The 144179-nt window shown below is 45.0% G+C and overlaps 3 protein-coding genes across 8 annotated transcripts in view; 1 reads left to right on the forward strand and 2 right to left on the reverse strand.

Moving 5' to 3' along the window:
- Nucleotides 1-21826: 21826 nt before the first annotated feature.
- Nucleotides 21827-89295, reverse strand: CYLD (CYLD lysine 63 deubiquitinase). Of its 6 annotated transcripts, none has more exons than XM_080827860.1 (18): nucleotides 89236-89295; nucleotides 88549-88609; nucleotides 82341-82992; nucleotides 80809-81111; nucleotides 78436-78541; nucleotides 48112-48210; nucleotides 46450-46566; nucleotides 39024-39403; nucleotides 37994-38159; nucleotides 36519-36660; nucleotides 35162-35284; nucleotides 33025-33116; nucleotides 32044-32110; nucleotides 26993-27125; nucleotides 25970-26078; nucleotides 24770-24888; nucleotides 24274-24490; nucleotides 21827-22910 (listed from the first exon to the last, which is right to left on the reverse strand). In XM_080827860.1, the coding sequence occupies exons 3-18, from the start codon at nucleotides 82842-82844 to the stop codon at nucleotides 22726-22728; spliced, it is 2862 nt and encodes a 953-aa protein (XP_080683986.1). In that variant the 5' UTR covers nucleotides 82845-82992; nucleotides 88549-88609; nucleotides 89236-89295; the 3' UTR covers nucleotides 21827-22725. The 6 variants fall into 6 exon arrangements, with proteins under 6 accessions (XP_080683986.1, XP_080683988.1, XP_080683987.1 ...); XM_080827862.1 differs by having other exon boundaries at nucleotides 88530-88609; XM_080827861.1 differs by having other exon boundaries at nucleotides 88530-88609; nucleotides 89144-89250.
- A 9675-nt stretch (nucleotides 89296-98970) lies between these two features.
- Nucleotides 98971-127742, reverse strand: NOD2 (nucleotide binding oligomerization domain containing 2; the record flags this gene model as incomplete). Its single annotated transcript, XM_080829237.1, has 11 exons — nucleotides 98971-99043; nucleotides 100447-100530; nucleotides 103948-104031; nucleotides 105979-106062; nucleotides 106782-106865; nucleotides 108830-108913; nucleotides 111177-111260; nucleotides 111482-111565; nucleotides 115171-116986; nucleotides 120054-120159; nucleotides 127284-127742. The coding sequence occupies 11 exons, from the start codon at nucleotides 127740-127742 to the stop codon at nucleotides 98971-98973; spliced, it is 3042 nt and encodes a 1013-aa protein (XP_080685363.1).
- Nucleotides 127743-139864: 12122 nt separating this feature from the next.
- SNX20 (sorting nexin 20) overlaps nucleotides 139865-144179 on the forward strand; it is a 9598-nt gene continuing 5283 nt past the window's right edge. Inside the window, exon 1 of the mRNA XM_080829498.1 lies at nucleotides 139865-140923. The gene's annotated coding sequence lies outside the window, so the exon portion shown is untranslated. The remainder of the gene's footprint in view (nucleotides 140924-144179) is intronic.

The raw sequence follows: 144179 nt of genomic DNA on the forward strand, positions 1-144179 counted from the left end.
CCCAACCCAACAAGAATGGCAGCCTCACTTTGGGGGACCCCAGGCTTTAGAGCTCCAGCCCCCTTTTCTCTTCCCAATGACCACTCCACTTCCCGTCAACTCCCCATACTGCCCCTCCCCCCACAGCTTCCCACCAAAAGCATGTTCTCTGTGTTCCCTCCCAGAAGCCCTCAGACTGAGGTCACACCAGGGTCTGACCTGCTGGGTGGCAGACCCAGAGAAGGCTTGGCACGAGACGTGGTCCAGGTCTCCTTGGGAAGCTATGAAGGGACACAAAGGACAATGCACCCCCCTTCAGAGACGTCTGCCAAGAACCTCATATTCTACCCCATATTCTGCCTCACTGAAAGCCGCAGAAATGGGTTCCCTTGCTGTTCTGGCGGCTACGGTCCTAAGGGAGGTATCAGCTGGGCCACGCTCCTTCGGGGCCTGAAGGAGAAGGCTTTCCTGCATCTCCCAGCATCCTCTGCGAGCCAGCGCTCCTTGGCTTCTGGAAGCCTTCCTCTCATCCTGGCCTCTGCCTCCACGTGGGCTTCTCCCTGTGTGACTCTGCATGTCTTCCTCTTTTCTGTCCCTTTTCAGGACACCCCTCACGGGATTTAGGCCCCCTCTCAAATCCAAGATGGTCTCATCTCAAAAGCCCTACCTTGACTACACCCACAAAGACCCTTTTCCCAAATAAGGTCACATTCTGAGGTTCAGGGTGGAAAAACTCTTTGGGGAGCCACTACTGAGCTCATTATGCCGGGGCTCTACTTTGGACGAATGAGTTTGGAGCGATCTGTCCTGTTCTCCAGCCTTCCTCTGCAGAGCCATTCCGGAAGACTCCCCATCTGATCCTGAAACCTCAAGCCCAAGTCATTAGCAGGACGAGGCTTATCTCCCCCACTTCTTCAGAGCAGGGAGGAAGCGGGTCTTAATAAATATCACCGCTGGGTCTGCAATCCCTGAGAGAAAGGAATGCCTCCCTTCCACCCTGGGCCAGGCCCACCCTCCCCTCAGACCACCTCAGGAACACGCCGCAGGCGTCCTTCAAAGGCAAAACAGGTTGACTTGTCATTTTCCATCCGACAGAGGCTCTCATCCACCGCACAGGCAAACAGAACAATGTTGAGACACAGCAAACGAGGTAAATGAAGTGAGGACTAGGGACACAAGCCCAGGGGTGACAAAGGAGTGAGGGCTGTGGACCCTCCTTGCAGGGCCCTACCTCCCTCCCCCTCAGCCCCTCTCCCTTACTTGGAGGGAAACCATGGAGCTTCTCTGATTCCCAAGTAAAGTTGGCACAAATCCATCCCCAGGTCTCTTCCTTCCAACTAGAGTCTTTCCTACAGGGAAAATTCCAGAACTAGTGCTGCTAGGGCACATGGATGAGCAGGGAAAGCTTCCCAGAGGGAGAAAGCAGACACCTGCATGGGGCCTTGAGGGCGTCCAAGCACAGGAGACAGACCTGACCAAGCAGAAAGAAGGCCAAGGGTCGGACTCGAGGGACGGAGCAGAAGCAGCCACCGGGAGAACCGTGTCTAGGATTCTGAGACCACGGCCAAGCTCAGTAAGAAGTTCTCTGATCAACAGAGCAGGAAAGGGGGACGGTGACATACAACTTATCCCCGGCCTATGCTGTCAACCGAACGCCGTGGCACTGAAGAGAGAGCCAGGTAACAGGAACTCGTCTGGCCAAATGAAGCTGAGTCTTCAAGCCACCTGTTGGGGGTGGACTTGTGCCTTCCAAAATATAATTTGTGACAGCCCTCACCCCCGGCACCTTAGAACGGGGCCTTATTTGGAGACGGCAAGCTTACGGAAGGCCTGCCTAAGGCTAGACTCTGCCCCACTTGTCAGGGATAGGTACAGTCTTAGCCTCTCTGAGCCTTTGTTTTCCCATCTGTAAAATGGAACTAAGAACCCACCAACAGGGCATTGGGAGAATCAGTTATGTGTCTGTGACATGCCTTGAATGGGGCCTCGCATAATGTCAGTGCCCAGGAAAGGTCACGTCCTTGCAACCTTCTCTTCCTTCTGCTTAAAATAAGACCAGCCTTAACCTTCCCTGGAGATGGGATCTGTGGACCCGGGGGGGCCCCTCTCCTTATGCCAGGGGTGGCACACTCAGTTATCGCTGGTGTCCAGGCCTCAGACACAGTGGCCATGTGGGGACATGGAGACGCGCAGGGCAAAGGACTTGTCCCTGGAGCCCTCTGCTGTCAGCTCCAAGCCCTGGTCGCCCTTCTAGAAAACAGGCCCCAACAGGCCTACTCTTCCAGTTTTCCGAGAAAAGCTGGATATCCAGATTTTACGTGACAGCTTTCACTTTTTTCTTTTAAACGGTGGCAACCTTCCCCAATTGTTTGCAGACACCCCTCGGACTGCAAGTTTGCAACCTCCACAAGGCAGACAGAAGGCTGCTGTTCACAGTGCCTCCCCCTACCCCTCCACGAGAACCAAGCCCTCCTGCCCCGCATTGGCCTGGGCCCACCGTGCACAGGAGCGCCTTCAGGTCTCAGGTGTCCGCTAGCTCTCACACCTGCCACCGCTCCGCACCCTCCCTCCTACGGAATGAAATGTCAGACTCGAACTTTTTCTGCTTCTGGAGTCTGCTGCTCAGAGTGCCCTTCCTTCGCTGGAGACACAGATCGATGTGGGGCTAGCAGGCGCCTGACACACGCAAGAGCCGCCGACAATAAATGGGATCCCCCCTCCCTGCGGCCCCCACTACCTTGCCGGCCGCCCACATGCCCAGGGCCCTGCTCCTAGCCAAGCTCCGACCCACCACAGCCACCTCTTCTCGAAGCGACATACGGGTCCCTCCAATGACAGAGGCGTGGCGGCACGGGAGACGTGGAGCCCACAAAGGAAAGCTCTCTCCCCTCCATGACCCCTTGGCTTCTGGCCAGGCCCTCAAGACAGCCTGGAGAGAGCTTATTACATGATGAAAGCACGCAGAAAGTGTCTCTCTTATCATACACCGATCCTTATTTTTTTAAAAGGAAGAAGAAGAACAAAAACCATACAGTTTGGAACCAACCTCAAAGTCGAAACAAACACTAGACAACCAAACAAGAGAACGCAACCTGGCTGCGTACAGAGACTAAGGTTACGGGGTTCAGGGAAGAGAGCACGCGCGGGACCAAGTGCAGACCGTGTCCCGTTTGTGCCCCGAAAAGGCAGGTGGATATTTATTTGCCTGTATCTCTTCACGAAAAGATTTCTGGAAGGAAATAAGAAACTGGTAAAAATGTCTAACCCTGGGGAAGGGAACTGGGAACTAAGGAGAATCCAGTGGCTGGGAGGCTCACTTTCCACTTTCATACTATTGGACATCTTTTTTAACTATATGGTTATATCAGTAATTTCTTACGTTTTAAGATTTTTTTTTGAGAGAGAGCAGAAGCAGGGGGAGGGACAGAGGGAGAAGGAGAAGCAGACTCTCCACCGAGCAGGGAGCCAGACGTGGGGCTCAATCCCAGGACCCTGCAGTCATGACCTGAGCCGAAGGCAGATGCTTAACTAAGCCAACCTGGGGCCCTATATCAGTAATTTCTTAATGAACTTTTCTTGTTTGGGAATATTTTTAGATTTACAAAAGATTGGCAAAGACCATACAGTTCCCATACACCCTTCGTCCCATCTGCCTCCATGTTAGAGTAACTAGGGCACATTTGTCTCATCGAAACATTAGCCCCGGCACAATCCTCTTAACTCAAAAGGAGACTTAATCCGGTGGTCACCAGGTGTCACAGAAATGTCCTCTTTGTGCTTCAGGTCCCCACCCAGGATCCCCCAGTGTGCTGAATCAGCACATCTCCCAAGTGTGTGTCAGTTTCTCAGACTTTCCTTGGTTTTCGTGACTTGACCACTTTTGAAGAGGAGCAGTCAGGTGTCTGTGTTTCTAATGTCTTCTTGTGATCAGACGAGGCTATAGGTTTGAGGGAAGAACAGCAGAGAGGTGACATGCCTTCCCGTCACCATGTCAGGTACAGGAGGGTCCCGGGGCGTCACACGAGTGATGTCACCTGGTCACGTGATCAGCAGTGTCGTCAGCTTCCCCCGGGGATGTGCTGTTCTTTCCCATCTACGCTCTGTTCTTCAGAAGCCAATCCCTAATACGAATCAAAACCACAGTGAGATGCCACCTCACGCCAGTCCGAATGGCTAAAATTAACCAGTCAGGAAACAACAGATGCTGGAGAGGATGCGGAGAGAGGGGAACCCTCCCACACTGTTGGTGGGAATGCAAGCTGGTGCAGCCACTCTGGAAAACAGCATGGAGGTTCCTCAAAAAGTTGAAAATAGAGCTACCCTATGACCAAGCAATCACGTTACTGGGTATTTACCCTAAAGATATGAATGTAGTGATCCAAAGGGGCACATGCACCTGAATGTTTATAGCAGCAATGTCCACAATAGCCAAACTATGGAAAGAACCTAGATGTCCATCAACAGATGAATGGATAAAGAAGATGTGGTGTATATATACAATGGAATACTATGCAGCCATCAAAAGAAATGATATCTTGCCATTTGTGATGATGTGGATGGAACCAGAGGGTATTATGCTGAGTGAAATAAGTCCATCAGAGAAAGACAATTATCATATGATCTCTCTGATATGAGGAATTTGAGAAACAAGACAGAGGATCATAGGAGAAGGGAGGGAAAAGTGAAACAAGATGAAACCAGAGAGGGAAACAAACCATAAAAGACTCTTAATCTCAGGAAACAAACTGAGGGTTGATGGAGGGGAGGGGGGCGAAAGGGGTGGGGTGACTGGGCGATGGACATTGGGGAAGGTACATGCTATGCTGAGTGCTGTGAAATGTGTAAGACTGATGCATCACAGACCTGTACCCCTGAAACAAATAATACATTATATGTTAATAATGAAAAAAAAAAAAAAAAGGAGTAGCAGCCAATCCCTGAGGCCAGTCCTGACTCGAAGAAAGGGAGGCCCACTTCCTAGCTCCGTGTTATTTGTCATTTTCGGGAAGGGAAAATTTATAAATCATTTATGTGTATCAGTGTGGACTCCTGAGTATTGACTTTATCCTTTGGGTTATAATCCAGCCCAGCAGCTAGTTATTTTGTCGCCCAAAGTACTCCAGCTCGGGGTGTATCTGCTTTTTAGAAATGGTTCTTAATGAGAAAAACCTACAGCCATTTAAGGAAGCTGTGACTGAAGGTGAGGTTGTTGGAGCTCATCAGAAATCGTCTTCCTGACCAGAGGACAAACAGGGCTGACAAGTGCGGGCCCCGGAACGAGACCACGGTTCAAATCCCAGCTCTACCCCTTATGAGTTTTGCAGCTTCGGGCAGGGTGTTAACCTGTCGGTGCCTCATTGGAAACATCCCCAAAGTGGGATGATTATGCTAAAAATATTTGTTAATTTTTGTGAGAATTAATTATGACAATATCTGGAAAGCATTTAGAAAACACTGCTGGGCCCCAGGAAAGCACACGGTACCCGCCTGCTGTGGTTGTCACTGACACACGTGGCTTGCTGGGACCCTTGCTCACTTGTTTCCCCCGTCAGTCTGGTCATCAGCACAAGTGGGCAGAGGGTTGGCCACATCCTAGAGGAAAGGAGAACCCAGCAGCATTAGAAAGATCGGAGGCAGGAGGCTGACTTCCCGCACAGCCCACGCCTAGCCCTGCAGTAGGGGGCAAGCTGTGTAGCCCCTCTTGGCCCAAGTTCTCTCGTTTGGGAGGAGGGGCTCATGGAAGTTGATGCTTTGCCTTTCTTGGTGATGGGGACGTAAGAGCTTTGGGAATTGCCGGGTTCTGAGGATACGACAAAATCACATCCAGCTGATTTCTCAAAGCTGTCTCCCCAGACAGGGAGCCTGGGCCCCCTTGTGTGTTCAAGGGTCTCTGGTCAGGCTTTAGCAGGCTCCAAAGAGCCCAGCCTGCCTGCCTCCTCCACTCCGTCCCAGGGTCCCAAGCAGAAGCAGAATGAAGTGGGAGATTCCCACCCCTGCAACCAGTCAGCTTGGCCTGTAGTCGGCGTTGGCCCAGCCAGGGTGGCAGAAGCAGGGCTGAGCTCCAAGCCCCTCCTCTGAGCTTGTGAGTGGCCGGGAGCCCATTTTACAGCCTGAGAAACTGAGGCCAGAGTGAACCACTGAAGTCAACAGTTGAGCAAGTTTCTGATCGGGGAGCCACACCACGTCTAGATGTCCCCCCGGGAATTCCAGCCTGCCCACCGCCCCACCGCAGACGCCATCCCTCTGGGCTGGGCGAGTAAGCAGGCGGCCACTGGAATAAGCCCTCTCTCTCCTCTCCTCCACCTCTGCTCTTCCCACCTCAATCCTGTTCCCTTGGGAGTGAGCCTAGAGCATCCCCCCCGTACCCCCTGTGGAACTCCAAACCTTCCCTCAAGTCTCCCCACACCACCTCCTGCAGGCAGCCCTCCTGATTGGACAGAGGCCCCAGAAAGGGCTCTGGGGATCTCTCGGACCTGAGATTGAGTTCTGGCCGAGACAACACGGGTGACTCAGCTACTTTGTACAATGTGGGTACCAGTGCCCACCTCACAAAACCTAGCAGCCGACATGTAAAGCGCTTGGCCTGGGTAAATGTTCAGGGGGTGCCAGATGGCACCCTTGTCCTCCCAGCCAGGACACGCAGAGCAGCAGGCCAGGGTCCTGAGTTGCCTATTCCTTCATGCATTCAGCAAGTGTTCACGGAGCACCTGTTCGCCATCCACATATGGGAGCCCGCACTGGGAAAGGCCACCTGGCGGCTTCTGCAGGGCTTGCCATGGCCATCGGATATTCACCTAGTCTGACAGCGGGGATGGGGCCCACGCTGTCCTGAGAGCCCATACTTGGGGGACCTGATGGAGTCTTTGGGATCAGGTGAGACTTCCCCGCGGCGATGACACTTACGTGGATCCTGAGGGAGGAGGAGGTCTGGTCCAGGCCAAGGGCAGCCTCCCAGCTCCTGGAAGAAGACCAGAGTGTCCAGAGAGCGGCAGGTGGAGGGGATGGAGTGGCCTCCGGGGCCAGGCGACTGCTGGGGAAAAGGGCCAGTGGGGCCACCTGCGATCCCTGCTCTGAGGTTGGGGGACAGGGACGCCATCAGGAGGGGATCAGCCGCTTGTGTCCAGAACATTCTACCCCCATCCACCCCAGCTGCCAGAGGGGAGTCCCCATGCTCCCTATTCATTACCTGACATAACTAATTGCCTGGTGACATTTCCCATATTATAGACAAATGTGAATTATGGGCCCAGCTGTTCCCCTTCTCGTCACCGGGAATCGGTTGATAAATATGTTTATTCGAGGTCAGCCTGGCCTCATCCATTAGAAATATTGTTTTTCTAAACATTACATTGATTTAATTTAACTCTAATCAATTTAAAATGGTTCTGACAATTAACAAAAGCTTCAAATATGACCTTAAAGTAATAGGATTCATTAGCTATGTTTAGGATTAAACTTACCCTAATAGGGCAATTTTTCTTCCGAGGGTATTTGGTAACTGACTAGTGGTCAGTCAAAATGAAATCAATTATTATAAATTATACAGTTAAAGTTGATTATGTATCCCCTGCTAATTTGTATAAATAAGGGTCTCTGACAATGGGAGTAATTTATTAATAACTATCTCTACCCCAGCCCGGTATCACCCTTCATGTAACAGCTGCCAGCGCATCTGTAACCCATGAAGTATGATTTTCCAGGGCTGTTCCCGCTGTATGCTAATTAAACCCGTAATTAATTGGAACAGTTATAGTTAGGACACAATGCTGGCGCCCTTTGCCCTATTATTCATGACAGTCAACTCATTCAAAAGGCAATCTGATCAAAATTTCATATGCCAGCTCAGGCTCCCAGAAAGGAAGGTGATCCCACTACGGGGACGCTATGATGTGACAGCTGGCATGCTGGAGGGTGGAGGGGAGGGGCGAGGAGAGGCAGTCGGAATTCAAGCCCCCAGCCTCCGGGTTCTGCAGCCTGCTGCCGCCAGCCAGTGCCCCGGGGCAGAAGGAACATGGATTCAGAGGGGCTGGGACCCAGGGTGGGGGGGGGGCAGGAGGGGAGACATATGTGTTTAAAAACAAACCCAAACACTCCATTTCTTGCCACCTTTTTACAAACTGGGAGAGCTCGCTGCTTTTGGAAATTCCTGACTTTGAAAAATCAGACTACCCCGGCCTGCTTCTCTGCTTCTCCCATTGCCTGCACAGCACCAACCCGCTTCCCTTCCTTCTGTTATCTGCCTGGTGTCTGAGGAGCCCTGGCCCAGGACCCCCTCCCCCTTGTATAGGTGGTGAACACTCTTCCCTACCCCACAGGGGCCTCAGGGGCCTGTGGAGGAAGGGGCACCAGGGAGGGAAGTTCTGACACCCAAAACAGCTTGAGCACAGAAGAATCCCGGCTGGGAGATGCTCAAGAAGGAGGACCTTTCTGTGGATCATTCAGGCTTTCAGGGAACAGAGACCATCCCCCACCCCACCATTAGGGGTGTCCTGTGAGGGGTGCAGAGGGGATGGGGACAACGTAGCTTTCACTGGTGGCCCCATTACTCTGACAGAGAAGCATAAAGCACTGGGGCCGTTCCAGGAGTCTGGGGCTGTCTGGGGGGGTGTCTGGGGAGTGTGATCACTAGGGGGTAAGAGCGGGCTGTAGGGCCTTCCTCTGCGCTCAGGAAAGTGAGAACAGCATCTTTGCAGGAGAAGTCTGGAATCCTTCCCACCTGTGTTATCCTGAGGCCAAAAGTAGGCAGGTGGGTATGGAGGGAGGGGGAGGGGGGGAGCTGGTCTGCAGCTGGAAGGCCTTGTTGCCGACGGCACGGAGAGGTACGGGAGATGGGTGACAGACGATGTGATCGAACCAGGAGCTAGAGACAGACAGCCTGGCCGCAGAGGTCAGGCCGCAGAGCTGAGGCCCCTTGCCAGGCTGGGGAATCCTGACAGCCCCAGAATCCCGGGGAAGGTCAGCCCTAGGACCATCCCAGCCCCTGCCTCTTAGGGAAGCCCAGCTCGCATCCAGGATCAGATCCACCCAGCACAAAGCCTTCAGGCTCTTCTGGGTTCCAACCCAGCTCTGTCTCTAACTCACTGCATGAACTAGATGCCCCAGGAGCACTGGGAGGCCCCGTGGTGTAGACGGTAGCCCCCCCCCAACTTTAATACAAAGGGTTGGACCCAATCTCAACCTCGAGGAAGAGCCAGGCCGCTGAGGCTAATGGTATTGAAGACAAGGTCAGCTTGCCAGTTTGAACTTCTAGAGAGTTTTCTCATTCTGTACCAAGCCTGGGTTTAGAAAAAAGGGGGAAACACACACACACACACACACACACACACACACCCATTGAGCTTGAGGTAACTGAACAAAGTAACTAAACTTTAGTCCAAAGAGAAAGTTTGTCAAAACTCACCTGTTTCCTTAAAATACTGTATGTAAACAACAGCTCCACAAAATTGGTGGTTGGGGTAAACTGAGGCACATAAAAAAATATTTTTCTTTTGAAGGATCTATTGGAGGGCCCAGCCATTTGGATCAGGCAGTGCCAGAACGAAGGTGGTTAGGGGTGCTCCAGCCCAGGAGGGAGGTTTCTGCAGAGACAGTGCAGAGGCAAAGGGGGGGACCCACTGGGATTGGCTAGGGCTTCGCTTGGACAGTTGCCTGGTTTAGGGGAGCCTCACTGGCTATTTGTGATTGGCGGGTTTTGGGTCTCGTGTCCTCTAAGCCCAGTACATGGTCTCCGGCTTGGGCTTTGGCTGGCTCAGGGAGGCCACCAGGGCTTGGAGCCGTCCCCCAGTCTGAGGGGCCTCCTTGTTTCATCACCATAACGTAGACTGCGAAAAATAAGGGAAGGGTGGGGGGTGCGCATTGGAAAGCCACCTCGAGAAATGGTGTGGCACAACCCGTTAGTTCAACATGCACCTGTCTCCAGTGACCCCACATCTACTATGACGCATTCACAGTTGGGCTGGCACGAGCAGCCTCAAAGAACTGCTCAGGAAGGTTCCTGGCCACATAGTCCTAATGGCCCCAGCCTGGAAACAGCCCAAATGTCCATCCGCAGGAGAACCAGTAAACCAGTTACGGTGTATTTATCTAACAGGGCCCTCCGTAGCCGAGAAGTAGAGCGGGTGGAAATCACAGACATACACGAAGTGTCCTGGAGCTGCGTCTCCCTTCGCATGATGTCCAAAACCTGCTAAAATGCCAGGGCGACCGAAGTCAAAATAGTGGTTGCCACTAGGGTCAGGGGAGGAACTGGAGGGAGCTGGAAGGGTCCCCGAAGTTGATATAAAGGAGTCAGATCATGGAGCCCATGCAGATGAGCACCCAGAGGGTGGGGGGGGGGGGGTGGACAGCAGAGCGTTCCCCAGGCCTGGCACAAGTCTGGGGACCCGGGCTTCTGCTCTCAGCTGCCACACAGCCCTGCCTGCAGCAGGTGGCCTGGGGATCCCCAAATACCACCCCAGCCCAGCCCTGCCATGCAGGGGCGCCGGTCCCAGAGGATGGTTCCAAGCAGCAGGACACACCCATGGAGCCTCGGATCGGGCCCTCACCTGGCAGGCACGGCTCCCGTTGGAGGGGCAGCTGGCTGGAGCAGAGACCGGCAGGCATGAAGCAAGAGCAGGTGGGAGCCGACAGACCGGTCTTGGGATGCCCCCCCTTCCAACACTACCCCCATTTTAGGGCCAATGCCAGGCCTCCGGAGTCAGGCAGCCCTGAGTTCAAGTCCCATTGGCCCTGCCTGGTCCTCATCTGGGAACTGGGAGGAGGCTCTGGCAAGCACAAGAGTACACACAGGAACGCAGGGCCCGAGGCTTGCCAAGTGGGGACACCAAGGCGCAGGGCGCAGACATGCCTCGCTCGGGGTAGAACCCAGCCTTTTTCCCATCAGGACCCGGGGCCGCACAGTGCAGTGTGGCTCCTCCTGCTCCCCAGCCCCCACTCCAATGCCCCCTCAAGCCTTCATCCCCACCCCAGGCCCCTAGGTCACTCACAGGACTGCAGTTGACCCCAAACTTCCTTCCTGCTCCCTGCTCCGGGCATCCAAGACACACCATCCTGCCCACCACTGTCCTTCACGTTGCCTCTCCCGCCTCACCACCTCGGTCAGGAGGGCCCCCGTCCCAAGCCCTGAGCACACGAGGCTGGGAAGGGGCAGCATCACTGGGAATGGGGGGCTGCCCTCCTTCTCCCCTCTCCATTCTTCTCCACGAGGCAGGCAGCAGCCTCTGTGCTCGCGGCCCCCGCGGATAGCCCCGGGAAAGGCTGGCTCAGCGCCCCGGGGAGCATCCCAGCAGAGCTGGTTGGCCTCAGTTTCTCCGCCTATAATGAAGCTCTCTCTGTGTTCCGGCTACTAGGAGGGTGAGGGGAAGGCAATGAGGGTGTTTTCCAGGTGGCCAGAGAGAGAGGATGGAACACCCAGGAGAGAGGGGAGCAGAGGAAGCCCGAGGGCCATCGCCTGAGTCTGCGTCACACCAAAATGCACAGAGCGCGGTGAGTTCTCTTCGCTCAATCACTCAGCTGCCTCAGTCTCCCCAGGCGGATCCTGGAGGTTTTTGCTGCCCCACCCAGACCCCCTCACTCAGCCTCGCGGGTCTGGGACAAACAACTTCTGTTTGGATCCAGTCATGGGCAGGACCCCCAGCGTGCCCTCCTGCCACACCTCTAACGTGGTAAGGTCTTGGCGGCTTCACCCTCGGGTGCCAGCTGCCATCCACTCCCTCCCTGGGGTCAGAAAAGCCCTCTGGTCTTCCCATTCCCCATGCACTCCCAGTGGCCTTCCTCCCAGGGCTGCCAGGAGCGGGGCGGGGCGGGGAGTCATCTGCTTGCAAAACAGGTGGCAGTGCACCGGGGTCTTCCTCACGCTAAATGACCTCCCAAATGCCTACCCCAAAGTCCCAAACATCCTCACAGTATCTGACTCACAGTTCCCAAACTTTCCCTTAGCCAGTATGTCCATCTGATGAATGGCCCCTGCCCAACCACCCTCCCTACACGCCCTGTCACTCAGTCAGCCGTGGGTCTCAACTGGGGTCCTTCTGACACGGGGGAAGCTTGAAAACATAAGTGGGATCCCTCCTCACAAACTTTTCAGGACATTCACAGAACTCTTTCTATAAGACAAGTCAGATGTGTTAGGTAAGTTTTTACGACCCGGTTTTTTTTTTGCAACTAATACATCGTAGACCTTTGCTTATGTCATTAAAAAAAGATGGTGTTCCAGAAGAATCTTGGATGGCCATAGAGTACCACATACCTAATCCAGCCACACCATGAATTCATCAAGGTCCTGCACCTCTAAGTTTGTCAATTACAAACCATGTTGCCCAGACTCTTAGAGCTAATCTCAGCCGCTCCTGTGAGTCTCATGTCCTTAGAAAAAATGTCCTGCACTAGAATTGCTCCGTATAGGGCATACAAAACATTAACACTTTAAAATAAAATAAGCTTGCTTGTCTTGAACGCCCGTGTCATTCACGATCTGCGTATAACTGTTTAGGATTGGGGGCTGAGGAAGAACGAAACAAGAGATTAGTCAGTAGTCTGAGGAGGCGTCCGTACATAAGTCAGAGCCAAACGCCATTGTGAGTGCAACATGGAGGGGGGCTTATAAAGCAGGAGAACCCCAAAATGCCCGAGCTGGAAAGGACAGTAGAGTCCAATCCCCCTGTATTACTGGAGGAACTGAGGTTCAGAGAGAAGCCACCCAGAAAGATGGTGACCACCAGTTCTAGAATCTTTCTAACACAGCCTGATGTTAAACCTGCACGCAGGTGTGTGGCCGGGCCTCACCCACCTGCAGAGCAGGAATGAGAGAGGATGGGGGGCATGGGAGGGGGGGACATGGCTGGCAGGGGCAGCAGTGTCAGGAGGGGCACCTGTGATGTGCCAGGCACCAGCCCAGGGGCTTTGGGCTCTTAACAATGCACCACACAGAACGAGTGAAGGTGGGAGCCATGGCTTTGCTAAGAGATGTGTGTTCTCACTAGCACACTAAGCAGGTTACTAAAGCCTAAATCCAAGTGCAAATCCTTTCCAGATTTTGCTGAAAGAAAACAGTCTTTTCTACAAAGGTAGAAAAGACTTTTCTTTTAGGGCAGGGGAAGGCGGCGGGTGGTGCTCAAAATGCAGATCCCAGAGCCCTGCTTTGAGAGTATGATTCTGCACGATTTAGGGGCAGGGGGGTGGACTCTGAGCTTGACTTCCTAAGGCCGTGGTTGACCTCGATGCAAGGTGGTCCATAGACCACCCTTTCGGAAACACTGTAGAGAATGTGACCGGTTTTCACACAGAGACCCTGACAACTGTAGGCGTACTAACCTCAGTATAGTAGTCGCTGGGCTCACAGTTCTTCCCCACGCCTCCTTCCTTCATAGAAGAATGTTTCTAGTGAAGAGAGAAATGTGCGACAATTAAGGGGCCTGACAGCAGGATCCTTTTATCTGCCTGTGTTCTTCCCATAAAACCACGGGTTTGTAAATTCATTCTGCAGATCCCTGAGAGATCTCACAACCGACCTTGCAGCCTTCGCCCAGTAGAGGGCACTAACTCATCTGAAAGAAGCAGAAATCCACCTGAAAGCTCAGGGTAGACTGAGACAGAGAGAGTAAAGACCGAGAGAGGGGGAGAGGACAGGCCCAAGCAGAAATGTCCCAAATGAGCCAGCTATCCTCAAATGACACAGACGAAGCCTAAACCCTCCCGGATGTAATTAGTAACCTGGTATGTAACCCCTGACTCATTGCCACATTTGCTTTCAACAATCACCTGCTGCTTCCCAAACCTGGGACCTGGCTGCTGGCGGAGTGGGGAGTGAAGATCCGGGACATTGCCATAACCACTATGACCACAAGATGGCAGTGCTGCGCCAAGAGGACAGGCTTGCATAAGAAAATCTAAATCTGGAAAAGCAATCTGAAGATTTGAGAGTATGACCTGAAAATCGGATCGTGGACGGACAAGGGAGGTGGAAAGAGACGTGTTGATTAGACTGGCAGCCTGTCTCTCAAGTTCATGATTATACTACCATGACTGTTTTCGGTGGCTGGTCGGTGACCATTTACTGAGGGGTTGCTGAGTACGAGGCTGTGCTAAGCACTGCATAGGCATGGGTTCATCTCGAGTCCATAAACACTTAGGAGGGAAATCGTACGATTGCGCTACGTCTCAGCAGAAACATTATGTGGGGAACCAGAGGCCGGGACCTCTTGTATGATCTCTAAAGACATAGGGATGGTAATCTAATTCAGGCCATGTCAACATAGTGAATAGGCTGGCTTCCATTCATTCAAGGCTAAAATTTCCTTCTTTCACTTTGGAAATGTTTGAGCACCTGCTGTGTGCAGGGCTGTGTTCAAGGTGCTAAGGAAAGGGAACTGAGGGACCTAGAAAAAGTCCCTGCTTCTGGGGCAGAGAGACCACAATAAACCATTAGGTCCAGTGCCCTAACGACCACAGTAAACCAGAGGTGCCGTGGAGAGAAATGAACAGTGTTGGGGCCACCCAGTGAGCACATTCGTACCTTCGATGACCACTGGTAACCTGGAGCTGGCTCGCAGAAGCTGATTGCTACATTTTCAGGAATTTTGAGAGCCAGTTCTTAAACACATCTATTCTCCAAGTTTAATTACATAAGCTAATAAATTATATTTAAAAGTTATCATTAAATTTCATTAAATAAGTTCTGTTTAAAACTCATCACTTCTGGGGGCGCCTGGGTGGCTCAGGGGTTAAAGCCTCTGCCTTCGGCTCAGGTCATGATCCCAGGGTCCTGGGATCGAGCCCCACATCGGGCTTTCTGCTCAGCGGGGAGCCTGCTTCCTCCTCTATCTCTGCCTGCCTCTCTGCCTGCCTCTCTGCCTACTTGTGATCTCTGTCAAATAAACAAATAAAAATCTTTAAAACAAAACAAAACAAAACAAAACTCATCACTTCTGAATTATCTTATATTTTACAATTATCTATGCTAGGGATGAGCAAACTTTTTCTGTAAAGGACAGGACGGTAAATATTTTAGGCTGAGCGGGGCACACAGTTTCCGTGGTAACCACTGGGAAAAAGCAGCCGTAGATGTGTAATCGGAATGGACAGGGCTGTGTTCCAATAAAACATTTCCAGAAGCAGGTGGTGAGCTGGGTTTGGTCTAAGGGCTGTGGCTGCTGCCCCTGATATGTGCTCAGGTACTTAGCTCTCTATCCGGTCAGTGGAAATGCTATATACGTATGTCCAATCCTACCTGCATCTCTTTCCAAATCCACCTGCAGACGGCACGCTGGGAGCTCGCCCCCGGCCACAGTGAGAGGATTTACACCGCAAAAACAGCAAAGGCTACAGGGCTTTTTCTCTCCCTGGAGAGCTGGTTGTTAAACATTTACCAACACACCACCGGCTGACGCAGGCTGCGAAGAAGGCCTCTGGGAGGACTTGACCTCTGGGCAGAAACCCTGGACTGCACTTTAGCTTTCCATCTGCGGTGGTCACCCACAAGGGGCGACCTACAGGGCACAGTTTGGAAGTACAGCTAAACAGAATAGTCTGAAGTTTGCAGAGATGGCCAGAAAGAGTAAAACACACACTTGTTTAGAATACACAGAATGTAGATGGCAAGATGGTAACCCCAGCTTGCCCCACTCCAGGGAGCAGCTTTGCCTCCCTTTAGCTATTCAGAACGGGCGGCGAGGAAGCCACAGATCATGGTCTAAGACCGGACCTCATTTACCGCACAGGCTGGTGAGACCGTGCCTGCCACTGATTGGCACCCACAAGCTTAGACCTCCATGGTCCCATTCAATACCTCACAAAGTGGGGAGGAGTGGGGGAGAGGGGCTCAAGAAGGCAGCCCAGGCCAAGTTGGTGACCACAAGCTACTTTGGAAAAAGCAGTATTTAAAACAGACACAGGGTTGTCAGGGAATGGTTTGATGCATGAAGTTTAAGAGTCCACGCAGTGGGTACAATTTGCGTCTGGGATGAAGGTCACTGCTGGATGCTGGGTGGGTTCCTCTCTGTTCGTGCTGCCCAGATCAGTCTTCATTCACCTAACTCCTAGCTTAGCCCTCAGGGACTGCTTGGCCCTCCAGTGACAATTTGCACTGCAGAAGTCTTCCAAAGCTGGCAACGCGCCCAGACGTGATTGTCCGCAGTGCGGCATACCGGCTGACCCCCCAAACCCAAGACTTTTCCTGAGAACTCCTTCACTTCTTACCTAATCAGCTGGGGGGGGGGGGTGTCTTGTTTATGATGTCTAAGTTTACACAGCATCTGGAATATTCCCTGAATGGAGAGAAGAGCATCATCATCATACGCCTGGAGGGTACCTCTGTGCAAGCCCTTCTCAGAAGGAGTGAAATTCATCCTGTTTCCAAGGGCTTTCTCCTGCCTCCAGAACACGTCCAACATACGTTTCCAAGGCTCTTTCTCCAGAGTCAAGGCCAGGAGCCCCACAAGGGATTTTCTACGTCCCCTTGGGAGCTTGGCCAAGTTCACAATCTTCTTTTTTCAGAGCAGAGAGTTCCACCAGGGAATGACAAGCAGATTATATCTCTCAAAAAACCCCAGTCCTCCCGACAAGTGGCTCCCAATCTTGCTGCAAGAGGGACACATGTAAAGAGCTTTGAAAAATACCCAGTGCCTGACGGGGCCCTGCCTGCAGATCCTAATCGCTCGGGCAGGGACCAGCATTCTAGGTCTGAAGTCCCCATGCTTGAGTTCGGTATACAGGCGGGACTGAGAACTGCAGGCTTTCATGGGGGACGACCTGCCTCCCCAGAAGAGCCTGGCCCCAGGAAGGGAGGCTTAGAATGGGCTAGTGCTTTCTCTGCCAAGCCGCTCAGCTCTCCTCTGACCGGGACTCATTTTCATTGGGTGGTCCCTCCCCACAGGTGGGCACATGAGCCTACACCCTCACCGCCACACTAACCTACCCAGACCCCCTAAGAATGGCACCTAGGACACAGCACACAAACCCTGGAGTCTGACCGAACGATGCTAAAATGGCACTGTTTCTGGATCACCGATACGTTTGTCCTGCTAGAGGCTTTTGAAACAAGAAGGTTCTTGAATGTACAATTATTATCAGTATCACTTAGACCATTCTGGCTTCCCTACCTTGGCAGCAAGGGACTGAATGAACTCCAAGGAATTCTTGAGGAAGCCTTGTTCTAGAAAATGAGAGTGTCAGCCCGCATCGCATCCTGTGATCACTTCTCTGGGTCAGAGAGGACAGCAGAGTGGGCCTCCTTGGCAGCCGTGGGGGACCGGGACACACTATTCTAGTCGACAGCTTTGTGCCCATGCTTAGAGATGACGAGGCTCAGGAGGGCAACTGCTAGTTGGAGTGGTTTAGAGACTGGCAGAACTCAGCCCTTATCAGGGCCAGAGCTCGGAAATGCCCAGTTACTTCAAGAGGCTACTGGGAACCGTGATGCCAGGAGGCAACCCACTGGCACGTGGCCCAGAGCAGGAAAAGTCTGTGAGGTTTTCTAGAACGGCCATAATGAGGGCAGAGGCTGCGCTTCCAGGTACAGCTTCTCCCTCCAAAAGGGGCACCCGCCTGGCACCGGCAACAACATAAGAGGTTATACTCAATGCCAGTATCCCGTAACCCGAAACCCTTCCCCAAAGAAATCGAGGAAAAGGAACCATAAAAATTTAATTTTAATGATACAGAAATAATATATAGTACATTTCTTTCCACAGCAGCACTTCATTCATCTCTAAAAAATTTAACAAAATTAAGGCTAAATCAGAGCAATCTGATAGTAAAGGGATACTTTATGGGGTGTTATTTTTTAAAGAATATCTTCATAAATACAGCATGTTCTTTAGAGCAAAAAAAAAAAAATGCTGAACAAGACACCAGATATGCGAAATGCAGTACAAAATGTGCCAAATTTATGAATAACCACAACTTCCCTGGGAAGTTTCAAATGGGATTGTAAAAAAAAGTGAATGTTTGTGACAGAACATTGGACTCTCTGGAGTTAAAATTCGACAGTACTATAGGCCATTTCACAAAACAAAACCAAGGACAGTGGAGTCTCCAACACAATCTCCCCAGAAAAAAGCACAAAACAGGAGCGGACAGTGTTTAGGACTGCAAGAGAGAGGGGAGGCGTGTGGTCCCTGGGAGGAGCACCCATCCCCGTAACTGACCTCTGCCCTCCCCAACCCTCCCCCCCAGCGTCTGTGAGCAAATGAGAGACTCTGACATGTGAGCAAATGAACATGGTCCAGCCTGAGGGTCAGGAAATCAAGCCGGGCTCCGGAGTGACCTCCCGCAAATGCCGGCGTTGACCAGCATCGGGAAGAAGGAATGGCTCCTTCCCCGCATTTCCTTCCCCTGCCTTCGGCCACGTTTGCCGGCCGGCTGTTCAGCACTGCTCCCTGACTCAAGAGAGACCCTGCCGCTGCCCCAGGATGTACAGTAAGATGAAGCATCCTTTCTTCTCTTTTCTCTCCAGTGAAACCTTTGGAAGGAGCACAGACAAGTGCAAGGGAAATCCCCTGCAGGGAGCCTCACCCTAGACAAGCCTAGTCTCTGACAAGTGATGAGGACCGCAGGAGGCACACAGAGACCGGGCCTTGCCTTCTCGTGGGGCCCCATGCACCACATCAGCTTGGAGGGGGTTACCTTCCGTTGTCCTCCAGCCTCCACCCTCCCGTGGGCATGCTGGTTTCCATTTGAATACGCTCTCCTCCTCCACGCCCCCAGCATGCCTGGGGGGACTCAAGTATTATTTTCATTGACGGGGAACTGTGGGTGTGCTGTTAACATCACTAACTCCCAGGGAAGGAGATCTTATTTTTAATTTGAAACATTATACTCCACCTACTTTAACACGGACATTTTGCTTCATGATAAGAGGACTTTTACCCCAGAGAAAAAAATCTTCTCATGTGACGTTAAAATTTTCATCAAGTCGCAGATAGTACGAAATAATGTTTTAATTTTGCACAAGAGTTTTGTTTTTCCATTTCTTTGGTACCCACAGAGAGCCTCAGTTTCCCCTAAAGAAATAAAATGGAAGACAAACGTCCAGGTAAATAATATCAAATATCCCCTTAAGATGTGTGTGTGTTCCAAAGACTGCTAACACCTCTAGGAAACAGTAGGTTGAGGTATATATATACTCAAATGTATTTCTTATATAAATTCATACGTAAACACAGATAAACAATGTGATAAACATCTAATTACCCACATTTATGTAAAATAATGAATGCCATAACATTACACAACCACACAGCCACATAAAAGGTATTTTTGAGATCTCTTAGCTCAGTAGTTTTCAAATCTGGCTGGTCATCAGGCTCACCTGATGGAGCCTTTTACTCACAAGCCCCCTAGACACCACTCCTGAAGAGTCCGATCCAGCGGGTATGGCCTGGGACCCAGAAGTTTGTATTTTTTTCCATAGAATGTGATAGTCCAACCCCCTTGTTACACAGAGGACACGGAGGTCCAAAGGAGGGAAGCAGTCATCTGAGGCTAACAGAGCAAGAGCCAGAGAAAGGGGTGGACCCAGATCACTTCTTTTTCTGTTACTGAGTCCCAGACCTGGTGTCCTTACACTGAAGCAACCAGGAGTAGGAACCTTGTGGTCAGAAGTAGGCGCTAAGCTGTTCGAAGGCAGGGACGCTGTCTCCTATCCCTTCTGGCACAGTTCTCAGTAATAAACATCCAGTAAGTACTCACTGGCGGGCAGCTGCTTAGCTAAGGCCTAATGCTGTATTTGCGGCTCACCTGTCTCCGGCTGGCCGAGCAGGTGCAGCTTATCTAGCTGGCTGGGGGGAGTAAAGCCTGAACTTAAGAAGACACCAAGTTCAAACAACAGGACTCGGCATGACAATACAAGTTGCATAAGATTAATTACTGTGTCTTTCTCTTGTTACTGAATTATGGGTTAGGTAAAAAAAATAAATGAATCCAAGGGACAGAAAGAAGCCATTCACCTGTGACGCTTTGGCAGATGTGAGTTACAAAAATCCTAAACTATTCTAAGGAGGTCATCCTTAGCAATTCTAACAACTATATGTCACTGACTTCCCTTACTGTTTCTCTTGGCTTTTGATGTGTTTTCTCAGTCTTACAAAATAGTCTTTCAGGGATGGAGTCAAACTAACTCCTTTATAAAGCTGATTGTGAGGGACAAACACACTTAGCCTCTACCTCACGACAATGTTCCTCTCCCTCCCCCCTCCCTCCATCTCCCCCTCTTCCCCTTAAGCCTACACGCACATGTGCGCACGCGCGTACACACACACACACACACACACACACACACACACACACACACATACACACACACACTTACAAGTGTGAATTTAGTTGGGAGGTGGGCGAACAGGACTTGTTACATTTTCTATTTGTAGCTATGAAGCATAAACCATGTTATAAATAATTCTACTCTATTGCCATCTAGATTTTAGATAGGATTTGGAAAAAGGGATAACCAAAACATTTTAGAAGCCAACAAGAAAATATTAAAGGAAATTTAAGGCTAAAAATTAAATAAATCACCAGGTACATGAGCCATCGGTGCCATACAGGTGCCAGTCCTGAGGGTGCCCACTTGCCACATGGGCTCTGCTGAGACAGAGACAAGGAGGGACCACCCAGAAGGACCATCCAGGGCCAGGGGAAGAGCCTCACCCCTCCACAGAGAACACCACGGCTGGCCCCGGCTTCTCCTTACTGAGTGCTCCCTCCCCCAGGTAACAGTAAATGGACATAAGGTTCCACTTGAAGGAGATCTCCTTAGAAATCATTAAAGGATGCGGCCCGTCCCCAAGGAAAGAGCCTCCACATCCTGGGGGAAACCCCGTGCACACATCCAGATGAGTCTTCTTCAAGCCTTCTGCCACAAGAGGCTGGGCAGGACAGACCTTCTTGAACGTGTATTTTGTTTCAAAGAAAAGGAACTTTCTCTTTTTTAACTGTTAAATCTATTCTTACCTAGACAGAGATTCCTGGTCATACCTCCAGATAATTTTTTAAAAATCACATTGATAAGCTCATTCATCCATTTATTCACTCAACACTGCCTTACTAAGGGGTGATCGGTCTTACAGAAGGTCAGAGCCGGAGGAGACCTCAGATATCGTGCTCCCCAGGCCCTTTCCTTGTTTCCCAAGGAGGACAGGAGCGGCGCCAGCCACATTGGCCTGGGTTCCGCACCCCCAACCCCTGACCCAGTACCCACCTCCCAGCCCCATTCAAGCATTCAGCAAAACCTCATGCAAAATTTATGTGCTTTTTCATTTCAAAAATGAAAAAATTACAAGATGAAAGAAAGGGTTTTTGTACCTTACTACAATTTACAAAGCTAATAAATATTAGCAAAATGGAATGACAGGACCAAAGGTAAACGTGACTTAAAAGAAACTAACTGCAGAGCTTGTAAAGACTCTTTCTACTTTCATTTGACACTAAATGTTTTATGAAGTCATATGCTATATATACATGACAACTCTTCTGTCTTTCTGCGTGGTTAGGAAGTCTTTCCAGAAGGACAGCAATACCACAAAAGGACACTCAGAGAAAACACAGACCACAGCACGTTCCATGGCACGGACGTTTACAATCTGCAGTTCCAGTCTACAACATCCACTTGTGGCCAGACACGTGCTGTGGACATGAGCTAAGAACACATCCATGTTCTACGTATTTCACCAGGAGGACGACGAGGCTGCTGCAAACATTTCAGTAACATGTCGGACCCGTAACTGCCATGACCTCCCGCAAAAATCAGGCCGGATTCAGTGAGCAGACTGGCTGACCTCGCTTACGTTCTGGACAGCCCTCCTCATAACAGGAGAGGTTTGGAAAGCCAATGCATCGCTTCAGGGAGATTTTCATGAGTTTTCCAGATTCAAATTTATTTTCTGATGAGCAATATATTTGTGTAGAAATCTATTCATCACCCCGACCGTTTCATAAAATTCATTGTGCCCTGTTCCATAAAATAGAGAGCCTTAACAACAACAACCAAACAACAATCAACAACAACAACCAAACTTCTCAGCTGACAGTTACTGGTGTGAATGAAGAGCTTCAATTGCTGTATATTCAAATCCCCCAGGAAAATTACATCAAAAATAGACGTTTTATGACAAAAATCACTGAGATGCCTCAAAACCAGAACAAATAGAAAACACCACCATTAAAGGGATGGAAGTACTTTTCTGGCCACTATGGCAGAGACACAGGAGCTCAGTGGGGTGCGTGCATGCGGGACTCAGCACTATATAAGAGAGAATTAACAAATCAAACTCGGCACAATTATCATAACTGGTTTGAAAGCAGACTCTTAATAAAGCCAACATATTTCTTCCTCAAGGCAACCAATAGCTAAAAGGAAAAATGATTTCATATCCTTGGTCCATAAAGAAGACACATTTATTTACATCCTCAATGGACTAAAAGAGGTTTTAAACTGTCACAATTAAAATTTTATGCTTCCAAAAATATCGTATGATCGATGCACTTAACTTAAAGCTTCAGGTGTTAATAACTTCATTTAGACTTCTTAAAAAACCAACACAAACATACTTTCTAGAGTGCAAAATGCTTCTTATTAAATACTTCAGTAACACAAAAGCAATGGGTTTTTTTAAACACAGGACTCCTTTTCGGCAGGATCACCACCACAAAGACATCCATTGCCGGCAATGGACGCGGAACAAAACCGCCAGCTCGGGGCAAATGAGAGCGGACCACCGTGCCTCCGGCCGCCGCCCCTGCCCAGATGCCCCATTACTTGTACAGACTCATGGTCGGGCTCTGGTACATGCACATGTACGCGTCACAGAGAAGTCTTCGTGCGCAGCCTTGGATCCTTCTGGAGTCCAGGGAGTGCAGGTCCTCGGGAGACATTTTCAGGTACTCCCCCACTTCTGGGCACGGGGTGACTTGAGGAATGTTGAAGCCGTTCTGGCCACCTGAGGAAAAGAGGAAGAACCCTATTTAGGGCAGGCGAGTTCTAAGCCCCTTGGCCACCCTGACCTACCAAAGTGATTTTACAACTCTAAATTTAGCGGAGGCTGCCTTCCAAGATCTGAAGGACCGTATTTTACTTCTGATTCCTAGAAGTTCAAGGGACCTTTTAAGTCTTAGTGTTCTCACTTCTTGGTTTCTGAAAGGATTCTGGGGCCAATGGAATAAAATTAGTAAAAGGAAGCATATGCTAAGTGAAGTCCAAAACCTACTTTATCGGCTTCTCTGCATTTAGTGAGGGAATAGCGTTCCATATACGTAATCACACAACAACCAACTCCTCATTGTCCGTGTCCCTTCCCAGACAGAAGGACCTGGACACTCCGCCATGAGATCATCAGGTTTAGAGCACATCGAGCGAAATGAATGATATTTCACTTCCCTAAATTTTAAATACGTATTTGTGCCAGGCTCACAAGGCTTTGTTTCACACATCGTCAGACTGAAGGAGGACGCTAGGGTAGTTTTAGGGGCTCCCAGAAAGGCTCTCCCGGCCCGGCCTCTCAAACGCTTTTCCAAATGTCCGACCCCCAGATGCTTTCCAGCTGCGTGAGAGCCCCTGTTCCTGCACACGTGCTCGTTAGGTGCTTGTTAGATTATGCCGAAGTGTCCTCGAACACGGCCCAGAAGAGGCAGCACACCCCCATTTTGGGAAGAAACATTACACGCAGAATAGACTTATTTTTCCAAAGAAGAAATTAATTTCTATTCTTTGCTTCATCGTTTAGAAGACAACACGGCGACTATGGCTGGTATAGACAAGGAGAGGAGCCCGAGAGTAAAAGGAGACAAAGCTGAAAGGAAAACCTCTCAGCACTAAAATAAGACGTTTAGGATTCTTCCTTTAATAAAAACCACATGTGTGTCAAAATATCACAATGCGATTATTCCTTAATCCAGTGACAGGGCCACATGTGCATTTCAAGATAGAAAGACTCCGGCACCAACATACTCCTGAGAGGCTTTCCACAGACACTCTTCTATTACTCAGAACAGACTATGCTCTATGAACTCTATCCCACTACAAACTAAAACGGTGCCACACGTAGAAGAGAAGTTCTTACAATACCATCCTGGGGGCACCTGGGTGGCTCAGTCGGTTAAGCATCTGCCTTCAGCTCAGGTCATGGTCACGGGCCCTGGGATCGAGCCCTGGGTCAGGCTCCCTGCTCAGCGGGCAGTCTGCTTCCCCCCTCTTTCCCCCTGCCCCTCCCCTCGCTGGTGCTCTCCCTTTCTCTCTCTTCTTTTATCTCTCAAATAAGTAAGTAAAATCTTAAAAAGTAAATAAATAAAAATAAAATAAAATACCATCCCGATCAGCCATGCTGTCAAAGAAGAGCCAGGCCGAGTCGTCCTTCCCATACTTCACGAAGGCGACATAGTGGCTCGTCTCTATGCAGAGAACCGCAAACAACTCCATCTTCTGGCAGGGGATGCAGCCGTGCCTCCAGTCCCAGTCAGGTAAATCTTTGGGAAGTGACACCGGGTTGTATTTGTGGTTTAGTCTCTTGGGGTGAAGGTGGACCTGAGACGGACCATGAAGAGAATGTTACTGGTGAGCCAGACTCAGTGTCTCCAGCAGATGGGCGCCACCTCCTCTAACTGAACTCAACCCTACAAACGGCAACCGAGTACTTCTCAACAGCCCCCCAGGGAATCAGAAGACACATGAGCCACACCTCTTGATTATGAATTCAAGTTAATCATGGTTTTGAAAACTCTCCAAAACCTGAAATGTTTCCAGCTACCAGTAACTTCCTATCTATTTAAGGAGAGAACCTCCATTCAGGTACGTCAGACTTACTTGAGTGTTGCAGGTCTTACAGAACTGCTTGATGTTTCCAGCGGAGATGTCAGGGTCGTCGTAACACTCTCTACACTCATACATGGCGAGCCCCCCGCATATCCGGCACTGCCTGGGGGCTGAAATGGCAGGGGTGGGAGAGAGGTTACGGGGCCTCTAAACATGCCTTCTTCCATTAAAAAAATTAAAAGGAAAAGGTAAGCTTCATTGAGGACTTAGACTCAACAAGTCCACCCCTGTCTGTCCCCATAAATGTCATGCTGTATTTCCATGGACTCGGGATATCTTTAAAAGACATTCTCTATGATCAAGTGATAATTGGTATTTTGTTTTTTTGTTTTTTTAAGATTTATTTGAGAGAGAGAGAGTGCAACCGAGAGAGAGCAGGGACAGAGGCAGGGAGAAGGAGAAGCAGGCTTCCCACTGAGCAGGGAGCCTGACTTGGGGCTTAGGGCTCGGTCCCAGGACCCTGGGATCATGACCTGCACTGAAGGCAGACACTTAACCAAATGAGCCTGAAGGCAGACACTTAACCAAATGAGCCACCCAGGTGCTCAATTGTTTAAAAACAGTGACAAGTGACCGTTTTTTAAAAACAGCGTATTCTAGAATGTTTTCATACATTATGAAAGGTCTACTGATGAAAATTCAAAGAATCAAAAAAACATAAAGAAGAAAACTGTAAGCATCTACAATTTCAGTTAGCAAGAGATAACCACTGTCACAACATTGTGAATTTTCTCCAGTAATTTTATATCTGCAGATTTATGTAACCCTGTGTGTGTGTGCGTGGTGGGAGGGGGGTCCTCTTATAGAAAGGACCGACCACCCTTTTCACTTAATATTATGTCATAACTACCTCCATGCAGTCTGGTCTTCACAAACATGAAGTTTAACAGCAGTGGTTTCATTGCATAGATACACCATAATTCATTTAACTACTCTTCTCTCAAATAGGCTTGTTCCTAATTTCTTCATCATGTGACAATAAATACATTTGCATATAGAATATTGACTTGCATCTCTGATTATTTTCTTGGAACACCTAGAACTAGAAATACTAGCTTAGTATTTCTAGGCTCTTCAGATACTGAATTGCCTTTTAGAAGAACCGCATCCTGTTAGACTCTAACTCATAATTAATGAGACTGGCCTATTTGTGAAAAATAAACAAAACAAACTAAAAAATCTTATACTTACTGTCCTCAAGTAAATCTGTTATATTTAACTCCAGAGAAGGAAAAATTTTTTTAAACAGTTTAAAATCTTTTCCAAATCGAGGCATCTGAATAATCAGACATGATGGTGCCTAAAAACAAGATAAACGTATTTTTAGAATCGAAGTGCTGAAAAAAAATTTCCCTATGAAACCGAAGCAGTCCTCGTTGTCATGCCAAGTAGTGGTTCTGCCGTAACATGGACGGCCTGTACACGGGATCCGAACATGAATGCGATAGCCAGAGCACCACTGAGCCACAAGTTCTCAAGTGGTCCAGGATCCATTCCATGGACACCCAGAGGTCGGGCAGGTCAACAACCCTGGGGCTCTAACAATATGATGACATTCTAGAGTAACACTCCACTGTGGGTTTATATTTAAAATAAACACTTTAGAAAAACTGTTTTGGCAAGTATAGTAAAGAAACTGTGGTCACCCAAGGACACCATTCCTTCTATTTCAACAAATAACTGTAGCCGTTAAAAGCTTTACCAGAACATTCTTTCAGAAATAAATTCAATAAAAATAAACCACAAGCATGTACCACTAAGATCATGAAGACACAGAAAACAATAAAAGAAAAAGAATTTCTATCACTTGTTCATTAACAAACCAATATAAGTGAATTTATTTTGTCTCTTGTTGAAGGAAAAGTAAACATTCTTTTTTGATGTTTGGCTAATATGCGTAGGTAAAACGTTAAACTGGGTAAAATGACAGTTTAAAAAAAACAACACAATTCTTCTTTTCCCCCCAAAACTACTGAAAAGTTTTCAAGTTACAAATTAACTTTATATTTTCTTTGGCACCAAAAATCCAGAAAGTCCAATCTTAGTTCTAAGGCATTTTCTACAAGGACACAACTGAAACACTGAACTTTTTTTTTAAATTTGTGTTTTGTTAATAGTTACTGTGTTCTCAGTGGGGTAAAATTAACAGTTATTAAATCTAGTAGTAGTTTCAAGATTACTAAGGACTGTCCCATAAAATATAGTATCACTAACCTCTGCAAATTTCAGGTTACTGTTGATAAAAGACCATTCTAATAACTGCTGAATTGTAGGAACTCCAACCTTCTCATTTTTTTCCATAAAAATTTGATAGAAGTAACAATCTTGTACTTTTTGACCTGCTGATCTAAAAACATGCAGAAAGAAACATATGATTTCTCTACAAAATGCTTCAGTCAGAACACGAAGCTGTCCCAGCAGTATTTGAGGACAGAAAACCCTATGACATTGATGGTGTCCCCAGGTCATGTGAACAATGGGTGAAAGACAGTAATGCAGATTAATTAATTACATGTAAATTGCATAAAACCATAAAAATGACATAAAACCATAAAAATGAGTTCTTATCTTAGTTTTCATATCCAAAAGTCCCCTTAGTGGTCAGCAGAAAAATAAAGGAATAACATTTGCAGCGAGAAGCACTGTCTGAACAATAATAACCAGAAGCTATAATTGCTTGGTTCAACTTAACTGTCCAAATTTAAAAAGTATTTTTAATCAACAACCCATTAAACTATTGATGAATTGTTAAAATCTAAAAAGCATTTAGTGCTTGAAACAGGAAAATAAATTCTTATGTCTCTGAAAGGGAGAGACCCAATGTTTCACTTCTAAAATGAAGGCCTTGAGTTCTGTTAAAGAATAGTCATTGCTTCCCAGCAACTTAAAGCAGAGCTTGGTGTAGAAACCCGGTGTCCTATCAACCACTGACTATTCTTTCCATGAAAGCATGCTGTCTCTTTAGACCGTCACTCATTTATTCAACAAATACCAAGTAAGCTCCTACTATACGCCCGTCACAGTGTTACCAATTTATTCACATTGTCCTTTTAAATATTTTACAACAGAGGCGCCTGGGGTGGCTCAGTCTGTTGGGAGTCCAACTCTTGATTTTGACTCCGGGTCATGGTCTCAGGGTTGAGAGATCAAGCCCCACGTCGGGATCAGCACTCGGCGTGGAGTCTGCTTGAGATCTCTCTCCCTCTCCCTGCCCCTTCCCCTGCTCGCACATGTGCTCTCTCTCCTCTTTAAATAAATAAAATATTAAATTAACTAACTAACTAAATACTTTACTACAGATTGTCATTAATCTTTAAAAAACTAACTTTACCAAAAGGACTGATAATCTTTACTATTTACCTTTTCAGCAGAGTTTCTGGGTATACAATCAACCTATTTACAGCTAGATTTCAAGATTTTTATAGAAATTTATTAACACAGTGTTCATAATGGAACAGCTGTTCAGAGACCAACCTTCAGAAGCCCTCAGCTTTCCAAAGCAACTTATCTCCTGAAATAAACAAAATTTACTTGTTAACAAAGCCAGGAGATTCATGAAAACCCACAACAAATAAAAACAAATGATAACCAAAAAACCTGAAGGTTATGCTAGATCAATATTTTACTTGGTTGTTGATGACTGTAAAAGACCAGCATTTTTCTGTGAAAGCCAGAAGCATAAAAAATAAAAAATGCAATAGGTAAAAGGGAAAAAAAATAGGACAGGAAACTAAGAAAGCATAAAATGGTAGAGGTCAGAAGCTGCAACAATTAGAAATAATAATGGTGAGGGGGAAGAGGAATCGTGGCTGACGGGAACCCAGGAGGCAGACATCGAGAGAAGGGAGCCAGAAATGAGAAGGTGACCAACAGCTTTGTGATACTGAGGCAGACAGATTAGGAGCCTGGTTGGGATGTGGGAGAGAAAAAAAACCAAGCACCCAAATCTCATTACCACTGTTTTTAGAAGGCTAAAACCCTGGAGTAATTAGCAAGTCATACACAAGAACTACAACGAAGCTGGTGGGATGGTACAAAACTGTACAATTTAGATTGCCGTTTTCCACTAGGAAAATCTAAAAACAAAAGGGTACAAATGCTGCATTGACCTTAAAAGAAAACATATTATCTATGGAGGAGATAAAAACATTCATGGAACTGTACGATAATTGGTCTGTCTACCTTCATAACACAGACCTTCATGGTCTGTATACCATGTATTACATAGCTGCTAAAATTCTTTACCGATTCTGCACCATCTAGCACTGTGGAATAGAACACGCAGACCATGTTCTACAATGAGAGGCACTCAGTAACACTGCCTGCACCTTTGCTTCTTTTTGCCGATTTTCTCTCATTCTTTTTCTTGGAATTTTTCTTTCTCTGCCTCCGTGCACTATCCTCTTACCAGTGGCTACGACTTCAGTTTCACCTTCTCTTTAACACCCCACAGGAGTCATCATTACCAGTACTACTGTTATTGGTTTTTAAATATGAAGGCTTAATTAACCTACATTTCTGACCTTAATTCTTCGTTGTTTCTAGAGACTACTCCTTTGTTCTAAATGCAGCTTTGTCTTTCTAAAGTACTGTCTGTAGTAAGTGTCTGAGTTAGGTGATTTAGTCCTGGTTCTTCCTGCTCAGGAATCCTGTGCACCTTTCTTCTTAGAACTTAAGTCTGCCAAAAATTCTGGAAATTTTTCAGTTATCATCTATCAAAATATTGCTTCTTCCCCATTCTCTCTAGTGTCTCCTAGAACTGCATTTAGAATCTGTCTTCCACATCTCTTACCCTCTCTTGTTTTCCAACTTCTTTCCCTTGGGGCTACATTTCAGGTACTTTCCTCAGATCTACCTTCCAAATAAGCAATTCTCTCTTCAGCTGTACATACTGTGTCCAGTGACACACCCCCCTCCTAGCCAGAAAGCATATATACAGACATAGAGACTTTTAAACTCTATTGCTGGGAATTCTATTTTCGTTTATTTGATTTTGTTTGTTATCAAATCCTCATTTATCCTTCCAGGTGGCTACATCCTTCGTCTCATCAGTCCTGTAAGACTTCTGCGCAGTCTCTCAGACTGTTCCACTATTTCGGAGTTTACCGTACTCCTCTTCCTAGTTGTTACATCAGCAGACTCTCCCTCAGAAAGAAAGCTCGTGCCCGTGAAAACTGACACTTGGGAAAGAAAAGCTAATGTCCAAAGTATCTTTTTATATCTTCTTATAATCTTTAAATGAGTGCCTCCCCACACAAAGAGGCCGCTGAAAGGGGAGGGGAGCAGTGACCCCTCCGAGGGGTGGCAGAACTTCCCAGGACCCTCTCCAAACCCGTCAAGACCTTCAAGCACCGAGATGCACTCCTACATGTATCCAGCCCTCCTCACCCCCTGAGATTCGCAGCTATTTTCATCCTTGTTATTACTGAGAGTCTATGACATTCTCAAAGGGTGTTGGGCTACAGTGGGGGAAAAAAAGACAATTGTTTTCATCATCTGAAATTTAACTCTTCCAGAGGAAAACAAAAATGACTTTTTTTCTCCCAAATAGCCTGTTACATTTCCCACATCATATATTAAACACAGCCTTCTTTCCTCATTTGTGTCTGAAAGCTGACTTATACTGAGATTCTATTTTTGAGCTTCCTATTCAGGTCTATTGGTCTACTTTTATATAGTATCACACTGTTTAATGTCTATTGCTTTGCCTTATAGCTTATAATAGAACTCTTTTTAAAAAAAAACTTTCAAACTTCAGTGTTTTCACCCATTTCATCCTATAAAGAACTCTAAAATCACTTTACTGAGTTCAAAAAAAAAGTTAAGATCCTGTTTAGGTGCAAATCACTCTGTAAAAAATTAACATCAAAAAAGTAATTTACTATTCCTACCTGGAACACAATCTTTCTCACTAATTAATCAAATCACCTTTGAGTTCTGGGCAAGTCTTTTTAAAAACCCATCTCAATAAAATTGATTTCTTGGCATTTTAAACTTCCATGAAGTATGAAAGCATACCTTTTTCATATTTGCTAGAAGGTATACAGAAATGCTATTGATTTCTCCATGATTATTGTCTACACGGTCAAATTACAAATTCTTGTGTTAATTCCAGTAGTTTCTGAACAATTCTCTAGGATTTTCTAAATGTACATATAGCTATTATCATCTTTGGGTAGAGAATAGATACGTATTCTTGATGTTTATGCATTATATCTTCTTTCATTAATTAAAACTTCCAAACAATACCAAACTGTAATTGTGACACTATCCTCCTTTCCCTTCCTCCTATCCATTGGCATCAAACAATATCACTTACAACACAAAGACGTGTAAGAGTATTTGTCTGTGACCAGCTCTTAGGAAGTAAAGAGTAAATCAGCAAGATTTTCAACAGAGGAACCCAAGCTAAAGTATAAAACGGTCCAGCATTTAGACTGTGAACGTTAAACCATCTGGAAAATTCATCCATTTAGACTATCTCACTAACAACTTCAGTACATTAGATTAGAGACTTTCATTCAAGATGGAGGAGAAAAAAAAAGGCTAAGTTACGAAACTGGGAACAAGAGAGCTAATATGAGGCTAAACTAATTCTCTGAGGGACAGGTCATCAAAAACAGCATTCTCATGGTATTTGACTGGGCTAGAATAAGATTCTCTCTCTCTCCCTCTTTTTTTTTAAGATTAATCTATCCACTTTAGAGAGAGAGAGAGAGTAAGCCAAGCAGGGGTGGTGGGGGGGGTGCAGATGGAGATATTCTCAGGCAGACTCCCCACTTCCCCACTGAGTGCAGAGCCAGACACCTGGGCTCCATCCCAGAACCCTGAGATCATCCCCTGAGCCGAAATCAAGAACTGGACGTTCAACTGACTGACCCACACATGCACTCCTAGAATAAGATTCTCTTAGAAACTTAATTTCCCTTAGAATCTTTCATTAATTAAATTACAAAAATTTATGTACAGTTTTGTAAGAAAATGATTTGTAATAATATTTATTACCAGGGTTAAAATTAAAAGCACAAATTTACACTGGATTCACTCTTTCAGTTAAGTATGATACTATGGGGAGGACAATAATTAAATTAATTAATTACATAATTAAATAGTTAAATTAATTTGCATTGTAGGAACCTAGCATATTAAGATTCCTAAACAAATACAATATTACATAATCACTAAAGAAATCATTTCTATGGAATGACGGCAGAGAAAATGAAGATCGCTATTTTCCAATGCTCCTGTAACAATTTAAAAGTTACCTTATTTTTAACAGTGGCTCTACCCTTAAAATATGATGAAACAGGATATTCAAGAATTCTTCAGGATCTAGGAGAAAATAAAAAAATAAGTCAGACAAAATTTTTAAATCATTCCATTTTTATTTATAATAATTATATTGATTCTAAATTCACTTTCATAATTGATACTTTTTCAATTAAAAGCATATCTCAAGTTTTCCTCCCTAATGAAAACTATAAAGGATATTTAAGAGTTATGACAAAGTAGGACAGTCCGATTTTGTTATTAAAAACATTACCGTGTATGAAAAGGTATAATAATTCATGTATAATGAAATAATTTTAATTTCTTCTGGCGGTTAAGTAGAATAAAACTGGAAATATAATCTTGTTTTTTCCTGTTATTTGAATGACTACCAAGTCTCTAAACATCATAGCTGGTTACAATATGCAGCTAACATGTTCACAGTCAGGAGCTGAATCTCTGAGTAAATCCATTAGCAAAGAATAGATTAAAACATGGTCTCGGACCATAAACCTAATTTTAGTTTGCTGTGTTAACGCCCTTTATAACAAGGAAAGCTAACTGGAAAAATGGGGATGAACCCTACGCAACCCTTCACCCCTAAAGGGAAACAATGACGAATACCATTGCTGGAAGGAAAGACAAAAACTATTTATGAATTCAATGTACTACAACTAGACAGCTTCTCAAAGGGGGTCATTTTCCCATACATTACTCACTTTTAGAAGAGATAAAGCATTTACAAAAAGGGGGCAAAACTGTCCATTACACAGAAACTAATACTACACTGCATGTTAACTAACTGGAATTTAAGTAAAAACTTTAAAAAAGAACTTTTAAAAAACTGTACATCACACAGAAACGAATTTTTAGTTTAAAGTAAGATCCCCAAAACCACATAGACACACAGTTCCGCCAATAATTTAGTATATGCTTTCAAGTTACTTTTATTGCATATCCTATAAATTAAGAGCCACCTTTTTCTTCGGAGGTAAATCCCGATGCAGCCTCAACTTTTTCAAGTATTTTCCTCAGTTTCATAATCTTTGTTGCACACACATATCCGTATCTATGTTAGTAAAAAACAATTAATTAATACTGGCATATATATTAAATTAGTATAACCCATTTTGATAATCACACAGTTCTTATATAATTTCAATATGTCATACATAAACTCTTAGGCTAGACAATTATTCTCAAAATCACAGTTATAGGCTGCTTCTTGAGGTCTGTAAATTAAAAATCTAGCACCAGAATAACCCCAGACATTACCATGCCTGACTAGCAGCTGTCATATACTAATCTAAGAAAAAGCATTTTTAAATTACGATGACTGGTCTTCTGATTCTATTTGCTTAAAGAAATTAAAGCATTTACTTAAAAAAAACAAACTTTGAGAGCCAGTCCTTTTAATACCAGACACTGAAAAAGCTGCCAAAGGGAATGGTAAAGGGCCTTGATAAGAAACTGGAAATTGAAAATGTACAGTCAAGGAGGTCATCATGTGCATGACACGGCCTCTCATCTTTATCGGAATACAGGACACGTTCAGTACACTCCACAGGGATCCCGGACAAAATTTTAATGCTAAAAATGTCTTCGGAAGAAACCTGAGAGGCCAGCACAAGTTTAACAAGAGCAAGTCAAAACTAGCTAATTGAATATCCATTTTGTATATTGACAATTCATTCACTCACTAACTCTCTGTAACCCACATACCCTGAGCATCCACTACTTCACACAGTAATCTAACCTGTGAGCCACTGGGAATACAAAAATGAATAAGGTGATAAAACAGGGTCTCTGCCTTTGAGGAGCTTGAAAAGAGAAAGCAGAGGCTTCAGTACCAAATGAAACCAGTCAGCTATACTAGAGAGAGGAACGCTGCAGACACAGGGAATCTTGATCACAACAAGGCACCTGCCAAGGTCCTTGCTGTGGATGGGGTGACAGAGTCTGGTTAAGCATGATTCTTAACTGGCTGGACGACAGCATCCAAATAACGTCTGTTAATGGACTTAAGATGATTGGGAAGGAAAGAAGGAAATGGTGTAGAGTTTTGGATTTGATCTGTCTTGTTCCATTATCAATTACTTGGGAGACGAAATGGACAGTAAACTTAAAAATTTGCCTCATAAAATAACTGTTGCCAAAATCAAGACTCACAATCATCTTAAAGGGTGAAAACAAGAGTCATTTTCATCATTACAGAATGTAAAGAAAAGATATAAGGAGGGAGATTGATTCGTTAGTAATTTACTTTCTTAGCCATGTTATACAATACGCCACCCTGCATGCCCTTTATTATTCAATCTTCTGCATTTTTTCTGACTTTAAATTAGATAGTTTGTTCCCTGTATTCCCAAGTGAACAGATTTCCTTTATAGTCTAGGGACCTAACACTTCATAGTTTAAATTTTATAATGTGACATTATCACACGTCACTACCACCATTTACAAAGTGTCTTTACTAGATGTCTTGTCACTTGGGCTTGTACCATCACAAATTGCTTCCTGCGACTAAAGAAAGACATATTTATAATTCATAAACTAAGAAATAACCAAACACAACTTTTTACAGGATATGCAGGGACGCCTAAATATATTCCTGTAACTAAGAAATGTGTTAATAAAATACATCGCATCTTTTGCTAATACAAGAGTACTAAATACTAGCTACTCTGCAAATTAAAATTTTTCTTTTTTCCTTTTTTTTTTCCAGATAAAATTAGGCCAGCTGGACCAGAGAGCACGATCACTGTTAAGGTAACTGCTAGAATCAGCTATAACAGAAAATAAGAGTACCACGTACTTTGTATCAGCTTTTCTAAACCTACTGCAATTACTAAAATGGCTATTCTCTACCAAAATGGTTTCACCACTTTATGGCATACACTATGTGCTACACCTTAAACAGATTTAAGAAATTAAATAAGTAAAGGCAGTAAATGTTAAAAAGTAAAGGCAGCAAAGGGTCAATCATCATACTTCAAGAGAACAAATCTGCACCCATTCCTTAAAAATGAAAGCAGGTATAAATTAATTACTATACCAAAAAACAGCAAATAGGACACCATCTAAAGGCAAAATAACTATAGATCTTCTACTTACATTCTCAGAGGATTAACAATTTCTGTCCTCAGTAGCTCCTGAGTTTCACTATAATATTCTACATCATTCTTTTCTTTAGGTCTAAGTAACACAGTGTCCAGAACAGAACTAAAAGCAAACAAGCTGTAAAATAAAAGGAATATTTTTCCTCGTGCCATACACGTATTACAGATACTAAACAATACTAAAAAGATACTAAACAGATACTAAAACCATATTTTCTGGGAAACAGAGACTAAAAAGAATGTGAAGAGAAAGCACTCAAAGTCTGGAGAGCAAGGAACACACAAATTAGTGCTTTCCATTAATACAGGTACCAGAGACACCATTAAGGTTCCCATCATTTAATCATCAGGGTCTAGAGATCCTTCTAAGTTAAAAATACCAATACTGAGAAAACAAACTATAGATTGATAGTGTTAAAGGGCAAAAACATGCCTCAAGTATATTAAGAGAACTTTTTTGCAAAAGGTTTTGAAAAGGGTCCTACGCATCTAAGTCCAAGATAACAGAGGAGGAAGTTTGAAACTACTTCCCAAGGCATACACACACGCAATATATAACCCACTCCAGATATTGTACTTCTCTCCCCACACAGCCCTCTGCAGAGATAGAAGTTTCTTTTAAATGCCAAAATCACTTGTGCCAAAAATCACTTGAGTGACTAACAGCAGTGACTTGCTGAGATCAAAGAAAAAGGAAATTTGGCTAATACAAATTTTTCTCAGGAAATCTAAAAAGTCTTGTATCAATTCTGTTGGGCTTGTTTTTGTCCACACACCTCAGAGATGTGAAGTATTCTGCCAAAAAGAATGGCCTTCCACGTTAATTCTTCTCCCCACTTTTAAAATGTTAACACCCCACTGACTTTCTACCTCTTACAATGTGGCTGTATGGAACTGGTCAGTTACACTCAACTTAACTGGCCCCATACTTGGTTTGATCTCAGTAGAAAACCTCCTGCCACGTTAAGTTGTTCAACTTTGGAATAAACTACATATATAAGGCAACTGTGCTTCTACTGAAAATAGTTCTTTAAAATAAATTCTCTTAATCCTCTTCAGTCACATGATTTCCCAGACACCGCTGGGATATCTGTCCCCCGCCCCCCCACCTCCTCATTCATGGCATCACTTTCATAGTAGTTTTTTGGATACGAGCACAAGAGTGTGTTCCATAGCTTCCAAAGGGTATTACGAAGTGTCAATCTCCCTTTCTTTCCTGTTCCCCAGCCACCCAGTTCTTTACTCAAAGGCACATAGCAGTTTCTTTCACGCACATGCAACAAGCACGCGGCTTGCACATGCGTCTCCAAGCCCATGGAACGATACCCCTATTGCATTCATTTGAAACTTACCAGAATAAGGTTGAGTCTAAGTAACAAGAATTGTAATGACCCTGGATACCCTTCTTCTTTCCAATCATTATCTCTAAACCTTCTTTTTCCATTTTGGGTGGGGTATTTTCTTCCACTACTTCACTCAAGTAGCCTCCAAATGCTGCAAACATAAAAATGAAAATGGAAAGTACCCATTTAACTCTTCCAATAGGTACTCTCATATAGTTCTTCATCGTAAAATGCATTTTTGTATTCAGAGGCAAAATTTGTTTCATGACTTAAAACTAAGTAAAAGGTAGGTTTGGGTTCATTGTTCTTCAGCTTGGCTTGCAAAAATGCTATTGTCCATTTCAACCTCACTTCCTCCACCATTTAAAAAACACTTTTTTTCTGTATAAAAAGTATCTGCCAAGTAAAATATTTTGTTCCCCAAATATTTTATAATTTGTCTGAGATATTACATCCTCAAGTCGAAAAAGAAAACAAAAAAAATTTCACAGTACTGGGGCGCCTGGGTGGCTCAGTGGGTTGAAGCCTCAGCCTTCGGCTCAGGTCATGATCTCAGGGTCCTGGGATTGAGCCCCACATTGGGCTCTCTGCTCAGTAGGAAACCTGCTTCCCCCTCTCTCTCTCTGCCTGCCTCTCTGCCTACTTGTGATCACTTTCTGTCAAATAAATAAATAAAATCTTTAAAAATATTATTAAAAAAAAGTTCACACTACTTCAACTGTAATGAAAAATGTTTTTCATAAACATGGCTTTCCTACTGATAGTCGCTTAACTGTCAAGATGCTTCACGACTATTATCCAAAACTGGAGAGGGACAGCATCAGGAAACTGTCACCTGTTATGAATGATGAGGGGATCTGTCCTCTATCAATCAATCTAAAACTACTTCATATAATAATGCTGACTCCTTGGCAAGCGATACTTATTGGTCTACTTAATACTTCAAGAGAGGTCACATTTCAATTTCTACCTCTGTGTTTTTAAAAAATTAATGCTGGCGACCGGGGTGCCTGGGTGGCTCAGTCAGTTAAGCATCTGCCCTCGCCTCAGATCATGATCCCAGGCTCCTGGGATCGAGTCCGGCATTAGGATCCCTGCTCAGCAGGGAGCCTGCTTCTCCCTCTCCCTCTGCCTGCCGCTGCCCCTGCTTGTGCTGTCTCCCTCTCTCTGTCAAATAAATACATAAATAATACAATATTTTAAAAACATTTTTCAAAATGCTGGCGACAAAGGAGGAAGAAAATAAGTCCCACTATTTTTCACCTTCCAAATCTCATTTTATTCCTGATACTTTCTTTTCAAAATTCCCCTCTTGGGACAACTGTAACCTTCTTACACACCAAGTAGCAATTTTTACTGATTTACATGCCTGATGAACACGGGCAAGAAATATAAACGCTGTCACTACCCTCTACAGCCAAATGGCCTGAGATCAGAAGCAGGGTCACCCCAGACTGGTAGGTAAAGGAAAGGCATTGGGATACCTAGCGAGTTACAGCGCTCGATCTGATTGGAGACTGGCTGCAGAGACGCGAACCTAGAGTCGGGCCTGCAGCTCTTTAATTTAACAAACAGCGCCTTCTTCAGGGCACAGGTGAAGTACCGAGTGCCCCTGAAGGTTCCATCCGTACAGCCCGCACATTCATCTTCCTGAAAAACAAATGCCTCAGTATGTGTTATTCTGCACCTTACAACAGAGCATACAAGGAAGAAAGGCTGCTAAGATGTGTTTCTGGCTCAGCCTTTCTCAGAATTCCCCCAACACGCCCGTCTTGAGAACTACATCAGGAAAAAGGGATCGACTAACCAGTGCTTTGGCCCACAGCTCATTGTTTCAGAAACTAATTCCTTAATCTAGTGTGAAGTCCTCAATGCATTTTTTTCCAGAATGTGTGCTTAAACCTCCCCTCATTAAATGACTAACCATTTCCACAAGTACTTGAAACTAAGGAGCAGAGGAGATTTATTTTAACAACTTTCCCCTCCCCAAAAGTAGCATTCACTAGCATGCAAACAAATTTTTTAAGAAATATATTTTATAAATCAAAGTTAAATGTACTCAAATTATCCCTTCCAGATTATGAAAGGCCAAACTCTTTCCTAATCTCCAAAGGGAAAATCTTTCCCTCTATAAAGATCTCAAAAAAATCTCTAAAAATGGCAATTAATCTTAAAACTGATGATATATAAGAACTGACTGGGGGAGGGAGACTGAGGAAGAAAAGGAAAGCTGATAACAGACTTGCTTTCCTTACTGCATTCTGTTTGTAATGAGCCTAAACACATTAGTCTAAAAATCTGTTTTCATTACTTGAACATAGATCAACTAACATCAGTAACAAGTGGGTCGGATGCTTCATGGGTGGCAAAGAAGTAGGGCGACACAGTAATAAAATTTTTCTCTCGTGATGCCTTTTTTGGACAAAACATTTTGACAAAAAAGCATAATAGGGAGAAAACTACACAAAACTCCAGACAGAGAAGAACTGCAATTTTTAAGTCAAATTAAATTACCAGTTCCAGTCCAGCTAGGACTTCGTTGAGTCCTGGCGGTTGACCAATCCAACGGATTACCCCATAGAAAGGAGGATTCTCTTTAACTTCAGCCAGAGATCCCACTTCCAGACCATGGGAGTTCCCAGAAGTCATGGCCAAGGGTGGACTCTCCTGGACAGGTGCACTGTTCAGCTCTCCCATCACGGACTGAACTGACAGTGAGAGTGGACTGTGGCCAATACTTCCATTGGTATTGGGCATCTTTGTCAGACTGAATGGTAAAGAGTGAAATCTGTTCTCGGTGGATAATGAGTTCATAGAAGGAGGCTGCAGTGGTGGTGAAGCGTGTCCAAAGTCTGAAGATATCTCTGTAAGTGATTTTGCAGGGTCCTCAGCAACTATAAAAAATTATTCTTATTTAGAGAAATGCATTCAAGAATATTAAATATGCCCACATCTCTGAAAATTAATACACACGTCCAGTCCAACCGCCCATTTTGACTCTAAAAGGATTCTTGTAAGCATTACACACTTTATCTCTCCAAACAGTGTTCTAGATTTTCCTCCCACCTCCAGATTTTTCTACCTCAGTAAATGGCACCCAATTGCTCAAACCAAAAAAATCCATTATTGACAGGCATTAAATAGGTTTTACTCTTCATCCATAATATAATTAAGTTAGAAAACAGTACCAAAAAATAACAAAAAATTTAGAAAGCCACTTCTAAATAACTAAAGAACCAAAAAAGAAATGATTATGTAAATTTTTAAAATAAAGAAAGAAGCAACAAATGCTTGTGGAACACAGCTAAATTAGTACTTACAAAGGAAATTTATAGACTTCATAGTTTATTTTAGAAAAAAAAAGGATATTAATGAACTCAGAATTTAGGAAGTTAGAGGAACAGATTAACCTCTGAAACAACCGTCAAGAGGAAAGAATAAACACAAAACAGAAATTAATGAAAGAGAAGACAAACATACAGTAAAGAGAATCAAAACCAGATAAATTTACAAAAGCTGGAAATAATTTAAGAGAAAACAAACATACAAAAAGAGAACCAAAGCTAAAAGCTATTTCCTTAAGATAACTAATACAGATACCAAGCGGCCACTACAGATCAGAGGTGGACCTCAGGGAATGAACTTCTCAATAAACAATACTGAGATCATCAGTTATCAGAACTTTTAAAAAAAATTAAATCGAACTTGTACTGCCTGATCTACACAAAAATCACTTCTGGGTAGTTTAAAGACAAATGCGAAAGGCAAGACTCTAAGCTTCTGGAAGACCATTTAGAAAAAGTTCTTTATGATTTAGGGCAGAGAGAAATTTCTTAAACATAAATATATAAGTCATAAAAGAAGAGACTGACAAATATGACATTCAAATTGAGCTTATTCATTAAAAGGCAACATAACAAGAGTGAGAATATGAGCTGAACAAGGAGAAAACACTTACAATACATATTTCTGACAAAGGATTAAAATTGGACAAAAGACTATAAATCAATACAAAAAAGACCAAAAAAAAAAAACCCAAAACAAAACAAACCTAGGAAAAAATGGACAAAGGGCTTGAAAGGCAAATCAGAAGAAGATACCCAAATTACCAACACATCAGTGAAAAGATTCTTGTCCTGAACAGTAAGTAGATAAGAAAAAAAAAGTCAAAAGCAATGTGAGATATCATTTCAAAACTTCAAGGTCTTAGAACATTAACTATTGACCAGGATGAAAAGCAAATGATAGCTTCACACAATGCTGATGGGAGCGTAAACTGGTACAACTACCCTGGGAACGGTGTGGCATAATTTAGTAAAGGAAAGATGTGCATATGACTTGTCCCAGTGAATCCATTTCTAGGTATACAGTCTTTTTTTTGTTTGTTTGTTTGTTTGACAGAGAGATCACAAGTAGGCAGAGAGGAAGGAGGAAGCAGGCTCCCTGCTAAGCAGAGAGCCCGATGTGGGGCTCGATCCCAGGACCCTGGGATCATGACCTGAGCTGAAGGCAGAGGCTTTAACCCACTGAGCCACCCAGGCACTCCTAGGTATAAAGTCTTGACACGTGTAAGAATGTTAACAGCAGAGCTGTTAACAATAGTGGAGCTTTCAATAATAGCAAGAAAATAAGGACAATTCAAATGTCCATCGGTGGTTGACTACAGACATATACTGTGCTATATTTAGACATTTCACGGCAATGGATGAAATGGAATGAAACGCTACACAGTGATCAAAACAAATAAACTATAATCATATACTACTCCTGCGGTGACTCTTTGGAACATAATATTGAGGGGAAATTACAGCATATGTACAGTCTGATTCCTTTATCGGAAGCTCAGAAACATGCACAACTAACGGTATGCTGTTTAGATATACAAACTTATAAGGCTATCATGAAAACCAAGAGAATGATAAACACTAAATTAGACATGACAGAAGCTCAGAGGAGAGCATGAAGGGAAGGGTTCTAGGAAAAGGCACCAAGGGAATTCCAAAGGTAATGAGAATGGTTTTTGTCTTAAAGTAGTAGCGACTACATGGGTGTTCACTGTACTTCGTACCTCAGTATTCTATATACCTTACCCATTTAAGATTCTTCAGTAATGATATTTAACACAGAATTTTTTTTTAAGTTTTATTTATTTATTTGGCAGAGAGAGAATGAACAAGCTGGGTGAGCAGCAGGCAGAGGGAGATGGACATTCAGGCTCCCCACGGAACAGGGAGCCCAACATGGGGCTCGGTCCCAGGACCCCAGGATCAGGACCTGAGCCAAAGGCTCACTTAATTGACTGAGCCACCCAGGTGCCCCTTAACATAAGAATTTTAAAAGTTATTCTTTTCTTTCTCAAACCCTCAAACCCTCAAGCCCAAAACCCAAATCAATAAAGCATTTGGTTCTATCTCTAAAATATATTTCAAATTCATCCTCTTATCTTCCTCCTATTGTCTCCCTAATTTAAGCCAACATCATCTTTCACCCTGTAACCAGTCTCTTCCCTGGTCTGACCCTCTTCTTGTCCCTCTCCAAACTATTCACCATCCAACTCTAAGAGAAATCTTTTAAGATCTAAAGATCTTCCAGGATCTTCTGGCATTCCCCTATTTAAAAGCTTCCAATGGCTTTCCAGTGTCCTTAAAATAAATACTATATTTCTCACTGAGATCTACAAGGTCCTGGATGATCTAGCTCCCACCTACCTGTCCAAATTCCTTTTATACCCCCATTTTCCTTGTTTACCATGCTGTAGCCACCCTGGCCTCAAGGGCTGTTTCTCACCTCAGGCCTTTCCTATCTCCTCTGCCTCGAATGTTCTTCCCAAGCTCTTTCTCTGACAGGTTCACTCACATCATCCAGATCTCAACCCAAATATCCTTTCCTCAAAGAGACCTTCCCACAACACTCTATGGGAGCTGGCTTCCCGCCGGATATGCTGTCACACCTTGTTCACTTCCTTCACTGCACATATCACCATCGATTATTACCTTGTCTGTCCACATATTTACTATCTGCCATACCAACCAGACCATAAGCTCCATAAGAACAGCAATTCTGTTAGTCTTTTTCATGGTTTTTCATGAGGCTTCATGGTTGAACCCACAGCACTTGGTACAGCCACTAACACAAGAAAATACTCAACATTTAAGAAGAAAGTGAATAGGGGCGCCTGGGTGGCTCAGTCACCTCTGCCTTCGGCTCAGGTCATAATCCCAGGGTTCTGGGATCGAGCCCCGTATCAGGCTCTCTGCTCTGCGGGGAGCCTGCTTTCTCCTGTCTCTCTGCCTGCCTCTCTGCCTACTTGTGATCTCTCTCTCTGTCAAATAAATAAATAAAATCTTTAAAAAAAAAAAAAAAGCGAATACATGAATCAAGTGCTGTAGGGGGAAAAAAAGCTTTTTAGATATATAAGTGAAATTAATTATAGACAAGAAATGTTCTTTCACACTGAAATTACTTCTATTTTCTAATTTAAGGATGAAGGCCTACTCCACATAGATTTCCTGACTTTATATATCCTGTTTGGGATCCACGTTCTTACAAACACTTAGTATACAACATTAGACTATAGTCAAGAAGTTAAAAATATTCTACCACACTACAGAAACTGAGTAAGAATAAAATCATAGCATAAACTTAAAGAATTAATGTCACCTAGGTTATGACAAGCCCACGGTCTTACCAGTTTCCTTTCCTTAGAAAGAAAGCAGCTCATAGGAAAAACATTCCCAGAGCTACCAGTAACGACAGAGGGAGAGAGCGGGACTGCACCCTAACCACCATGGATAGTCCCCGTGAGTCCCCGTGCTCGTGCAGAGGCCAGCAGGGCTGTGACTCACCACAGCACCCTGCCAGGCCCTTGCTGGTCTCAGCACTCCCAAGATCTTTGAGAGAATGGCTAACTGCTAACATATGGGCCAAAACGTAACAAAAGTGGTCCATCAGGAGACAGAACCTTCGTGGAGAGGCACCACTGAAGGAAGCTTCCTGTTCTATGGCTAGGAAGGATTCTTGGGGATGAAGCCCTGTGCCTGCCTATCTCTGCAACAACCCACCCCAAGTAGAAATGAAGGCACAGAGAAGGTGAAATCAGAGAGCTCACTCAAATCATTTGCTGTGAGTATCTATGTTAAGTATCTAAGCCCAAGTGAGTATCATAGCCCAAGTGAGGTAGCAGCAGACTTGGACTGTTATATTTGTTTATGTATAATATAGATGATCCATATCATAGCTAAAAAGCCATTACAGAGTTCTTATTTTGATTTAATTTGCAAACAATTACTAAATGTACTCCATGCCAAGCCCTGTGAGAGGCACTTGGAATTCCAGTCTGGCAGAAGAGACAGGCGGCAAACAATTATGATGGCACCTCACCTAACCCAGGAGAGACAGGAAAGGCTTCCAGGAGAAAATAATACCCAAGCTGAGATTGAACAGATGGACTGAAGTAAGCCTGAGCATGGAGTGGGAGGAAAAGGAAGAAGGATTTCCAGGCAAGAGGAACAACAGGCGCCAAGAAAAGAGAAAAGTATGGCACGTTCCAAAATGGCTCCCCTCCAAGCATGGCGAGAGCAGGAATGCAGGACACATGAGAGAGACAAGGAAGAAGCCGTGCCGTAAGAGAGTCCCACAGGCCAAAGGAAGGAATACAGATTGTTATCATTAAGGACTAGGAGAAAATTAATAGATATACAACAAAGGAGAGACATGAGCAGATATATCTTCAGAAAAACCAACCAGAAAGTAATGTGAAGAGAGCACAGTGTAGTGATCAAAAGCGGCAGTTCTGGTGTTAAGCAGACTTGGGCTGGAATCCTGGCACCACTCGTACTAGCTGTGTGGCCTTGGGCAAGGCATTTAACCACTGTAACAAAAGAGAAAGTAAAAATACCTATCTCATGAAGTTGGTATGAGGGCAAAGTAGTGCGTATAAAGTGTGCAACACAGCGCCTGGTGCAGTACGCTGTCAAGAAACGTCAGCCACGGTGAGGATGGCAGTGATGACAAGGACGATGATGAGGGCGTTTATTAGGGCTCAGGATGAATTCAGAAGGACCAAGGCTGAGGCAGACGAACCAGTCAGAAGGCTGTTATGTTAACTAGACAGCAACGAAGGATCTGAACTAAGGCAGTGGGGGCAGAAATGAAGAAGACGGGAGAGAGTCTAGTGATACTGAAACGGAGGAACTCCAGACAACTCGGTGACAACTGGATGTGACTAATGAGAGAGAGAAGTCCAGGATGAAGCCCAAATTCCATTTCAAGCAACTGGACTCATGTCTCCATCTCCTCACATCTCCACAAAAGCATAGCCAACTGAGGTTATTGATGGCTTCCGGTGGCTAAATTCAGCAGCTAAATACTTGCCTTCCCAGGAGCATTCAATACTGCTCTCCACTAGCTCCTCAGCTTCTTGACCCAACAACCTCCTGGTTTGCCTCACCTCCCCCCTGTCGCTTTTTCTCAGTCTCCTCTGTCTCCGCCACTAAGGTCCTCAGGGCTCAGTCTTATCCCGCACCCTCCAGCACCGCCCCCCCCCACTCTCAACTCAGGTGAAATGATTCACAGGACTTTAATCACCACATATGTGAGGGCAACTTGCAAATTTACTTCTCCAGCTCTTAACTCTCTTCTAAGCTCCAGACCTGTATATCCAGCTGTCTCCTGGACACAAACCACCTCTGGGAAGTTGAAAAGGCCCCTGGAGCTCAACGTATTCAAAATCAAATTCATCACCTTCCTCTACAATCATGATGTATACAAGCCAGAAAACCCAGAGTATCACTGACACCTCTTTCTTCCTCAGTTTCCACTTTCAGTCTATCTGTGAGGCCTATCAATTCACTTCCTAAATATCTCCTACGCCATCCACTTGCCCCCCTCCATCCCTTTCCCCAACAAGGCTTGCCCTAGCTGCTATAATCTATTTCTGGGCCCTGCAACCACCTTCAATGGGGCCCTCATATCCACATGGTCCCTGCTTCAATCCACCATCCACTGTGCAGTTGGAATGATTTTCAAAAGGCAAACTTGGTCATGTCACCCCTTGCTGAAAATCCTTCAGCAGCTGCCCATTTCCTTTAACTAGGGCACACCAGGCTCCACATGGCCTGGCCCTGTACGCCTTTCTCATAAAATGTTATGCCTCTCTCTTTGTTCTAGCTACTCGGGCTCTTTTTAGTCCTTGGCAAACACCAGCTCCGTTTTTCCATGAGGCCTTAAGTACACTGCCTAAAAGGGCCTCTGTCCCTTTCCCTGGGTAATCTCGCACGCCTCTGGAAAATTTAAGCTCACGCTGCTTCCTCAGAGAGACAGCTCTGAGCCCCCGTAAGTAAAACCCACCTTTATATGCTCTCATGGCATCATGTGCCTTCCCTGCACGCACCATGACTGCAATTCCAGATCTGTGTCTGTTACGGTCTGAGCAATGTCCGTTTTGATGACTTGATCATAAAGTCAGAATGGGCAAGGACCCTGTCTGTTCACTCACCATTGTAACCTCTGGGCCTAGAAGAGTCCCTGGCGCATAGTAAGCACTCAATGAGTATTATGAAAGGGATGAACAAAGAAAATAATAAACCAGAAGAAAACGATGCCCCTGAACCAAAGAAAGGTAAAAAGGGAGTGTTTGAAAGGGGGAAACAAAGACCCAGACGGGAAAGACTTTAAATGATTCAACTGCTTCTACACATCTTACCCTAAAGATCAGCTAAGGGAAGAAAATGAGGTACTAATACATTTTCTGAATGTTGTATTAATCTAACAGCAGTGCAGATCAAATTGTATACAGTATTTTAGTTCAGTCACAGTACTGAAGAATGGCCTACTCATTCTGTTTCCAAAAAGGAGATATACTGGTGAAAAAGCCTTTTTTTTTTTCCTGATGAGCTAAAAGGAGAGGATCGTAATAAAACACACTAAAATTACGGATTACCTTCATCAATGTACCATGTGTTTTTTGATTTGGATTGTGGTTGTGAGTCAACAGAAGATCCATTTAAAGTATAAAAGAATTCAGATCTGTTTCTATTTCCAGGGTCTGAGGTAGATCCTATGGATCAAGAAAAGTTCCTTTTAAAAATAAAGTCAATATGGTGTGAAAGCTTTTCCCTAAGAGAAATTAACATGCATGCAGTGTTAACAATTGCTTAAGAAAGCAATAGATGTATACAAACACAATGTATTTTATTAGCATTTTCAACCATTTTGTCAATGTCAAAAAACTCTTCCACCCAAGAATCAATACAGGAGGGAAACAGGAGGAAGTTAAAAGAAGAGCCTGCTTTTTTTTTTTTTTAAAGACAAACTGCTTTTAAAAATTATTTTGTCTTCTATGACTTATTTCCAAGTGTCAATATCACCATTCCCCAATTTCATGTGATGAACCTCTTGGCTCCCAAATTTAACTTATTATCTTAAAACCGTTCCTCTCAAAGATTATCTTCAAATGTTGTATACATAAATCAGCATACCAATTAAGTTTAAAAAATTTAAACAGTTTGGAATCTTTGTCATCAAATTCCTTGCTTCATTTCTTTATGCCTTTGAAATGTTCAAGCAGTATTATTTTTCCATATTAAATTAATTAAAGTAAGAAAGAGTTAGTGTAGCCCTATCACAGACATTTCAAGACCTTACCCTGCCTCAGTACTAAGAGGACACGCTGTAGGTTAGAGCAGGGGCTTTCTAGAACCCATACAAAATCTGATTTTTTTTTTCCAATTTAAAGCAGATAACACTGTATTTTATGCTTATAGCTGAGATCTGCTACAAAACAAGTAATGCACATGTCTTCAGAAAATCTGTAGGCTATTTATATTTAAGTGAGAATAACAAGTGTGAGCTATCCTATCTAGATCCATAAGTTAACATAAAAAATAACTATTACTTGTGTATCCTATTTAATCCTAAGTCTCCCAGGGTCCAAAGTCACATAAAATATGTCTTAAAATACAATTTCCTTTAAAATGAGCTGAAGTAGTTTTGTCCACCAGATAACTGAGGAAAAAAATATTCTGCTCCTAACCCACATCTGAGTTAACAAACATTCTTACAGCTTTTTAAATGAGCTGTTTAGCTTGTGTAACCACCGTCCTTTAAAACTATGAAATATGTGGAAGCTAAAGAAAAAAAGCTAAGAACTCCACATGCATTGTGAGGGAGTTTTTGGAAGAGAGACAAAAATGTTTGCTTAGCAGTTTGGAATTTATCTTGTGCCACATTTTGTTAGCAAAATCCACATAATTACTCTCTATATACTTTACCCTCTATAACATTATCCAAATAAGGTGCTTTTGTACAGTTGCAACTGTAAACTTTACATACAAATGTTGCAGGTAGGGGGTTCCAAAAACTAGCTGATATAAACCAACAAAAGACATAGGTCCTCCCGGAAAGCTTTTCATCAACTTAAAAAAGGTTGGGAACTCCTGGCTTAACCAAGAGCATCTATAAAAAATTTTTAGTGAAATACTAAAAATGTTTGGAAGAAGAGAACCTACATGTGCTTCGAATAAAACCTTTCAACCTTCTTTCAGTGCCATGGCAAATCAGATACCATGTTAATATCTATGAACTGTAGTCTCCTGACCCATACCTGTGGCCTTTGGTTTATTATGACTGGATGAAACTTTGTCCCCAACACCTCTTGACATAAAGGCAAGTTTGGGAGGCCTCCTTTCCTGTGTCACGCTATCTGAAACAGTAAACATAAGTTTTAAGGATAAAAGCAAATTCTGAGAGAAGAGAAACACTCAAACAAACGACAACAGCAACCAAAAAAATCTCTTTCTTACAAGACAGCAACATTTTCACAATAGTTTTACAAATGTTTAAAGGTCGACACAAGTACTGAGAGTTACTGGGAAAAAAATCAATGCTATATTTCAAAATGTAATTACCATAAGAAAATAAAACCCAAACAGAATTCAGCTAAGTGTTCTAACTTTTTGAAAATTTAGTCACTTTTTATCAGTATTATTTGATGTGTTGAAACACTACAGAGAAAACTCCATTATCTTTTGTAAGATTTCCCCAATGGGTATCCCAATGACACCCAGTGTGTTATGAAGTGTTCTACACTCAAATATTTCTAGAAGATGCTGAGATCAACAAAGGTAAACAGATTTCTTTAATGTATAACACCAAATCCTTTAACATGCCAATGTGAACTGTGAATCTCTCAAAGAGGAATACAGTAATCATTTTATAATATTTTTTGTCCCATTCTCTTTAACATCTCAAATTAATGTATTTCATGGAACACAGTTTGGAAAAAATCTGGTCAGAAATACGGAGCAGTCTGAAAAATCATGTATGTTAAGAAACACTGATGAGTATACTAACATGTACACATATAAACAGGAAAAATGCACAGAACTATACACAGATTAATGGTGAAGAAAACCAGAGAAAAATACCAATATTTTTGAAGAAAACCCTTCAAAACTTCTTTTTGGAATACAGGTATAATAAATTAGACAAAGTTGGTTTTTTTACAGACCACTCTATACCTTAAAGGCCAACAATTTTCATAAGATATTCACAAATATTGATCAAGCAAATGTAGAAAGCCAATCTGAAAAGTTTTTCTCCTGGAAATTTCAACAACATATCTGTAAAGTCCCAACATGACACTTAGGAATCATACCTGATAAAGCTGTGTCAGCAAAAACGATAGCACCCACAGTGGATTTTTGAGAACAGAAAGAAAAAAATGGGAAAATTTTTACATTTTAAACATAAGAAAAAGGCCACTTTTTTAGAAAAAGAAAATAATACTGAATTAATTATATATAAGTCATGCTTGGTAAGGTTTATAAATCATGGTTGGAGGGGGGAAAGATTTCAGTGTTAAACTAGATCTTACATGGGTCAGAATACGATCAAATGAAAAATTATTTTAATTCAAAAATTATACTAAGTAGCCATGACTTCAACCAAGTGATATAGTAAAAGCTGTTTACTGATACTCTGATGATGCCATTCGAGTGTCTCCAAGTACACAGGAGAGCTACTGTGAAAGGTAAAATCCCTCAGTCACTGGAAAAAGTTCCCAAATGACAGCACATAAATGGACTAAAGAAAGTGAATTCCCACTGTTAACTGTAACTAGCAACATGTACGTCCGTGTTCCAAAGATAAGCACATGCACACGAGACCCTACAGACATGACGCAGTGAATGGTGATGGTCACAAAGCCAGCAAATGGCCTTAACTGAGGCAGCCCAGTGGAACCAGAGGGCCACGTGGACGAGCCATTGGTGGCTGTTCTGTTGGGGTATAGGGGACACAGCACTGGAGTTGTAAACAGTGGTTATCTTCTGCCAAAGACTTTGCCTGAGAGAATGTCAAATACTGATTTTGAGGAATAGATCTATTCAGGTGAAGGGTCACATGTCACATCTAACTTGCCCTCCAGCAATGATATGCCAAATACTGTTTCTCTGTCATTACTATGTTCATGATCCAAAACAAAAGCCTTCTACCTTAAATGAATTTTAGGAGATTACCATCTCAGGAAAAGGTAAGTATGGGAAAGTATTTAATGCTGCCAAAGCGAGCACAGTATGAGAAAGTAAACAAGGAATTGATCCAGCAGGCAATTCTGTGAAATTAAAACAATTCTGCTTAAGAGATATTAAAGGAGATAGTGTGGTCTGTCCACCAAATGGCATGTACAAAAGTGTGCACAGCAGCCTCATTCAGAATAACCAAAAGCTGAAATAATCCATTCTAAGCAAATCTGTTCCTACAGCAGAGTACTACAGAGTAATAAAAACAGAATAAACTACTGATGTGTACAACACAGAGACTGGGTTGAGTAAAAGAAACCAGACAAAGAATATCCATTATATATCACACAGGAGGACGACACTCAAAATGATAAAAGTAGATATGTGTCCTTACAATAGCCAAAATAAGTGTCCATGAATAGATGAATGGACAAAGATCTGTTACACACACACACACACACACAGATGAATATTACTCAGCCATAAAAAAAAAGAATGAAATCCTCATGTGCAATGAAATGAACAGATCTAGACGGTATTACGCTAAGTTAAGTTAGACAGGTAAAGAAGAATAATATATGATTTCATTTATGTGTAGAATCTAAAAAAGCCAAATAAAACGAACAAGAAACAGAGTCTTAGATACAGAGAACACACTGGCAGTAGCCAGGGGCAAGGGGAAGTGGGCAGACAAAATAGGTAAAGGGGATTAAGAGGTACAAACTTCCAGTTACTAAAAAAAAAAAATCACAGAGATGTAATGTAAAGCATAGAGAACAGAGTCAATAATACTATAATAAACTTGTAGGGTGACAGATGGTAACTAGACCTATCATGGCAATCATTTTTTTGTAATGTGTAAAAACACTGAATCATTATCTTATACAACTCAAACTAATGTAATATTCTATATCAATTATAATTCAATAAAAAGTTATAAAGTAGGAGCTCATCCATCACTCCTGCTAATTTAATCAGAAAAACAAAAATCTCTTGGAGAATCTTAGGTTGAAAATCATGACAATAAACTAGTGAACAGTAACAATCAAACTACAAGAAATGTCTGTGAATTCGAATGACCCATTAAATTGAGAAAAATGACTTAACTGATGTACTGCTTAGCATCATCAGCCACAAGAGCATAATTCAGACCCAAATGAGAGTTTAATATCCACAGAGAAAGCTACTAGAGAAAATATAAGTTTACTTGGGTAAAATGAGGCATTATAAAACCAGATACCAACGGACTATACTTAACAACTACACAAAGATATCTATGAGGCACGATTGCTGATCAAAATAAATGCCTTCCTTATATTTTAGATTATTTTATACAAAAATTTGTTGGGAAAAAAGCTAGAAGGTCCCATCAGATGACACTGGGGTTACATACTCAGATCTAGTGCTTCAAATTAACCTTCTGGGCTCTGTCTCTTATGAGCAGGAGTCCTGTCTACACAGAAAACATGCAAGGTAATTCAGACTGACAACTGATCTCTGTGGAAGGCCATCTAGCATTCTCTATCAGAATGTAAATACACATAGCCTTTGACCTCATAACTCTACTTCCAGGAAGTTACCTTTTTAAAAAATATCTTAAGAATATTTGGTATGAATATAAGCAAAATACATCCCACTTAAGTAGTCAGATGAGTACAGATGGCATGGTGTTGAGAGAGAGAAACAATACATGCAAGGACAGAATTAGTATCCAAAATGATCTTAAAATGTTGGGAGACTGGATAGCTCTGATGACATAAAATTTCAGAGACAAAGGCAAAGTCCAGCTGAGACCCTCCAATCAACTGTACGAGCACAGCTCAGAAGCAGACGTATGCAAGAACAAAACTGGGGATTTAAGTCAAGAGTAAGTACAATATCTACTATTAATTTATTGATTTATAAATGCAAACATTTATCCATAATGCAAGAAAGGCATTACCATGGTCTCTGGAAATACAATTCAGACTGTGACAGGGCTGTCCCCAAAATTTTTTGGTCAATTTTTTTTTGTCATTAGCAACCATTGGCCCACATGTCAATTACAGTATTCCACTTCCCTCTAGATGCGCAACTGTTAAAGAACATCTTCAACAAACCAGGTTTAATTCAGAGTATCTGGAAATCATGCCACAGGAAAATGGCTAAAAGGACTCAAACTTTTTAAGATGGAGAACAGAAGATGAAGGTTCCAAAGACACTCAGCTTTTAATATCTAAGGGTTGTTGTAAGGAAGGAGAGCTGGATTTGTCCCGTCTTAATAACCAGCTCTAAACTAGAATCAATGCATGAAGTTGTAGGAAAGTAGATCTAAGCACACATCATACAAGGAGTGCCTTTTTCACAAACAGATCCATCTAAAAAGAAATATTCTAATTTCCTTTAGGCGACAGTGACTCTTCTATCAAATGAATACACAGTTCTCTAAGAAGATAGGGATAGTAAGACAGGAAGCTATCTTTTAGCTGCACTGGAACACATGCAAACCAATACATATACATGAAGGTATTCACTGAAGCCCTATTTGTAAGAGCAAAAGATTGAAAATAATCTAAATGCCCATCCGTAGGGAACTGGTTAAAAAAACATGTTATATTCATAAAATGAAACACAATGCATAATTTAAACAAAAGATTAAGTATGCAATTCATAAACTGAATGAAATGAGGCCTACGATCTATTATTGTTAACTTACAACAACAGGTACAACTTCCACTTCCACTATGACTAGACATACCTTTTCCTATTCCTCCTCGTATGTACAACTAAACATTCTGGACATAACATGCAAAACAAAAATTAGAAGACCCTGGAAGGTGGAGAGGAGAAGGCAGATGAGGTGGGAAGCTCCAGACTTAAGGAACAACACGGGGGAAAATTCCCTGGATTTTCTTCTTGCCTCATGTATCCCTCTTAGAGCTGAAGAAGCCAGTAAACTGGAAATGCCAATGAGTACAGACAGAAGAAAGCCCCAACAAGTCACCTCTCTCTAGCCAAAGGATGAGAAAAGAGGAAACCCAGTAAGACAGAAAAATATTAGATAATAATCATTTAACATCAGCCAAACACCACAGAAAAAAAACGGTGGCCCCACCCACTCCAACCAAAGCCAAATGGGGAGCCTAGACTTCCTGTCATGTAAGGATGTCGGAGAAAGCCAACTCTGGAGCCACCACCTGATAACCAAGTACTCCCACCTCCTTGGTGTCAGAGGAGAACACATGGAGAGCCTAGACTTCCATCTCTGTCCACCCGCTGGGGTGGGACCAAAGGAGGTCTAGTGGAGAGTCAGAACTTTGACCATAGCCCAGCAGCGATGAGGCCATACTCATCACAGTGTCACTGGAGACCAACACACACCTCTGCCAAGCAGGAACGAGGAATTTCCGTCTCAGGTATCAACAGAGGCCAAGGGAGTCAAAGTTTCTGCTTCCACCTGGCAGTAACAAGGTGGCATGTACCCCCCTCTTCCCTGGCCAGAGCAGTATCAAAGAAAGCTGACTAAAAGTTGGCTCTAGATCTAGTAGGATCTAGAGTCTCAAAACATAATACCCAACTGTCCAGGTTTCAAACAAAAATCATGCATTATACTGAGAACCGGGAAGATCCCAAGAAGGATTTTTTTTTAAGATTTTATTTATTTATTTGACAGAGAGATAGAGCCAGAGAGCACAAGCAGGGGAAATGGCAGAGGGAGAAGGAGAAGCAGGATCCCCACTGAGCAAGGAGCTGATGCAGCACTCGATCCCAGGACCCCAGGATCATGACCTGAGCCCAAGGCAGACGCTCAACCAACTGAGCCACCCAGGCATCCTTCAAGAAGAATTTGAAAAGACAGCTAATAAATGCCAACACTGAGATGACAGAAAGTTAGAATTATCTGACAAGGATTTTAAACAGCCATAATAAAAACGCTTCAATAAGCAATTACAAACACCCTCAGAAAGAAAATGATAGAACAGAAACCTCAACAAAGAAACAGAAAGTCTCAGCAAAGAAACGGAAGATATAAAGAAGAGTGAAATGGAAATCTTAGAACCGAAAAAAACAACGACCCAGATACAAAGTTTGGTGGATGAGCTCAATAGCAAAATGGAGGAAACACAGGAAATCGTGAGTGAACCTGAAGATAGAACAATACAGATTACCCAGTATGAACAACACAGAGAAAATAAACTTTAAAAAGAAAGAAAGAAAGACAGACTCAGGTCCCTGTGGGACTTCACAAAAGATCTAACATTTATTTCATCAGAATCTTAAAAGGAGAAGAGAAAGAGGGGGCAGGCCTGAAAAAGTACTCAAAGAAAGGCAGGCTGAAACTGACCAAATGTGGCAAGAGACATAAACTTACCAATCCAAGAAGCTGAGCAAGCACCAAACAGGATAAACCCAAAGAAATTCTATGCCAAGACACATCATAATTAAACTTAAAAAAGCTAAAGGCAAGGAGAAGCTCCTGAAAGCAGCCAGAGAAAAACAAAACGTATAGGAGGGGGAAAAAAAAAAAAAAAAGGCAATTCAAATGAGAGCAGATTCTCACCAGAAACCAGAGAGGCCCAAAGGAAGTAGCATAATATTTTTCAGGTGCTGACAGAAAAGAATTCTTTTTTTTTTTTTTTAAGATTTTATTTATTTATTTGACAGACAGAGATCACAAGTAGGCAGAGAGGCAGGCAGAGAGAGGGGGGAAGCAGGCTCCCCGCTGAGCAGAAAGACCGATGCAGGGCTCGATCTCAGGACCCTGAAATCATAACCTGGGCCAAAGGCAGAAGCTTAACCCACTGAGCCACCCAGGCGCCCCCAGAAAAGAATTCTTGACGCAGAATCTTATAATCAGTGAAAATATCCTTCAGGAGCGAAGGAGAAAGCAAGATATTCTCAGATGAGGGGCAACTAAAATAATTTGTCACCAGCAGATCTAAAGGAAGTTCTTAAACAAAAAAAATGATCAAAAACAGGCCCATACAAATATACCCAACTGATTTTTGACAAAGGTACAAAAGCAATTCAGTGGAAGAAAAGTCTTTTTCAACAACTGATGGTGGGACAATTAGACATTAAAAAGAAAAAAAGAAAAAGAAAAATACCTGTACATAAAAAATTAACTCAAAATGAACCACAGGGTTAAATGTAAAATCAAAAACTATACAGTATAACTTTAAAAAAATAGAAAGAACTAGAATGTGAAGAAATCAGAATTCTCATATATTGCTGGTAGGAACATAAAATGTGCAGCCACTTTGGAAAACAGCCTGGCAGTTCTACTAACAATTAAATATACAGCTACCATATGACCTAGCAATGCCATTCCTAGGCATAGACCCAAGAGAACTGAAAAGTATGTCTGCACAAAAACTTATAACATGAACGTTCATAGCAAAATTTTTCAAAAATAGCCAAAAACCAGAAATACAAATGGCCATCAACTGACGAATGGGTAAATAAAATACAGTGGACCCTTGGACACCAGGAGGGTTTGGGGCACTGATTCTCGTGCAGCTGAAAATCTCCATATAACTTTTGACTCCCCCAAAACTTTACTAATAGCCTACTGTTGGGAAGCCTTATTGATAACATAAATAGTCAATGTCAACAATGTAACCCATTTTGTATGTTTTATGTATCATATGCTGTATTGTTACAAGGAAGTTAAGTTAGAGAAAGGAAAATATTATTAAGAAAATAAGGAAGAGAAAAAATATATTTATACTACTGTACTATAAAAAAATCCATGGACCCACACAGTTCAAACCCATGTTGTTCAAGAGTCAACTGTGCACTACATAATGGAATATTGTGCACCCATCAGAAGAGCTCAAGTACTCATTCTACAGCATGGATGAACCTTGAAAAGATTATGCTTCAATTTTTTGAAACAGCTTCAGGAGAATAGGTATTATTTCTTCTTTGAAAGTTTGATAGAATTCCCCAGGGAATCCGTCAGGTCCTGGGCTCTTGTTTTTTGGGAGGTTTTTGATCACTGCTTCAATCTCGTTACTAGATATCGGTCTATTCAGGTTGTCAATTTCTTCCTGGTTCAATTTTGGGAGTTTATAGTTTTCCAGGAATGCATCCATTTCATCTAGGTTGCTTAGCTTATTGGCATATAACTGTTGATAATAGCTTCTGATGATTGTTTCTACTTCCTTGGTGTTAGTTGTGATCTCTCCCTTTTCATTCATAATTTTATTAATTTGGGCTTTCTCTCTTTTCTTTTGGATTAGTGTGGCCAATGGTTTATCGATCTTATTGATTCTTTCAAAAAACCAGCTTCTAGTTTCGTTGATACGTTCTACTGTATCTCTGGTTTCTACCTCGTTGATCTCTGCTCTAATCTTGATTATTTCCCTTCTTACGTGTGGAGTTGGTTTGATTTGTTGTTGATTCTCCAGTTCTTTAAGGTGTAGAGACAGCTGGTGTATTCTGGATTTTTCAATTTTTTTGAGGGAGGCTTGGATGGCTATGAATTTCCCCCTTAGGACCGCCTTTGCTGTATCCCATAGGTTTTGGAGTGAAGTGTCTTCGTTCTCATTGGTTTCCATAAATTGTTTAAGTTCTTCTTTGATCTCCTGGTTGATCCAAGCATTCTTAAGCAAGGTGGTCTTTAGCTTCCAGGTATTTGAGTTCCTTCTGAACTTTTCCTTGTGATTGAGCTCCAGTTTCAAAGCATTGTGATCTGAGAATATGCAGGGAATCATCTCAGTCTTTTGGTATCGGTTGAGCCCTGATTTGTGACCCAGTATGTGGTCTATTCTGGAGAAGGTTCCATGTGCACTTGAGAAGAATGAGTATTCTGTTGTTTTAGGGTGGAATGTTCTGTATATATCTATGAGGTCCATCTGGTCCAATGTGTCATTCAACGCTCTTATTTCTTTATTGATTTTCTGCTTCGATGATCTGTCTATTTCTGAGAGAGGCGTGTTAAGATCTCCTACTATTAATGTATTCATATCAATATGACTCTTTATCTTGATTAATAGTTTTCTTATGTAATTGGCTGCTCCCATATTGGGGGCATAGATATTTACAATTGTTAGATCATCTTGGTGGATAGTCCCTTTAAGAATGATGTAGTGTCCTTCTGTATCCCTGACTACCGTCTTTAGTTTAAAATCTAATTTATCTGATATGAGAATCGCTACCCCGGCCTTCTTTTGAGGCCCATTGGCGTGAAAGATGCTTCTCCATCCCTTCACTTTCAGTCTGGGTGTATCTTTAGGTTCAAAATGGGTCTCTTGTAGACAACATATGGATGGGTCCTGTCGTTTTATCCAATCTGCAACCCTGTGTCGTTTTATGGGTGCATTTAGGCCATTCACATTGAGAGTGATTATTGAGAGATACGTTTTTATTGACATTGTGTTATCTTTGAAGTCTTTCTTTCTGTCGATTGTCTCTATATTTCTGTTCAATGCTATTCTTAGGATTTTTCCTCTTTTATAGAACCCCCCTTAATATTTCCTGCAGTGTCGGCTTGGTGGTTGCATAGTCTTTCAAGCCTTGCCGGTCTTGGAAACTCTTTATCTCTCCATCCATTTTGAATGTCAGTCTTGCTGGATAAAGTATTCTTGGCTGCATGTTCTTCTCATTTAGTGCCCTGAGTATATCTTGCCAGCCCTTTCTGGCTTGCCAGGTCTCTGTGGACAGGTCTGACGTTATTCTGATGGGCTTTCCTCTGTATGTAAGGAGGTTCTTTGTCCTAGCGGCTTTCAAGAGATTGTATCTACAATTATGATTCCTCAATTTTACTATGAGGTGCCTGGATGTTTTTTTTGAATTTATAATCTTGGGGGGGGAACCTTTCTACTTCTAGTACATGAACACTTGTTCCATTCGCAAGATTGGGAAAATTTTCATGAAAAATTTGTTCCACTATATCTTCTAGACTTCTTTCTTTCTCCTCCCCTTCAGGGATTCCAATTATTGAAGCAGAAGGAAAACTTCCAGACTCTTTTTATGAAGCCACCATCACCCTGATCCCCAAACCAGGCAAAGACCCTACCAAAAAGGAGAATTTCAGACCGATATCACTGATGAATATGGATGCTAAGATTCTCAACAAGATCCTAGCAAACAGGATCCAACAGCACATTAAAAAGATTATCCACCATGACCAGGTAGGATTCATCCCTGGGTTACAAGGATGGTTCAACATTCGCAAATCAATCAATGTGATAGAACAAATCAATAAGAGAAGAGAGAAGAACCACATGATCCTCTCCATTGATGCAGAAAAAGCTTTTGACAAAATCCAGCATCCGTTCCTGATTAAAACGCTTCAAAGTATAGGGATAGAGGGAACATTCCTGAACTTCATCAAATCTATCTATGAAAAACCCACAGCAAATATCATCCTCAATGGGAAAAAGCTTGCAGCCTTCCCATTGAGATCAGGAACACGACAAGGATGCCCACTCTCACCACTCTTGTTCAACATAGTATTAGAAGTCCTAGCAACAGCAATCAGACAACAAAGAGAAATAAAAGGTATCCAAATTGGCAAGGAAGAAGTCAAACTCTCTCTCTTCGCAGATGACATGATTCTTTATATGGAAAACCCGAAAGACTCCACCTCCAAACTACTAGAACTCATACAGCAATTCAGTAATGTAGCAGGATACAAAGTCAATGTCCAGAAATCAGTGGCTTTCTTATACACTAACAATGAAAATACAGAAAGGCAAATTAGAGAATCGATTCCATTTACTATAGCACCAAAAACCATAAGATACCTTGGAATAAACCTAACCAAAGAGGTTAAAGATCTGTACTCGAGGAACTACAGAACACTCCTAAAAGAAATTGAAGAAGACACAAAAAGATGGAAGACCATTCCGGGCGCCTGGGTGGCTCAGTGGGTTAGGCCACTGCCTTCGGCTCAGGTCATGATCTCAGGGTCCTGGGATCGAGTCCCGCATCGGGCTCTCTGCTCGGCGAGGAGCCTGCTTCCCTCTCACTCTCTCTGCCTGCCTCTCTGCCTACTTGTGATCTCTCTCTGTCAAATAAATAAATAAAATCTTTAAAAAAAAAAGAAAAAAAAAAAAAAGATGGAAGACTATTCCATGCTCTTGGATGGGAAGAATAAACATCGTTAAAATGTCTATACTGCCCAGAGCAATCTATACTTTTAATGCCATTCCAATCAAAATTCCACCAGTATTTTTCAAAGAGCTGGAGCAAATAATACTAAAATTTGTATGGAATCAGAAGAGACCCCGAATTGCTAAGGAAATGTTGAAAAACAAAAATAAAACTGGTGGCATCACGTTACCTGATTTCAAGCTTTACTACAAAGCTGTGATCACCAAGACAGCATGGTACTGGCATAAAAACAGACACATGGACCAGTGGAACAGAGTAGAGAGCCCAGATATGGACCCTCAACTCTATGGTCAAATAATCTTTGACAAAACAGGAAAAAATATCCAGTGGAAAAAAGACAGTCTCTTCAATAAATGGTGCTGGGAAAACTGGACAGCTATATGTAGAAGAATGAAACTTGACCATTCTCTTACACCGTACACAAAGATAAACTCGAAATGGATAAAAGACCTCAACGTGAGACAGGAATCCATCAGAATCCTCGAGGAGAACATAGGGAGTAACCTCTTTGATATCAGCCATAGCAACTTCTTTCAAGATATGTCTCCAAAGGCGAAGGAAATAAAGGCAAAGATGAACTTCTGGGACTTCATCAAGATAAAAAGCTTCTGCACAGCAAAAGAAACAGTCATCAAAACAAAGAGGCAACCCACGGAATGGGAGAAGATATTTGCAAATGACAGTACAGATAAAAGGTTGATATCCAGGATCTATAAAGAACTCCTCAAACTCAACACACACAAAACAGATAATCATATTAAAAAATGGGCAGAAGATATGAACAGACACTTCTCCAATGAAGACATACAAATGGCTACCAGACACATGAAAAAATGTTCATCATCACTAGCCATCAGGGAGATTCAAATCAAAACCACATTGAGATACCACCTTACACCAGTTAGAATGGCCAAAATTAGCAAGACAGGAAACAACGTGTGTTGGAGAGGATGTGGAGAAAGGGGAACCCTCCTACACTGTTGGTGGGAATGCAAACTGGTGCAGCCACTTTGGAGAACAGTGTGGAGATTCCTCAGGAAATTAAAAATAGATCTTCCCTATGACCCTGCAATTGCACTGCTGGGTATTTACCCCAAAGATACAGATGTAGTGAAAAGAAGGGCCATCTGTACCCCAATGTTTATAGCAGCAATGGCCACGGTCGCCAAACTGTGGAAAGAACCAAGATGCCCTTCAACGGATGAATGGATAAGGAAGATGTGGTCCATATACACTATGGAGTATTATGCCTCCATCAGAAAGGACGAATACCCAACTTTTGTAGCAACATGGACAGGACTGGAAGAGATTATGCTGAGTGAAATAAGTCAAACAGAGAAAGTCAAGTATCATATGGTTTCACTTATTGGTGGAGCATAACAAATAATATAGAGGACAAGGGTAGATGGAGAGGAGAAGGGAGTTGAGGGAAATTGGAAGGGGAGGTGAACCATGAGAGACTATGGACTCTGAAAAACAACCTGAGGGTTTTGAAGGGGCGGGGTGGGAGGGTGGGGAACCAGGTGGTGGGTATTAGGGAGGGCACAGATTGCATGGAGCACTGGGTGTGGTGAAAAAACAATGAATACTGTTACGCTGAAAATAAATAAAAAATTTAAAAAAAAAAAAAACATACATATTGCAAATACTCTAAAAAAAAAAAAAAAAAAAAAAGATTATGCTTAAGTGAAAGGGACCAGACAAAAAAGGCCATAATTTTTATTCTGTTTACGTGAAATGTCCATATAGCAGCATATGGTCCATATGTCCATAGGCAAATCACAGTGACAGAGAACAACACATCAGTGTTTGCCAGACACTGAGTATGAGTACAGAGTTTCCATTTGGGCTGATGAAGTTCTGGAACTAGACAGCGGTGACGGCTGCATAACACCGTGAATGTTCTTAACGTCACAGAATTGTGTATTTTAAAGGGGTGACTATTCTGTTGTGTGAATTTTATTTTGATTTTTAATAAAACTCAGGAGAAAATCAGGGGCAAATCCCATAAGTTAAGGGCTCAGTCCGAAAGACTGTCCTCATTGTGACACCAGTCACCAGTTTGTCTGAGGTACTACTGACTGACCAGCTCTAAATCAGTGTTCCCAGGAATCCTTCGCTGGGTTCCATAATTTGCCAGAATGGTTCACAGAACTAAGGGCAACACTTACATTTACCATTTTATTATAAAGGATGTAATAAATCATACAGATTAACAACCAGATAAAGAGAGACTTAGGGCAAGGTGTAGGGAAGGGGCACAGAGCTTCTATGTCCTCTCCAGAAGCAAAATCCTCCCGGCATCTCCAGGTTTTGAGCACCCTGAAAGCTCTCCAAACCTTTTACTTTAGGGATTTTTATGGAGACTCTCTCAGGTGGGCATGATCAATTATCGACTCCATTTCCAGCCCCTCCCTCCACTCTCCTCTCCAGAGGATAGGGACTGGAGCTCAAAATTCAAATTTCTAATCATGGCTTGGTCTTTCCAGTGACCAGCCCCCCATGCAGGAGCCCTCCAAGAGTCATCTCCAGTAGAACAGAAGACACTCCTGTCACCCACGAAAATCCAAGGGATTTAAGAGCTCTGTGTCAGGAATCCAGGTCAAAGACTAAATATTAGCAAGAATTGAGCATACATATAAAATATATTTAATATACAGTTATATTAACATACATTAAATAATACATATAAACTATATATTAAATAATATACTTATAAAACATATATATGAAATTACATACTACCACAGAATGAAATAGTTCTCAGTAATACAAAAGACACATGAATGTGTCATAATGAACTATACTGAGTAAAATAAGTCAGACAAAAAAAGAGTACCTCCTGAGTTACTGCACATATGTACAAGGCCAAAAAATGTGGACAAATGTATATTGATACAAAGAGGATTGATGAGTGGATTTGGGGGCAGGGGACAGGCAGAAGTGGGAGGAAATAATCCCAAAGGGCATCCTTATGGGTGACAGATAAGCCATCTTGATTGTGAATTTAAGAAACAAAACAAATGAGCAAAGGGAGAAGAAAGAAAGAGAGAAAGAGAAAAGAGAAAAAGAAAGAAACAGGAGGAGGAAGGGAGGGAGGGAGGGAGGCAGGAAGGGAGGGAGGAAGGAAGAAAGAAGCAAACCAGGAAACAGACTCTTAGCTGGAGATGCAGAGAACAAACTGATGGTTACCACAGCAGAGGCAGTGGGGGGGGGGATGGGTGAAACAGGTGAAGGGGATTAAGGACTGCACTTGTGATGAGTACCAGGTGATGTATGGAAGTGTTGAATCACTAAGTTGTACACCTGAAACTAGATACTACTCAGTACATTAACTGGAATTGAAATAAAAACTTACACACACACACACACACACACACACACACACACCCCAAAGAAGACAGACATAGAAAGAAAGTAGGTAGTTGGGGGTCAATGTTGGGAGGGAAAGATCTCACATACCCCTTTTAAAATTCTGTGCGAATGTGCACGCACTGCATAATGTAAAAAGCCAAATTAGCATTATATTCCCAACCTCCAACACTAAAAAAAGAAGACACAGGCTGGACTAGAAAAAGCAGAAATGTGTAATTTAGGGGTAGCACTAAATGATCTGCTCCAGCACAACAGCTTTAAGAATGTGAACATGTCAAATTAACTATGTTAGAGTTTTTAATATTTGAAGCACAAATGAAGAGAGAAAAAAATTTTCAGAGAGATTGAAGATTCCTGCATCTTGGAATCAAAGGTATTCCTCGGAAGCCCACTGTAAGAAGCAACTGATGGAGATGAATTCTCTCCTAATCTTATACCAGCTGCTGAACTGCTTCAAAACAGCTTTAAATGCTGGGAATATTAATTTCGTCCTACAAATGAAGGTAATTGGACAAGAAAAAGAAACTAAAGAACTAAAGGAAACACTACGATTCTCTTTTTCTCTCCAAAAAAGGGTGTTAATGATGACATGAAATACAGACGAAGACCCATTCAAAGCAACTAATTTTCATTTAGACAACTTTACTTTTTAAGTCTATTTGTGAGCTTTATTTTGTTGGCAAAAAGTATAATTTGTGTATTACATTATAAAAGCTGGTATCATTCTTAATTATCTTCTATTCAAGGCTTATGAAATCAAGCTTTAAAAGGAGAAGAAAAAGCATTATTTTCCTTTCTTGTCACTGCTCTGAGAGCCAATAATAATGACAATGAGAGCCACTGATCTAGAAGATCAAAGTGTGCCTGACAGGTGATTCCCAAGAGATTCATGTAACTAATTTTTATTATTTCAATCCTACATCACTATTTAAATAAAACAGAATTGTAAATGTTTTTGAAGATCAATAGTATTAAAGAATTCCTTTGTCAGGTCATATATAATTCCATCACAGGAGAAATAGAAATGGTAGCTCTTCCTTTCATTTTCTTGTTAAGTGCTAGTGTAGAACCCAAGATCATTTACATTTCAAACCAAACTGAGACATGGAAAAAATATACAGAAAGTAATACATCTCAAGAGTTTGGGGGGTGGGGGAGGAGGCGTTTCAAATCTTTATTCTACTGCAGACTAAGAAAAACATAACCAATTATACAGAAGCCAACTTCATATTTCAGGTATATTTTTCTTTCTTAAATTATTATACTAAACTAGTGTTCTCTCTAGTCTCCCAACTTATTCAATGTAAGGAATTATATTCACTTATAAAATGCAAAATTCAAAGAAGGTAGGTAAAAAGGATGGTTACACTAATAAGATTTTGAGTTTTCAAAAGCACCCTTTGGAAAGTTTTTGTGTAGTTGCAAGTTTTTATTTCAATTCCAGTTAGTTAACATACAGTGTAATATTGGTTTCAGGTGTAGAATTTAGTAATTTGCCACTTAGAACAAGCAGTGCTCATCACAAGTACCCTCCTTAATCTCCACCACCCATCTAGCCCATCCCCTTGCCCACCTCCCCTCCAGTATCTCTCAGTTTGCTCTCTACAGTTAAGAGTCTGTTTTATGAAACCCACAAACATATCTGATTTGGTAAGACAACTTAAATTACATTTATCCACGTGATTTTGGAAAAACAACATTAGCATAGAACTGGTTACCCCTGTAAGAATATTTTAGTAATGAAAGAAACTTTAGTTTACAAGGGATTCTCCCTAGCCATCCAGCAAGTCAACATTATAGAAGTACCATAATTCACAGAATTTGCTTAGGACAGGATTTCTCAGCCTCAGCAATACCACCATTTTGGACCAGATCATGTTCTGTTGTGGGGGCCACTCTACTGCCTTGAAGCAGCATCTCTGTCTCCAACCACCAGATTCAAGTAGTACTCCCACCCTACATGTGATGGTCAAAAATGTCTCCAGACATTGTAAAACGTTCCCTGGGGTCAAAATCATCCAAGGTTGAGAATTGCTTGGCTTAGAAATGGAATGACCTTTTTATAAACGTTTTGTACCAAAGCTTAAAAAGAAATACCAAAAAAAAAAAAAAACCCTTTAAAAATTCCATATAGTATGAAACAATACTGTATTTCAAATAATCAGAACCTTAAATGGCTGGTGGGTATTATGAAGTAGAGCACTTGTGATGAGCACAGGGTGTTGTATGGACACGATGAATCACTCAATTCTACACCTGAAACTAACAGTACACTGCATGTTAACTACCTGGCATCTAAATAAAAACTTGAAAATAAGGGGGGAAAACTGCAAAATAAAATCCATCATACCTACCCAGAGAAATCCCCTTTTTTCTTGAATACGTGTTCTCCACATTCCAAAATATTTTAAATATATATTTAAAATAAAGCTGTAATAATGGAGTAAGCTTACACCAGACCTTTTCCCCTGAAATAATAAATTTAAACTTCAACAAATTACATAAAAACAACTATCTGCAGACAATGGAGATTGAAGAAGAAAAAAAAAAAAGAAAAGAAAACCCAATGGGCAGATTATGAAGAAGACCCAAGGTTTTTAAAAAGGTCACAATGCAAGGATATAATCCAAAATTGCTCAACATACTTAAAAAAAAAAAAAAAGAAAGAAGGAAAAGAAAAGAAAATTGTGACCTATTCTCAAAAGAAAAAACCACAATGGATACCAATCCATAGACTATTTTGAATTTGGAATTGGCAGAGAAGAAGAATTTTAAAGGAACTATTATAACTACGTTTAATGAGGAAAAAGAAAATATGCTCCCAGTGAAGAAGACAGCAATATCTCACCAGAGAAAAAAACTATTTAAAGAAACAAACGAGAAAGAACAAGATGGATGTCTTAAAAATACTTCTAAAAACTTAAAAGGCGATATCTGAAAAAATAATTCATTGGATGAATGAATTTTACCCCTAAAAACACAATGTGGACAAGAGAAGGGGAAGTCAGTAAAATTCAAGATAGAACAGTAGAAATTATGTGAAGAACATATACATAAAAGGATGAAAAAACTAGCAGAGCCTCAAGGACTGCAGGCTCTATACCAAAAATTGGATACATTCTAAGATGTATCCATCTGAAGCCACAGAAAGAGGGAAGATTGAAAGGGACAAAAAAAGCACTTGAAAAAAATGATGGCCAGAATGTTTCCTACTTTGTTAAAAGATATAAATTTACAAATCCAAGAAGTTTAGTAAACTCTGAACAGGATAATATGAAGAAAACTATGTGAAGGACATCCTGGCTAAGCTGCTGTAAGCCAAATAAAAGGAGAAATCATCAAAGTTCTAAGATAAAAACAACATTCTGCATTACATAAAGAGGGATAATAGTTTAAATGACAGCTGATATTCACCAGAAACTATGGAGGTTAGAAAATGCTAGAAAACTACTGGAAAACAGAACGAAAAGAAAAATATTAAACCAAAATTCTATATACACTCAAAATATCCTTCAAATATGAAGGCACAATAGATACATTTTCAGATACAGGAAAATTAGAAGAAATTCATTTCTAGAAGAACTGTATCTCAGTACATAACAAAAGAAGTCCTTCAGGATGAAGGAAAATGTTAATGTGGGTACTCGGATCTTTTAATTTCTTTAAAATATATATGATTTCAGCAAAAAATACATTTTCTTGTGGGTTTTTAATGTATATAGATGTGACATACATGACAATAGCATAAAGGATGAGGAACAGATAAAAACTTACATGGTAGTAAGGCATCTACATTTTACATAAAGTTGTATAATATTAACCCTAACTACACTAAAATATTAAGAATATATATTGTAAGCCTTAGAGAATGCACTAAAAGCAACAGGACAATGATATGCAGTTAAAAAGCCAATAGATTAACAAAGAATTCTTAAATTTTTCAAACAATCTGCAAAAAAGGCAAAAAAAAGTATAAAAGGAAAGAAAAAGAGAGACAAATAAAAAATAGATAATAAATTTATAGTTCTAGGGACACCTGGGTGGCTCAGTGGGTTAAAGCCTCTGCCTTCGGCCCAGGTCACGATCCCAGGGTCCTGGGCTCGAGCCCCGCATCAGGCTCTCTGCTCATTGGGGAGCCTGCTTCCTCCTCTCTCTCTGCCTGCCTATCTGCCTACTTGTAAATAAATAAATAAATCTTTAAAAGAAAAATAATAGGGGCACCTGGGTGGCTCAGTGGGTTAAGCCGCTGCCTTCGGCTCGGGTCATGATCTCAGGGTCCTGGGATCGAGTCCCACATCGGGCTCTCTGCTCAGCGGGGAGCCTGCTTCCCCCTCTCTCTCTCTGCCTGTCTCTCTGTCTACTGTGATCTCTCTCTCTGTCAAATAAATAAATAAAATATTTAAAAAAAAAAAAAATAAAAAAAATAAAAGAAAAATAATAATAAAATAAAATAAAATTATAGTTCTAAACTCAGTAATACCAATAATTACACTAAATGTTAATAGATTACACAACAATGAAAAGACAAAGATCATCAGAACAGATGTTTTAAACTAAATGCTGTCTAAAAAAAAAAATGGGAAATGAATGTGAAAATGAAATGAGGAAAGGGAGAGAAAACATCTCAATCCAACAACACAGTAGAGGTAAAGCAGAAAATTCGAACAAATAGAAAACAATTAGGCAGTAAAAATAAATCCAATTATCAGTAATGATAAATATTGGTAGATTAAATCTTCAGTTAAAGTACAAAAATTGGCAAACTAGATTAAGAAAAACAGATATTCCATACATGCTGTTATAAGGGACATACCTAAAACATAAGTAATTAAAAAGAAATACTTGGAAAATACTAACCAAAAGAAAAATCTATCCACGCCATACAAAAATAGAATTTAAGGCAAAAAGAATTACTAGCAATGAAGATATTACCTCTCTCTTCTTCTCCCTCTCATTCTCTCTATATATAGACAGACTATATAAATAATAAATAGTTCAAATTACCTGGAAGATATAACAATTCCAAACTCCAGGTACTTAAAAATTCTAAACTTGTATGCAGCAAATAACTATTTCAAAATTAAACACTTATAAAATTAAGAAGAAATTAACAAATCCATCATTGTGTTAGGAAGTTTTGACACACCTTATTCAGTAACTGATCTAGCAATTAAAAACTCAATAATGATACATAAAATTTGAATAGCATAATAAATTAGTTTGATCTAAGAGACATATAAAATATGCATGCAATGCATGCAGGCTACAGTTGGAGCAAACATGTTTTTTTCAAGTCCACACAGAACATCCCTGTAAACTGATCATGTACTATGCCATAAAGTTAGCCCAACAAATGTCAAAGGACTGGTATCATATTCTTTTACCATAGAACAATTGAATTTAAAAAATTAATAATTACAAAAAAAGTCACCTAAAAATTTAAAATCATATTTTAAAATAGCTCATGGGTTACATTAAAAAAAACCACTTCAAATTTAATAACAAGATAACTAGATAATAAATGTTGTGGAATGTAGGTAGGTGAATACCTAAAATCAATAGCCTTAGATGCTTTACACTAGAAAAACAAAAAATTAATAAACTGTTAAAGTAGTCAGAAAGAAAAATGAAAAAAAAAACAAAGGAAAAAATAATAAAAAAACAAATTACTAAAATAGAAAACAAATGTCTAGAAAGGATTAAGAAAGCCAAAAGATAAGGTATTTTGTTTTGTTTTGTTTTTTTAATAAATGAAAGCAAGAAACTTCTAGTAAAACTCCTGGAAGAAAAGAGACATAAACAACTGTTCAAATGAAAACAAGGATACAAAAGCAGATGCTGCTGAGATTTAACAGAAAATAAGAGGTTTTAAGAATGTTATGCCAAAAACTTTAAAAACAAAGATTAAAGGGAAAAATTCATTAAAAATAACACTTCCACAAAAGACTTTGAATAGCCAAAGCAATCCTAGGAAAGAAGAGCAAAGGCAGAAGCATTATATTTCCTGACTGCAAACTATACTGCAAAATCTGGTATTGGCATAAAATCAACACATAGACCAATGGAACAAAAAATGAGAGCCCAGAAATAAATTCATGTATATACTGTCAATTAATATTTGCCAAGGAGCCAAGAATACTCAATGAGGGAAAAGGTAGTCTCTTCAATAAGTGGTAATGGGGAAACTGGAAAACCTTACACACTTAAGAATGAAACTGCATCCCTATCTCACACCCCTTACAAAAGTGAACTTGAAATAAATTAAAGACTTAAGTGTAAAACCTAAAACTGTAAAACTCCTAGAAGAAAACAAAGGGAAAAGCTCCTTGACATTGATCTTGGCAGTAATTTCCTAGACAGGACAAAGGAAGCACAAACTACAAAAGCAAAAATAAATAAATGAGACTACACCAAACTATAAAGCTTCTGCATAGAAAAAAGGAAACAACTGATCAAAATAAAAAGGCAACCTACAGAATGGGAGAAAATATTTGCAAATACTATAACTACTAAGGGGTTAATACCCAAAATATGTAAGATTTTGTACAACTCAACAGCAAAAAAACTAAGGTCATGATTTTAAAATGGGCAGAGGAATTGAACAGTTTTCAAAAGAATACATACAAATGGCCAAGAGGTGATATGAAAAGGTGTTCAACATCAAAAATTATCAGGGAAATGCAAAGAACCTGTGGAACACCATTAAGCATAGCAATATGCACATTGTAGGATCCCCCCAAAAAAAGAGAGAGACAGAGACAGAGAATATCTGAAGAAATACTGAGTGAAAACCCCAACTTTGATGAGAGGAATAAATATAAACATCCAAGATGCTCCACAAACACCAAGTAAGATCACTTAAAGAGACTCCCACACCAACACATTAGAATCAAACTTTCAAAAAACAGAATCTTAAAAGCAGCAAGAGAGAATTGACTTGGCATATACAAGGGATCCTCAATAAAGACATATACAGATTTCTCATCAAAAACTTTGGAGGCCATGGGGCACCTGGGTGGCTTAGTGGGTTAAGCCTCTGCCTTCAGCTCTGGTCATGATCTCAGGGTCCTGGGATCGAGCCCCGCATTGGGCTCTCTGCTCAGTGAGGAGCCTGCTTCCCCCCGTCCTCTCTGCCTGCCTCTCTGCCTGCTTGTGATCTCTCTCTCTCTCTGTCAAATAAATAAATAAAATCTTAAAAATAAATAAATAAATAAATAATTTAAAAAAAAAAAAAACAAACCTTTGGAGGCCAGTAGACAGTGGGCCAATGTATTCAAAGGGCTAAAAGAAAAATACTGTGAACCAAGAATCCTGTATCTGGCAAAACGGTCATTCAGAAGTGAGGGAGAAATTAAGATATTCCCAGATATACAAAAACGGAGTGGAATCTTGTTTCCACTAGACCTGTCCTACAAGAAATACTCAAGGGAGTCATGCAGGGTGAAATCAAAGGACATTAGACAGTAATCTTAAGACATATGAAGAAATAAAGATCTCAATAAAGGTAAATACACTGGCAATTATAAAAGCCAGTATTATTGTAACAAGGGTTTGTAACACTATTTTCTGTTTTTTACATGTTTCAAGAGAGTCATCATTTTTTAAAAAACAATTAGCCTAAAAGCTAGTATTATTGTAACTTTGGCTGGTAACTCTACATTTTGTTTTCTACATAATTTAAGAAACCAATGCATTTATAAAACTTAACCAGTTTATGCTCTACAGTGTACAATGTATAAAGATGTAATTTCATAACATCAATAACTGAAAGGGGTGGGGTAGAGCTGTAAAGAAGAGGGGTTTTTTTATGTTGTTGAAATTAAACTAGTACAAATTTAAATTAGAGCATTAAAATTTATGATGTCCAATGTAATCTTGTGGTGAACACAAAAAAAATCACTATAATACATACAAAAAGAAGTAAAAAAGGAACATTTCACTACAAAAGACAACAGTAATGTAGGAAATAAGGGTGAAAAAAACTGGAAGGCATATAGAAAACAAATAGCAAAATGATGGAAGTAAGTTCCTCCTTATCAGTTATTACTTTAATTATAAATTGGTTAAACTCTCCAATAAAAAAGACAGAAATTTGAATGGATAAAAACACATGATCCAACCATACGTTATCTATAACAGACTCACTTTAGATCCAAAGACACAGAGATTAAAAGTGAAAGGACAGATACAGATATCCAAAGCAAATAGTAAGCAAAAGAGAGCAGTGATGGCTCTACTGATATCAGAAAAAACAGACTAAGTGACAAAAGATTTATGAGAGACAAAGAAGAACACCTACATGTTAATGAAAGGTTCAATGCAGCAAGAAGACACAATTATAAACATTTACATACCTAATAACAAATCAGCAAAATCTATGAAGTAAAAGCTGAGTGAATTGAAGGGAAAAACAGTTCTACAATAATAGTTGGAGACTTCAATCCCCCACTCTCAATAATGGATAGAACCAGACAGAAATAAGCAAATGCAGGACTTAACCAACACAACAAACCAACTAGATAGAACAGACATACAAAAAACATTCTACCCAACACCAATATACTATACATTCTTCTCAAGTTCACCTGGAACATTTTTCAGGATATACCATTTGTTAGGCCACAAATTCTCAACAGACTTAAGAAGACAGATATCCTATGAAGTATCTTCTCAAGAGGATGAAATTATCAACAACAGAAGTAAAATTAGAAAACCCAGAATTTATGGGAATTAAACAACACATTTTTAAACAACCAATGAATCAAAGAAATCACAGGAAAATTAGAAAATTCATAGAAATAAATGTAAACAAAAACCCAACATACTAGAACTTAGGGGATGCAGTGAAAGCAGTATTAAGAGGGAAATTCATAGATATAAATGCTTACATTGAAAAACAAGAGAGATCTCAAATCAACAACCTAACTCTACAACTGGCTTTGTTAAGCTAGTTCACAGGATCTCTAGAAAGCTAGCAGAAGGAAGGAAATAAAGATTAGATCAGAGATTAACAAAATACAAAATAAAACAGAAAATCAATGAAATCAAAAGTTGGATTTTTTTAAATCATCAACAAAATCGAGATAACTTTAGCTAGACGGACTAAGAGAAAAAGAAGACTCATTAATAAAATGAGAAATGAAAGTAGGAATATTAGTACTGATTCTTTTTTTTATTAGTACTGATTCTACCAAAATAAAAAGGATTATAAAGAGAGTACTATGAACAAAAAGTAAACCCAAAAAAATGGGAGAAAATACTTGAAAATTACATATCTGGTAATGGATTAATATACAGAATATATAAGAATGCCTAATTTAAAAAAAAAAAAAGAATGCCTAAAACGACAGAAAAAAAAAAAGTAAAAAATGGGCAAAGGATTTGAACAGACATTATCTGCAAAGAAGATATACAAATGGCCAATAAATACATGAGAAGATGCTCAACATAACTAATCATTAAGAAAATGCAAATCAAAATTACAATGAGATACCACCCACACACCAATTAAAATGGCCACTATCAGGAAAACAAAATAAATGTTGGCAAAGATGGGGAGAAACTCAAGAACCTGTGCATTTTTGGTGGGAATGCAAAATGGTTCAGGCACTGTGGAAAACCTTGTGGTACTTCCTTGAAAAACTAAAAATCTATTTACCATATAATCTAGCAATTCCACTTCTGGGTATATCCCCAAAAGAACTGAAGACAGGATCTCAAAGAGATATCTTTACACCCATGTTCAGAGCAGCACTACCCTCAATAGCTAAAACATGTGAGAAACTCAAGTATCCATCAAAAGGTAAATAGATTAATCAATGTGGCATTTACATATATACATACACACATTTAAATATATACATATATAATGGACTTTTATGTAGCATGAAAACGAAGGAAATTCTGACTCCTGTAACAACAGGGATTAACCTTGAGGACATCTACTAAGTGAAAAAAGCCAATCATAAAAAGGCAAATACTGCATGATTCCACTTATATGAGGTCCTCAGGATAGTCGAAATCATAGAGACAGAAAGTAGATTAAGTAGCTGCCAGACGCTGAGGGTGGGTGGGGACGGGGAAGTTACTGTGGAATGGGTGTAGAGTTTCAGTCTTACAAGATGAAAACTGTTGCAGAGATGAATGGTAGAAAGGGCTGCAAGACAAGATGAATGTGCTTAATGACACTGAAGCATTTTTGAAAATGGCTAAGATGGTAAATGTTATGTGCACCATGTGCTACCATGAATGTGGTAGCAGCACTGTATATAGCGAAAGATGGAAGGAATTCAAGTGTCCAGCAACAACTGGATACACAAAATGTGTTACATCCATATAATGGGATATGATGCAGGCATAGAAAGGAATGAAGTACTGATACATGTTACAACACAGATGAAGCTTGAGAACATTGGGCCAAGTGCAGGAGGCCAGTCACAAAAGACCACATGTTATATGATTCTATTTCTCTGAAATGTCCACAATAGTTAAACATACAGAGACAGAAAGTGGCTCAGTGGTCAGTTAGGACTAAGGAGGGGGAAGAGATAGTGGAGGGATAGCTAAAAGGTCAAGGTTTCTTTGTGAGGTGATGAGAATATTCTAGAACTGACTATACTGATAGATCTGTAAATACACTAAAATAAATTGAATGGCACACCTTCAATGAAGGAGTTATACGGTATGTGAATTAGATTTCAATATGACTTTTTTTTTAAAAGTTGACTGTATTTCTATATATCACAAAAAATTATTTATTAGAAAATATGGCTGGCTGGGTGAGGGACACTGGGGAGGGTATGTGCTATGGTGAGGGCTATGAATTGTGTAAGACTGATGGATCCCAGACCTGTACCCCTGAAACAAATAATACATTGTATATTAATTTATAAAAATGTTTTTACTTGGGGCACCTGGGTGGCTCAGTGGGTTAAGCCTCTGCCTTCGGCTCGGGTCATGATCTCAGGGTCCTGGGATCGAGTCCCACATCGGGCTCTCTGCTCAGCAGGGAGCCTGCTTCCTCCTCTCTCTCTCTGCCTGCCTCTCTGCCTACTTGTGATCTCTGTCTGTCAAATAAATAAATAAAAAAATCTTTAAAAAAAAAATGTTTTTACTTTATAACATATAAGAGTGCAAGAAATGGAGAAACGTATACAATTTTACTAAAAAGAGATTAAGTAAATGAAAGGTAATGCAATGTTCATGTATTAGAAATTTCAATATGATAAAGATTTCAGTTCTCCTCAAATGACTCTACAGGTTAACTCCAGTTCCAATCAACATCCCAATGGAACTCTCCTATAATATTTGAGAAGCTGATTGTTAAACTGACAATGAAGAGGCCAAAACACTCACTATGAAAAAGAGCAAGAGGAGAAATGTACTTTTATAGCTAAATGGCTTCTTGTCAAGCTAGGATAATGAAGACCTAGAGGTCTTAATGTAGGGAAAGAGGAGAGCCCCAAAAGAGATCCATGTGTAATACGTTGAAACTGGGTCTATACGCAGCAAGCGTGCTAGATCAAACTGGGTATGCGTACCTCACATCCTACACAAAATCAAATCTAGGTGGACTCGTAGACTTAAATGTGTCTATTAACCTTTTAGAAGACAATGTGGAATAGCAGGAATACTCAGAAGAGTAATGAGGCAGGACTAGTGCTCACACAAGAACGTATTATAAAGAATCATTAAAAACAATGTGGTACTGAATGACAAAGGAGCAGACAGAATAGAAAGTCCAGAAATACATCATGGTATATGTAGGAATTCAGTATGGTAAAAGTGGTGTCTCAAAGGAGTAGGAAAAGATGAAATTTCTTTTAATTTTATTTACTTATTTGAGAGAGAGAAGGAGAGATAAAGCATGAGCAGGGAGAGAGAGAAGCAGACTCCCCACCAAGCAAGGAGCCCAATGCGGAGCTCGAACCCAGGACTCTGGGATCATGACCTGACCTGAAGACAGACACTTAACCAACTAAGACACCCAGGAGCCCCAGAAATAAACTTTTTAATCAAAGATGTTCGACAACTGGGTAACTATCTGGGGGAGAGGGAACTAAATTGGCCCATAAATCACAGTATATATCACATGAAATAAAAATGGATCAGAGAGAGAGAGTATAAAACCACAAGAGTACTGAAAGAAAACATGGGGAAATTGCTTTATAACCTTGGGGTAACTCAAAATATATAGGCTATTAAACAAATCTGATAATTCAACTATGTAAAAATTTTAAAATTCTGCACAGTAAAAACACCTAAAGCCGAGTCAAAATACATTACGCTAAGTAAACTAAGATGTTTACAAAGGGCAAATACTATGTGATTCCACTTCTATGAAGTATTCAAATAAACAAATTCATAAAGGCAGAAAGTAGAGAATAGAAGTTGCCAGAGGCTGAGAGAAGGGAGGAATGCGGAGTGATTTCTTAATGGGTATAGAGTTTCTGGTCGAGATGATGAAAAAGGTCTTGAAATAGATAGTGGTGATGGTTTCACATCACAGTAAATGTATTTAATGTCACTGAACTGTACACCTATAAATGCTTAAAATGGTAAATACTGTTACGTTAATCTTACCACAATTTTTAAAAATGAGGGCAACCAGGCAAAAAGGACTAAGGACAAATGAGAGTTCCAAGTAGAGAACATTTGCATCTCATATCACAAAAGTGTTCATTTCCTTAACAGATAAAAAAGAAACTGGAAAAAAAACAATAATCCAATTTTTAAAAAGACAAAGGTATTAATATACAGTTCAGAGAAAAATACAAATTGCCCTTAATCATATAAAAAGATGCTTAACCTCATTCATAAGAGAAATGGAAACTAAAACCATACTGAAACATACTTTTCACCTCTCAGACTAGAAGAAAAATTTAACAACACAGTCTCATGGCAAGTATATTAAAAAGTCACTCTCCTACTCTGCCTGATAAGAATATAAATTGTTGGGGCACCTGGGTGGCTCAGTGGGTTAAAGCCTCTGCCTTCGGCTCAGGTCATGATCCCAGGGTCCTGGGATCGAGTCCCATATCAGGCTCTCTGCTCAGCGGGGAACTTGCTTCCCCCTCCCTCTCTCTGTCTGCCTCTCTGCCTACTTGTGATCTCTGTCAAATAAATAAATAAAATCTTAAAAAAAAAAAGGAACATAAATTATTATATACACTACTTAAGACAATTTAATAATATTTAGAACAACACAAATGCATGGACCTTTTCATCAAACAACCCCACTTCTGGGAATCTGTCCTATCGATTTGCTAGCATATGTGGGAAACATACATGGACAAGGTTATCACAGCATTATCTGTAATAGTAAAAAGTTAGACACGATCCAAACATACATCAGTAGGAATCTGGTTAAATAAATATAATGGAAAGTTATGCACTGTAAAACAACAACAACAAGAGAACAAGAACTTCTCTACTCAGATAAACAAAGAACTCCAAGACATAAATTTAAGAGAATAAAACAAGGTGCAGAATAGTGCAAATAGTATTTTTTTACATAAAAAGGGAAGGGAAATATGTATGTTGTATAAAGAAATTCTGGAAAGATACACAAGAAGATAATACAAATAGCAGTGGGAGGCAAGGGATAGAGTAAGGAGGCAACAGAAGTGGAGGGACAGAACGGAAATGAGATATTTTACTGTACTTTTTTATTATTTTGCTTTGAGACATAGAAATGTTTTTCTTATTAGAAGTTATTTTAGGGGCGCCTGGGTGGCTCAGTGGGTTAAAACCGCTGCCTTTGGCTCAGGTCATGATCCCAGCGTCCTAGGATCGAGCCCCGCATCAGGCTCTCTGCCCAGCAGGGAGCCTGCTTCCTCCCTTCTCTCTCTGCCTGCCTCTCTGCCTACTTGTGATCTGTCTGTCAAATAAATAAATAAAATCTTTAAAAAAAAAAAAAAAGAAGTTATTTTAATGACTTCATAAGGGTTTCTAAGTCAAAGGTATATGCATTAGTCAACTCAAATGACACAACATGCATTTCATTACATTTGTGTCTTTTATCTCAAAGGAAAAAAACCATAAACTTTTCTCTAGTTAATTATACGTGTGAAGTTTTTAAAGAGGAAGTATACTGATGTATGTAACTTACTCTGAAATGCTTACAAAAATAAGACAGATCAGTGCATGGATAGAGGGATGGATACATGAGAAAGCAAGTACAATAAAACGTTCACTACAGAATCTTGGTGGTAAGTATAGGAATGTTCAGTCTAAAATTCAAGAAAAGCCAAGTATGGCAGACTTTTACAAACCAAAATCAAAATAAAGCTATTATTTGGATCCTATACATCCAAATAAATTAATGTACTCTGGCTGTAAAACTAAAAGCTGTAGTAGAAAGCATTTCCCAGCTCAGCAAAAGCAAGCATTACTTGCCAACCCAATGGGGAACAGGAAGGACAAACAGGGCAGGCTTGAAGGAATCCTAAGGATCATCTAGCATTAGCCCCTTCGTTTTTACAAAAAAGATACTGAGGACCTGAAATGACCTGTGGGGAACTCAAAAGTGTTCCGTGTCAAATTTAGGAAGGGAAAAACAATGGCAGCAGAAAAATCATTTTTTTCAGCTATGATCCCTGCTATAGTAAAATTCAGCTTTTATAGAATTAGAGACAAAATATATTTCCATGGAAACAATATTCCCAAGTATCCATCTGAGGCTGAGAAGTATGCTTTTCTATGCAAGACTTCACATCCGAAGTGTACACACAGGATGTGGGGTGAGGGGGCACTAAAAAGCAGAGCTTTACAATCAGACGGGTCTGGATTTGAATTCTGGCTCTACCACTTCCTGGATCCTAGCCAGTCTTAGCCCTAGCTAAGCCCCAGTTTTTTATCAGCAAAATGGGAATGATTAAGACCTTATAAATTTGTCAGGAATGTAAAGAAGTACAGGTCATCTAATTCATGGATTCATACATTGGTGGCTACTGAACGTAGGCTTTCTAACATTTACTCATAGTTGCATAATGCTCAATCAAAGGCACCACCTCTGAATGCCTGTCAGTTTCATGAGAAACTTACTATCAGCTGACTAGCCTGTAAATGGGATCCTACTAAGAGCAGGGGGAAGATGCTGTTGATTTCACCATCAACAGGAATTTATTAACTGGTTGACAGCAGCTATTAGGGGCCCTATGTTTGAGGTAAAATAAAAGGTTGCTTAATGGTTTGGGTATTTTTTTTTTTTTTAAGATTTACTTATTTATCTGAGAGTGAGAGGGAGAGAGTATGAGCAGGAGGGGCAGAGGGAGAGAGAGAGAGAATCTCAAACAGACTCATGCCAAGAACAGAGCCCAAGGCAGGGCTGCATCTCACAACCCTGAGATCATGGCCTGAGCCAAAACCAAGAGTCAGACACAACTGACTGCACCACCCAGGTGCTCCTTATTTTTTTTTTTTTTTTAAGGTGTAAAGATAAGTGATCTATTTCTGACTATACAGCCATGAAGCCTGATCAATTACACCATCTCAAAACTGGAAGAAATCTCATAGGACATCCAGCAAGAATCCTCTCCCCAGTAGATCAGATCACATTACATGACTAACTTCTGCCTAAAGCCTTCTAGTTTAAACCAGCTTCTCACTTGCTGGATTATCTGACCCTTCTAATGATCAGAAAGGGCCTTTTTCTCCTACTTAGAATAACCAGGCGATGAAAAGTTAATGATAATGTATAAATGCCAACCCATACTCACCTACTTTTGGAAATAAAAATCTGTAAGTGTTGTTTTCACTTGGGGGTAAGAAAGGATATTCTCTTTAATAATAATTCCGTAACATATAAAAAGTCCAGTTCCAAAAATGCATCTTGAAGCTTATATTTACATTCTCATAACAATAAACAGCTTAGAAACCTTGCCTTGTATTAATATATATATAATATATAAAACACAAAGAAAACATACCTGGGATAATATCATTGATGTGCAAGAGAATTGTACTTTCAACACTTGCAAAACTACAAAGCTGCACTCCATCAAATCTGCCATCCCAATTGCCAATAGGATTATCCTAGAAATCAAGTAATAGAATAAAGTTTTAAACTCTTCTCAATAAAACATGAGTATGAACATCTACATTCTCCAGAAAAGGATCTCCCAAAAGATTTTACACTGGCCAATTTTAACTATCTTTCCTAAAAGAAAAAAGAATATATCAGAAATAATTGCCACAGTAATAAAGTTTTTGGTTTGTTTTTGTTTATTTGGTTTTTGTTTTTGTTTTGGTAAAAATGAGATCCAAGAATAATCAAGTTATAGTAAGCTCATAGATGAGCAAGAAATGGAAAGTATTCATCATACTTCACAAATGCTAGTCTACATAACACTCATCTGCACAGGAAGATTGATTAATAATACATTGCTTCACTCAGAAATCTGCCTCCAATTAACCCTAGCTTGTTCTAATCACTCTTACACTCCCTGAGCACTTAAATATTCCATTTGAACCCCTGCATGCCCTTCTGTACACAGAAAATCTATTTTTTAATGTTCTTTTGACATTGTAGGGATATGCAAGAGTTCCCTCCGAAACAGATTTTTACATTTAATTCTTTTATATTCCAATTAGCACGAAGTGGTACAGTGCTGTTCACAGAGCTAGACTAAGAGATGGGCCAGTCAGACAAGTGCCCTGAGCACCAATGTATACATAACAACATGCTGTCACCAGAAATAGGAGATGAAGAATACTGCGTTTGCCAGAACCTTCCTTTCAAGGAGCATACTAGAGGGGTTGAGAATGTACAGTTGCACAGGCCAACTGAAGGGCAAACAGAGGCAGCAGAAAAGCTAGTGGGGCAAAGCTCTAGGCAGCCTGCCCCGAGGAAATAAGGTGATCCTCAGGACTGCCAGCTAAGGAAGGGGAAGGTCTACAGGGTTTTTGCCAAGTATGAGGTCCAAACAACCTGAAGCAAGGGAAACTAACCCCAATGACCAGTGGCTTCTTTCTCTAACCCTCCCCCCCACCCAGCTCACAATCCCTTCTCCAAGTAAATATGAAAGGTGTGCTTTATCATTAGCTATCCTAAGGAACCCACACATTTTCCTCTGTCTCTAACTTTTCACATGGCAAATGTTCAGTTAAATGTTTGTCTAAACAACATAGTAATGTTTGTCCAATGGGTATCAAATGGCATTTCCTAGAATTTCCAAGCACCAGATAAACTGATGCTAAACATTCATACCCTACCAAACAGTATGCCTGAGTAGATAAAAATAATCACAAAAACATCGTGAGTACAAGAGTCTATTAGTCACGATCTCTCCTAACTCATTCTAGTGTTTAAAAATTCTGTTTGAGTTCATTCCTTCTACCTAACAAACTCTTGTCCATAGTTCCAATCTGTAATAAAAATGTTCTCAGATTCTTTCTTCTCCTCTTCATGCCCACAGGTAACATTCAACTTGTCCTATTAGAATGTTTCCATTATGAACAAGTATGACTGTAAGGTAACATTAAAAATGACACAAAACAATGAACAAAAGGACAAACACTGTAGGATTCCACTTACATGAGGTACCTAGAAAAGGCAAATTCACAGAGACATAAAGTGGAATCCTGGCTACCAGCAGATTACTAGCTGAGATGGTAATGGGAGGTAGCATTTAATGTGGACAGAGTTCCAGTGTGGGACGATGAAAAGCTCTGGAGATGGGGGTGATGGTTGCAGAGCACTGTGAATGTAATTAAATGCCATGCAACTATGAACTTAGAAATGGTGAAAATGGTAAATTTTATGTTACATATATTTTACCACCATGAAAAGAGATAACGAGATACTCTAATCATCTTTTCCTCTAAAGCAATGTGCTCTTCCTCTACGCAGGTTATTTTCCATAACTGATGTTTACACTACTCATTAAAATCAGATCAGCCAATAAGATTTTGCAAAATACTATAAAAAGAGAACCACAGATTAGCAGGGGGGAAAAAACCACCTTCGCAAAATAAAAAAAAATAAAACAAGGCATCGGATAACACATTTGCATGGGTTGGTTTGTTTGGTTTTTTTCTGTTTATTGGTCAGCTATCATAGAACAAAATTAAGGACTGAAACATTATTCCAGTTTATTCAAGTTGGAAAAAAGAGTAAGTGTAACTCTGTATCTAGACTCCTGTCCCATCTCAATGTTCCTTTACCAAAGATAAATTAGAAAATGTTTCTTAAGTTACTCCAAATTAGTCCATTCTAAATATCCAGAGTGCTTAATTTGTACCTAAAATTGGTCATAAAACTGACAGACCCACAAAGAGAATATACTCCAAAAGTTTCTTACCATGTCCACACCAACAAAATATCCTAAGCTTTCTTTTCCTGGCAAGACATCACAGAATATAACCGTGCCAGACTCTATAGTTTCTCCAAGCTTCAAAGAAACTCTGGAGTTTATTTCCAGAGGGGGAAGTTCCATCTGCATTGTGTCCCCTGGACCTGCAAAATCACTTTCCAATCCATTGTCATCATCTTCTAGGATTTCTAGCTTGTCCAACGCAACAAATACGCCACAGTCTTCATCACACTGAAAAAGCTGTTTCCCTTGATATATCCCATCAGTGAAACCTTGGCCACGACCTTCTTCCTAGTTTTCAAATGAGAGGGAAAAAAAAAATGATTGATAGATAAAGAGATGGAGGAAGATGACCCATAAGAAAAAAGATCCACTCTGGGGATTTCAGGGAAATCACTGGGAAAATTCTAAATGACATATACAAGAAATATAATTATTAGCAGCTGCTGTTGAACTGAGTGTCTAAAAAAGAATAAAGAGGAAGCTGTATCTGATGCTGAAATATAATTAATTAATTAACTAATTAATTAAATTTAAAATCGTAATTCCACTGTGAGAGAGCCTGGCTAGATTCTACACTGTGATTGGAACAATAATTTTGTCATAAAAAGAAAATTTTACTTTAAAAGAACAATAATATTAGCTCTATTTACTGAGTACTTACTATATGCCTGCCACCAGGCTAACTCTTGAATCAGCATATCACAAAAACACCTCCGCTATCCAAAAACCAGGTACGTACTGGTTTCGCTATTTTACAGATGAAGAAGCAGATTTAGAGAAGTAGGTTGGGTAAGTAACCTGGCAGCCCAGCTATTAAATAGCATAACTGCGATTCAAACCTCTGATTGTTTTACAATCACTGTTTTAAAAATTTAATCACTAAATAAGACATGAGATTCTATATGCAAGAACGTAAAAAATGTAACTAACATTTAAGTTCTTGAGAATTAATATTAATTATGGAAATGTATCACAGAGTCCTTAGTTCTCTTTTTCGTAGAAATAAATCCCGAGATGATTTTCACTTAATTATGAGGGACGACCAAAGCACATTTGTGTAGTAGCTGCACCTTACTTTTCTAAAATCTTATAGCTACTTTTCATTACTTAATAACACACACACTAAGAAAAACTGAGAAACCTACAGATGCTAATGTCACAAGATAATTAACAATTTGTGAGGTGAGTAATTCAATTATAACTGGTAGAGTTCATTTTAAACACAGACAATGTTAAAATTTCTAAGATGTGAAAGCCTTGAATAATGACACGATCGGTGTATTTCCTACTATAGTAGGTCATTTTATAAAAAGTTCTCAATGTATCATCTTTGCATCATCTCAATTTATCATGAGGAAGTAAATCCTAAGAATTATGAATATTAAAAATTACAGAAGATTTCTGGAAAACGTTTTTGTTGTATTTAAAGGGGAAAAAACAATACACGTGGGCATACAAATATACACAGAAACAAACACACACACACACAGCCCACTAAAACGGTTTATCAAACTTACCAGTAATTCTACTCCAAAGAATATTCCCGACACTGTCCTCTCTGCTAATAAGGGTCCTCTGAAGCGCACAACTCCAGGAAATTTTTCTTCCCCAGATCTCAGCTGTACTTTCACAGGGCAGCCCACATCTATCTGGAGGCCTTTACTTAGTCTGTTTCTGTTCTTAAACAGGCTGAACCTCTCTTCACAATTGGTAATTGCCAAAAGCAACTCTGTGAACTTTTCACTTATTTCTACGACATCCTTTTCATCAACAAAGAGAACTGCGTGTGGTTGCTCTAAAATTTTTAATCCAATCTGATTTTTCTTGCCTTTTGCAGAAGGAATCCTCGAGTGCCCCACAGAACGATCCTGGATATACTGTCCTATACTCCCCTTTGGTACCTTAAGGAGCTTTTGTGTTTGTTTGTCTGTGACACTGCATTCTTGAAGAAGCAAATAAAAAACCGGATCTTCCCAGTAGGGCGAAGTAACTTTTTCTTGGCTCCATAAGCCTGAACTCATTGTGACATTAACTCCAAAATATTAACTCAAAAAAAATGGAACTACTAAGTTTGTAGTAAAACCGCAAAAGATAAATTCACTGGCAGTCCCAAAGCACGTTTTTAGCAATTTGGTGTCCATGCTGTAAAAAGACAGCAAAGCAAAATGCCTGGAGGACAAGCAAAGAGAAACTTTACACTTTATTCTACATGAGCTAAAATTAAGATTAAAGACTTCTTAAGATCTCATTCTATTAGTAAAAACACACACATAAATGAAATACTTCCAAAAGTACCTAAAAAGGTTAAAAGACATACAGTACTTGTATCTACCATAATTTTGCATCTTTAATTAAGGAAAGCCAATTGTAAAGTATCTTCAAAGACAAAACAACAGTATTTGTTTCCAAGGCAATGAAATTTACGAAATCAAATTTGAATAACAGATAACATATACATATTTAAATAGATTTTGTAAGCTTTAAAAAATAGCATTTTTAATAGATCCTGCCTAACTTAAATGAGTAAGCTTCTGTATTTTGGCAGAACACACATAAATCAAAAAGGCTATTATTTCTGTACACACAGCTTAAGTAAAAAGTTACCCACCCTAATTACTATGATAAACATCTTTTATCAAAAAAAATGATTAATCATATTCTGAAAGCTTAACCATGATTCGTTTATCTATGTTCCATATTTCAATAATGGATCATTTATTTGCTCTCCAATTTCATTTCTTTCATCATGCACATTTTGCCCTTAGATAAGCAGATGTTAATCACATTAATCAGAGCCATCATTTAATTTCTCAAAATCTCAAATAGTTTAAATCTGATTATAGTAAGGATGTCTTCAAAAGTCAATTCTGTAGCCACTAAAACTTGGACTACATAACAAGGAATAAAACTATAATACAGTAACAAATATCGAACTTTTTATACCACGATTTTAACTGTCATCCTTGAAACAAATACAAAAAGATCATTACTTTTTCAGTTTCAAATTTTCATCTAAAATTTTTACAATGCTAATCTTTCACAATTCAAATAACCTTCTCAACCCTACTTTAACTGATGGTTAAAAACGATACAATTTCATCAAATCAAATTAAGATTTAGTTAATTATCTTACTAAAAAAATTTTTTATGTATTCTCGGTCACATGAGTGTGGCCATTTGGTTTCTAAATACAGTTACTCATTCCATCCTTCTTTTTGGGGAGTGGGGCAGGGAGAGGTAGAGGGAGAGGGAGAGAGAACCTTAAGCAGGCTCCATGCCTAGCAGAGCCAGATGCAGGGCTCAATCTCACAACCCTGAGATCATGACCTGAGCTGAAATTAGAGGAGTCAGACACTTAACCAAATAATCTGGCAAATCTATACGTGGAATGCGTCCTTAGATAATGATGTACTCTAGAATTGGTCAAGTGCTTTTAAAAGTCTGTCCCCCCACAACCCAGAATGAGACATGCAAGTTACCCGAGACAGGATGAAAAGTTTGGCATCTCTTTAAAACAACATTATTGAAATATCTGTGTAACATTTAGTAAAGGCAGGGGCAGAGCTGGTGTAAAGTGGTTCTCTCTCTCTCTCTCTCTTTTCCCCCTTTCTTTATAATGTGTTTGTCTTAATTCCACTTGAGGGCACTGTCTACTTCAGCAGGAACAGAATCAATTTATATTTGCCACTTACATAAAACACCTGTGGAAACCCCTATCTTGGCACCATCATAAACAAAATCCCTCACGGAAGGCTACCCAGAGACCTAAACCCTTAATTTGGCTGTATTCCTTTGAAGTACCAAAATAAAGGATTTGTTATTTCTGACTAAAATTCTTTTCAAATGCTAACAAGTATTCTTTTCTGAATCATCGAATTATCAATATGAACATAAGCTCTCATGTGACTCTCAAGACGCAAAGATGTTTGTGACTTTGTTAAAAGTCTTGACGTTATGCTTTCTGAGTTCCTGGGTCTGCTTTCTACAGATTTATAGTCTCTGATTTTCCCTTGCAATCAGCCATTTTCTGTGGTTTCCTACAGGGTGCGTTTGACTCATTCTATGGCTTTGTTGCTTTCTACCTTCTTCTAACCAGTTCTGAGAAGCCAGGGGATGAAACGTGCGAGTGTGTGTTTAAAAAGAACAAACAACAATAACTAAAAGAGGTATACATAAATTCTGAACAGCCTTTCAGGAGTGAAATGCAGAGGCCTGACTACATGGACATGGTCTGGGTTACTCCCAGAAGGCTGAGATGGTCACAAAGAAACTTCTGAAAAAGGGAGTTGTTTTGTTCTCTTTATAAATGTACTTAAATATTTTTGGCCAAAAATTGCTTTTCAAGTACGGTAATTCTCTCTAGAAAAGAAATTACTTTTTTAAATTCCTAAAAATTACATCTTCAAATAATAGGGACATCCCTGAATCTTCATATTATATGCCCATGATTTCTACTCCGTTGGTTCCCCAGCTTAATAAGTCATGTCATGATGGAAAACAAAACCCACCAATGGGTAACGAAATATGACCAAGATGAAATTAAATTACTGTACGTAATGCATTAGGATGCTATAGTTTACATGAATTTGGTTACAGAAGTGTTTTTTGCTAATCGTTTAAGAGACAGTCCACAGTAAAATTTAATATAACTCCTTTGGATTATAAAAAAGGTGGAAGGCAATTTACCAATCATTATTAAGAACCATATTTTACAGTGAACACACAGGAGCAGCTTTGCTCTAACCTGCATTAGCAGAAGGGGGAGAGGGCTTCACCATAATAACCAGCAGGGGTCATGTCAGACCACTGGAGCAGCCAGAGCAAAAGTTTATAAAACACGTAAAAGGACTTATCCAAAAATGAAAAGGCTGTGGTCTTTCCTCTTTTAGAAAGCACACATTAAGAGAGAATAACTTCGGAATTACCATGTTAAACACTGATTCTCTTCATTGCAACTGATAGTTTGAGAAAGGTGAATGGGGAATTTTATGACTCCAGAGCTATACAAGATAATAAATTTAATGGTAGTGAATATCTCAATATACTGCCATTACACCAGAATATCTCAATATACTGCCATTACAGCAGGTTAATAAAGAGACTTTCCTCCACTGCAGAAATGAGTAGAATGACGTTTTTTCACTGGATATGCACAACAGTTAGGTTGAGTCTTAAGAACCCCAAGCAGTAAAATCTAAAGACGACATGGGAAAGATTTAAATGCCATTGTCAACGAGTTCTTTATCTATCAAGGTTTCTTAGTTTGTTTAGTATTTTTGTGCACTCAGCTCCATGTTAGATGCTGAGAAGTATGGCATTTTTAAGGTATGATAAGTACCCTACTTTATGTTCTCTTACTACCTTTCAGGTCTAATTGGTTTAAAATTGCCTCTAATTACACTTTGAATGTAAATATACCACAAATGATTCATCTAAATGCCTTCACACTTATTTCAGGCTGGAAAATTGAGTGATTATGAATATCCTGATCATTACTCTAAGTACTGAATGAAAATTACCAAAGAGGTGAAATGCAATGATGTATTTAACCCTAAACCATTTGAAAAGAAGAAGGCCTTTCCTTTGACAACATTTGAGATGAGGGACTGGTTCTGGGTCACAAAGACTTGAAAGTATATCTGGTTATCTGAGCTTGTTGAGGGTCTGGATTCTGAACAAAGGAGAGTTTAACTGTTTTAAAATAAAGCCATTAAACCCAGACACAAATACTCATCAGTTTCCTATCAACGCAATGAAAAGATGGTCAAGAAATATGTTTTATACAAAAATATTAAAGGTCAGAATTAACACTTTCTAAAAGATAATATACAGTACACACAAACAGCATTAGCTACATACAACTGACAATGGTTATCTAGAAAGTACAATGTCTTTTTAATTTCCAAGCTATCAGGTTATACTGCTCAAAGAACCTCACTAGAGAAAACAAAGACAGATCTAATTCAAGAACGTTTTTGCATCTTCTCAAATATCCCAACTAAAAGCCACAGAAGACTACCTAAATCAGAATAAAACTTACAGTACGAAAATACTGCCCCCAATTATAAGTGGCAAAGAGACAGAAGGTCAGCGTGAACGCCAAAGAAAGACGACACAGGCCTTTGTCCAAAAGCTGCTAGATAGCTAGAATAATCACCATTTTAAGGAAGAATCTCTCTCACTAAAAGAATAAGTTGTTCTACCACTAAATAGCTAAAAACAGAAAAACAGAGATTCCATGACCAGAAAAGACTCAGCTTTATCTTTCCTCACCTACTATGTCCCAAGTGCACAAGTATTCTGTTCCTAAAACAAGCGGGATTTATAAAGTTAAAAAAAGAGTCTGGCTCCCGTATCTGCATGTATATTCACGGCAGAACAGGAAACCCCGCAGTCTCCCTAGAGTTAAGCCCCACCACTACACTTCCAAACTGGGAACTCCCACAAGTCCTTCATCTTCGTATTCCTAGTGCCAAACCACTGCCTAACATGTAATGGGCATTCAGTACGTGTAAAATGAACGAATGATCTGGTTAACTCAGGTGATAAAAGTGAAAGCCAAAAATCCATTTCCTCATCCTAATTGTTTAAGTGATTAAAAGCATATCTTCCAGCTTAAAAAGGAAATATATATATATACATATATATATACATACATAAAACTTCGAATAAATGAAGTCATGGTTAATGTTTACCCCCACTGCATTGTTACACACATGAGAAAAACAAGACAAATTTCACAATTACAAAAACAAATTGTTTTGAGGTTCCTTTGAAGCTGGTTTCCTAGGTCTTCACACCATGTGTGATGCCTATAAATTCTGTGTAACCAGGGAAAATACCTTGACAAATTTAAGAAGAAACTGTGAAATCAGGAACAAAATACTCATCACTCAATGAATAGGATAATTATTCCTTTCTCTCTTCGTTTATGATAAGGACTTTGCCAAGTCAAGCGAAATCACAGTTCAGACATGTCAGACCATAAGAAATCACTGCTGCTGAATGTTTGCTTTATATAATAGTGCCCTGGTCTTACAAGCTTTCCACAAAAGTTACCATCCACAGGAAGGCTTCTTCAGGGGAATACTACAACATTTTGCAGCAGAACCTCGGAGAACGTTCTGGGTGATATCAACATTCACAGTACACGAACTTCCACAAGAATTCCCGGCAATCATTTTCTCCTAATACTGTTCTAGTTCCAATCCACCCACCACGCAGTGGGGAATTGGCAGCCTAATCCTCAGGGCCATTCAGTCTACTTGGGGCGTGAGGGGGTGTGCAGAAAACCAACACTTGAATGAACACCCTCCCTCAAGGCCCGGATTTTTCTCAGGGAGCCAACAACTGCCAAAGGAACAATCTTATTAAGATCTCTATTAGCCCGAATTCAAAAGCAAGGTAAGGAATGCTTCTTAGCTGAGCTAAGGATACAACTTTCCAGGGAGAACTGGGGAGAGGATGGCGGCGGGGATGGTGGGGGCTGAGAGATGGAAAGGCTGGGTGGCTGAAAGATGACAACCATCCTAAAACATGCAAATGCCACAGGGTGGAATAGAAAAGATGCCAAGTACATGAATAACCGGGCAGCTGACCCAGCTGAGAAACAAATCCAGGAACACTATCTTCTGTCAAGACTTCCTGATTTCCCCACAGATCGTTAACATGATTAAAAAGGAAAACATCAGGACGGAAAAGAATACCTTGTTTCAATAGACACACCTTTCAACTAAAGAACTCCAGGTTGTTGTAGAGAACCATCCTCACCCTGGAAAGGGGGAAACTGAAAGAAAAAGCAGAACACGCCATTAACGAGGCCAGAACCCCGACAGCTCCTCCTGGACAGGAGCCACAAACACCCCCCAAAGCGACCGATCGATACGCCCCTGGGCTACGAGAGAAAAGATACTACAGCCCAGGGCTCTCGAGGCCAACAGGGGAGGCCCGTGCCTCAGTTTCCCCATCTGTACATGGGGGCCGGCGGAGGAGACGGTCCCCTGCGTGGCTCCCACCCGGAGTCCTCTGCCTTCGGGAGGTCCCGGCGGCGGCGACCACGCTCCCACCGCTCGGGAGCCCTCCCAGGAAGCCCGGGGTGGGGGGGGGGGGGAAGCCCCGGGGGTGGGGAAGCTCGGGCTGACGTCAGCGGGCTCAGCACCCCGCGGGCCTGGCCGGCTCCCGGCCAGGGCAACTAACGGGCCGGCGCCTAGGGCCCGACGGCCGCAGTGGCGGCCGAAGGCGCCCCGAGGCCGGGGAGGGACGCCCGAGAGGACCCAGCCGCCGGCTTCTCGCCGCTTCAGTCGCCCGCTCACTCACTCACCTCCGGCAGCGGGGCGTCGCCCCTTCCCCAGTCTCGCTACCCCTCGTCCCAGTCCGGCCCCGGCGCCCCACACCCACCGCCTTAATATTTACCTCCGACGCGCGGCCCGGGCGCAGCCGAACCTGCTACCTGGGCCCGCCCCCACCTGCCCCGCCTCCGAGCCGCCCGGGGCGGGAGGTGGAGAGAGAGAGAGAGAGTGGGAGCGGGGGCGAGGGGGGCAACCGCCGAACTGACCAATCGCAGCCCGAGATGCGTTCCTGTGCACGCTCTGATTGGACATCCCTGTGACAGACCTTCCTCCAATGGCTGCCGGCCCGGAGCCGGCTGAAGGGACTTTCCGCTCCGTCAAGCTCGGTCGAGCAAAAGGGAAAGCGGAGGGGAGGGGAGGAGGAGCGGGGGAGGTGGGCGGGGAGCTCTGGCTGATTGGGCAAGAGGCTGCGGATGCCGCGTCACCATTGGCCGACACCGGAGCCGGGGCGGGGCGTCGTGCTACTCCCGGCTCCACCTCCCAGGCCCGGGTCCTGGCGCTTGGCTTAGCTGTCAAAACTCCTGCAGGGAGTTTGGGTCTGGGGTGACACAAGCTGGGAATAGGATTTCAGGATTCCATGAAAAAGCAAAGCTTTAGAATCAGACTTAAATGTGAATGCTTTGCGCTTCTAATGAGTAGCCTCTTGACGTGAGAATCTCACGACCACGCTAAGCCTCAGTATGCCCATCTGTAAAATGGAGATAACAGTTATCACCTGTCCTACAGAACCGCTGTGAAACCCCGTAGGTAAAGTTTCCGATACACAGCAGGAGCTCAGTCGTTTTGAATCTCTTCTGCTCCCTCAGATTCTGCCCGGGACCTCTGCTGCTTCGAAACCTCTGTCGCCACCTATCCCAGTTTGAAGGGAGGTCTCCCTAGGGTGGTGAAGAAGGAATTTCCACCCACTGCCTCACTCTGCTCTGCACCCCTGGCCACCAGCCAGGACTTGGGGTGTAGTTAAGGATCCTTCAATTAGAAGGGAGGTTTCTGATTCCCAAAAGTGCTCAAAATATTTAAGGAAGTGCTTTTTATAATCAGTCCCAGAGCCTTGCTTCAGAGCATGCCTTGCTGCACTGGATACTCCTGTTAATTAATTCCTTCTCCTTTGACATTTTAAGTACCAATTATAGGAGAAGGTGATTAATACTGAGGAAAGAAGAGGGGTGTGTGTATTTAATCATGAGAGGGAAAATTTCCCCAGTGGAAAGTGACATTTCTGAAGATCTGGGCAGTTTAAACCAGCAAGTACATAAAACAAGTCACATGAGTGATTACTAACAGTACTAGTACACAGGCCACCCACCTCCCTGGACCTAAGCACGGAGGATGAAATGGACATCTTTTGAAAACCTAAGCCTCAATGCATTCTTGTCTTTCCCTCGTTCATCCTTATCCTGTGTCCTGAGTTTCATGACCTCAGTAATGCAGAAAGCAATAAAATGGAAATCAACAGGCCTGGCTCACAGCGTGGCCTTAGGCGACACTGTTCCCTCCTGGCTCTAGATTCTCCAATAAAGTCAGGAGGACTCAGAGGTCACCATCTGGCTGTCTGGGCTAACAATTCAGCCTGAAGACGATTTTTGCTTGACCTGTACAGTGAGGAGGAGGAAGGAGAAGAGGAAGCGGAGTGGGAGAGAAAGAGTTTGAATCCTTTAAGACAGGGCAGTCTCCCTTTCCCCTGTTTGCCACACTGCTCACCATTCCCTAGTTTATTCACCTGGCACATTTCTCTCCTTTATGTTCTCTACTGGCCCCCAAAGGTCGGTTTTCCACGCCTGGAGGAAGACGTCTTCAAGCCCTTTCTGATGATGGTGCTTGGTGCTGCTGAGCCTGCTGCTTTCTGCCCTACCTGGGAGAGCCCTTGCTCCGTCCTCCTGCGTCCCATTCCTTGAATCAGACAGTGTCAAAGCCTGACTTCATCCAAGCGATATTCTTCCAAGCCAGGCCCGATAAACAAGGCTTATCTCAATTACCATCTCCCATCCACTGGTAATGACTGCCTAGAACATTGTGTTGAAAACAATTCTAAAACTGTATTCAGGCTCTCCGGGGAAAAGAGATGTCTGCCAGGGGATAAGATGGGGGAATAGTGTCATGGTGCTATTATTTGCAATCCTTGCTAAGCCAGCCTCTCCTTTTACAGAGAAGAGATTAAGGTCCAGAGAGGGAAAATAACTTGTCCCAGGTCACCCAGGAGATGAGCTGAGACCCTGATTCTCCTGATTTCGAGTCAGGATCTTTCCGGCTCTGTTGGAACAAATTCTCCAACTGCAATGCCTATCCTTTCTGCTTTCCAACCCTCCCGTTTCAGGCCTAACCAAAGTCCACCCTCTTCCAAGGGTCTTTGCAGATGGCCCCAGGCCCTGTTGTTGATCCCCTCCACCACCACACAGCCTCTTCCACTGCTGGCTGAAGTACCGAGCATGGACCAAGAAGCACAGGGGCGTCTGGGAGAGTAACCACCCATACCCTCTGGCAAGGAAGGGCAGACCTTAAAGGACTAGCTCCGAGATCACTTCCTGAGCTACAGAGGTTGGAGCGAGCCCCAGAACGAGAACTGTTCTGAGCACACGTAAGAGGCGGTTGGGCACTGAGGGCAGGCCTGTTGGAGGAAGTCACCTATAAGATGAAATAAGGAAGAGGACTAGCAGCCCAGGGGGAAAGGGAGCACTTCGGGCAAACGGAACAAGGCTGTGCATGACAACGTTGAAGGAACTGAAAGAGGCAGGGCGCAGTAAATGTGAGCACAAAAGGGCCCGGCAGGTAGGACCTTGGGAGTCAAGTTTTGGTCTTTAGCTTATGAACAGGATCCCGTTGAAGGGTGTTTGGGTTTTTTTGTTTTTTAAGATTTTATTTATTTATTTGACAGACAGAGATCACAGGTAGGCAGAGAGGCAGGCAGAGAGAGAGAGGAGGAAGCAGGCTCCCCACTGAGCAGAGACCCCAATGCGGGGCTCAATCCCAGGACCCTGGGATCATGACCTGAGCCGAAAGCAGAGGCTTTAACCCACTGAGCCACCCAGGTTCCCGCTTTGAAGGGTTTTAATAGGGTAGTTAGCTCTGATTCTAAACCGTCTTGCATAGCGCTCATTGTACACAGCAGGAATCCAACCAAAAGCCATTGGATTAAATGGAGCTCTTTCTCCCAAGAGCTGGAAACCTGGTGGCCTGGGAGGGACCTATGACTTGGAGTAACACCCACACAGGACCCCAGCAAAACTTCTCAGTAACATGACTAATCATCATTTCTGAGAGAGACCCTGCCCCGTGCTCCCCAAATGGCTACCACAGGCTACCTCTTACTTCCAGCCTCACGATATTCAGTGTTGCAGATGGTACTGCCCGCTTAGTTAGCATCTCTGCCCCACAGAGCCAGAAGGGAGCTCCTAATACTCCTCCACTTCCCCTAAAGTCCTTCTGCCTTCCCCATCCCAGGAAATGGCAACTCCTGGCTGTTCATGCAGCTCCCCATGTTTCCAGCCATTTCCTCACCGTTCCCGGGATAGGGGCAGGCAGCACAAGCTCCAAACCAGGGGGCTAATGAATGAGCTCTGAACCACGGGGCTAACTGGAGCAGGCGTCCCCACAGGCAAGGAGACCGCATGGGTATTTTCTCCATACAGCCCGGCCTGGTGTTTCAGTCCATGGATGGACAGAGAGTCTGCCATTCCAAGGATATGCTTGTCTCTTAGCTGCGGGGGTGGTTGGGGGGTGGGTCTCCAGGTGCAACTGAACATGCTGTCTGGGGGCTTTTACTCCGGTCACCCAAAAGCTCTTTTTGATAAGATAAAAGAGATTACTTTAATCATCTCTCCCCTAATCCTGCTGAACTAAAAATACACGCTCCCCTGTTGGAGCTGTTTGCTGTTATCAATGATAAATGATCTCTGTGTGATTTGAAAAACATACCCACAGAGAAAAGGGGTCTAAGGCTCTTCATTGGGACTTCTGTGCTACCTCTGGGATCCCATTTGGGACAGTAAACACATTAAAAATCATCTCACGTGGCAAGAAAACTTCCTCCCTTAGGAAGGAGACACTGATGGTGTAGGGGAAAAGGTGATTCATTTTTATAATCTTTTTTTTTTAAAGATTTTATTTATTTATTTGTCAGAGAGAGAGATCACAAGTAGGCAGAGAGGCAGGCAGAGAGAGAGAGGAAGGGAAGCAAGCCCCCTGCTGAGCAGAGAGCCCCATGAGGGGCTCAATCCCAGGACCCCGGGATCATGACCTGAGCAGAAAGCAGAGGCTTTAACCCACTGAGCCACCCCGGCACCCCTTGTTTTTATAATCTTGCCCAACTTCTATGTTCTGCTTCCTTTAAGCAGATTGATTCTCCATTAGGTTTACAAATATTTGAGCATCAGTTATGCACTAGGTACTATTCTAGCCCCAGAGGACTCTGCAGCAAGCACGGCTCTTGTTCTTGGCATGGAGCTGACATTCTAGGGGAAGGAAGAAACCCACATATGTCAATTGGCCTGTGCTGGGAGGACACTAGTAAGCAGGGCTGGGGAGCAGAGAGTGGTTGGGGACTACTGTTGGAGGTAGACGGCTCAGGGAAGGGGTCCCTTGATGAGCTGATAGTTGAACAAAGACCTGCAGTAAATGAGGAAGCCAGCCAGGCCACTGTCAAGGGAAGAGTGTTCCTATAAAAGGAAATAGGCAGGTGCAAAAGTATGGACGCAGCTTGCATTGTCAAGGAGTGGCGAAAAAGCTGTGTGCTGGAGCGCAGGGAATGGGTGTCTGAGTGGCAAAGGGGAAGTCCATGAAAACCCCGGGGGCAGGCCAGGGGACCTTAACTTTCACCTTGAGCTAGATTGGGAAGTTCTGGTGAATTTCAACCAGAGCAGTGGCTCATCTGACTTAACTGTTAACAGGCTCATGTGTGGGCTACAGGCCAGCCAGTTAAGACACTAACGCAGTAATCCAGGCAAGGCAAGGGTGCGCCCCTTAGGAGGCCCTTCTTTCCTGGGGGTGGAGGGGAGACGGTGAGAAGGACGGGCATGTGGAACGGAAGATGTCAAGAAGGATGTTGTTCCAAGTAAAAACGGGAGAGGAGGGATTTTCACAGTGATTGATAATGGAGGGGTGGTGATGCCTAGAGGATTGAATTTGTGGATTATTCCAGAAGTGACGATAGGTGGGATTAAACCTGGAGCCAAAAAAAAAAAAAAAAGGAATCTTGGAGAATCCAATGATCTGGGATTGCCAGTCTGCACAGCTGAAGGCTCTCCCCATGTAAGTCTCCAAGGGGCATCCTGGGCCGGTCATTCATGACCTTGCCGCTCACCTGGGGAAACCTGCCACCCAGGGCCCGGGCCTCTGTGCTCCCTGGCGTGTGGGCACTACCAGTGCATGTGCCCCCATCGCTGTGTGCTTCGCCCGCTGGGCTGCGCCCATCTCCTGAGTGGGGATGGAGGCGTGAAGATGTGTTGGTGCAATAATGAAATGATGCTGTATGTAGTCTCAACTCAGCCTGCTCGGAATGTGATTCCACCTCCCACACTTTCTGCGGGGTATATTCGTTCCAGTATCTGGTTTTGGCGCTATGTGGGGGGTGGGGGTAACACTCAGATTGACATTTTTTTTTTCTTCTAGGATGATGGTGAATATAATTGAAACTCTGAAGCTCTTTTTTAAAAAAATTCTCCTACTCTGGTACATTTTTTTTTCCCCTGCACAGAAAAATTTTGTATTTTCAGCCACAAATCTGGAATGTATCTGTTCCTGTTCTGCAAAGTGATTTCTGGAAGTCGAACTAACTTGTTCACAAGTCACCTGCCTGGGCCCAGAAGGCTTTTGGTGGATCTGCTGGACTTTGGAAATTTAAGAAGCTCCTACTCTGAGCTCTGACAGCAAGGACATATCCAGGTCCCAGCGGCACACTTTGCTGGGCCCTCTTAAACTCTTATCCATAATCTCTCCCTGGGTTATAACATCCGAGCCCAATGAGCCCATCGCCCTTTAGAGGCCGAGGACACCCACGCTGTTAAACCTTGCAGTGACCTCTCCCACGGGCTCCAGACTCAGGGCATAACTTGGTGTCTCCACTTGACGTCGCTCAGGTATCCCAAACTTGACTATCCAAAACAAAGTCCCTCCCACTTCCAAGCTTGCTTCCCATCTGTCTTCCCAGCTGATCTCCAAGATGGTGTGCCCCAGTTACTCAAGTCAAAAATTGAGGGGACTTGAGTCTCCCCTCCCCCTCTTCTCTCAACCATTCCATTTGTTAGCCTTTGGGAATCAACTCCTAGGATGTTTTTGGAATCCGTCCTCTTCTCTCCACCTTTGCTGACCCCACATTAAAACAACTGCCTATCTCACCTGCAATAGCTTCTAGGTGGTTCTGTCTACTTTTTCTGCTCGTCCCTCTCCTATGCCTTCCAGTCCCTTCTCCAACCAGGAGCAAAAGAGGTCTTCTTTAAATGTCATTGGGTCACATTGGACCCTGCTTAGAACTCTGCAATGGCTGGTTACTATTCTAAGATCAAGCCCAAGCCGTTGGCCATGGTCAACTAGGCGCTTCGTGAACTGATCCTACCTACCTCTCCGAGCCCATGTAGCGACACTTGCCCCTTAGTTTGCCTTAAATGTATTTGTCTCCTGTGGCTGCTGTGACAAATTACCCCAAACTTGGTGGTTTAAAATGACACCAGTTACTTCTCTTACAGTCCTGGAGGCCAGAATCAAAGTGACAGCAGGGCTATGTTCCTTCCACAGGTTCTAGGGGAAATTCCGTGTCCTTGACTTTTCCAGCTTCCAGAGCTGCACTCCTTGCCCCCATGGGGCCCCTTCCCCCACCTTCAAAGCCAGCAGTCTAGCATCTTCCCTCAGCGATCACACCGCCTTCTTCTTCTGTGTCAAATCTCCCTCTGCCTCTCTCCTATAAAAACACTTGTGGTTACAAATACAGTCTATCTAGATAATCTAGGAAAATCTCCCCATCCCAAGAACCTCATCTTTTTTTTAAAGATTCTATTTCTTTATTCATGAGAGAGAGAGAGAGAGGCAGAGGCAGGGGGAGAAGCAGGGAGCCCAATGTGGGACTTGATCCCTGGACCCCAGGATCATGACCTGAGCCAAAGGCAGATGCTTAACCAACTGAGTCACTCAGCACCCCAGCCAAGATCCTCATCTTAATCACAGCTTTATTATTTTGGGGTTTTTTTTGAGGGGGGGGCTGAAGGGGGGACAGGCAGAGGGAGAGAGAGAGAATCTCAAGCAGACTCTCCACTGAGCAGGGAGCCTGATGTGGGGCTCGATCTCCCAACCCTGAGATCATCACCTGAGCCAAAATCAGGAGTTGGACACTTAACCAACAGAGCTACCCAAGCACCCCTAAATCATATCTTTAAAGTACCTTTTGCCACATAAGGCAACATTCACAGGCTCAGGGAAGGAGCAGTTAAATATTTGGGGCCGTTATTCAGGCTACTACACGTACTGGGCTCTTCTCCATGACAGGTCTTCCTGAAGCTTGTCCTTGGTGAACAAGCCCCCTGACTCTTGGCAAAGCCAGGCCCTCCTCATTCTCAGGGTCCCAACCCTTACGCATCTCTGCTCAATCCCAAATCTGAAGATTCCCCTCTATCTTGAACCTTCATTTCCTTTTTTTTTTTTTTTTTTGAGAGAGAGAGAGAGAGTTCACCCACGTGAGTGGATGGGAGGGGCAGAGGGAGAAGCAGGCTCCCCACTGAGGGGGGAGCCTCACATGGGGCTCAATCCCAGGACCCTGGGATCATGACCCAAGCCAAAGGCAGACGTTTCACCAACTGAGCCACCCCGGCGCCCCTGTTTATTTCCTTCCTAGCACTTACCACCGTGGACATTATTTTCTCTATCTTCCAGTTCACTAGTTTTCTGCCCACCTCTCCCTTCCTCACCAACCTAAATGCCTTGAGGACCGGGATCGTGTCTCTTTTGTTCACCCACCGATGCTCCTACCATATCTGGCCCATAAATCACTGCTGAAGGAATTTCAGGAAAATGAAATTTACAATCCAAGATGCTGCCACACGCACAGACTGCTGTGTTGACTCCTCAGGGAAAGCAGGTCTAATCGATCCCCACCTCCTGATCTTCTGTATCAGAACAGTGGACTGGACAGAAACGAACACCACGAGCATAGAGCCCACAGGCGAGCCCGCACGCGGGAGCCCACGGACATGCCGCCACATTTTGCAAGCAGGCCCACAAAACCTGGCCAGGGAGCGATCTCACTTAGGTGAGGAGCCCCCTGAGCTCATTAAATGCAGCTGAGAATGATTTCAGCAAGACCTTCCCAGGAGGCTGCTTGCTGAGAAGAGCTGTTCCAGAACCTTCTCCATCCTTCTCCTGCTAAAGACTCCTGGAGCCCACATTGGACTTGCCACCCCGCAGGGCACCACGAGACTTCCGCAGGGCACCACGAGACTTCCGCACGGCCTCAGACTTCACACAGAGTTAGACCTTTCTAAGCCGAAGCCCAGAGCGTTTTGTTTGCAGGCCTAGTTCTAAGAATCACCTTTGCCCTAAACAATACATTTTCTGGTCCAAACATCATTCTTCCCCCTCCAAGTAGAAAACTGCTGCTTTAATATCTGACAATGTTCAGGAATGTTTTTGTTTAAATATTTGGTCACAATGAAGACAGCTCAGGTGGGGGGAGGGCTCTCCACCATTTTCGTCACTGTGACTATTTACAGCGTAAAATCCGTGGTTGTATTTTTTATAAAAAACAAACTGGGGAGAATAAAACAAAGTGGTTTGTAAATATTAACCAGTGTTCACAAATAATAATGTTTAAGTAATAACACTTGCACAGCACCTGACAGTTGACAGAGGCTTCAACATGCATCATTTGGGGGGAAAAAAAAAACCTAGGAAAACATCTGTCTTATAAGGAAAAGTCTTTGATCTTGCCCCTGTAAACTTCTGATCCATAACTTTCTATCACGTAACACTGAACCACCTCTTCTGAATCTATTTTGGAAGTCTGTTGTCAGAGTCCCTCTCTCAGGCACCAGCCAGAGCCCTGGGGGGATCGGTCAAAATCCTGGCCAGGACTGATTCTAAAACACTGCATTTGGGTGGAGAGCAGCTTCCAAAAGCTTAACTGAAGACGAATTGATTTCCCAGGAAATAAAAGTGTGTGTGAGATATCAGCTGTAGTGTGGTCTTATTTTCCTAAAAAATCCAGAATGTCTGGGGGAACTAAATGGCTGTCACGTGTCCCCTTTCAATAATGTCTTAAGTATCGGGAAGGACAGCAGGTAAATTATAGCCCTTCCCACCCTGCATTTGTGGCTCTAAATATCAAAGCTGAAAACACCCAGTATTCTGAATCCTTCCCATGTGCAGGGGGATCCAGAATGGGGGGAGGGACCAGATGTGGGGAACAGCCTGGAGAGATGACCACCCAGGAGTTAAAACCTGGCAGAAAGTTGCATCCTGAGTCCCCCTCCTCATTGTGAGTCAGGTGGGAAGGGGCCTCTCCTACGGATCCAGGTCTCGAACCCACAATGATGCTATAATATCCATGGGCCCCGCTGTCCTGTGTCAGATCAGCAGGAGGCAGGGAGGAGCTGCCCTTCCTTCTGCTACATTCCGTGGACTGAATCTTGGGCAGAACCGGACGCAAAATCGGCTGCAGAAAAGTATGCTCTGAAGGACCCTGTTGCTCCTTCCTCTGCTGGAACAGAGACGACCCGCCGCACCAGCCCTGACCTGGGCAGGACACGGCTCTGTATCCACCTTCAGGGGTCCAAACCCGCAGCCTGTTCGCAAACACGCTGAGAGCAACATTGGCCCCCAGGCTTCAGAGCAAGAGTCTGGTGTCTCTCTGGCCGAGCCTCTCCACTTCCTCGGCAGAGAACGTGTTGCCTCGGAGCCTAAAGGGGACAAAGCAAAGAGAGGTTCGGATGAGTGCTGAGCCAGGATGGTGCTTTTAATGGGAGGCTGCTACTTTCTAAACCTGGGCCTAGATGTGTGTGATGAAGCAAGACTTTGTGACTCTGCAGAGAAAATCTGCCCTGGACCTCGCCGGTCCTGACTCCCCAAGGCCGGCGATTCTTTTTAAGGCAACAGCAGAATCTACCAAGAATGCAATGAGCAAACCCTCATGCCCTCCCAAGTCCTGCCAACAGGTGGCAAATAACATCAGAACCCTTAAAATATCAACCCGATGCTGGCTTCTTCCCCCTGGACGCAGAATGTGACATTTCCTATGACTGTGCGATGGTTTAAAACAAACACGGAAACAAAAACCCACGCTCTGCCCAGGACCCAAGGACCTCACGGCCTACAAGGCTTACGCAATCATATGGAAAGGAAAAATCTCTTCCCGGGGCAGACTCCGACAAGTTTTTATTCTTAACTTCATCATCAAATATGTATTGTCGCTGTTGTCTTGATATGATTTTTGAGGGAGGGACCGGTCCGTCAGCATATGCAAAGCAGGGGTTACAAGCTTCAGGGACGAGACAGGCCACATAGAGCAGTCAAAGGGGCCTGGTGCAAGAGGCCAGGCTTGCTGGATATGGGTGGGCATGAGCTGGTCTGCCCAGCTCAGTGGGGTCAGCCCTACTCTACTCTGCTTACTTGCTGGCATTTTCCATGGGGACCCAGAATTGGAAGCCTTGGGAAGAAAACTCAGAAATATAGATTTCCATGGGGGAATCTCCTAGTTTTGAAAGGTTGGCTTGTAGCTCAGTGCCCAAAACACGTACAGTGGGCCATTCACTCGTTACATGCCAAATCAGGGGAAACCTTTGTACTTACTCTGGGAGTGAAAAATATATCCGTGGAGGGAAGGAGCATATATCTCTGAAGGTGAGACTCAGTGTTTTTTTCAAACACATGAAGGAACATGGCTTTTAATTATAAAGATCCTGAAACACTGTGCAACAGCACCTCCCTCCCCCCACCCACCCTCTTCCCCCGCCCCAGCCAATGTCACTTCCACCCAGAGACAATAGCCCTGACCTGAGAAGGCAGGTGCAATGCCCCCAGGCTCATGTGTCCATGTCCATCTTCCACCACACCACTTCCTGCACTGTCACCCGGAACAGAAACCTTCCTGAATACTCAGGATTTAAAAATGAACCACTTGGTCCATGCTGGGAGATGGGAAAACATCTTCCCCAGACAGAAATGAGATCCACTGCAAGCAGAAGGGCATGGAATGTCAGAACCCAGAGGGAAAATGCTCAGGTTCCCTCTTTCTCCTGGCCCCATTTTACAGATTGGAAAAGGGAGGCTCAAAGAGGTAAAGGGGATGGCCCAGGGGCCTTACCAGACTTCTAGGATGGTGTCATTCCTTTCCAGGGCCCGCAGGAGGGCTTCTGCCCCAAAGTAGGTGATGCAGTTGTCAGACAGCCTGGAGAAGAAGACGGAAGGGTGAGCTTCAAGGATGCTTGGTTCTCCTCTTGGCCCTGTCCGATTAAAGGCAGCTTTGGGAGGGGGCCAGCCTACAGAAGCCCACCTGCCCCCTTGACATGTCCCTCTTCTGTCTGAGGTTGCCAAAGAACTCATCCACAAAGGCTCAAAGCCCCCAAGGAAATGCACCTCTCTCTCCTCCATTTCCCGGATTCATGTATCTAGTCGAGCAGCTACTCCCTTTGGAAGGAGATCTGGCATGAGGGGTTAAGTATGTGTGTTTTACTCTCTGGGTTCCAATCCAGCTTATACTGCTCCTTTTTTGATTTCTGGCAAATTAATCCCAACTTCCTTTAGGTCTTCCTCTGTAAGACCTAAAAGAGCACCTACCTTGTGGAGTTTAAGAGTTAAAACAAAGGAATGATGGTGCATTTGGCCCCGTACTCAACTGATGGGACACAATCAATGGACGGCAATATTTCCATTTGGGGAGCAGATGGGGGACACGGGGACATGGATTTGAGCAAATACAAGGTTGGCAGTTAGGAGGGGAGAAGGCACACTGTTAGGGACAATGGGGGAAGAGCCACTACCCTTTGCCGTTCTTTTAGCTCATAGCTTGGCCTTCGAAACATCTCCAGGAAGTGTCGGCCTCCTCCAGGATTTCAGGACCATCCAGGAAGCAGCCCCAAAGCCAATGCTGATAATAAGAAGGGCCAGTATCTGCTGAACTCTTACAACGCACCAGCCCAATACCTCCGTCAGCTCAGTGACGCTCACGACCCTAAGAGCAGGGTCCCATTATTACCTGTCCCCCTTTATACTCAGTGCCACTGAAACACAAATCCAAAGAGAAACAGTGGGTAATGTTGGAGCCAGGGTCCAAACCCAACCCATCAGGTGCCAGAGCCCATGCACTGAACCAACGTTTAGTAGTCACTTTGCCTGGAAAAAGAAGGAAGCAGGCTTTTTTTTTTTCCTTTTTTCTTTCTTCCTTTCTTTTTTTTTTTTTTCCTAAGATACATAAGAAGCTCGCTTTTTTTTTTTTTTTTTAAGATTTTACTTATTTAATTGAGGGAGAATACAAGCAGGGGGAAGGGGCAGAGGGACAAGCAGACCCCTCTCTGAGCAGGGAGCCTGATGTGGGGCTCGATCCAAGGACCCCAAGATCATGACCTGACGCAAACTCAGATGCTTAACTGACTGAGCCACTCAGGTGCCCCAAGAAGCTCACTTTAATGGGGAAACCATGAGGGATGATGGAATTCAGGGGAGCTTCCTTCTAAGGCTCTCAACCAGGCAGCAGGCAATAAGGCCGGCTGCTATCCCTGGCAGCCCTTGGGGTCGCCTGGGCTAAGTCTGTGACAGCGACGGAGGACAAACATGCCAGGTCCACACCTGGTTAGTACTAAACTAGGTACTACTGCCAGACCCCCTCTCCCATGTGCAAAGCCTGGCGTCCCCCCTTAGACAATCCAGGCATCCCCCAGTCCTCCCAGCTCGGTTTCACCCAAGTGACGAGTGGAAGTGTTTTCCCCCAAACATTTGGCAACTTCCTCGCCCCTGCAAAGCAACACAAACAAGTGTTGCCAGAGTGGCTGGCGGGCTGGCAGCAAAGCAGACACTCTCCCAGAGGCAGCTGTCTGCCCGCCTCTGAAGCCGAGCGTGTTCCATGGGCCACATTTGCCAGGGTGGATGCCACCCTTCCTGTCGCACAAGGAGCCATCTGAGGCTGTCCCTCTCCAGTAAGACCATTGGTACCCCAGGAGGTACGGTTCCATCCTTGGGAAGCCCATACAGCAGCCAGTGATGACCCCTAGCTGGGCTCCTCCTCACATCCTTTGTCCCTGTCCTGGAGGGGCGAGGGGGGCCCCTCCACTAGGGATGACCAACACTTCTGGCCAATGCTGCCGCCCTTCAGCTGGTGGCTCCTGAACCCTCCGCAGGACCTTCAACCAGAGCCTACCCACCTTCACCAGCCTTCTCCACCACCACCAGCCTGATCCAAGTTTCCTGCATCTCCCGCCTGGAAGGCAGCAGGAGCTCCTGTCTTGTCTCCCCCCTTCCATCTTACCCCTCTCCCATCTGTTCTACACAAAGCAGCAAGTATGATCTCGTTGTGATGTAAATCAGATCAGGTCACTGCCCAGATTAAAATCCTCCCAAGGCTTCTCAGTGCCCCTAGAATAAAGCCCCAGATCCTTCCCATGGCTCTGAGGCCTATGTGCCCCACCCACCCTGCCCCTTCCCCCCTCCACCCTCCCCTCCAACCATGTAGGCCCTGCCTGCCCTTCCCAAAACCATAAAGCTTTTTTCTGCAGCAGGGCCTTTGCACTTGCTGTTTGGTCCACTTGGGGTGCAGATTCCTGAGACCTCAGCATTACAAAAGCAATAATGTTTCTGGTTATTCAGGTTTCAACTCCAATGCCACCTTCCCAGAGAGGCCTTGCCCAGGCAGCTGCAACCCCGCCCCTCCAGACACTCCCAGACACATCTTTCCTTGAATTCTCTTTAGAGCCCTTATACATCATCTTGTGTATCTGCTTACTTGTTCATTATCTGCCTCTCCCACTAGAACCGAAGAGCTAAGGGGGCTGAAGCCTGCTCTGTTCTTTCTACCACTCTATCCTCGGGGCCTCCAACAGTGCCTGGCACAGTTAGTGTTCCGGAAATATTTCTTGCATCAATACATAAATGGGTGAATGTTGGCATGGATGCACAACAAAGAAATAAATGAATGCACCCATGAATAAAGGCAAGCGTGCCTCCCTGCACAGCACAAGAGAAACCACTGGCGATGATGGAAGAAGACATCTGCCTGAGCTAGAGATGACCCCCGCCCCCAGAGAGGGGGCAGGCAAGTCCTGTAAACCCCATAGTGGATGCCATCGGCAACCCATCCATATGCCCTCAACTTTCACCTCTAACTCCAGGGGCTGCTTGCTGGGAAAACCTCCACTCTCTGCCGGAGGACTTTCTACAGACCCCTGGCGTGTGCTCGGCCATGTGCAGGGCAAACCGAAGCCCTAGAAAATTCATATCCCCACAAGCACATGGACGCAGGACAAGCAGTTGGTGGATAAATACCCCGGCTGCCTCGCTCCTTGGTTGGGGAGGGGTTTCCGGAGCTCCCACAGCAGGTGTGAGCCCCTGCTGCCCTTGGTGATAAGCAGGGTCATAACTGCCCGATGACACCCTTGTTCCTGGGTCCGTGTCCTCCCCCATGTCATGTCACTGACCTCTCAGCATCGTGAGCTGGGACCACCTCCCCAGTAAACAACTTGCACTGGAACCCCCCTCTGTGTCTGGGGGATCCCTGAATTAGCCAGGTGGGAAGCTGCCCAGATTACTCACCCACCCCCAGCCCCCCTACCAGGCCAGTCATTGTCATCCCAGCTCTTGCTCACAGGGTGCTTACTTCAGAACTTTCAAACTTGAATTCCTCTCAAGTCCTTCGGCAAGAGAACACACACCTTCATCCTGGAGACGGTTCTCCTCCAGGCTGGCAAGAGCAAGAGAGAAAACCCGGTTGATATGGTAACGTTTATTAGGGAAGAGGATGTCAATAAGGATTAACCTGCTTCCCCCCCAGTTAGAAAAGCCGACTTCCGAAAAATCTACATTTACAGAAAAAGTGAGAACAGGGAGAGTTGGGGGTGAAGGTTTTCATTCTGGGGGTGTCTCTGGGAGAGAATTCACCCCAGGCTTCCTCATGTCCCAGTGACCTAACAGCCATTTTCTGTTTCTTATTCATGGAAGCCTTATTCTATTTAGGCAGCCCTGTGTTTGATTCAAAAACAAACAAACAAACAAAAAAAGCTGCATTTCCCACTCTCCACGATGGCCAGGTTGGCCAGTGATGTCCACATGGCCAAGTGTTGGCAGATGGGGCTTCTGGAAGTAGTCTTTCAAAGACAGAAACCTCGGTTGCCTGTGCCTCCTGCCCTTCCTGGATATACAGACTGAATCTGGGGACACAGAAATAGTGCTGCGGGTACAGAGGCCGTCTGGCGACCATGAGGCACCCAACCTTGAAGCCACAGGCTGAGGATGTGAAGGGACAGACAGACAGCGTCTTCCGGCCCCTGCTGGCCTGCTGGAGCCATTACACCAGCTCCACGCCCCCTGCCTCCAGACTGGTCCGTCATGAAGACAATAAATCCTTTACTGGTTTGAGCCCCTGAACATGGAGTTTTTCCTCCCTTGCAACCCAGTCATGTCATCATAACTGATACACCCAAGGGTGAGACCTGCCTCTAACGAGAATTTCCAAAGGGTACAGTCCAAACTGGATATAACCGATGGGACTGTCAGCAGAGGTACGGAACCCTGCTGATAGCCAAGGCCACTAAAATATCCATTTTGTGACAATGATCAGAGGTTTCAATGCCATTCCACTTCCTGGAGAAATCAGCATTTGATCTCCCTGATATAATCAGGGACTGCCCAGAACACGTCATACGGAGACCAGACTAGTGGCATCTAAAGGACAGGAAACCTAGAATCAGTTTCAGGTCAGCAATGTAAGTACAATTTACAGTTCACCTTTTAACTTGTTCCAAACCCCGCTCCACCTTCCAAGGTGATCCTCACTCTACTTTCCAGTGTTCTTAGATACTCGACTTAGAAATAACAAAACAGGGCGCCTGGGTGGCTCAGTGGGTTAAAGCCTCTGCCTTCAGCCCAGGTCATGATCCCAGCATCCTGGGATCGAGTCCCGCATCGGGCTCTCTGCTCAGCATGGAGCCTGCTTCCTTCTCTCTCTGCCTGCCTCTCTGCCTACTTGTAATCTCTGTCTATCGAATAAATTTTAAAAAATAATCAATTAATTAATTAATTAAAAATTTTAAAAATTAAAAAAAAAAGAAATAACAAAACAGGGGCACCTGGGTGGCTCAGCCGGTTAAGCGACTGCCTTCAGCTCAGGTCATGATTCGATGGTCCTAGGATCGAGCCCTGCACCGGGCTCCCCAGTTGGCGGGAAGCTTGCTTCTCCCTCTCCCTCTGCTCATGTTTCCTCTCTCTCCACCAAATAAATAAACAAAATCTTTAAAAATGAAAAGAATAAAAACATTTTGCGTACAATAACATATGCTTTACCATTCGAAGCAGTCATCCCCTCATTTTACTGTGTCCCCAGATTCATTCGGTAAGAAACCTGGGATGCAGGGATTGTTAGATGACTTGCCGGAGATCACAGCTGGCCTGGAAGCTCAGCCGGCTGGACTCCAGAGTCTCTGCTCCCCACCATTCTGCCACATGGAGGAAGGACACAAACTCATATGCTTCATGCCACCCAGGACAGAGAGAAAGACAATCCCAAAAGCCCAACTGCTTGATGATCCAGCCCTGTTTTATTCCACGGAGGAGACCCGGGAATGAAGAAAGGCTGTTAACTGCCTCCCTAGAGCAGGGCGTCCCCCCGCCCCCAGCAACTCCCCTCACTCACCAGAGTTCTTCCAGCACCACATTCTTTTCCAACATTAATGCTAAGGCTTGAGCTCCCGTGCTGCCGATGTTGTTGCCCACCAGGCTGAACGAAATCAAGGATTGAAAACATGTCAGGGCCGGGAGGGACCTCCAAGATCAGCTTAGCCAAGAAGGGCAAAATGCACGACACGTATGGCCCTACTCCCTAGTCCGTTTCACCTCGGACGTGACTGATTGATGACCGTGCTCTCCTTCGTGAAGCCCAGGAAGCAGCCTTAGACTCCTTCCTGACATGATGTCCTGGGCAGCCGCCAATAATGGACGGGAGTTGGTCCTTGAGATAAAATATATCTGAGGCAGCCCCAAATCTTCAACTTATAGGTAAGGAATCAAGACCCATTTTAGAATTTTTTTTTTTAATTTTTTGGTAAGAGAGACAGAGAGAAGGAGAGACAGAATGGGGAGGGGGAGAGGGAAAGAGAGAGAATCTTAAGCAGGCTCCATGCTCAGTGCAGAGCCGGACATGGGGCTCGATCTCCCGACCCTGAGATCACGACCTGAGCCCGAATCAAGAGCGAGATGCTTAACTGACTGAGCCACATAGTTGCCCTTGAGAATCAAGACCCTTGAGAGGAGAAGGGACACCCCAAAGTCACCCAGAAAGACTCAACTGTCCTGATTCCAAATCCAAGGGTCTTTTTTTCTTAGGGTGGGGGGAGGGGGTAAAAATAAAGTTGAAGCAAATGAAGGATTTTCAAATCTGGCCCAGGCTCCTCCCTCCTCATGCTGGCTCCCCACAGCCATGCAGACCCCAAAGCTTACCTGAGCCACCTCAAGCTCTGGTGATCCCCCAAGGCTTCAGCCAAGGCCTGGGCCCCCTCGTCACCCACCTTGTTGCCCCACAACCTAAAAAGGCCAACAGATTCTGTCAGTCGGTCTGTGAGTAACTGCTATGTGTTCTAGACCCGCATGAGGAGTGCCCTTCCCCTCTATGACCCGGCCGGAGGGGCTAGGACCACCCAATTCCAGAAGGGTCTCAGTGGGGATCCTAGGTCCCAGCACAGCAGACCCGCCTCCACATTTTTGGAGGGATGGCCAAACTACATTTAGACATTTTTCAGCCAGATTTACAAACAGTCAGATTTACAGAACAGTAGCACAGGCCCTCAGGGACAGGGAACTCCCTCTCGGTGACAACTCATAGGGTTGTGACATTTTTCCTGAGCTTTAGGTCAAAGCAGCTTCCCAGTGACTGCTACTCCCAGGCCCTAACTATCCTCCAGGACCACCCAAAACAAGTCTCACTCTTTTCCCACAAACCAGCTCTCTCTCTTGCTCCTCCCTAGCGTTCCCCATTCCTAAATGGTGCCAAACTCCTTCACCTCCGCGGTCGTCCCCCCTTAGACCCCCTGGGTTGGGATGGATGTTTCCCTTTTCAAAGGTGGCGCCCAGCTCAGACCTTGTGACCTGGTTGTTTTACACACGGAAAGTGAGCCCAGACCTGGCTGGGCACACGGGAGCAAAGCTGGCCAAACTAAGAGGTTTGCTGCGATTTCATTCATCGGGTAGATATTTCCCGAGCCCTGGCTATGGACCAACAACGGCTCTGTGCCCCAGGGAGATTGCAGAAAACCCTACAACAGCAAAAAAAAAAAAAAAAAACCAAACCCTGGAACAACCTCAGTGTGTCTCAAGAGGAGCCCCAGTTAAATAGATTATAGCCATCCAGCCCAGGGAATACTAAGCAGCTTGTCTTTCAAAAACGAGGTCATTGGGGTATGAAAGATTATCGTTAAGCAAGAGGAAAAAAACCAATATTGAGAACAGTTCCCAACAGAGGACATCATCCAGAGGTTTGAGCACAGTGCCTGGTCCAGACAGGTGCCTTAAGAAACACCTGTTGAAAGAGAATGCACCCCCCCCCCAATCCACTAGTTGTGACCCCAAGCCCAGATGGCTTGGTGGAGCTGGGGCCACCTTTGTGCTGGACTCCGTGGGGCTCAGCATGCAGCTTGGAAAGGAGCTGATCTCTCGAGCCTGTGGGCAGCTCACCTGCCTATGAAATGGGTTGTGCCCTAAGGGTTTAGTCTCTCTTCTTAGAGCCTTGGGTCTTCAAACTCCCATTCCTCATCCAACAGACCCTAGCTCATGCCAGGGGAGGCGGGACAGGAGGGGCTGCTGCACGGATGCCATCCTGGGGGGGTGGTCACTCTGCAGGGCAACCAAAGGAAACCACCTCCCCCCGACCACCGCCACCCCAGCAACACTCTCTTAGGGACCTGTGTTCTGTGGGACAGCCCCCCAGCCCGCATCTGACTCATCTGCCCTTCCTGGAAGGCCTGGCCCGGCCCCATGGCGACACTTGCTCTGAAGGACCGGGCGCAGCCCCCCTCCCACGCTGGGGCCAGTCTCCAGCCCTGTCCACCTCCATTTCTTTCCCTGCTTCTCTGGCTGCCTATCCGCTGTGGAGCTTTTTAAAATGACCGATCCTTAAGCCCCACACCTCGGCATTTCATTTAATCAGTCTAGGGAGGGGCCCAGGCAATGGCCTTCTTCGGAGGCTCCCAAGTGGTTCTGACGGACACGCGAAGACCAGAACCACGGCCCTGGCCCCAGCGAGGCCCAGAGGGCTTCCTGCGGCCACCGGCTCATGGGCACTGCTCACCACCACCACCAACCCCCACCGCCACCACCACCTGACATCCTGAACTTCCTGTTTATTGAGTGAAAGACAAACACCAAAGCAGCCAAAGGCCACCCACTCTCTCCCACCACCTCCGGGGCCTTCTGGCTGAGATGCGTCACCTACCTCTAAGTCCCCCAATCCCCCCACCCCAACGCAGGTCCCTCTGACCCAGAATCCAACTTACCCCAAGAACTGCAAGGAGGCGTTGGCTCTGAGCCCCTCGGCCAGCACCTGGGCTCCTGTGGCAGTGATGTGGTTATTCCCCAGCCTGGAAGGGAAGGCAGGGAGGCTAAGAGAGCGCGGCACAGGGGGATGTGAGTGCCCAGAAAGCCAGGGGCTGGTGGGGAAAGTGTGTCCCAGACACAGAACATGGAGAAAAGCTTTGAGGACCTCCCTGTAGGACGCAGGATCTTGTCCTCTCGCTCCTGCCCGCCCAACAGGGAGCGTCTGTGCTTTTCTATTCCTGTTTGGGGGAACTTAGTAATGATTCCCGCTACTTCATTTCCCAGCTACAAAGGGAAAGAAGTGGGGGAAACCTGTTTTGCAAAGTAGTGTGACAGGTACAGGCAGGAGGCACAACAGGCAGGTGTCCTCAGAGGCGGTTTCCCCAGGGAAGGGAGGGTGACTCACGGTCACACCTTTTCCTCCCGTGTCAGCCACAGGCTGGGGCTAGACTCTATGCTCCCTCAGCTTTCCTGGGTCCACTGCGGCTGGAGGGAGCATTCACCTGTTCTGGAAAGAGGACAGGCCCAGGCCACTGGGAGAGGGAAGGGGAACCCGCCGAGCAGGGGCTGGAGTGGGGAGGCTTTAGCCACATCTAGATTACTCTGAGAGTTTCAGGGAGGGCCGCAGAACTCTTGCTCACAACCCCAGGCTTCCTGGAATTAATAATACACTCTTCTCTTTAAAGAGAACTATCAGACCTATGAAGCCACTGTAGCTCACAATGCCGTAGGGAAGGCAGCATCATCCCCTTCGAGAAGGAGCGTGGTGGCCTCTCACACCTCTTACCACAGGCCCTGTAACTAAGGGCCCTGCTGCTGGGCTGGCAAACCCAAGGTCACCTCTGTACCAAGGCCCGCTTCCCACAGGTGGCTCCCAGACAGTGACCGGGAGACCTGAGACCCATTGGGCAAACTCGGCGGCAGGATTGGGCACCGCCATCTTTGCTCTCAGAACAGCACTGAAAGCCATGACACTTCCTCCCAGCCCTCTTTCCCTCCCTCTCCCCCTCACTCAGGGCCAGACCTGCCTTGTGGTCTGCTGACTCTCCTAGCCTCCCCCAGCACCCTCCCCCGGTCCTCCTCATTGGCATTTTGCCCAACAAATTTCTTGCACATCTAATCCCTCCTCAGAGGCCTGACCTACCATTGGACATACATATGGAGAACTTTCGTGATTATACACCATCTTTTAGCCACTGAGCTCACTAATCGAAGTATTGAGTCTATTCTGCCAGCTTTCTACAAATGTTAACTCATTTTGTCATCGTAACAACCTACAAGGAAGCTGTCATTATTATCCACGTTTTACAGAAGGGGAAACAGAGTCAGAGACACTGGGAAGACCCAAGGTCATGCAGCAAATGAGGATTTGAATCTCAGGGACCCTGGACCCAGACCTCGGTTGGTCTCATCCCAGAGCCCCATGCTCTCAACTCTCCTGCTATTCTAGCCCAGAACCCAGGCCTCAAGTTCACATGTAACACCTTCCCGCTACCCCATGGCCCTCCCTGGTCTCTGGCCACAGCAGGTCTCAGGATTCTAAGTCTCGGGGAGCAGGTGGTGGTGGCCGAAGAGAGTCCTTCATACAGAAAGGCCCCTCTGGGGTTGGCCTCAGTAACCCGGCCTGCGCCTGAACTCCACAGTTAGCAATTTTAAAATGGCAGCTCCCATCCCCACACCCAGCCCAGGCCGTAGAAAGAACAGATGAAAGCAATCCTTGGCTTTGCCTTCCTTCACGGCCACATAAATCCAGGAGGCAAGGCATTCCCAGAGAAAGAGAGAGAGAGCGAGCGTGCGCGAAGCCAGGCCAAGCCAGCGGCCAGCAGGAGAGGAGATTTCATGGTCTCAGAAGAGAGACTCCAGTTCAGCCGGGAGGACCAAGAGCCGCAGAAACGCAGACGTCAGGGAGCACAAAGCCGGCACCCACCAAGCGCTGACAGGACCTTCTGAGAGCTTTTCGATGACTGGCTGCCACCGCCGTGACGACAGGGGACTTGTGGACGCCTCTGCCCACAGCTCCGTAACCCCAGAGAGCTCATGACACTCTTCGACACAGGGAGGGAAAAGGTCCTAGAAACCCTCTTCAGCCCCGGGGGCTGAAGGTCAAAGGTCAGGAAGAGCCAGTCTGGAATTTGCTGGGGAGGTCAGACCATTGGCAAAACCCTGCTCCGGGGGCACACTGGCCCTGTCTGTGGCCAGGAGAGCACCAGCCCAGCAGAGGCCAAGCTGGGGCCAAGATCAGACCAAGTGGGCTCAGCTGGGCAGAAGAAAGGCAGTTTCCAGGGACTAGGAAAGGCCCAGGCTCACCTTAACGCCAGGAAGTTCCGCTTGCACGAGAGGAGCCTGGCCATGGAGGGTGCACAGCCATCGGTCAGTTTGTTGTTGAAGAGTCTGGAAGGTTCCGAAAAAGAGGAGCCGTGGTGACAAAGCACAGTGGTCAGTGACCACCCAAGCCCAGGGTGGCCAGTTCCCTCCGCACAGGAGCCGCCCGCACCCTCTGACCAGGCGGACACCCCCGGCCCAGCTCACAGCCGCTGTCCCTGTGACATAACCTGGAGCAGGGCTGGGGGCACGAGGCCCCGACAGATGTCCTCAGCCCAAGCCCGACTTACGCTAACTTCTGCAGCTGCTCACAGTGCAGGGCACACTCCACAAGCTTGCAGACGCCTCGGTCTGAGATGTTGTTATCCCGCAAGCTGAAAAAAAGACAAAATAAATAAATCTGAAAAGGGAGAGGATGAGAGAAAAATCAAAGAAGCAAGAACCCCCCCCCAAAGGAGATTTTCACTCAGGCCCCAAAGTGCCAGGGATTGGCCAGTTTCTGGGAAACACCGAAGGCCCTGAGCGCCACAAGAGAGAAGACGCCCCCATCCCTGGTCAGGGTGCTGCATCAGGCCCTGGGTGGGGGATGGCTCAGCAAGCTGGGCGCCCATAGCTCCTGTTAAAGAACACTGGGACCCTGGGGCGGGAGGAGGGGGTGGTCACTGGCCTTGCCCGAGGCACTGTTTCCAGCTCGGTAACACAGAAATGATCTCCACAGCAGCCTCACAAAAGGTTCCCGAAGGTTCCAAGGTGGGCGGGTGTGGTGGGCACTAGCCAGCGCCTCCCCCCTGAAGGTGATGGTGGATACTGGAGGGCAACACGCCCCACCAAACTCGCCTGATCACCAGATCTTCAGAAAGCGTTTCTAGAATGCAGACTCTCAGGCCCCTTCCCTGGGGTGGGGGGGGCCAGGATCTGTGTATGGGAACAGCTGTGCCCATGATCCCCATCTTCAGGCAGATCCGGGAGACCCTAACTTAAAGGTTAACGACCTGGACTCTGGGATCTCTCAGTGGAAATTCGGATCCTTAGCAGCCATTTCGGGGCTATTTGCTGTTTCCCTTCCTCTGTAAAAGGGAGAGGATGGCATTCCCAGCCCCACCTGGCTATGGAGGTCGGGTTTAAAGAGACAGTGCACGTAAAATCCTGGGAGCACCCGAAACGGGTAGAAGCTTCCCTATAACCAGAACGGCTCGTGTGCATACAGCACCTGATGCGTGGGCGCTCACCTAAGCATTTCCCAAAAGTAAAGGTATTTAATCCTCACGAAAGCTCACCGTGTAGGTACTATTATGATGTCATTCAGGGGAAGGAAATTGAGGCACAGACAAGGGGAGTGACCACGCAAAGGTCACTCGGCGCCTAAAGCATCAGGACTCCGGAAGTCTGGCCCCAAAGCCCACGCCTGAGCACGACTTCGCATGCTTCTCTCCCCCTCATGCCTTCTACGGGCTTCTAGAGCCCCGATTTTCAGGCTGCAGGTCGTGACCCGTTGGTGGGTCATAAAATCAACTCTGAAGGTCTAGCAGCATTTTTATTAAAAGGGAAAAAGAACAGAAGAGGGCAGAAATGTATCCGAGTTTACACAGGAAAGCCATTTTGTGAAGTTTTTGTTTCAGTTTTAGATGGCTGTGTGCCTGCTTGTACCTTCTCTTTCACAGTGGGTCACAGCCCAAAAACCGTGAAAGCCCGCAGCCGGGAGTCAGAGCCAGGGTGGAAAGAAACCTAGATGGGGACACTTTGTAGACACGTTTCCTGGAGGCTGAGCATTTCTGTTGGCATGGAAACATTTCAAGTGGGAGAGAGGAGCCCACCCGCCCCCGTCCACTAGCCTTTGTCTCTCTCTCTCTCTCTCTCACACACACACACACACACACACACACACACACGCACACACAGGAAAGGCCCAAGCAGCAACCTCCGCATCCTTTCCCCTCCCACACGGCGCTGGCAATTTCGGTACAGAGAGTAAAGAGCAGCAGAACTTGGTCAAGGTCTTTTATGGCTCGTGGAAAGTCAAGCTGGCTCCTACAGACCACCCTAGACCCACAGAATGAAAATCACTGGGGACAGGTCCTAGAATCTGCATTTCCACAAGCTCCTCTGCACCTATAGGCTGAGCACTGGAACCAGACCTTCCTCACCTCCCTCTGAAAATAGAGACAGACCCTGAGCCTCCCCTCAGCCCTTTGACACATGCCAGGAGATGTGGGCTTTCCTTAACTGAGAAGAGGGGATCCACTCATTCTATGGGTGGACTGGTCTATAAGGATCAACCAGGCCAGTGGTTCCCAACCTCTTGGGGTTTGAGGACCTCTTTGAGAATGACAGGTCCACCATCCAGAAAAACATTCATATTTTATCAGGAAAATGACTCCCACAGACAGGCCTCAGACTTCTTGAGTGAAAATATGGGGATTCTTCCTTCCTGGGGAAACAGAGTCACCGTCATTTGCCTGGCTAGATCCACTTTCCCTCTCAACCTGGCTCTCGGTCCTGAGGAGCTGATGCCCACGGATGACAGCAGCAGCCACCCAACTCCAGGGTGGGTGGTCAAAGCATGAGCGGAAAGAGGAAGAAGAGACAGGGCCCCATTCTCCCAGCTTTCTATAGCCTCTGCCCCCCAAGCCCTGCCTCCCCAGGCCTAAGGAGGGTGACAGTCCCATCCCTACCCCCACCCTACAGTCACTGGCCCCAGGACCTTGCTGTATCCCTTCAGGCTCTTCCTAACTGCTGCCCAAGCCTCTGAAAACAGTCCCTTTATTAAACTTTCTGCAAATCACTCAATTTAAATGTGTCGACTATTTCTTCCTGATATATTCTTAACATATACTATCTATAATATACATGTTCATTTACAAAATATGCTACATATTGTGTTATTATTACATTATATTTATAAATTTATGAGCATGGACCCTATGTAAGGGATAACACAGGGACCATAGTTTCTAACAGATATGCATATGTTTGCTACAGAGAAAAAGAAAATCTGGCTGCTTTGGCTCAGGGAAGGTATGCCATCCTAATATATTCAAGGAGAAGTTTGTCCCTTGCTTAGGGTCAAATTAACGTCATCTGAGATAGACCAAAAACCCCAGAAGGCTGTGAGTCGATTTTAACATTAAGCTACCACTTCTGCTTTCTCGGAGGTTTTAAATAGGGAGCAGGTCATGCCCCTTCAAGGCAGGGAGGGAAGTGGGGGAGCCTGCAGCCTCCTGGCTGCCAGACCTGGGCACGCCCTCTGCGCGCACCTGGCCCAAGATGTGGAGAGAAGGCCCCATGGGGTCTGGAACAGACATTCTGAAGGGGGAAACTCCCACCTCCAGACGGGGGTCCAGAAGCAGTACAGGTGACGGCATCATCTCACGGGGGGCCACACCACATGAGGGATAAAAGGGCAGGTGCCATTCTGCAGCCCCTTCCAGCTCTTGGATCCTGAAATTCACATCTCATTGTGATCTCAAAATCTCTCATGGGGCCTCAGTCACCTTCAAATTGTGGGTGGTTCCTATAACTCACACATAATACACAAAACTGTACGTGTCACTTCACAGTTCTCGTGGAGCTCCCAAAATCTATCCCTAGGGCAGCCTGCTTAGGGGGAGTAAAGACTTGTCACCGGAAAGATGTGAGCTGTTCAAACCAGCTCTGCCATCTCCGGTGTCATGGTAGACCAAGGACTTTGCTTCCCTGGGCCTCACACAGAGGATAACGGGGAGATGGCCCAGGGTGTTCACCGAGATGAAAGGAATTAATTGTAGGAAGTGAGTAACAGCGCTTGACAGGCAGGACACTCCATAAGCATGGGGTCATCATCACTGCGAAACTAAGGCCCAGACTGGGGAAAGGGCTGGGCTGGAGTTGCTTAGAAGGGGTGGTGGGGCCCAGACTGCCAGGGCCCAGTGCCGAGCTCCCACAATGCACCTCAGCGCCGGCACTCCCCCACACCTAGCCAGCGCCGCTGAGCAACACTCACTACAGAGCCTTGCAGACGTTGAGGCAAGGCAGCAGCTGCTCCACACCAACGTCCCCTACAGAGTTGTGGTCCAGCTGCAGGGCCACGGGATGCCGGAGGTGCCGCAGCACAAACGCCAAGGCAGCACACTCAGCGGGGCCCACGCCACAAAACGTCAGCTTCAGGTGCCCGACCTTGAGCCCCCGCACGGCCTCCCGGGCCAGCCGCTCCTCCTGCATCTCGTACAGGCTCCGGATGAGCCAGATGAACCCAGGCATGGCGTGCATGCTCTTGGCCTCCCCTGGCACGGCCTGGGGGATGGAATGGAAGTGCTTGCGGAGGCTGCGGGACAGACAGCTGCGGGCGCAGGCCTGGCGCTGGAGCAGGGCCTTCTCGGACACCTGGCTCCCAGCCAGCAGGCCCTGGTGCTCCCGGGACAGCAGCCCCGCCAGGAAGGCTGCTGTGATCTGGAGGTTGTGGGGCTCAGCCTCTTGCAGCAAAGCAGCCGTGCCGCCCTCCTGGTGCTCTGAGTGCGGCACGCACATGGGGGGCAGCAGCCGGGCCAGCAGCGAGCTGTGTGGCCCGTGACAACTGAAGAGTTGTCTGAGCAAGGACGGCGACAGGTCAGCACTAAGCACAAGGTACAAGGCTGCAAAAAAACACTGGAAGGTGATGTGCAGGAATTCCAGGGGGGCAGTGCCCCCCTGCACAACGCTCTTGGCATGCACCAGGAAGCCAAGAGAAATGTCCTCGCTGTCGATGTGTGCTGCCTGGAGCTGCTTGTCTGAGAACACGTAGCAGCACGTGCCCAGGCCCCAGACAGCTAGCTGGCCCAGGTGCAGGAGGGAGGGGAGCCTGCCTTGAAGCAGGCCGGGTGCCAGACCGCAGGGCACTGAGTCTGGTGGGGAGGCATGAAGCAGAAAATGCTGCAAGATCAGCAGGTACAGATCCGTGGTCGTCTTTGGGGACCCACCACCATGCAACAACAGTTCCTGGTGGCATTTGGACACCATCCACGAGACAACAGGAAGGTGGCACAACCCATGCAGGGGTGAGGTCGCTTTGAGCAGGCGGACGAGGCGGTCGGCCACCCCCGGCTCACGGTGGCACTTCCTCAGGTACAGCTCGATGCCCTCTTCCGAGAAGCCCTTGAGGTGGAGTTCCAAACGCAGGTACTTCCTGAGCAGTGCGGACACCGCATCCGGACGGCTGGTCAGCACCTTGCGGGCATTCTTGAGCAAGTTGCCCTGCAGAAGGTTGAACAGCAGATTCTGGACAGAGGTGGGGTCGGTTGGAGAGCAGTGACGCTCACGATCCGAGAACCTGAACTTGAACTCGTCGAAGCCATCGAAAGTTAAGAGGACACGGTTGGGGTGGTCAAGGAGGAACTGGAAGACCTCCTCTTGGCCAAGGTCAGGCCAACAGCAGTGTTCAAAGAGCAGCGTCTGCACAGACAGCGGCTTGGCCACACACCGCAGCTGTCGGCAGCTGAATGGGAAGACGAAGAGAAATTCCTGGAAGTCACGCCCGGAGGCCCACAGCAGGTGCATCTGCTGTAGCAGCGTGCTCTTGCCGCTGCCCGCCTCGCCCACCACCAGCACAGTGTCTGCATCTTCATTGAGGTGGCCACAGGTGCCGAAGAGCTCCTCCAGGCCCAGCGTCACAGGGCTCTTCTGTGGGAGTCCGGCCAGGCCCCGCTCTGTCCGGACCTCCAGAACATTCTCTGTGTATATTTCCTCCAGGCAAAGATTCTCTGCCCCATCATAGGTGCTCAGGAAGCGAGACTGAGCAGATATCGTGGTCCTCAGCTTGGACATGTACTTCTTACATGCGGCATCTGGAAGACCAAAGAAGAGGCTGATGAGGTACGACAGTGGGGAGGATGGGCTCTGGCAGAGAGAGGGCTGCACGAGGGCAGGTGATGCTGTGTGTGGAGAGCAGAGCCAGCCCCGGCTTCTGTACTCGCAAGCTATGGGCTTTGATGACAGTCGCATAACCTTCCTAACCCTGGGAATCCCCTCACCCCCCCAGGCTTGAAGTGGGAAAATGGGGGTCCCTACCTTATAGGATTTACATGGAGCAATTAAGATAATTCATGTCAAGTGCTTCATTCAGCATCCAACACAGTACTCCAGAGATATTTGCTAGTGGTATTATTATTACTACTGACATCAGGAAGAGCTGTAGATTAGGGGTGCCTGGGTGGCACAGTGGGTTAAGCCTCTGCCTTTGGCTCAGGTCACGATCTCAGGGTCCTGGGATCGAGCCCTGCAAAGGGGCAGGTGGGGGGGGGTCCCTGCTCAGAAGGGAGCCTGCTTCCCCCTCTCTCTCTGCCTGCCTCTCTGCCTACTTGTGATCTCTCTCTCTCTGTCAAATAAATAAATAAATAAATAAATAAATTAAATAAATATATATATAAATATATATAAATATAAATAAATATAAATATATATATAAATATAAATATATAAATATATTATATATGTTATATATAATATATAAATATATAATATATATATAATATAATATAAAAAAAATAAAAAGAAAAAGAGCTGTAGATTAGAAAGAGCATCAGGCTGGGGTCAGAAGACCTACATGCCAACGCCTGTCCAGCCAAATTGGTTAGGATGGCCTTCGAGAAGCCTCTTCACCATCCAACCTCAGCTGCATCTTTCTAAAGAAAAACACAAGGTATAAGAGCCTGGCAGCCCAGTTTCTGAAGTCAGATATGCCTGGGTTTGAAAGCTGGTTCCCTCATTACCTTGTGCAAGCCACTCAACCTTCCCCTTCTCAGTATACTTATCTCCAAAATTAGGGACAATCCGCAGCTTGAAGGATTGTTACAGGAGGAAAGGAGATACAGTAGAATTGAGCAAAGTCTGACATATGGTAAACTCTTGAAAGATGGTGTTTATTATCATGATACTGATGGGTTTGGTAGGCATAACAGTAGTACCATGTCCCAATCCTCAGGATCTGTGAGTATGTTACCTTACTTACAAAGGAGGGACTAGATAAATGTGATTAAACTAAAGAGACAGGGATTGGGGCGCCTGGGTGGCTCAGTGAGTTAAAGCCTCTGCCTTCGGCTCAGGTCATGATCCCGGGGTCCTGGGATCGAGCCCCGCATCGGGCCCTCTGCTCAGCGGGGAGCCTGCTTGCCTTCCTCTCTCTCTGCCTGCCTCTCTGCCTGCTTGTGATCTCTGTCTGTCAAATAAATAAATAAAAAAAATCTTAAAAAAAAAAAAAGAGACAGGGATTTTATCCTGGACAGTCCAGTTGGACCTAGTACTGTTTGGTGTCGGGATCAGTGGGGTGCCAGGGTCAAGCACTTGGACAAGAGTCCTTGATCAAGATTCACTTCCCCATCCTCTTCACTTAACCCTCGGCAACCCTCTTGCACATGGGGTGTGTCCACAAGGCTGCTGCTTTTCCTTTACCATCCTAATAACCAACGTGAGCAAACTACTTTCTGTATCAGGAGTCGGTTCCCCTTTCAGGGAATGGGGAAGTGGTAGTCCAGGGCCCCCAGGGTGGGGGGACCTTTGGGCATCACGGCTTCACTGCTCCCGACCAAAGACCGGCCCCCTTGTTCTCAACTCAAAAGCTAACAAGTAATTCTCCCAGAGCACACTTAGCATACTGACGCTCTATTCATGGTCCTCCAAAGCAGCTGTCCCCTGTTTCTGTTCCATCTTCTGTGCCCAGAGATGATGAGCATCATTGCTCTTAAAGCCCTCTGGATATACCAGGAGCACTGAACATAGATAACATAAACCACACACCTTCCTTTCTAATACCCTGAGCTCTAACGCAGGTTCTCCAGATACCACCAATATAAAATTCTCCAGAAAAACAAGGATCTTTCATTTTAAAAATAAACACAGGTCAATTGTCAACCTCAGATTGGTCACCCTGGGGAATCTGACACCATGTCACAGAGTTACGACACGTGATATCAACAGCGGACATTAACCAAGGCCCAACCCGGGGAACCGTGCTCTGTGCCATGCAGCCCCGGTTGGAAACTGGTGTCTGTGCCCTGTTCTCAGGGAGACGGTGCACATCAAGGAGCCAAGCACCGGCTTCTAGCCATCCTTCCTGCAGGCAATGCTTCCTACCCAGAAGGTAGAGCTCAGAGTAGTAAATCTCTCCGCTAGCACCACCCACAGCTCGGGGGCCCTCACTGCCAATGACCAACCCCTATGGTGACAGGGGAACAAGACATACAAGGCTCGTGCCCGCTCTTTACAACGGACGATCTCTCTTCTCCCAAGGAAAGGGGAAGCAGCAGTGAAGACAGTTTAAAACCAGACCACTCCTTCCCGCCTCAACCCCCGCCCTCCTTGCCCCAGTTTTCACATCCGTAAACTGGAAAAAATGACACTGATTTCTCAAGGTTGCCGTCGAGGACAGATACCGTAAGTAAAGCACCTTGCGAGGATGTCTGCCGGGTTTCAGCTGTGGGATCCGAGCCCCTCCCGTCCCTGGGTTGGGCTGGTGGCGGTGTGCAAGGAGAGATACCACATTATCTCAATCCGTTGGGTCCTGCAGTTTCTGATAGTGAGTAGCTAAATTGCAGAAATCAAGAGATAACAGCCCTATCTCAAAAGTGTATCCTTTTCAGCACAGATAATAAGAGTTTGGCTAGTGAAGCTCCAGTTATCACTGTCCAGCTCGGGAAGTAATAAAAGCTAACGCTAATATTACACATGGTAATCCTTTCAATCCTAGTGCGGGCTGTTATCCTTGACATCAGGAAACTGAGTCCTAAGGAGGCCCACACCGCCAGGAAGTGAAATTCTAAAGGATACGTCTCACTCCAGAGTTCTGCTCTTAATCGGGACTCTATACAGCTTTTCTTTCCCTTTCTGATGAGCGGAGAAGAACGTATAAGTATATACCTTCAAAAGGCAGGGCCAAGGAGACTGGCAATTTCTGAACATGACGTAGAAGGAAGGCAGCCAACCCATTCACCTTCACTGTGGCAAGATCGAGGAGCCTCCTTGCCTATGGGGAGAGCAAAATAACATAAAAAAAAGTATCTTTCCAGAAAGGCGGATGGAGATGGTGTGGGAAGGTTTCCACTGATCACTACAGTTTCATAGGTGTCTCCCTTCCACCACAGTTAGGGCCAGAAAAACCCCCAAAGAACAAGACAAGTTTAAAGAAGTCACTAGATGCTGCGTGATGAAGCGAACACTTGAGCACACACAGCCAATCTGGCTCCCACTAAAAGAGGGAACAACTTAAAGAGGAAAAAAATGCTAATCTATAAACCTGCAAGGATAGGAAAAACAATTCTGGAAGCGAGAAGTCATTTGGAAGACAGGTGATTGCATGGAGCCACGAGGCTTGGCATACCACCCCTGAGCACGACGTCCACATTTTCATCTCCAACCTCACCTGCTCCCCTGAATCTTGGACATGCACACCCAAAACTGCCTGCCCACCATCTCCACTTAGATGTCCCCAAAACACCTCCGACTTAACATATCCACAACTAGACTCCTCGTCTACACCCACCCGCAAACCTACAGCCTTCCTCCTGCCAAGCTAATATTAACGCCACCCTTCCAGCTGCTCAGCCCAGACTTCTAGAATCACACTGGAAGCCTCTCCCCTACAATCTGCCCAACAAATCCCATTAGCTTGACCACGAACACGTATCCAGAACAGCACAACAGAAGTAGAACACTCGCTGCCCAGAGGGTACACACGAATGCGAGATATATTTGTTTTTTTTTTTAAAGATTTTATTTATTTCACAGAGATCACAAGTAGGCAGAGAGGCAGGCAGAGAGAGAGAGGAAGGGAAGCAGGCTCCCTGCTGAGCAGAGAGCCCGATGCGGGGCTCGATCCCAGGACCCTGAGATCATGACCTGAGCCGAAGGCAGAGGCCTTAACCCACTGAGCCACCCAGGCGCCCCACGAGATGTATTTGTAATGTTGGATCTTCTAGTACCCATATTTTTTTAAAGTAAAAACCAATGTAATCCATTTCAATCATATATTTTATTTAGCCAAATATAGCCAGAATATTACCATTTCAACACGTAATCAATATAAAAAATTACTGAGATATTTTACATTCTTTCTTTCATATTAGGTCTTCGGAACAGGATCCCCATCACGGACCACAATTCCCAATCCCAAGGCCACATTTCAAGTGCTCAATAGCCACATGTGGCCAGTGTCTACCCCAGTGGACTCACAGCTAGAGAGCTCAGCCCCTTCTTGTCCCCTCCTCTATGCCACTGTCCAAGCCACCATCAGTGCCCACCTGGAAAACAGCAAATGCTGCCCAACTGGTGTCCCTGCTTCTGTCCCTGTCCCCAGAATCTATTCTCAACACCACAAGCCGAGTGTCATTCTTTAAAAGTCCGATCATACCTCTCCTGTTACAAATGTCCCAGCACGTCCCTCATTTTCTCAGAGTAAAAGCCCAAGTTCAACAGTAACCTACAGGGCTCCAAACAGACCAAAGTGCTGTCTGTGACCCTCGGGATCCTGCTTAACTTCTCTGATCTCACTCCTTATTCCTCTTTCCCCTGCTCATTCCACTCAGAATACCAGCCTCAGGGTTTCTGGAAACATCAAGCATGATCCCACATCCAGGCCTTTGCTGGGGCTGTCCCCTCTGCCTGGAATGCCCTTTCTCCAGCTGTCCACATGACCCCTTCCTTCACCTCCTTCAAGTCTTTGCTCAAATATCACCTTCTTGAGAACGCCCCAACCACTCTATTTAAAATTGCCATCACTACCTCCACTCCCTGTAACTTTCAAGCCCCAGCCCCACTCTACTTATTTTCTACAGCACATCCATCACTTTCCAACGTGCCCTGTCATTTGCTTCCTTTTGCTTATTGTCCATCGCCCTGCACCGGGACATGAGCATCTCCAGGATTGTTGTCTGTTTTGCTCACTGCTGTTTCCTCAACACCTGGAAGAGTACCTGGTACAGAGCACGCATTCAAGGACTTGCCAAAAGAATGACTAGTAATGGACTTAGAAGAGCCCAGAAAGCCAGATCCTAAGCCAACAGTGGGCAAGTTGAAAACCACGTAACATGTATCTAAGACTCTATAAAGATCTCTGGAATTAAGAGCATCAGGTACCTCCAGAACCAAAGGAAATGATTCAAGTAAGGAGGGTTGAATCAACATGGTTTATAAAACAGATCTCTTGAGCGCCTGGGTGGCTCAGTGGGTTAAGCCTCTGTCTTCAGCCCGGATCATGATCTCAGGGTCCTGGGATCGAGCCCTGAATAGGGCTCCCCTGCTTCCCCCCTCCCTCTGCCTACCTCTCTGCCTACTTGTGATCTCTCTCTGTCAAATAAATAAATAAAATCTTTAAAAAAACAAAAACAGATCTCTTGTTCCCCTGACCCACTCCAAGCCAACAGCAACTGTCCCTGCCCTGCCGTGGCAGAATGTGGAGATTTATATCTGGAAAGGCTAAAACAGGGCCCCCGGACTGGGAGGCAGCAGGCACAATAAAGGAGGTGGGCATCATGCCCCCAAAAGAAGGTGCACAATCAGTGCTGAATGCAGAGACCTCTCTCCACCACAATCAGTGGCCACCCCTCTTACTCACTGGGCTCCCACAACTCTGGCAGTCAGACCAACCTAGGAGGAATGGTCCAAAGATACAAATACCATCACTTCCTAAATGTCTACAGTAAAATGCAAGGTAGACAGGTTTCACCTATAGGCTCTGAGTTTCCGGTAAGTTTTAGGGAGTCTATTTCAGTCATGAGCAGCCAACTAAGGAGCATCGTATGCCCAAAGAAAGCATCTCATGTGGGAGATCAAGGCCAAATAAGTGGGGAAAGGGAAAGCAACTTGTAGGATAAAAAGGTTATTATGCGGGGTGGGAAAGAATCTGTCCCCCACCAAATAAAACAAAACAAAAGAAAGCAAAAACAAACAAACAAACAAACAAAAAACCCACTGTATCTTTATGGTCCTTGGGTAAGATAAGAAACTCCATCCATAATACAAGAACAGGATGCTATAATAAGAAATATTTTATAATAGCTCTTGCAAATTAAAAGTGGTAGCAACAATGAAAAACATAAGGGTGTAAGAGTTTAAAGATTAAGTGGAAGATACAATAATGCAAAAGGACACAGAGATAGAAAATGGACAAGAAAGAGAAGAAAATTAGGAAATCAGTCTAGGAGTCCTAAAATTCAAATAGTAGTACCATAAAGAAAGAAGAGAAAAAAGAGAAAGAAATCACAATAATCAAGAAAATCTTCCAGAACATAGAAGAATCTGAGTTTTCAGATCCAAAGCTCCCCTGAGTGCCCAGGACAATGGAAAAACACCAAGGCACATCACTGTGACATTTCAGAATGACAGAGGGCCAAAAGAAAATGTCACACGCTTCCAGAAAGACTTATAAAAGAGTTCTGGGATTCTAGCAATTCTCCTTTGAAAGAGAGCAGATAAGAGAGCAATAATCTCTAAATTCTGAAGGAAAATAATGACCAACCCAGAATTTTATACCCAACCAAAATGTTGATCAAGTGCAAGGAAACTGGTAGCTATATGCAAGCTTAAAATTTTAATTCCCAGATACTCATTTTACAGATTCTGGAAGATATCATCTCCCACAATAGAACAAACCAAGACAAAGGATGACAAGATGATTCAGGATAGAGGAAAACCAACACAAGAGAACTAGGAAGGGAAATCTGAGGATAATGGCTCTACCATAAGTAGAGGGAGATTGGAGCAATGTGACTTAAGAGTCACACATGTTCAGGGGAATTATTTCCTAGATGTCCAGGCACACCTGGCTCTAACTCTTATCTATATTTGGCTTGTCTGCACCACAGGCTAATATCATTCTTTCTCTCAACCCCTGTGGCCTGGGTCAGCTGAGGACACCCATTTCACCCTTCAGAAGTGTCTGGCTTGGCCCTATTCCTGGGAGCTGGAAGAGCCTTGGAGAAGCTTACAACTGAACATACAGAGCAGCCCACTTCCTCTGACTATTCCTGGACATCCGGCCTCTGACTCATCCCTGCCCTACCAGATCCTGCAGCTCTCAGGATTCACTCAATGACCTTGCCCACTGACTTTCCAGCAGGAGCCCTTAGAAAGCCTCCAAACGGTAAAGCCAAGACTAAGTCTCTGAGGCCCTGTTCAGTTTCCCTGCCCCTGGGAGCCTGCATCCAAAAGAAGAGGCAGAACACCTCTTTCCTTGACACTGTTATGCTTTTGCTTGCTAGAACTTTTTCAAAACAAAACACATTATTTGGAGAATTATTGCATAAGGTGTCAAAACTATGAAGAAAAGCAAAGACATGATTTTACACGAAAGTCAGGCTAGGGGTAGCAGTGGAGGAAAGTACTAGTAACATTCTATGTCTTTGTGTGGGTAATGGGAACATGTCGAAATCACACCATATGAAATTAAACACTTTCTTGCAGGCATGCTACATTTCCCAAGTTAGAGGTGTTGAAGTTAATATCACAAAAGAGTCAAGCTATTCAGTCTGACCCTGGTCTAGCAGCTCGAGCAGGTGCATGAGTCAGATGGACTGTTGGTTTGATAGCCTCAAGTCTGCTAACAACTCTTACACCCGACTGAGCAAGGTCATCGCACGAAGCCCCACATTTCATGTCAGAAAGAGAAGAGCATTTGCTCTGGGGATAATCAGGCCTGGATTGGAACTCTAGCTGGGCCACTTCCCAGATGGGTGGTTTGGGCAGTTCCTTTATTGTTAAGAAACAGTAGAACCAACACGACACCCTGAGAAGGTTACAGTGTGGCTTAGAGATCACAACCTTCAAGGGCTATGGACCGTGCCTGGCACGTGGTAGGCACTCCCTCAGCAAAGAGTAGCATTTGGGTCTTTTAGGGATCTGGTTCTACAACTTGGATCTAGTTCTTGCAACACTGCATCCAGTTCTTCAACTGAGGCATTTTCTCAGTCCCCAACCTGCAATCCATGACAACCGCCTCTTTCTAGAAAATTACAAGGTCAGTTTAGAAGAGTAAACAAAGCAGTCCTGGACTGGGGGGGATATGTTGGTTGGACATACCACAAATGCCAGCCACACTGAATCAGAAATTCAGCCGCAGAAGGCAAGCCATCAAGTTGGAGAATCAGAGAATGATGGAGCTCAGAAAAAGCTTAGAAGAGAAGCTGCATTCCAGAAACTTAAACCTCAGGCCACCCAATCCCTTGGGAAACACCTATGACCCTCAGAGGTCTTGTCTGCCACATGCTCTGCACAGTTCCAGCGATGGGTGCTTTTGCTGTCCACCCAACCCTTTCTTAACATGGAGTCTTAGCTCATTAAAATGCAGCCTTGCTTCTTTCCTAATATTAGCATTTAAGGTTATAAATTTCCCTCTATGTTCCACTCTAGCTGTACCCCATACATTTTTATAAATCAGATTCTCATTACTGTTTGGTTCTAAATTATTTTCTGATTTTCCTTATGATTTCTTCTTTGGCCCATGATTACCCTGTTTTCTTTCCTCATCAATCCGAATACCTCCTCGATGCATGTCCTGTCCCCTCTAGGCCCGAGGCTACCTTCTCTAAACCCCTCAGAGCATCCATGCCAGACCACACTGTTGAACACTTGATCAAAGATGACAAGACCCAATCCTTGAACTTCCCAAAGGGGCTGATTCACTCTCCACAATGGATCACAAGAGACACCAGGGCAGGTGCAATGACAAACATGTTTTCTGGAATCCCCACAGGGCCAGGCTTGAGACCTGGGGCCCAGGGTAGAACTGTAGGTTTCACGTGCACTGATGAGTAACAAGAGGGGCCCATAGCACGTGTGCTCTGTAAACATGCAGCCACCTTGAGCCAGCTTTCAAACAGCCTTGAGGACACGCTGGCTTATCCCATCAGTCCCAACCTAGACTCACCTAATCACCAAAGACATTTTTTTAACTGACAAATAAAAGCTAGAAAATTCCCCAGTTCAGTTCATCCTCACACTGCCATTTAATTTTAATTAATTAATTCATTCATTCATTCATTCAATAACTGAGGTGTTTCACCAACGAGTATTTATTTAGTGCCTATTTCAAGAAGCTTTAAGAGCCCAGCACATACTAAGCATCTAAACAGATTCTGGCCAACAGGGTGCCTGGGTGGCTCCATCAGCTAAGTGTCTACCTTGGGCTCAGATCATGACCTCAGGGTCCAGGGATCAAGTACCCCATCAGGTTCCCTGCTCAGCAGGGGAGCCTGCTTCTCCCTGGGCTTCTGTGCCACCCCCCACTTGTGCTTGCTCTCTCTCAAATAAATAAATAAATAATCTTAAAAAAATAGATTCTGGCTGAATAAATGAATGCATACATTAACAATGAACAAGGGAGTCAAGGTACCAGGTCCAGCACGCGACTTCCGTGCCATCAAACCACTGTCCTGGGCATCAGTTCTCCAGTACATAAAGGGGGATGTCAGTGATGGTTCCATCTGTATCTCAAGAGCTCTGAGGGTCACTCTTTAGGGTAAAACGAATAAAGAGTTTCAAAACCACCCAAAAGACACTTTTCCGGTCTCATGGAATGGCGTTTTCAGAGGGAGTTATACCCCAGCTCTGAACGTCTATCAGCCAAAAGCAAGTTCGTATCAGAAATCCAACGTAGACATGTGAACAGCACTGGTCCACAGTGTGCTAATTATGAACGAGTAGCAATTAAATGTTAAATTATCTATTAAATATAATGTAATAATTAATTATGAAATACAAATACAACTTAATGAATTCTGATGTTGAGCTGTTAATTTAAGACCATCAAAAAGCGTACAGAATATCGTCGTAACACAACTAATGGCAGCCAATGGGAATGATAACAAATGGTTCCTATGCGCTAGACACTGCCGAAAGGGTTACACGAATCAAGTCACTGACTTCTGAGAACCTTACTGGTGTTTCACAGATGAGAAGAGACGGGAGATTAGGGAGGGAGAGTTTCCACAGAGAAGTCCTGAAGACACAGAGAACAGGCCCCGAACAACTTTTACCTGCCTGGCGACCTGGTTAGGGGGAAGGCCAGCCCCTCTGAATCCCCAAAGACAAATCCATCCTGGTGACTAAGCACCCTTTTCCCGTGAATTCTGATTACCCAAGACCCAAGTGCCTTACCCGCTGGGAGGACGTGAAGATAGGCAACCGGATTTCATCACACTCGTACTGGCTGATGAAACCGTGCTCCCAGGCTAGATCCAGCACGCCCTCCACGTGGCTGTGGAGTCTCCTGACGATGGCTGGCCGGTGACTCTGCAGGTCCCGGGCTGGGTGGGGTGAGTGGGGGTCCCAGCAGCTGGACAGCTCCCGAGCCTGGTAGTCGGTCTGGGCCTCCTGGACGGCTGCGATGAGCTGTTCACAGCCCCAAGCGCCCTTGTTCCAGACAGTGTCCAGGAGGCGCCTGGCCAAGTGTGAGAGCGGCTGGCCCAGGAGGCTGAGGCCCTCATAGTCTTCCCAGGAGAGGACTTCCCAGGAAAGCAGCCAGTCCAGGATGCTCTCAAAGCCCTCCAGGGACCCCGAGACGAGCAGCCCCACCAGCTGGCTCCTCTGAGCCTGGAAAGCCTCCTGGGTACACATTTCATAACCTGGGGAGGACAGTGAGGTCAGTGCAGGATTCCTCTGAAGGCAGGCAGGAGGGTAGTGGGGGCGGGGGGTTGGTGACGAGTCAGCCCCACCCCAACTCCGAGGAGACCATGGCTCTGCTGGGACATGACCCAGTCCAGGATTCCAAGCTCCCCCTTGTGCAGATGTACAGAATGAGGTCCAGACAAGGCAAAAAATGGGCTCGGGGTCCTACAGAGAGTTTGAAGCAGCAGGAGTTCAAGCAAGGCTCCTGGTTTCCAAATCTGCACTTCATCCCTGGCTCATGAAGGCTTGGTAAGGCTTGAGCTGATAGTCAGAGCAAGGATTCCCAAGGGATCTGGAAATTAACTCTCTTTGGGTGCCTAGGAGCAGGCTCTGCCCTGCTGGCTGGATTCAGGCTGAGGGCTGTGCTCTCACCAGTAAGAGCTGATATTTACTAAGCACATGCAAAGGGCTGCCAATCGGTCTAAGTGCTCCCACATGTGAATTCATTCAACCGCCCCAACCACTCTGAAGCAGGTGCTGCAATCGACCCATTTTACAGATGAAGAAACCGAGACACGGACAGGCCAAGGGACTTGTACAAGGATTCCCAGGCAGATGAGGTGGAGCTGGGGTTTGAACCCGAGCAGTGTGAGTCCAGAATCCATGCCCTTAATTCCCCCACATTTGGGATACCCCACAGGACCCCTAAGCCCATGCCTGCTAGGGTAACCCACCTAGACCCCAGGGGGCAGACCAGAACATTGCCATAAAGATCTCAGCCCAGGTGAAGCAAAAATCCGAGTGCACACTAAGTCAGTTCAAAGCTCGGGGGAGCACAGACCCCAGTTGAAACCACCTCCTTCCCAACTATCCCCTGGCCCAGGCCCTCACTTCCCTCCCACTCCCTCACCACCACACAACTTATGCTGTCGTCTCTGCCCGTGGCTTACTCTGGGCTCAGCCTTCAGGCTCTGGGCTCTGGGAGTTTGAGGGGAAGTTTTTGATTTCTCCGAGCTCCAGGCCCCGGGAGGGTCCCCAAGCAGCAGAGAAAGTCTCTCAGGTGGGTCCATCCATGCCACGACGGTCATAGGGACCAGGGCCATGGATGGGTGCAGTGCCCAGAGAAAGTGAAAGCAAAAGGGAAATCGAAGAGGAACACCTCCTTCTTTTTCCAAAACAGGGACACTCTGAGTTACTCGAGGGAGGAGACGCCAAGGCCCTTGGAGACTTTGTCTCTCTCCTATTTGCTGTTTATGTGTCTCTCCCCCTTCTCAGCCCGAGTAGAAGCCTGGGTCTTACTCATCCTGGCATCCCTAAGCTTGGCACAGGGCAGAGCCTCGGGGAGGGATGGTGGGAATGCTCATGAGTCAAAAATCTACCAAGGAAGGGAAGGGCTTGGAACATGCTGTGCCTGCCCTCCTATGCCAGCCAAGGGAAGGGAAAGGAGACATCTCCAACTCAGACTGTTGCCAGCACTCAGGTTGGAAGCCTTGGGCTGGCCAGAGAGGAAACAAGGTAAGGCAAAGTTGCCTGCATGTCTGGAAGCTTGGGAGGGCATTCCCCATCTAGAGGCTTCTAAGGGCCATTCTCTCTGGCCAGGCAGGCCTCCGCCCTGGGCCCACGGCCAGGCAGAGAAGTCAGGAGTGTAGACATGGAGAGATGGGAGAGGGGAGAACAGGACAGGTAGGAAGACCTCTGGGCTTGGCCCTGGCGTGACTCTTGGCTGTGGAAACCCCAACACCACTGCCACTCCTGCCCAGGACCTGGGGAAAAGAACCACCACCCTCTGGGAAGAGCCCAAACATGGGGTGGGCACTCTCCCTCTGACCCCATGCCTGGAGGGCAGGCGTGCAGCCAGGAATTAAAGATGTTGCAAAGTTCACATGAGACCGGACAACACCCACTACACCCGCTCCTCTTACCTAGCCTATGCCTGAGGTTGAACAGCTCCTCCCTCCTCTGTATCCAGAAAACCTAGACCACACTCTCCCCCTGCAAAGATCATTAGGCTTGAAGGAGCAGGCACAGCCTTGAGCAGGAAGGCCAAGGCTGAGTGGCCACAGGGCTGACAGGTCTGGATTCACCCAGACCCCACTTCCCAGGGAAATCCCAGAAGGACGGCCTGGAAGCCAGAGTTGGCCAAGCTACTGTGCAGTAACTAGGTCCTTCTCAACAGTTCTGCTGTAATGCCTTGTGCATCCACCATGACCTGCACTGAGACACTCCCTGGACCTGAGACACACCCCCCAGTTGTGCTCACCCCCAGGGGACAACCTGGGAGTAAGCAGGAGTCCTTCCCAAACACCCCAAGTCTGGAGCAACTGACAAATGTTTGAGCCACACACATCCAACAAGTGACATCAAGGATCTGCAGACACCAGGAAGGAGAGGCAGGCCCGAGCTCTAAGGGCTGATGCTCTGTACCCCCCAGCAGCTGGAAAGTCCCAACTCTTCCCTGGCCTCCTTCCAGAAACCTCAAAGCAGGAAGAATCCCCAAGGATGCATTTGGTCAAAACCCTGTCTCTGAGCAGGCATTGTCCTTTCTTGCTGTAAACGTGCCTGGGGGAGAACCTGGCCTCAAACAACCAGCTCAGGAAGTTCACCATCATGTCCAACTTGAGTTTCTCCTGCTTTGGCCTCAATTGGGCCTGAGAGAAAACAGATGACCAGTCATCCCCTATTTCATAAAATTGTCCCTAAAGTCCTGTTTCTTGCCCCTATATCACCTGTTCAGACCATTTCCCACCAACACCCAGAGCCTACTCTTCCTCTGGCAGCTCCAGCTCCAAATTCCCCAACCTCCCTTCACAGCAGGACTCCCGTCTGTTGTCTGTACTGCTGTCCTCCATTCTTTCCCACCCGTCCCCTCCAGGTACAAACCCCCAGACTGTCCTTGTCTCAGCTGGGTTCTCAGCCCTCGACCAGCTGGCTAGGCCAAAAGCATCTATCAGAATGGCTCTCTCTCCCCTCGCAGCACGCTCTTCCCTGCCATCGGTGACACCCATCTCTGACTTCTCCCATCCCACTGGCTGCTCCGTCTGTCTGTCTCCTTGGCTGGCTCCTGCTTCTGCGAGCCCCAAAGCTCCCGGGTTGGGTCTCTCTTCTCTGTACCACTCTCTCCCTAGGTGAGTTCACCTGCTCTTATGGCTCTAAATGCCAGCCCCAAATTTTATTTCCAGCTCCAACCCCCCCTACTAAACTTTCCCAGTTGCCCCTGGGCACCTGCCCGTGGACCCCTAATGGGCATCTCAGACATAGTAGGCACAAACCAGCACTCCAGCTCCTCCCCCTAAACAGCCCCCATTTCAGGAGATGGCAGCTCCAAGCTTCCAGACTCTTTCGGGCCAAAAACCTTCGCATCATCCCTGACTCCACCTTTCTCTCATATCCAAATCCTCCTGACCCTACCTTCAAACTTGACCCCAAATCGGAAAATCTGGTATTTTCCCATGGCCTCTATGCTGTGAGTACAAGCCCCCAGGTTCTCTCACCAGAATGGCAATGGCGGTCAGGTCACTACCCTCCCCCCCAACCTCCTGCCCTGACTCAGAGCAGGTGACTCCTCTCTTCAAAGTCCTCCAGTGGCTCTCACTGCACTCGGAGTAAAAACCCAAGTCCTCACAGTGGCCTTCAAGGCCCCAAGCAATGGACCCCCACTTCCCGACCCCTTACCTCTCCGCATTCATCTCCTACTAACCCCCCCACCCCACCCCACCTCCCGCGCTCCTCACCCATCCTGTTCCAGCCGCACAGACCTCCTCCTTGTTCCTGGAACAAGCTGGACCTGCTCCCACCAGGCATGCTCTGCCTGAGGGCCTTTGCACAGACTCTGTGCTCTTCCCTCCACAGGTGCTCTGTCCTCCCCTTCAGATGTTCACATAGCTCACCCTTCACCTCCTTCAAGGCTCTGCTCCATTGTCACCACCTCCCAGAGGCCCTCCCTGACTATGCTTTATAAACCTGCAATACCCAAGCCCAGCCCTCACCCCCGTTGTCTGCTTTGTTTTTCTCCACAGCACCTCTCACTGCCTGATAGATCATGTATGTACTTATTTGATTGCTGTCCTACTCCTTTCTAGAATATGAAATCCATTAAGGCAGGGAGTTTCATCCGGACTTTTTTTGTTTTTTATTGCTACAGTCCAGTGTCTCACCCAGTGTATCGATAAAGATCATTTGAATGAATAAAAAAGTGAATTGACTCTGCATGGGCTCCGGGAGACAGAAGTGGAACTGAGCAGTGGAAATCTGCAAGCCATCGATTTTAGCTCAATGTAATGAGAGCTGCAGGACGATGAACAGGCACCCCCATAAGTCATCATCACTGACCATATGCAGCCAGAGGGGTCCTGCACCAGGTGGGAGGTGGGTGGGCTAAATAGGTGTCCCCTCCAGCCTCAGCTCCCCAACTGGCAAAGGGGATCTGAGTAACCAACAAACTTAAGGGCACAGTGATGGGGACAGAAGAGCAGAGGCAACGGGAGTGTCACTCTGATCTTCACCAAGGGGACAGGTGACATGGCAGACAAGAACAGTCCATGCGGAGACCAAGGCCACATGAAGGAGAAGCCTACAGGGTCAGAAAGAGGGAGACAACCAAGAGCAGACACACAGCCAGGGATCCAGCTGTGGGAGGAGATTTGGGGAGGCTTTTTAGTTTCCCAGAAAGCAAACAGTAGGACCAGATGGCTGCTGCCCGACATGAGGACCAAAGGACAGGGCAGAAGGCACAGAGGATGCGAGGCTGGGCAGGCCCCGGGGTGGGCCCCTGTGGGAAGGGATGGGGATGAGCAGAGGTCTGCACACCCACCAAGGGAAGGAAGGAGGCAGGAGGCTCCCCTAAGAGTTACAAGGCCGTATGGGCAGGGTTAGAGACCATCCAAGCACTGCTACCTATACCCACCCATTCACAGGCATGATGAAGATGGGGAAACTGCGGCCCAAAAAGAGTCTCAACGGAGCGTTGAGGAGGCTTCCTCTAAGAACTGAAATCTCATTCCCAGGCCAGCCCTGCGCCTCGGGACTTCTCCTTCTGCAGGCCCCCCTCCAAACCCGTCAGGATCGCCGCACACAGCCTCTCTCCAGACCTCAAAGTTTCAGGGGGCGCGGAAGTCCTGCTCACGCCCCCAAGCCTCCTCATCCCCTGTAGCCGCTGTCCGCCAGGGGGCTCCGCTACCTCGAGACTCCCCCTTTTCCTTCGACCTTCCATTTAGACCCCAGGACTCCCGAAGGGAAAACCAGGGTATCCCCTCCCCCAAGCCTGACGCCTGGGACAGCTCAAAAGCCAAGTGTCCGAGTCCCCCGTGCAGGGTAGAGGGGCACTCACCGCACACTCACCTGCGCCCCAATTCCGCCTTGCGGTCTGGGCACAACCCTCAAGGCTCGGACTTGCACTCCGGCTCCTCTCAGGCCCCGCCCCTTCTGTCCCGGCGCCCCGCCCCCGCGCTCTACCCACCCACCCCGCCCGGCGGGCCACACCCCTCCGGTCCGGACGCCCCGCCCCCACCCTCTGCCCACTCACCCCGCCCCGCACGCCCTAGCCCCTGGGTCCAGGCGCCCCTCCCCCGCACTGTACCCACGCACCCCGCCCTACGGGCACAACCCCCGGCCCGGGCGCCCCGCCCCACAATGGGCCCACCCATCCTGCCGGGTGGGCCACACCCCCCTTTAGCCCCCGGCCCGGGGGCCCCGCCCCGCGCCCAACCCTGGGCTGCCCAGAGGTTTCCCGAGACTGGGCAGGAGGGCGAACAGGAACAGGCCTGGGCAGCTCGTCAATGGGACCCTGGGCCAACTGACCCTGGGCCAACTGTGTCCCACTTAGTGAGCCACCTTTGTATTAGAGGGAACCAGAGACCCGCTCCGGAAACACGCCCCAGACATCCTGTGGAAGGAAAAGCTGGGAAAGCTGTGGGAGCCAGAGTTAACCGCCGCACCCTTTGACAACCGGTAAGCCCATGGTCATCTAAAGCCTTAAATATTGAGAAGTCCCAGAACAGTGTTTTCAAAAGTGTGATGGGTTTACATGTCAGGGGAGAGTAGAGAGAGCATTTAAAGGTCTGCAAGCCTTGTGTTTCAGCTGGAGCAAACCCTCCGCGCTTGGAACTAACGGGGCTTGAGCCTCTGTCTACCACTGCCCGGTCCACTCGGCTCTGTTAGGACGTCTAACTAGAATTTAACAGCGCTGTTTTGTTTGCATTAAATTACATTTATTTCATTTTATGGTTTCCAGTTCTTCCAAGCAAGTGACACTGGTTTTCCGTTGAAGGTATTAAAACGTTCCTTTTAGGGGCACCTGGGTGGCTCAGTGGGTTAAAGCCTCTGCCTCCGGCTCAGGTCATGATCCCAGAGTTCTGGGATCGAGCCCCACATCAGGCTCTCCGCTCAGCGGGGAACCTGCTTCCTCCTCTCTCTCTGCCTGCCTCTCTGCCTACTTGCGATCTCTATCTGTCGAATAAATAAAATCTTTGAAAAAAAAAAAAAACGTTCCTTTTAAAACACTCATATTTGGAAATTTTCTCATGTAAACCAAAATATCTGACATTTTTACATGATGCTTATTATGCGCCAGGCTTTACCTATACTAACCCAATCAATCTCAGCTACGGGATACTGGCTATCATTATTTAAAATTTATAGATGAAGAAACTGCGGCACAGAAATGTTAATTAACCCATGGGTAGTGACTGCAGAGCTAAGGTTTGCTCCCAGGCGTCCGGCACCAAGGTTCTGGCTCTCACCACCACCCCGCATTGCATCTAGGTATATACCTGCATAGGCGGTGTGCAGTGGCCTCGGGTGGGGGATGCTGAGTTAGAAGGACTGCCTCTACCCCCAGGAAAATCATTCTGAGGGTCCACAGATCTATCTATAGGATGTTGACCACCCTCTTATCTGTAACGGTGAAATTACTGAAGATCGCCGACAGAGCGACTGAACTGATTCATCTTCTCTCCTACCCCATGGCCACCCTGGGAGCACATTTTCCAGCTTGACCTTCAGAACAGACTCAGAATGCAGCCACTTCTTAGTGTATCCACCACGACCTGGGTTCAAATCGCCGTCGTCTCTCCCCTGGGTTATGGCAAGAGCTCCCAGCCATTGTCCGTGATTCCAGCTACAGTCTTCAACACAGCAGCTGCAAGGAGTCAGTCTAAAAAAAAGAGAGAGTGTGTGAGAGTGAAATGATATCACTCCTCTGCTGAAACTCTTCTGATGAGTCCCATCTCAGAGGAAAAGCCAGTGGAGGTCCTTAAAATTGCTGTTTGCCCCCCACCCCCATTCCCTCTCTGAACTACCTCCTCATTCATTCTGCTCCAGCCACCCTGGTCTCCTGGCTGTTCCCAGAACATGCCAGGCCTGCTGCCACCACTGGGCCTTTGCATTTGCTATTCCTTCTGCCTGGGATGTTTTTCCTCTAGAAATCTACACGGCTCCCTCCTTCATCTCTTTCAGGCCTTTACTTAAAAGTGTGGCTTTCTCAGGGAGGCCTTCCCTGACCATTCTAAGTACAACAGCAACCCCTCCCCCTGCACACCTTTCCTTGCTTTATTTTGTATTTTTCTCCAGCGCACCTCTCTGTATACAACACCTTGTGTATATTTCCTGTTTTACTGTCTTTGATGTTAGTCTGTAACAGAAACCTTTCTGTCTTGGTCCCTGTCTTATCTCAAGGCCTAGAACAAGACCTGGCATGCGATAAATATTTGAGTGAATGTACCAACAATGATGCTCTAGTCTAATAACCGAGGAAAGTGGATAAAACTAGAGCCCACAAGAGTCACAGTGTCATAAACATCATGTTGGGTGAAAGAATCCAGATGCAAAAGCGTCATACTCTCTGATAGCATTTATATAAAGTTCAAAAGCAGGAAAAACTAAGGTAGGGTGATGGGAGCCAGGATAGAGGTTACGACAGGGGAAGAGGTTGGAGGTAGTGACCAGCAGTGGGGACAAAGGGGATTTCTGGGGTGCCAGTAACGTTCTATTTTTTTTTTTTAATCTGAGTGGCGGTTACATGGGTGTGAATTCCTTGTGAAAACTGATCAAGCTAGACGTTTACAATATTTGCATTTTCCTTTACGCTCGTTGTATTTCAATAGAAATTTATTTTTAAAAGACGCTACGAAGGTATGCTTTTTAGCAGAGCGAGACACCATGGTATATGGCTAAATTTAAAAAGTTAGCTGCTTTTCAACAGGAACACCAAGACGAGCGAAGGAGGGAAAGTAGTCTTTTCATCCAACGGTGCTGGGAAAATTGCACCATTTGCCATAAGCACATGCACAAGAATGAATTTGGTCCCCTACCTCATATCCACAAAAACGAATTCAAAGTGGATCAAAGACCTAAATGTAAGAGCTAAAAGAAAAAACTCTTAGAAGTAAATATAGGTGTGAATCTTCATGACCTGTATGTCTCAGAAAAACCATAGCAAGCCCCCACCCCCGAGTCTGTGGCCCCGGTTTTAAAATCCCACAGTATTGGGGCACCTGCCTGGCTCAGTCAGAGGAGCACTGACTCTTGATCTCCTGGTCATGAGTTCGAGCCCCACATTCAGTGCAGAGATTACTAATAAATAAATAAAGTATTAAGCCCCTTTGAAGGTTTTTTTTTTTTGAAAAATAATTTTTTTAAGATTTTATTTATTTATTTGACAGATCGCAAGTAGGCAGAAGACAGGCAGAGATAGAGGGGGAAGCAGGCTCCCTGCTGAGCAGAGTGCCCAATGCGGGGCTCGATCCCAGGACCCTGAGATCATGACCTGAGCTGAAGGCAGAGGCTTAACCCACTGAGCCACCAAGGCGCCCCTGAAAAATAATTTTTATAATAATATTAGGTTCAGGTGTACAACATAATGACTCAGTATTTGTATATATTATAAAATGATCACCCCAGTAAGTCTAGTCATAGAACATAGTCAAAGAATTGTTGTTTCTTGTGATGAGTTACTCTCTTAACAACATCCCAATAAATGATACAGTATACAGTATATATAGTATTAACTGTACTTTATGGCTTCATGATTTATTTATTTTATAACTGGAAGTTTGTACCTTTTGACCCCCTTCACTGATTTCACACCCCCCACACCAATCCATTCTCTGTATCTATGAGCTTTTGTTTCCTTGTTAATTTCCACATGTAAGACATTGCCAAGTGTTCGCCTGATCTATTCCACGTAGTATGTGAAAGGTCGACCCATGTTATTGCAAATAGCAAGAATTCATTCTTTATTGTGGCGAATAATATTGCATTATATCTTGGTACTACATTTTTTTTTACCCATTCATCCATCCACGGACACTTGGGTTGTTTCCTGTTATAAATAATGCTGCAGTGAACATGGAGATGCCGGTCTTTTTTCAAATTAGCGCTTTGTCTTTGATTAAATACCCAGAAGTGGAATTACTGGATCATACGGTAGCAGAAATTCTGAGAAGTTTTGTTTTTTGTTTTGTTTTTTTTTTGTTTTTTTGTTTTTTAAATTTATTTGGAGAAAGAGCACATGTGAACACGGGAAGGGCAGAAGAGAAGGAGAGAGAGAATTTCAAGCAGATTCCAAGCTAAGCACAGAGCCTGACATGGGGCTCAATCTCAGGACCCTGAGATCATGACCTGAGTTGGAACCAAGAGTCGGATGCTCAACCAACTGAGCCACCCGGGTGCCCTGGAACCTTTGAGAGTTTTGAAAGGTTTATGTGTGTCCACCCAGCTACAGGAAAACAAGATAGACATGACCCGATTTTGCATCACCTATGAACACCTCACCAGTTCGGGTTTTCTTTGCCACATTTGTGGGGACACACCTTTATCAAAGGGGGTATGTCAGTGTTGGAGTGTCAAGCTCATCAGACACCTGGAGCCATGGTGAGGGGTAATGCCCAGCATTCAGTTACTTGCTCAGCCGTGCTAGGAGTGGTGCAGGTTGCAATTAGGGAAAGCAGATTCAGAGAGGGGTGGTGGCCTGCCGAGGTCACACGTGAGTCATGGGTCCAATCGCCCCTTCTCTGCAGGCACCCAATCACTTGTGCCTCGCACTAATGCCGAACACCCACTATGTGGCAGGCAGTGGGGGAGGCACTGGGAACACAATGCTGACACAGGCAATGTCCCCGTCATCATGGCATTTGAGACTGACAATAAACAAGTAAACAAAGAAGTAAAATAACGGTAGGTCTTAACAGAGGGGTCAGGGAGGGCCACGCCAAGGAGGGACAACCGAGCCGTAGAATGAGAAAGAGCCAGTTGTGGAAAGAACCAAGAGAGGGCAGCTGCTGGCTGAAGGGACCGCGAGGACAGGGCACCAGGCAGGCTGAGGCCAAGAGAGCAGCCCGGGCAGGCTGGCGTGTGGCAATGCTGGGAGTGGCACAGGGCGAGGTCAGGAAGTGAGCAAGTGACAGGTCAGGAGGCCTCCAGAGGGAGTCTGGACTTAACTCTGCCTGTGGGAGGAAGTCACTGAAAGGGTCCAAGTTGTCTGAATTCTGGAAGAGACACCCAGACTCTGAGATGCCAGCATTTCCCTGTGGTGCCCTTTCCTCAGGCTTTGGTGTCAGCCCAGCAGTGGGGGGACACCCCGTCTTTGCCCCCATGTTAACAGGGCCTCGCCTGCCCTTCTCTACCACACACAGCTCTGTGTGGCCCAGGGGAGCCAACAGCCAGCCCGGGGCCAACCGTGGCCACCCTGGGCCAGCTCAGTCCTTCCCACACCAGCCAGACACCCCTGCGTGTTCGGGGGTTTCCGGAGAACACCTCCTGCGCCCAGAAGAGGAAGCAGCAGCTTCCACACACCCCTCCCCCCATTGGCTGGCTGTTGGGTGAGAGGCTCAAAGACTCCAGGCCCAGGCAGATGGGAGAAGGACACAGAGCCGGCATCCCCCCCGGCCATGCCTGGCCCTTTTCGGGGTGGTGGGGGGCAGAGGTGAGTGAGGTACGGCCCCTCACCGGCCCGCCAGCCAGAGGTACACAGTTCAGGCTAATGCCCTCGAGTGCCCCACCCCCCGATATACGTGGATACCCTTTCCACAGCGACAGCACTGCCCAGCCGCAGGACCTGGTGGCCATTTCAATAAACAAGGCCGGTAAACATGGAGGGAAAGCACAGGGCCTCCTACCTCACGCCATACATGAACAACTACTCTACGGGCATCAGAGAACCCCAAATGAGAAAGGCACACTGGAAAGGCGTTGAGAGCATCAGAAGGGGCCAACACCTTCTTCCGCGGTTGCTAAGGACCAGAAGTGTTTGAAGTGCCTTCCGCGTCCCAGCTCCTCTTAAACCTCCCAGTGGCTTGCCACGGTGTTGCAGAATCAACGAGAAAGAACAATGGAAGAGAAATCTCTCCACAGTTTTAAGGTACCACATGCGCTGTGAAAGCCAAGACTGATAAGGTTGAATACTTTCAAGTTGGCAACTTGTGTTCATCCAAAGACCCTATTTAGAGAGTACAGTGCAAGCCACAGAATGAGACAGAATACTGAAAACCACGTAGATCCAAATGAATGCATGAAAAACACCTACAAACCACGAAGAAAAGAAGCCGTGAGCAACGTGGGCGGGCTCAGTCTGGGAAGCGTCTGTCTCTTGATTTCAGCTCAGGTCATGGTCTCAGGGTCGCGAGATCAAGTCTCGAGTCGGGCTCTGCACTGAGCATGGAGTCCGCTGCTGGTGATTCTCTCTCTCTCTCCCTCTGCCCCGCCCCCCTAAATTAATTCATTAATTCGCTCTTCTTTTAAAATGAACAGTGGACTCGAACAGAGGATAAAAGGATAGAAACTAAGCCCACGAAAAGATGCTCCACGTCACTCTTCATTAGGGAAAGGCAACTTAAAACCATAATGAGACTCCACTACACGCCCACTAGAAGGACTACAATAAAAAAAATACTGACCGCATCCAGTGTAGGGGGGTACCGCAGAGCACCTAAAAGTCACAGGCGCTGTGGCGGTGCCTGGGAACACCAAGACCACAGCCACGGGGGTGGGGGGAAACGTTTGCTGTAATCCAGCATAGTCCAAAGCTATTCAGTGATTCATAATCTAAGACCCAAGGATTTCACCTTCAGAAGCACGGGTACTTGGATAAACATAGATTATCCCCAGCAGCATTGATCACAATGGCCCAAACCAGAAGCAACCCAAATGTGTATTCACAGACCAAAAAAAAAAAAAAAAAAAAGGCGAAATAATGATGTATTCAAATAACGTAGCAACACAACAACAAAAATGAAAAAACTCCAGCTACGCACACACACAAATGAATGCGTCTTATGCACAGAAATGTTGAATGAAGGAAACAAGACACCAAAGCTACAAACTCTATGCGTGGCTCAATTTATATAAAATTCCAAGGTAAGTACAATTAAGCTCTATTGTTTCAGGGTCTGTTCATAGGTTGTCACTTACAAAGAAAAGCAAAGAAGGGACCCCAGTTAGAATTCTGAGTGGGACTGCTTCTAATGGGGAAGGAGGGGATCCTAGCTCAGAAGAGATATATGGTGGCCTTCTTGGCAAGGCTCGTTTTTGTTTTGTTTTGTTTTGTCCCAGTCTCCTACCCTCAAGGTCACAAATACTCGTGGCTGTGAATCATATCATAGCCCAGAGCTCTGACTTCCCCGGTACTTTCTGTCGGGAGAGTTGAATGCAGTTTTGCCAGAGAAAGGCACCAAGTGGAACTGTGAGTTTACCCCCATTTCCCTTCCATACCAGGCACTGGCTCTGATCCCTGCAGCTCTGTGCTCCAAACCTCTGTTTCTGCACTTGTCAGTGGAGCATGAAGACCCCCCACCAGGCCTAGCTCGCAGGGGAGGATAATGAATGTTAAAGAGGTATAGGGGATGCTGCTGGAATGCCAGAGACTATCTGGGACTCTGAGGGACAGCCAAGCTCATTGCAAGGCTGTGTGAGGCCCATCTAGATCTCTCAGAACTGGATCCCTCGGAGCTGGCCCTGCCTTGCCCCGTCCTGCCCCACCCCTGCCCTGTGAGGCCACCTGTCAGTGGGGTTCAATATACTGTCTGTCATCAGCCAATGGGCTGGGGCACCAAGAGCGGGTCACATAGCCTATTTCCTGTTTTCAAACGGGGAACTTAAAAGCAGCAGCTCGCTGGAGCCTGGAACAGAGTGGGGCTGAAGGCGGCCATGTGACACTCCCCCCGGACCCCTGGACCCACACAAGACCAGAGAGGCTTCAGGTCAGTGCTTGATCCCATCCTCAGTGGGGTTCTGCCCTCCCTGTGGTCTGAGCCCCCTCCCCCTGCGGCCCTCCTTCAGTACCTGTTGGGGGCAGGGCGGGGTAGGGAAGGGTTGGTGACAGCCACCATGTGTGGGGCTCTCCTTAGCTCATTGGAGTAGAGCAGGAAGCAGCTCCCCGAACTTCCATCACTTCAATTCTTTTGAGCTACTTCTACAACCACTATTGAGGCAGGGGAATAAGTCACCACACCTGTGTTTCTCAAAAAGTAGTGCCAGGGAACCCCTGTGTCAGCATAGCCTCTGGGCACTTGTGCAAAATGCAGAATCCAGGGCCCATTCCCAGACCTACAAGGTGGGACTCTCCTATGTCAAGAGCCAGGAAACCTGCTTGTTACAAGCTCCCAGCACCTGGGAGAGTCCCAAATGTGAGTGTGCCCCCCAGTGTCTGGGATCTCTCACTCTGATGGAAATCCTCTGCAGCCCCTCAGGAAGGTAGCATCGGCTCTCAAGGTGGCCCGGTATAGCCATTAGAAGAAGGGCTGGCCGTGGCAGGCAGCCCTCAGAGGGAGGAGAGGCCTGGGAGGGAAGGAGCAGAATGTCCGCACACACAGCTGGATGGGGAGGGGGCTGGGAAGCCTCTCTGTCTCCTGGGCCAAGCACAGGACCCCTACCCAAGAGCGCCAACATTTGTAGGATTTTCTGGTCAAATCTAGAAATCTTTGCTATAGAGGGTATGGACAGGGGAGAGAAGTACCCACAAAACCTCATGTGTGGTTGTCCCCGAAGAGCTTTTGGAGTGACGGGCTGTTTTCCCCATTTCACAGATGAGGAGACTGAGGCCTAGAGAGGAAGGGGAAGATGACCAAGACTCGGTGTATGCACCAATGAATACTTTCTCCTTTTCACTCCCCTCATGGTGACTCCCAGACAACCCTATAAGAGAAAACATAAGGCAACTGGCTTTGACTGCTGAATTTGATTTTTATTCAAAGCCCTGGGTTCATTCTCAGCTTTCCCAGGTCTTGACCGGTGCGTTCAGCCAAGGCCATGATTCCCGGGGTCTCACAGGGTCTCTGGGAAAACTGTGCCCTTCTTCTGACCTGGCACCAGTTGCCTGAACAGGACAGCAGAGCTGGAAGGGCTGGGACAGCTGAGGCTGTCCTGTCACCCATTCTACAGATGAGCCAACTGAGGTGTTAGGAGTGCCCACAGGAAGCATTGGGCTTCCAAGAACCTAGGCCACCCAGCGTCCATTAGGTAATAGAGCATGAAGACCACTCACTACCCTGCCTGGGCACCCATCAGGCTCTAGAGAATGCGTCCCCCACCCTCCATTGTCTAGTCGGCAAGATGGAGCCTGCAGCCACACTTCTCAGTTGGGGACACTGAGGCCTGGAGATAACTAAGTAACTTGCATACAGACCCACAGCTGGTCAGGATGGAAGGCCCTGACCCCTTAAGGGGAGAAGCAGCTGATGAGGCCTGCAGGCCCTAGTGGCTCAAGTGTGTGCAGCCTTGGGCCAGCCACGCCCTTGCTCTGTGCCTCAGTTTCCCATCCATATAAAGTAAGCTGGAGGAAGGGTCCTGGAGAGACACGCACTGGGCAACGGCACAGAACGACCTGGAGAATGTCCCAGCGTTCCTTTCACCTGAGCAAGCAAGAGCTGCCCCCCCGAAGGAGGAACTCTGGCCCCAGCTGACCTCAGCTCTCCCCAGGCCAGGCCTGTCCGGGGGGCCCCACAGCCGTGGAGCCAGGATGGGCTCTGTCACACCCAGGGACAGAGCTGGGACTCTGTTACCGCAGCAGGAGTCCCACCCCTCAAGGCTATAGTCAGCAGAAGGGTTGAGACACAGGGCGGGTTCAGGCACGGAGCCAGGAACAGGGCAGAGTGGGCCAACCAGAGTTTGTGTCCCAGCTCTGTCCCATGTGCCCCTTAGAGCTCCCTCAAATCTCACCCTTCTGATTTTGGATTTTTTTTTAAGACTTTATTTATTTATTTGACACAGAGGGAGAGTGAGCACAAGCAGGGGCAGTAGCAGGCAGAAGGAAAGGGAGAAGCAGGCTCCCTGCCGAGCAGGGAGCCCGATGTGGGATTCGATCCCAGGACCCTGGAATCATGACCCGGGCTGAAGGCAGACACTTAACCAGCTGAGCCACCCAGGTGCCCTGATTTTGGATTTTTGTGCCAAAGGGCTGCCCCAGCTCCTGGCTCCATCCAAGCTAATCTTTTCATCATCCTATTTCTAATTTGTCTCAGACGTGTTAAATTCTATGCCAATTTATACCTTAGTGGAGAGTCACCGATCTTCAAATATTTCCGCAAGGACTATTACGGTCCCGTATCAATAGCAGGGACTACTTATTATACAGCGTCTGGTTTGTGCGGAGCCCAAGCATGGTCTCCCCAGCTTAACCCTCACGCCAGCCTCATGAAGGCAGGCTCCATTTTTATACCCATTTTATGGGAAACTGAGGCACAGAGAATTGGGGTCACCCGGTCCTCTCCATTCACGGGTCTGGGTCGCAGACAGTTACAGCATAAACTAGCTCCCTCCCCCCACTCCGGCTGGCTGCCCTCCCCCTGGCCCCAAGGATGGTTCCACATGCGTCCTGAGCATCACCTACGAGCCTTCAGATCATGGGCAGCTCCAAGTCCTGGTTCCTTTATCATAAGATGGAGGTAAAATTCCTCCTGCACACAGACTTGGTTAATTGAGCGAGTGGGTGTTGAGGGCAGAGCATGCGCACTGACACATCACAGACATTCAGCTTTGCTCGTGGGTCGGGCTCACCAGCCGCATCACCTTGAGCTAAACCTCAGTTTCCTCTTCTGTGATTGGGAGTCACAGAAGATTTTTGTGGGTGTGAACTAAGGGGGTGTGAAGCACTTAGATGCCTACGAAGTGTGTTCCACAAACTGTCAGTAAGTGTTTTCTTAAAGAGGGAGAGAGAGATGGGAAGGATACGTCCCCAGACCCTCACTTGGGGAACTGAGATTTTATTTACACGTGGAGCATAAATGGGATATCGGGACGTTCTTCAGGGCAGGCTGGCATCTTTCTCCCAAGTAATCCCTAAAGCCACTCCCTTGGCTTGAAATCACCGCACTTAAGATTCAGAGAACTTAATCATAGAAGCATGGTACAATAACAGAAGGCCTTGGACCAATCAGTCCAGCAAAAGGGCAGTAGACCCAAGCCTCGCATGTGGCAGCTGGGCAGACAGCTAGGTGGGCAGGGGAGGGCTCAGCCGTG

This window comes from Martes martes (genome assembly GCF_963455335.1).
Source record: "Martes martes genome assembly, chromosome: 17".
Taxonomy (NCBI): domain Eukaryota; kingdom Metazoa; phylum Chordata; class Mammalia; order Carnivora; family Mustelidae; genus Martes; species Martes martes.

Bases quoted from the DNA above. Each gene is read 5' to 3' on its own strand.
- CYLD (XM_080827860.1), bottom strand. From the start codon at position 82,844: ATGAGTTCAGGCTTATGGAGCCAAGAAAAAGTTACTTCGCCCTACTGG. The intron at 27,126-32,043 runs GTAACTTTTAAA...GCATGTTTTTAG, and splicing joins GAGCCACTGTTAAAAATAAG to ATCAGCAGGTCAAAAAGTAC. The intron at 24,491-24,769 runs GTAAGTCTGACG...GGTCCGTCTCAG, and splicing joins GTAAGACCTGCAACACTCAA to GTCCACCTTCACCCCAAGAG.